Below are 139,411 nucleotides of genomic sequence, written 5' to 3' on the forward strand. Positions count from 1 at the left end.
CATTTTTAGAGATGAGCAGCTAAAGCTCAGAGAGTAAGTCATCTGCTCCAGAGCACACAGGACCATCATGAGGTAAAGAATGGGACTCTGAAATCAGGGCGTTCTGGCACCAAAGACTGGCTGGTGATCCCTGAAGCAGTGCTGTTTTGAATGTACTGATGGGAACCAGAACTCTGCCGGAGGGACACACAGCACACAGGGTTTCCCAGACTGATTTGATGACGGAAGCCTTTTGACTGAATCAGTACTTGAGACTACCTCTCCATTAACACATTTTGAGAAATACTGTGGGAAAATGAGTCCGAGATACCCCATGAAAGACAGAAGGGAGGTGGAAGGCAACTCATGAAGAAAAGCTATTCTAGAAAGAACATTTACTAAAATTGTGCTTCAAAGAATTATTTATTGGAAAGCGTAAACGCAAGTTGGACAGGTATCATTTTTTAACCTCCAGATTCATAAGCTCCAGCTCATAGCTCATTTATGACCAATAATATTGGATAAGATGTTCCAATTCCAACATATTCCCTTAGCTAGCTTTTTAGGATTTGTTGTAGAATTTGACTTACCTCGTAATTCAGTTCAGTATGTCACTAATTTTTATAAAGTATATTCACAGTGGGAGTATAAGTTTTAACTTGCTGTGTATCTCAACAGGCCTGCAATATGCATTTTGGGACGAGATAATTCTTCACTGTTTAGGACTCACCGAACTTTGTAGGATCTAGCATCCTGGCCCCTACTGACTAAATACCAGTAGTAACCCCCCCTAGTTTTGACAAGAGACATCCCCACAATTTCAAAACTCCATCTAAGGGAGAGTATCACCTCCAACTGAGAACCACAGGTTTAAAGCAAACTGGAAAGTTCAATAAAATAGTAATTGGAGGATAAACACCTAGCCTGACTCTGCACTCAGTATTCAAGCAAAGAATTCAAGACTTAACGTGCCAGCTTCAATCCTTCATATCCAATGTCTCATTACATTTCTCTCTATTCTGTTAATAACATGAACAGATTCAACACAAAATGCCAAAATACCATTTTTAGCCAGGAGGGCCAAGCCCTGCTACTGCTTTGCCAACAACAGCAATAAAGCCGGGCAGAAGCTAAGCCCAGGATTGCACGGCATATTGGCTACCCTCTGAGGCAGCAGCCACAAAACATGTACACCTGAACAGTCTATCATTTTGTCAAGTGTGGACTTGAAGAAGGATTCTGGCTTTATTCTTTTTAAAGTGATCTATTATCACAAAGCTTGCTCCCTTCTCAATGCTGAGTTAGTTCAGCAGTGCAGCTCCATCTTTGTTAGGATTGTTAGGACCCAAATAATTTTAGACCAAAACGACAACGACGACGACAACAACAAACTTGACTGTTCGTTCAGTAACATATTCACAGACACACCAGAATGCATTCAGGAACACTGGCTTCATTTCTTGATTGGAATGCCAATCACCATAAAATCTTCTGCTAGAGTCACTTCTTGGAGATCTAACACTGATTCAGCTTGCTTTTTAAGCTCTACGATCCCATCTGTTTCTCCTTCTCTGGCCAAGGCAACTGGTTTGTACCTCTGACTGAAGTGAGTCAGAACGAGCCTCTTTGCTTGGCACAGCTTTGCAAATGCTGCTGCCATGTGTGGCGTGCTGTGGCCGTGTTCCTTTGCTTTGTCCATCTGGGTGTCATCCAGGGTTGCTTCATGGATCAACAGGTCTGCTTCAAAGCACAGTTTCACTCCTCCGTCATCCACAACCCCAGAACAGTCACCCAAAATGCAGATTTTTCTTCCAACAATAGGCTTTTTTAAGACATCTTGGGGAGAAATTGTAACTCCATTTTCCAGAACAACAGAAATTCCATTTTTCAGCTTCCCATAGGCAGGACCTGGCGGAACACCTAATGACAGAGGCAGATAACATCACGTCATGGGAATGGCATTTATGACTTGTTAAGAGAGTCTGTTTCAACAGCACAGCAAATAGCAAGTGGAAAAGGCATCCAATTCTTTTCATAATTGTTATAAATATTTTATTACTTGTGGAAAACTGGAATATTTATACATTTTTAAAAGTTCACTGTTGGCTATTGATATTAGCAATGCCCAAGTACTTAAAACATTTCCAAGCACACGTGTCAGATGAGTTTTAAGCTCTTAAGTCCCACTAAAACCTTATTACAGTCAAGATAACAGCCTTGATTCTCTGCTGTGCATGGGAATAACATTATTTGAGAGTGCTGTATTTAATAAGCTCATCTTTGGGTAAAATTAAAGAGCCCATTTAAATGACAAGGTACCAACAAACTAACATAATAAAAAAAAAACTGTTAGAGGGGATTGTCTGGATCACAACATCAAGCAGAATTTCAGGCAGTTATAAATAATCAATCTTCTTTGTAGATAGGGGCAGTTCCATGTTTACCAAACTGGGCTTAAGTCTCATATTAATCGAGAATAACACCTGATCATCACTCTGGGCAACACATACAAACAAACAGAATGTGTTCACTAATTCCAACATAGATCATGTTTAAAGTTCCCCAATACAACAGTATTTTCACAGGTTTTTAGATAATAAAGATACCTTTGGCCTAAGGCACTTTTCCTCATTACTTAGCATTTTGTTTTAGTTGGAAAAGAAAGAAGACATTGCGTAAGTAAAGAAAAGACACACAAAAAAACCATCACCATCACCGTGTTTTCACAGGCTCTGTTGTAGCCATGCCAAGGAAGGTGGTATGCTGGAGGAATGATGTACCCGGACACTGCTTCGGGAGAGGCGCTGAAGAACTCTCACACATGATGGCCTAGCATGGAGGAGGTATGAAGCCTTTGATGGGCCCCAAGCCAATCTTTGGATGCTTGCTTCCGAGCGTGATGAACCCAGCTATGTAAAACTGGTTAAGGCAGTGTTCTAAACACCAAATTAACTTAATCAAGGTTGATTGACTAGGCAAAGTCAATAAAGAAGGAAAACCCAGAAAGCAGTTGGTTGGAGTTGCAAGGTTAAGAACTATGGCAAAAAGTCTCTGGCCAAAGATGTCATTGAAAACATATTTCAAAAACATGACATGAAAAAATAAAAGCCTAGACCTGAGACAACAGGTCCACTCCACCAACCAAGATAGTAAAAGCTGAAGATAAGACAGATCAAGAATGTGCATCTAGGGAGGTGAAGAGAGAATTCAAATAGATACTTGGTTTTCGCTCTGTATAGCATATTTTGGCCTCAAGGATTTCTCTTAATAAACAAACTTTGAGCAAAGGAAGTAAGTAGAGAAAATGTCAGTTTTAGGCCTGGGAGACAAGAAAAGAAGGTTTCTATGACGCTTCTAACTGCTCTGGTTAACAACTCGATTGACGAGAAAGGAAAAAAAACACTTACCAAGATCTTTCAGTTTCTGTGCATTGAGTTTACCTGGGCGTTTCTTCTCCACAACTGAAAATCCAAAGGAGGGTATTCGATGAAAGAGGCGAAATGCTTTCACAACAAACTGTTCATCATCAACCAGGAGGTATGAGTTTTCTTCTGAGTCTAACACGATAGTTCTTCCCTGTCCGTCTTTGGGAGGGTTGTCTGCTTTATTCACGTGTACAGATTCTTTCAGTTCTTCTGTAGGACACTGATCCGCTGTAGGCACCAGCTCATGGACCACATAAGGGAAGACCAACTCCGTGTGAGAAAGTTCCATGGTTTGCCAGATAAAGTCCCGAAGCCCCACAGGGCCATAGATTTCGATCGGCTGTTTGGTGACCATGGAGCCACTCTGCAGGCTGATTGTGCAGAGGAGGCCAGGAAGGCCAAAGAAATGGTCTCCATGAAGATGCGTGATGAAGATCTTAGTAATTCTCCCTTTTGATTGAGGCAGAGAAATAAATTTGGGAATTTTTCAGAAATAAAACTCATACAAAGCTACTTGAAACATGCATAACAACTTACATAGAAAGCAATAAAATGAATTTAGAAGTTCTACTTATCACCATAAACTTATTTCTTTATATTCTTCTACATGATTCTAGAAGCAAGAAAGACAGGTATTATTTCACTAGATGGCTTTAATAAGATATAACTTTTTTTCATAAAACATCTTCAAATTACACAGTGTTACAGTTTTAAGAGTACTTTCCTACACATCCTCTTACTGGGGGAAAAAAAAAAAAAAAAGGATAAAGTGTACCAAAATGATTCACATAAGTTACCAGATAGGCCACAAGTGTTAAAAACATCTGGCAGTTACACTGCCCCCTACTGCTCCCTCTGAGAACAGCAAATATGAACAGTACTTCCAGCATAAAAATGTTCCCCTGGCTCCAACGGACTGGACCAGTGCCTGAATTCAAAATTGCCTTTTAAGGACTCCACACTGGACAGAGATTAACTAACCAAGCCAGAGCCTGCCTGTCTGGGTGAGGCCGAAGAAGGAGAAAAGGGAAGGGGGATGAGGGAGGGAGAGGAAAGGAAGGAGGGAGAAGGAGGGAGGTGGAAAGGGAGTGGGGTGAAGAACCGAGGGGGAGGAAGTGGGCAATAGATGCAGAGTGCAGTTTAGAGGGTAGATCCCCCATGGTGCTATGTAAAGGCATGTGGGCCCCTCCCTTTCTCTCAATCTGAACTAATACAACAGCTTTTCCAGTGCATACTGACTTAGGTTGTAACTTGATTTAGCCATTGGTAAACTGAATTTACTCCTGGTATGTGGCAGGATGCCACATCAACATTTTTCTCAGATGCACCACAAGGCCTTTTAAAAGCAACAATCACAATTAACACATTTTTAGTATAACAGTGGCTTCCAGTCCTAGCTCATGGCCCACCCATTTCAAACATTTGATACCATAAAAGAACAGGAACAGTTTATCGATGCCATAAAAGAACAGGAATAGTTTATTGTGATGGGATTTGTCCTGTGACATCTAGGTAACAGTGTTCTCCAAGCGAGTGTTCCCAGTGTTACTACACCAAGCCAGGCCCCTGTGGCAGAGAATAGACTGGGCAGAGGCTGATCTTGAACCTTGAAAATTGCCAGGAGGCACGCTAGAAGTTTCCTCAACATGCTCCTTTTTGTTTTCTCTTTTTAGTCCTCGTTTTTGCAGTTTTTTGACTTCTGGAACCCTTTCCTTGCCCCCTTCCTGCTGTCTGGGCTGCCAACACGCCCCCAAGTGTGACCTGAGGACTCAAGAGACAAAAGAACTACAACAGTTGTTGAGTCTCACGCTGACCTCAAAACTGCCAAATCAGACTTTCTGGGCCTCTCCCTATCTACTGCAAAACACAGCCAAAACTGAACACCAAAACAATCTGTGAACTCAAAGCAAGTGAGATAAATTAAGTAAGAAAAGGTACTTCCCACAGATATCACAGTTTCAGGGAAGACAAACATTTCATTTTTCAAGAAAGTTGATTTCAGAGGGAGAAGGAATGGCAACCACAGTTATCAAAGGTAAGAGGAAGCTATCAAATGAAAAAAGAAAAATGCATGAGTTCCCTTTCACTTAAGATCACGAAAGTTACCAGGGAAAATGTCATCCATATAGGAGTAGAATACTAAGCATCCTCTAAGGGATAATGCAGTGATATTTAGTGCTGTAGGAAAATGTCTGCAATACATCGTTCATACGTAGTATTCAGTTGAAAAAAAGCAGGTCACACCAAGTATAGTTTGATTCCATTTATGCAAAATTATACACACACACAAATACACCTACACCATTACCATATCTACATGTATAGAAAATTCACCAAAGAGAGGGGGATTTAGGCTTTTCTTATTTATATTTTTCTGCTTTGTTTGAACTTTTACAACGAGCATGTATACTTATTATAATCATTTTAAAAATTATACTTTTATAATACTTTTTGTAATCATTTTAGAGGAAAAAAAGGCTTAAGCTCACTCTTTAAAATTATGAAAAAAGTAGATATGGCAAACCTACACTTTTTAATCAGATGCTTGCATATTAGGACCAAGGAAACTTGCAAGAAGTATATCTAGAGAAACAGAAAATACTTCCTTATGAAACCCATTACCCCAGGAGGTAGTATAAGCTAAAAGGGCTTCAATGACTCCAATAGCGATAGGTCCATATTGGGTTATTGAGAGAAGCCAAGATGTTTTGAGGGTGATGCATTCCAGGTTGAGACAGGGGCTTTTGAAGTGCTAGAGTGTCTCAGCTAATGTTCTAGGATTACCATATCACTCTCCTCTCTGAAGCCAGAAAATTTTTTCTTAAGTCAACAAAAATTTTGTAAACTAAAGGTTCCCTTAGATTTTATTTTATTATTATTATTTTTTGCCAAACTTTTATTTTAAAAAGCTCGAGCTTTGTGCATTGTTTAAAAATATATATAAAATAGCTGTAAAATATAAAACACTAGAGAAAGGTATTGTGGCAGATAGAGTTAAGGTGGTACATGGGTACCACCATGGCCCCTGCCTCCTGCTGTTCATATCCTTCTATAATTCCTTCCCCTTGAGTGTGGGTGGGACTGGGGACTTACTCCTAACCAGTAAAATATGGCCCAAGGATGCAATACGATTATGTCATTTACAAGACTCCATCTTGCTGGCAGACTTGCTCTGGAATCTCTCTCCCTTGCTGGCAGGAATCGAGCAAGCTACCCTGAAGCAGAAACCCCCATGACGAGGAACTATAGGAGGCCTCTAGTTGCTGCAGGCAGCCTCAGTCCTACAACCTCAAAGATTTGCTGACAACCTGAGTGGGCACTGAAAACAGATCCTTCCCCTAGTGGAGACTCTGATGAGACCGCAGCCCTGGCCAAGACCTGGATTGCAGCCTAGTGAGACCCTGAAGCAGAGAATCCAGCTAAGCCAGGCCCGAACTCCCTGACCCACAGAAACTATGAGATAATAAATGCAAATAACCCACTAAATTTATAATCTGCTATGCAGCATTACATAACTGATACAGGTACTAAATAAAAAGTGAAGACTTACCCTACACCCAAACCTCTTAACACAACAGTTACTTGTTTCTATTTTAATCACCCTGCCACCTTAACCCCTACTCTCTAAACTGTTAAATATTACAGCCTCCACACTGGCATGTGGAGGCATGTTCTCGTGAAAGGAACCCCTGTGTGATCCAAGGGAAGTAAAGCATAATACCTGCTCTGACCTCAGGGTTTCAACATAAGACAGTATATAATCAGGGTTGAACTGTGTACACCTCAAGGCCACGTGTCCCAAGTGCATTAGTTTCTTCTTCCAACAGCTCTTTTCCTAACTCCCAATCTTGGTCTGGGACATCATCACCTGTAACTTGTAATAATTCTTCACTTCTTCACAGACTAGGAATTTACTCAGTCACCACCTGCTGTTGGCTCTATAAGTATCTCTTTGAGTCTCTCATCTTCATCCTTATCCCTACTTCCTGCTTCAACATCTTCATCTTCTCTCTCTCTCTCAGGTGAATGCCACTGCCTTGGAACTGGTCTCCTGATGCCAATCTCTCTCTCCCAATATATGTGCCATTGGAAAACTGTCCTAAAACACAAATCAGACCATGTCATTGCTCGGCTTAATTTTTTTTTTTTTTCGGCTTAAAATGTTTTAATGATTCTTTGTTGCCAATAGAATAACGTGCAGATACCTTAGAATACCACAGGAGTCCTCATAGTCTGCCCTTACTTACTTCCTTAAGCATTCTTATCTCTCATCTATCCAGCCAAGTACTCAAAATTCTGGATAGCTTAATATTCCCCAAACATGTCATTTCTCTCCTAGAAACTTTTGCTCACTTTGTTGTCTGTTCCTTGAAGGGCCATCCCTACTTCTCTCCGCAGAGAAACTTCTATTTGTCTCTTACATCCCAGCTCAACTGTTACCATCTCTAGGTTGCTTTCCTTGAACACACAGATACAGTTAGTGCCCCCCTCCTTAGTGCTTCAAAAGTAGTTAGAAAACACCTCCATTATTCTTACTTAGCAAATTACACCATGACTGTTTGCATGTCAGTTTTCACCACTAGACCAAGGAATCCTTGGATGATAGAACTATACTTCCTTTAGTCATCAAATGCTAGGTACTGTGATGAGTAGTAGGAATTTCAATAACTACCATTTATCAAGACCTAACAAGTGAGAGGCACTGTACTAAGTGTTGAACATCTTATTCATGCATTAACTGAACAGATATCACTGGGCATCTACTAGGTATGTAAGTGATCACTGAGTTTACTTTATTGTACAGGGAAATAAACAGTGACCACAGAAACAACTATTTAAATAACATAATTTTAGATATTGATGATGCTAAGAAGTCAATAAAAATAGCACAAAATAGTAGAATGCCTGGAGTGAGGAGAAATTACTTAACCCCAGAGGTTCAGCCTTTGAGAAGACAGCATTTGAGCTAAGATTTAACTGATGAGAAGGAGACAACCACACAGAGAAGGGATTATTGTATACAATTCTCACAACACCCCTTCTAAGTCGAGTTTTTAAGCCCATTTGAAAGGTGAGCAAAGTAAAGCTTAATTGGCTGACCTGCTCAGGTAATAAGCCGAGACACCGCTGGGACTGGAACCCTGGTCTGCCTGACTCTGGGCCAAGGCTCTGGTGAACACGGTACTCTTCAGTCTGCCTGGTGCTAAGCTCACTCTGTTCCCTATGGCTGGAATGCCCTTCTTCTCCCCAGCCCAGGGAACCCTTCCTCCTCCTTTAACAACTCACAGGTCACCTTCTCTGAGAATGACCCCAAGTGGAAAAGAACATTTCACTCCCCAGAACATCTACCACCCTTTGTATTCTCTCATGATACTTATACCTATCTCCTGGTGGAAATAAGTATGTTCCTTTGCTTGGGCAGTGTCTATTTAATATGTCTGATGCAACCCACTCCATCCTCCATGCCCTAAGCCTATAGAAATCCTTGCTCTCAACATTTACAGGAAGAATGAAAAGTAAATACATAAATAAGGAAGGAAGGAAAGAAGGGAGGGAGGGAGGGAGGAGGGAAGGAAGGAAGGGAGGGAAGAAGGAAGGGAGGAAGGAAGGAAGGGAGGAAGGAAGGAAGGGAGGAAGGAAGGAAGGGAGGAAGGAAGGAAGGGAGGAAGGAAGGAAGGGAGGAAGAAAGATAGTTTAGTGGGTGTGGCCAGATACCCCAGCGCCTTCCAAGTATTGCCAGGGCTCCAGCACTGAAATGGAGTGCAACTGTCAGGGCTGTTTCTAAGCAAAAGGCCCAAGGAGAGCCAAGAAAGTGAAGCAGAACAAGAGACAGCCTTAATGAGAGAGCTGAATGCACACTGACCTGCTTTAAGTTGGCTTTTCATAAGCTGTGTCTGGGTTCCCTCCCCACAGTCAAAGAGCCAGCACTCGCCTTCACACCGAAGGACCAGAGCAGAGGCACCCCGGGTTGGGGATGGGTATGCTGCGCCTGTCCCCAGAAATGTCACATCCATAGACATCTTCCACCCTGGAACGAGAAGAGCCCTTAGGGATTATTACACATCGCTGCTCAAAATCACCAAAAACAGGTTCTTGTGAGTTTTACTATTACCTATGTTTTGGTTATTAAGAATAGCTTGGATTCCTGTTCTCTAATAGTTTTCCACAGAAATCCGAAGAAAGATTTTAGTAACTCTTAATCAGTTAAAACCACAAATTACCAAACCTTGTATGACTGCTCACACAAACAAAAATAAATGTTGAAAAAGCCAAACCCAGTCAATTAATAACTATAATTGAATTCCAACTATATGACATTCCGGAAAAGGCAAAACTACGGGAATGGTAAAAACACAGTGGTTTGACTCTACAAGGTGGGTACTATATCATCATCCCCATTTTATTTTATTTAATTAATTTATTTATTTTTGCGGTACGCGGGCCTCTCACTGTTGTGGCCTCTCCCGCTGCGGAGCACAGGCTCCCGTTGCGCAGGCCCAGCGGCCGTGGCTCACGGGCCCAGCCGCTCCACGGCATGTGGGATCTTCCCAGACCGGGGCACGAACCCATGTCCCCTGCATTGGCAGGCGGACTCTCAACCACTGCACCACCAGGGAAGCCCCATCATCCCCATTTTAGAGATGGGGAGGCTGAGGCACAGAGAGGTAGTGACTTGCCTAGGGTCCCACGGCTAGTAAGTGGCAGAGCTAGGATTCAGACGCCAGGACACTAGCTCCAGGGCAACTCTATCATGTCACCTTCTGTCTTAAGCATTCCTTATGTTGTAGCTTTATTATCCATAACAAAGGTCCAGGCGACACCTTAGTTTCAGATGTCTAGCCTCTACAATTGTGCAAGAATAAATTTCTGTTGTTAAAAAAAAAAGGACAGTGGTTTGGGGGAAGGGAGGGAGGGATGAATAGGTGGAGCACACGGGATTTTTAGGACATGGGATTTAGCACATGGGATTTTTTAGCAAAACTATTCTGTATGATACAGTAAAGACAGACACACGTCATTGTACATTGGTCAAAACCCATAGAATATACAACACAAAGAGTGAATGAACCCTAATGTAAACTTTAGTTAATAATAATGTATCAGGGAACCGGATCCCACATGCATGCCACAACTAAGAGTTCATATGCCACAACTAAGGAGCCCACGAGCTGCAACTAAGGAGCCTGCCTGCCGCAACTTAGACCCAGTGCAACCAAATAAATAAATAAAGTAAATATTTTAAAAAATAATGTATCAATATTGGCTCATCACTACCACACTAATGTAAGATGTTAATATTAGTGGAAATTGGGGGAAGGAGTGGGTATATAAGAACTCTGTGCTTTCTGCTTATTAATTTTTTAAAAAAGTCTTTCTAATAAATAAACAACTCTAGTGAGATTCTGGGCAAGAGCTGGCATTTAATTATGCTCACTAAGTGATATCTCTGGTGCCCGTGGTGAGCAGCCCTTTCTCTGAAACATCATAAGCCACAGCAATGCTCTACAACACTACAGTAATGCTAATATCACACAGTAATGCTGAGTGAATGACTCACTCCCATAATAATAGAGTCCATGAGGGGTTAGCACCTGGGCTTCTGATCTTATAAGTGATCAGCAATAACCTGTTGAGTATAGATTTCTGCCAACTCCTGAGATCTCTTTTTCCTTTTACTACTTTTGGGCACATCTATCTCTCATATACTTCTGTGATAGGAGATATGCATCAAATAAAATAAGCACAAACTCAAACTTATATATCAATATAACCAATTATAGAGCATCCACATTGATGGCAGGGAAGAAAACAAACATATTAAGTTTAAGAAAAACTACTAAAACAAGAAAATTTGGCAGCAAGCTGGATAAATATATCATCTATAGGGGAAAAAAATCTATCAAAAACTTTTCTCAGTCCTAGCAATAACCAGATAAAAATAAAAATGAGGAATAAACCCCTCACTCACAAGAGAAAACTAAGTCTTATAAAATAACTAGAAAGTTAATAGGAAAGGAATAGACCCTAAAAGACCCCAAAAGAGATACACATTAGCTTCCCTGATAGGAAGATTTACTATCACAGAAATGTCTATCTTTTCATAATTAACGTATATATATTTAATGTAAATTCTATCAGATTTCCAGTGGGATTTATCTTGGAACAAAAGCAACCCAAAGATCACATGGAAGAAAAAATACATGTCTGAGAATGGGCAAGAAAAGTACACAAAGCATTGAGTAGTGACTTAACTTTTCTGGATATTAACACTTACTACATTAATCAGGCATAAAGCAAACAGAATAACATTGGCACAAAAATAGAGGTGACAGAGAAGGGACAGTCCAGAAATAAACCCAGGTACGTACAGAAATCAATATACAACAAAAGGATAAAAAGGGTGGCTTTTTTAATGAACAACACTGACATAATTGGCTACTTCTGCAGAAGAAAGTAAAGCAAGATTCTTATTTTGCATTGTATATAAAAATACATTCCATACGGTTTAGAAATATAAATGTGAAAGATCCAAAAAAATATGTTCAAAAAATTAGGAAAATATGTACATAACTTTGGGGATGAGAAAACCCTTACTGACAAGACATGAAACCCAGAAATTTTTTAAAACGACATTTTTACTACATAAAAACTTTCATATATCAAGATTCTTAAAGTCAAAGGACCAAAAAAACACCTGGAGAAAACTGTACTGTATGATAAAGGGTTAATGCCCCTAAGAAATGGTCCAAGTAAATGCATTAACAGGAACAAAAAAACTGATAAAATAGAAAAATAAGCAATGAATATACACAGGAAGTTCACAGCAGAAATCCAAACGGCCAATAAGCATGAAAAGTGCTCAGTCACCCAGTAGTTAGAAGAAATGCAAATTAAAGGAAAAGAGACATTATTTTCCACACATCAGGTGGCAAATATTAATGCTATCCAGTGCTAACCAAGACAAGGGAAAATGGGTACCTGCATTTTACTAGTGGTGTTAGTATGAATTGCTATTATGTTGTGGGAGAGTAATCTAGCAATATATATTACCAATAATAATGATGCTGCTAATAGCAATATACTTTAACCCAGCAATCCCATTTTTGGAAATCGACCTTACAGAAATAAAGGATCTGTGTACAATGATGTTTATTGTGCTACTTTTAAGGTGGCTAAAATTTGGAAACCATCGGAATATATATATATATGTATATATATATATATATATCTCAATAGGGAAACAACTGAATATTTTATTGTATATTCATATCATGAACTATTTATTCTACAGTTCAGTCAGGTCTGTAACTCTTGTCCTGAAGGGATGACAGTGAGAAAAGTTACAGATGGCTATGGCATAATCTCATTTTTATAACAATGCCCAAACCCCTACATTATACAAGACAGTCTGGTGAGGAAGAATATACACCATATTGCTAATATTGGTTATCTCACGGGTGATTAAAATGATGGTGGTGATAGTGGAGATTATTAACTTTTCTTTTAAATCTTTGAATTGTTTTTGGTTGCAATAAGCAGCATTTCATTTATTTATTTGATTTGAATTTATTTTATATTTAATTTACTTAATATTGATGATTTTTAAGAAATGTGTCATAATGCTGAACATGCTCTTCTAACTACGTATCACCTGATCTCCCTTTCCATTTGGGGATACAGTCACCTCACACAGCGGGTGGGTGGTACATCTCTCCACCCCCCACACAAGCCTTGAGGTTATTGCTAGTGTCCTTTCCATGTGTCACTCCACATTTTCACTTCCAAGATCAAGACTTCCTCTGATAATATTTGCAGAGGCTTTCTTATTGGATTGCAGTTTGCAAGAGGCGGAAGAATATGCAGAATGTAGAAAGTTGAAAATTTAAAGTAATAAATGCAGAAAGTATAATAGAATATAATCACTTGGCATGTGTAACAAATAATAGATCTAAGCCAGTGGTACAGAACCCTGGAGAGTATGAGAGTATTAGAATCACCTAGAGAGCTTTTAAAACGTATCAATGATTGGGCTCCATCCCAGAACAATTAAACAGGAAATTCTGCAAAAGACGTGTGTTTTAGAATTAAAAAAAAAAAAATTCTTCCCCTGTGATTCTAACATGCAGTCAGTTTTGAGAACCACTTAGTGAAAGGCTAATGGAGAACTATAATGGATGGATCGGGCTGACGTGAGCTCACTAGTCAACTAGTCAATCTTTTTTAAAAAAAACTTTTGTTATGAAAAATTTCAAACACAGATTAATATAGTGCACTGTCACATACCCATCACCGAGCTTCAACAATCATCAACTCACGGTCAATCCTGTTTCATCTTTATCCCTCACCCATCGTCTAAGAATACTTGACAAGTGGTATTATTGGGTACTTCCATCAGGGAGCACATACTGTCTGGCTGTCTCTCTTTTTCTGACATTAACAGCCACTAATGATCATTTCCAGGACCAATTATTTCATTAGGGGTTGCCAAGCTGATATTCTCTCATTCCTTCCGTAGTTATTAGCTGTCATCCTTCAGTAATTCCCTGATCAATTAGTCACCCTGCAATACAATTTGTACGGAAAAGGTCCAGTGATCAATCTTGACACCACAAAGAGAGACAAGACCTAATCCAACTCCTGATGCGATGTAATATGAAGTACACAGTAATTTAGGAGGTTTTCTTGCCGAAAAGTATAACCTGCATCTGGAAAAGGCTGTTATCTAAATACCAGTTTATTAAAGGACACCACAGGGACGGAAAAAGCAAAATTCAGTATGTAAGAAACATTACAGGACAAATGACTTGGCTTCTTCAACAAATGAAATACTAGGAAAAACAATAATGAAGAGGGAGGAGATGAAGAGATATGAGCCGTCAACCAAGTGTAGCATGTGTAGCTTGTTTGACTCCTGATTTGGACAATGGGAGAAAAAAAAAGAGACAACAGGGGATATGTAAACTTTCACTGGATAGATGGTAACATGAAATTCTTATGAGATTGATGATGGTTTCATATTTAAGGAGTTACTGTGTTCTATAAACATAAACAAGTATTTAATGGATGAAACGGTACATTTAGATTTACTTTAAAATAATCCAGTGGGGGTGAAGGTACCAGATGAAACTGACTGTGAGTTGGTACATTCAGTACATGATTCTATTTTTGTATATACTTGAAAGTTTCCATAATAAAAAGTTGAAAAACAAGCCAAACAACTCTTCCACTAGGTCGGAAGTAATCAGAAGTTAATTTATTTAATCAGTGGTGCATGTTTTGTGACATGCACCATTCTAAGCACTAGGAAATAAGTGACCAAACCAGATTTTGATCCCTGTCTTTTTGGACAAAAAAAAAACAAACAAACAAAAAAACCCAGCCGCTTGCTTTTTCATGACTATGAACCACTTTGGAGGAAGTGCACATTCTGGGCGAGAACACAGCACACGATCGATCGCAGAACTGTCACTTGACACTCTGGGCCAGTGGTTCTCAGTCCCGGCTCCATATCACGAACACCTGGTGATTCTGGGGCCTCAGCACTTGGAAGGCTTCCCAGAAGATTCTAAAGTCTGCCGGGTTCAGAACGAGTTTCTAGGCAGGCAGTGCCAACCCTGCCATCACCCAGTGGTGCAGGTAGGGCAGATACTGCCAGCCTCCATTTTAGAGATGAAAAAAGCGTGACCCGCGAGATAGAGTGAGCGGCCAAGGCCGAGCCAGGGGCAGAGGCCAGGTCTCCAACCGTTGGCCAGCCAAGCCTCTCCTCCAATTCAGCATCAGTGTAGCAAAAGGAGGGGTGGGCGTCGGCAGGAGCGCCGGGCAACTGAGGCCCCCGTCTGGGGGTGGGGGTGGACAAGGCGCGTACTCGTCCCCGGCGCTCCCGGGCCTGGGTCCTCTGCTCCGGTCCCGGCCCGCGAGTCCGCAGGAAGCGCGCCCTCAGCCCGCTCGGCGGGCGCGTGGGGTGCCTCAGCGGCGCAGACCCTGGCCCGCCCCCCCTCCGGCGCGCCCTGCCCCACTCACCCACTCCCCGAGACCCGCGGCAAGAGCCGAGGGAGGCGCAGGCCCGCAGCGAGGCCCAGCCGTCCACGGGGACACGACGCGCGCGGGCGGAAGTGCGCCGCCGGCCGTGCCCACGTGAGGCTGCTCTAGGAAGCGCCGGAGGTCCGCGCTCGGTGGTTCCCGCCGGAGTTCAACCGCGCCTGGAGGCTGGGCAGCGGCCCCGGGCATCCGCTCTGTGCTGCAGTGGGACTCCCTCTCCTTCACTCGCCCGCACCAGCGCACTGGGTTCGATGGTGGCGGTAACCCGTGAGGACCAGAGCCCCCAAGGTGAAAAAGTATACGGTTCAGCCTTTTGTTTTCCGTGTAATGTTTTCAAACAAGAGTGTTCTCCCAGATGCTTTGCTCTGGCATATCTTTGTGTAAAGTCTGTTCTTTCGTGGGGATGAATCGTTCTATCTTAATCACTAAATCTGAAAGTGTAAGCTTGCGCTGCCTTAGAATCAGAGTTCATAGCAGCGTTACTATAGATCCTGAGTCTCCGCTCCATTTCACTTTGCTATTCCAGGGATACAGCGGAATGTTTGCTGAAAATCTGAGGCTGCCTATGCTGTGCACGCACGAGCGTCGCAGGTGTGTTCACTTAGTGAACGCACAGCATTGCCTGCTGGACGCGCGAGTGAAGAGCCGGGGCCTAAACCGCATGTAGTAACTACAAACCACGGGGAAAACAGTCATTGATTTAAATCCCAATTTTCAAAATTTCAGGCTTGGGACTTCCCTGGTGGCGCAGTGGTTAAGATTTCCCCTGCCAATGCAGGGGACACGGGTTCGAGACCTGGCCCGGGAGGATCCCACATGCTGAGGAGCAACTAAGCCCATGTGCCACAACTACTGAACCTGCACTCTAGAGCCTACGAGCCACAACTACTGAGCCCACATGCCACAACTACAGAAGCCCGTGCACCTAGAGCCTGTGCTCTGAAACAAGAGAAGCCACCGCAAGGAGAAGCCTGCACACCGCAACGAAGACCCAACGCAGGCAAAAAAAAATAATAATAATTTTAAAATTTCATGCTCCTATGTAGTGCTAGATGCACTGGTATTTGCTCACATGCTCAAAGTGGTCAAAGTATCCAACAGCTTCATAACAGGAATAGAAGTGCTGTGGATGTGAGGTTTTTAAAACTACCTGGATAGAGGGATCAAAATCCCATCCTCCCCCCACCCCAGCCCCCCGACCCCGACTGCTTTGCTCAATAAACCATTAGATCATTTACTTTTGGGCCTCTTCAAAGCTTTTATTTATTCAAGTATTAATTGAGCTCCGACTTTGTGGATAGTACTATTTTTGGTGCTGAGAGAGTTTTTTTTTTTTTTTTTTTTTTTGCGGTACGCGGGCCTCTCACTGTTGTGGCCTCTCCCGTTGCGGAGCACGGGCTCTGGATGCGCAGGCTCAGCGGCCATGGCTCACGGGCCCAGCCGCTCCGCGGCATGTGGGATCCTCCCGGACCGGGGCACGAACCCACGTCCCCTGCATCGGCAGGCGGACTCTCAACCACTGCACCACCAGGGAAGACCGAGAGAGTTTTTTAAGTATGTCATGGCCCCTGGTTTTAGGAGCATACACTGAGGTTGGGAAAAGAGGTATCAGGAAGCCACTAACAATATGAGGGAACAAAAGAGAAGCCAAAAGGAGTGATAAGACGATAGAAATAGGGAGATCACTCAGTTAAGACAGGGTTAGGGAAAACCCTGGCAGTCCAGTGCTTAGGACCCTGCGCTTTCACTGCCAAGGGGTCCCACAAGCTGCGCTAGGTGCCCCCCACCCCCCCAAAAAAGAAACAGACTTGACCTGGTTCTTGTAGGATGGTCGAGACTTGGATTAGTGTTCTGGAAATGGAAAAATAAGGTGGATTTGTTTGTGTGGGGACTGGTTTAGCAAAGTATTAAAAACTGGACCTTGAACGTTATTTATTCTGACACTTGCCTAGCTAAGAAGTGCTCAGGAAGACACATTCTACAGCTAGGTCTCGGTCACAACTCAGCTAGGGCTTCCCCACAGCGGTACCCTCCATAGATCTGCCCACTCCAGAGGTTCCTGGCTCGTTCCTGCCACCCACCACCCATACCCCAATCAAGGTTTCTTACAACTCCTCAGAGGTTCTTATAGCTTTAGAGAACACCGGACAGTGCTTTTTGTTCATTTTTAAAACTTTACATTATGGGAAATTTTTAACATACACAAAAGTTGAGAAAATGTTTAATGAACCATTATGTGTAATCGTCACTCAACTTCAACAGTTAGTAACACCTGGTCCAATTTGTTTCACCTAGAACCCCTGCCCCTCCAAAGGCAACAAAAAACCCTGGATTATTTTCATTTCCAGGCACAGTATCATTTTTTCCATAAACACTTCTAAAAGCATTTAAGGATCTTTTCTTTTTTAAAAAAATTCATCTCTGTATAATGATGGTGGATAGTTCAGTATATAAATATAAAGATAAGGACTTTAAAAAATGCAACCATAATATTATCATACAAAGACAATAATTCCTTAACATCATCAAATATACAGTCACTGTTCAAATTTTCCTGATCATCTCGTAACTTTTTACAGCTCATTTGTTCTAGTCATAAAATCAAAATATAAAGTAAAAGAAATTCAAAGCTCTCTTAAAAAACTTAGCTACAGGGAGATTGGTTCAAGATGGCAGAGTAGAAGGACGTGCTCTCATTCCATCTTGAGAGAGCACCGAAATCACAACTAACTGTTGAACAATCATTGACAGGAAGACACTGGAACTCACCAAAAAAGATACCCCACATCCAAAGACAAAGGAGAAGCCACAATGAGATGGTAGGAGGGGCACAATCACAATAAAATCAAATCCCATAACTGCTGGCTGGGTGACTCACAAACTGGAGAACACTTATACCACAGAAGTCCACCCACTGGAGTGAAGGTTCTGAGCCCCACGTCAGGCTTCCCAGCCTGGGGGTCCAGCAATGGGAGGAGGAATTCCTAGAGAATCAGACTTTGAAGGCTCGTTGGATTTGATTGCAGGACTTCGACAGGACTGGGGGAAACAGAGATTCCTCTCCTGGAGGGCACACACAAAGTAGTGTGCACATCGGGACCCAGGGGGAAGGATCAGTGACCCCATAGGAGACTGAACCAGACCTACCTGGTAGTGTTGGAGGGTCTCCTGCAGAGGTGGAGGGGGTGGTGGCTGTGGCTCACCGTGGGGACAAGGACACTGGCAGCAGAAGTTCTGGGAAGTAATCCTTGGAGTGAGCCCTCCCAGAGTCTGTCATTAGCCCCACCAAAGAGCCCAGGTAGGCTCCAGTGTTGGGTTGCCTGAGGCCAAACAACCAACAGGGAGGGAACCCAGCCCCACCCATCAGCAGACAAGCGGATTAAAGTTTTACTGAGCTCTGTCCACCAGAGCAACAGCCAGCTCTACCCACCACCAGTCCCTCCCATCAGGAAACTTGCACAAGCCTCTTAGATAGCCTCATCCACCAGAGGGCAGACAGCAGAAGCAAGAAGAACTACAATCCTGCAGCCTGTGGAACAAAAACCACATTCACAGAAAGACAAGATGAAAAGGCAGAGGGCTAGATAAAACCCCAGTAAAACAACTAAATGAAGTGGAGATAGGCAACCTTCCAGAAAAAGAATTCAGAATAATGATAGTGAAGATGATCCAGGACCTCGGAAAAAGAATGGAGGCAAAGATCGAGAAGGTGTAACAAAGACCTAGAAGAATTAAAGAACAAACAAACAGAGATGAACAATACAATAACCGAAATGAAAAATACAGTAGAAGGAATCTATAGCAGAATAACTGAAGCAGAAGAATGGAGTAGAATAAAGAAAAAAGAATGAAAAGAAATGAAGACATCCTAAGAGACCTCTGGGACAATATTAAATGCAACAACATTTGCATTACAGGGGTCCCAGAAGGAGAAGAGAGAGAGAAAGGACCCAAGAAAATCTTTGAAGAGATTATAGTCGAAAACTTCCCTAACATGGGAAAGGAAATAGCCACCCAAGTCCAGGAAGCACAGAGATAAACCCACAGAAAACATCATTCTCAATGGTGAAAAACTGAAAGCATTTCCTTTAAGATCAGGAACAAGACAAGGATGTCCACTCTCACCACTATTATTCAACGTAGTTTGGAAGTCCTAGCCACAGCAATCAGAGAAGAAAAAGAAATAAAAGGAATACAAATTGGAAAAGAAGTAAAACTGTCACTGTTTGCAGATGACATGATACTATACATAAAGAATCCTATTCTGTGATTATGTGAGAGAATACCTTTGGTCTTAGGAAATGCACACAGAAGTACTTAGGAATAAAGGGGCATCATGTCTGCAATTTATTCTTAAATCATTCAGCAAATAAATATTTATATAGTGAGAGAGAAAGAGAGAATGACGAAACTAATAGAGCAAAATATAAACAATTGGTGAATCTTGGTAAAGGCGCTTGGGAGTTCTTTGCACTGATCTTGCAACATTTCTATAAGTTTGAAATTATATCTATATTAAAAAATAATAACAATGAAAAGGAGGGAGTGATCAACTGTGACAAATGCTTACGGATCCAGTAAAATTAAAGTAAAAGTGTGACCTTTGAATTTGGCAGTGTGTAGGTTTCTGTGGATGCTGGCTATGAAGGCCTGATTGGAGAGGTTCAAGAGCAAGTGGAAGGAGAAGAATGGAAGTCAGGAAGTATAGAGGAAGTATTGAAGGGTTTTGATTTAAAGAATAGTGACTTGGGGCAATAGCTGGAGGGGGAGAAGGGTCAGGAGTCCTCCGGCCCCAGTCAGCATGACAGTGATCCAATAGAGGGAAAATGGATGATGCAGAGAGAGGAGAATTGATGAGCAAGGCCCTTAAGCAGGTGAGAGGAGATGGTACCTCATGCCCAAGTGGGGGGCTGGTCCTGGCTGACAGGAGTGTGGCCCATTCCTAAGCATGTGGATGCAGATGCAGGTTGGCACTGCCCTCCAGCCAAAAAGCACCAGGAGCACAGCTGTAACTGTGACCAAGTTGGGTTTATCACTCACTGCAGCCGGGGAGAGCGCACACATGGGGAACTCTGGGGTGTCCGTATGAGTGTGTTAGGAAGCATCTATTACAGGATTCGGGGTTTCGTTGGGTAGTTTTGCAGAGGGCCCACGGAAGCCGGGGTTCGCTCTGGATTGGGTGCTGTCAGGAAGCAGGGACACACGTATGACTGATTATCTCGATAAACCTTTTCTATAGGGAATGCAGACTAGAGTGAGGCTAAAACTGTCATTGGTAAAGTATCGTAATCAAGCATATTAGCCAGGATGCGGGGCTGGGGGGAGGGCGCGAGGGAGGTTATTTCTGTGGTTTGGACAATGCTTAGGTTTGTCCGTGTGTAGACGTGATGGTGGAGTAGCCTTGTTTTGGCCTTGATCCATTGTGGTCAGAGCGGCCTTGTCTGATGTCTTGATCCATTGTGGTCAGAGCGGCCTTGTCTGATGTCGATGTTCTTGTCTGATGTGAGATGGTTTCCATTCAACAGGAGAGCACCGGCCGAGGCCTAGCTGTGAGTTCCTAGTATCAGGCCAGCTCCTGGAAGTTAGGAGCTGCTGCTTTTCACTTTCTCAAGGTTCCTGGGGAGATGGGGAGAAGGGGAGCTTGAGGACATTCTCTTCTGATCGTCTTATTTGTCTGCGAAATGGGAAGCAAAGCTGTCTTGAGAGCAAGGGTGTGGGAGGACATCAGGGAATCTGACAGCAGGGAAGATATCAGTCACTGGACAGGCAAGTGCCAGGAGCATTGAGGGTGTCTTGAAATTGGTGATTTTGACTGAGCACGACTGGGATGTTCTATAGTCGTGTTGTGCTGCTCAGCCTGTGCTCAGAGGATGTGGAGAATCTAGTTTAAACAGGATCGGAGTTTTGTCGAAACAGGACGCAAGAGCTCTGAATAGTGGCTTTGCCATTTTAAGTAGCTATGTGACCCTAAGAGTTCTGCGCCTCAGACCTTACATCTGTAAAATGGGAAAAATATCAGTACCTAACACCTCATAAGGTTGTTGTGAAGTTTAAATGAGGAAATGGGTATCAGGTACTTAGAACAGTGCCTGGCTTGAAGGAAGTACTCGGTAAGTATGAGCTATTATACCATTTCCCCCTTTATCACAAAATCAACATACAGTTTTCCTGCTTTAGTATTCTAACGTTAGGGTCTTAGAATCTGTATGCGGTAGGGGGAAGAGATGAGAACTCATTCCTTTACTCCTCTGATTAAACAAACTAAGGAGAGAAAGGGAGTAGGGAACCAAACAGAAGGAAATGAAAAAATGGGGAGCACGACTAGCTCCACAGTGAATTTCAGTCTAACAGCATAGTCCCAAGGGATCAAGTATTCTGCAGTGTGCATGTGTTTTAAGGTTTAAAATAATACCAAGTTTTACGTAGTAAGGTAGATAGCTAGTGGCACAGGGATATTGGCTCGGTGCTTTGTGACAGCCTGGAGGGGTGGGATAGGGAGGGTGGGAGGGAGGGAGACGCAAGAGGGAAGACATATGGGAACATATGTATATGTATAACTGATTCACTTTGTTATAAAGCAGAAACTAACACACCATTGTAAAGCAATTATACCCCAATAAAGATGTTAAAAAAATAATAATAATACCAAGTTTTAGGAGTGCCCTATATACAGCAGCCTTTAAAAACAAGGTCATACATTTCTGATGCATATGAAAATTTTATTAAGAAAATACACACATCTCGAAGTTTGGGATGAACAGATACACACTACTATATTTAGAAGAGATAACCAACAAGGACCTACTGTATAGCACAGGGAACTATATTCAATACCTTGTAATATCCTATAAGGGCAAAGAATCTGAAAAAGAATATGTGTATATATAAAAACTGAATCATTGTGCTGTACACCTAACACAACATTGTAAATCAACTATACTTCAATTTAAAAAAAGAAAATACACACATCTCAGTAGAATTTATGAGAAGAAATTTATAACAAATGAGAAGAAAACAGTTCACACCATTAGGAAGTTTTTAGACTGACTCCTGGAACCATCTAGAGTAAGTCAATCTGGTAAAATACACTCTACACAAGGCGTTCCTCTTAAACCGGTATTCCCATAAGCTATTACCAGAAGACTGGCTTATTCCATCTCTTTATCTTAAATACAAAGGTGAGAAAGGGTAAGCGATGACTTTTGCTACGTGTGGCTTCCTTCAAGTCAATAATGAATGCTTGGGACGTTATCAAAGGAAACACTATCAATTGCAAAATATGGTTTTAATTTCAGTTAAAGGTCATTAGGCAAAGTATAATAAAACATTAGGCAGAAATTTTACTTTGTCAAATATTTAGCTAAAATAGATCTCAGAAATTCCTTATTCCACACATACATTTTTATATTACTACTTTCTGTTATGACCTTTTAGTGGAAGAAGTTATAGATATGGATGTAATACAATAGACATAATTAAAAATATATCTTACAATTCCAATTCATATCGACATTGGTAGGTGTCAAGATACAAAGTGTATAAGCACTATTGAAACTGATTTGCACAGAGTGATAGCAGTTGGTGGTTTTGTGAAGATTAGCAAATCAAAAGATGTTAGTGAGCTGGAATTTTTGGTGTAATTTATCAAATTCAAAACCAAATCTTTTGTTTACATCTAGTACTTAAAATGCTTAAGACTAACAAATTAAATAGGTTTATGTTGTATTTGAATTATAAATGGGAAAAAGTAAAAATCACATGAACTGGTAAAACACGTTAAAAAGGACCTAAGACTAATATCATAATAGGTGAACAATTTTCATCTGAAATAACAATTCCTGAAGATAAGGTATTTAAGATCCAGATAAAATCGCCGGTCACAGAGGCCCTTCTTCCCTGAGAAGGGCTGAGGTGACACACAGCTCTGCCTCTCACCAGCAGAGAACTTGGGCAAATCTTTTAAACCTATCTGAGCATCTGTATCCTTCTCTGTAAAAGAGGCACAGCGACAGAAGGTGGTTGTGAGGATTAAATACGCTGAGGCATGTAAGCTGCTTAGGACAATGCCCGGCAGAGTAGGTGCTATCCATAAAATTTAGTTTATCATCATTTGCTAACTGAACATACCTAACGTGTTGGTGATAATTCAGTGACTATGTAGGAATCAATGATTTGCTAGAACGTACACTTAAAATTAGGAAAATAAAGGGGAACAGTTTTCCTAGAACAAAAAAGGACATACTGAAAATTGGGGAGTATATACCCATAAATTTCCCCTTCGTCTTAAAACTTTTAAAAGTGTGCTGAATGTAGGGGTAATTTCCCAAAGAGCAAAGTGGAAAATAAGTTTTTATTTGGGAAAAACAGGATTGATTAAATAGCCATATCAAAGAGTCAGTTTACTGGCAAAAAGCTGCTACAGAAATATACAAAGTATCCCAGTCATTTGACTTAATTTGTGTTTTACGTCACTGAACTCTGTACACATTTCCAGACCCTGACTTTTTCTCTTTGAGAGGCACTATTTTCCATACCCAAGTAACGAAAATCATTATTATTTTAAAATCTAATCACTGGTTTATTTGAGAAACTGCTGGCAAGGATTAAGGGAATTATGCAATAAGAGTCCTGTCCTAATTAGGCCCAGATTAATTTATAAAATTTGGAACAAAGCATTGAGCTTTTTGTCCACTTACATTAAAACATCTTGACTTCAGATGAGAGGTAAGTTTTCTGTAGTAAAATTGTCTTGAATATTTTAAATATTAAGTATGTTACTTTATTTAGCTTGTCTGTGGAGGATTTATTTCATTTTAACATCTAGATGTACATGAAAGTACAAATCATAAATCAGTTGAGAGCCAAAGTAGATAATGAATCTCTCTGCCATTTTCTATAAAGTCAGCAATGTACCTGCACCTGTGGAGAGGAATTACGATACTGGTGTTACTTCATTCTTTAGGACAGTCCCTTTAAATGGAATCCCAGTAGAGAGCTTTGAGCTTTATATTAATGTTCTCAAGTATGTATGCGCAACAGAGCTGCTTCCATTTTGGTGAATTCAACCTTGGAGCTGTTCAAAGTTTGAAGAGGTTATTTTTGAGGGGTACTGAATGGGCTTGGGAAAAGCAACAGGAGCATTTGGATGAAGTATTTTTTCTAAGGCAAGACTTCTCCCACTCCTCTACTCTCCCCTTTGGGCTTTCTCAGTTATCTGAGAGTAAATAATGCTCCATACCCCTTGATAATTGTTATGCTTTGGTCTTAATTCATTAGCAACTCCTTATCAAAGGAGAATGCAGAATCTCATTTCTCCAGAGGCTGATAATTTAGAGAAAGAAAAGACAAAGGATAGGGTAAGTCATATCATAAGACAAATAATAACGGAGAACAAATGTCCACTTGATAATCTTTTATAAATGAAAACTAGTTGCTAGGTTTTCCTTAACAAATATATTTAAAATCTAATTTAGAATTGAACAATGTTCTATTTACATATTTTCAGAATAAGCTGTTTAAAAGTTCTGTATTTTTGTTCTTATGAACATCCTAGGTAAGTTATACATAACAAAAAATAGATGAAAGAACAGAATTTCAGTTTTCTTTTTCAGAGAAAGTATATACTATCTGAGCACTAAACTTAAACGCACACCACACTCAGTACTCTGGAGCAGTGCCACTCAGTGTGTTCTCTATACCAGCAGCACGGGCATCACCTGGGAGCTTGTCAGAAATGCAGGATCTCAGGCCCCACCCCAGACCCACCGCATCAGCAGGAGGAATTAGTTAGCTCTCCACATGATTTGGACATCCACTTTAAGACAGTGATTGGGAGGGGAGGGGAAGTGTGTGCACCAGAATCACCTGGGGACCTACTGAAAATACACCTGCCACAGCCCTGCTCCAGGTGGTCCAGGGGGCCTTAAAGGAGGAGGCAGAGGCATCTGCATTTTAAAGCTTCACAGTGACTTGGTGGCAACTTCCTGGTTAAGAATCCATCTCTTAAGGTTTTAACCAAAATCTTTAACACTTTTCCCATTATAGTCAATAAACCTTACCCTTATTAGTTATCCAATTTATTTCACAGTACAGGTGGGTGGTCTCAGATTAGAAAATTATGTATTCTCACTTTTCCCACTAAATAATGTGACAGACTAATCTACAGAATTTCTTCTTTTTTCAAAGGAATAAAAGTGACTGTCCATTGCTATTTTTCAAATTAATTACCTTTTCGCTGGGTAAAAGCTTCCATAGAGGGTCCATTTCTTTTCCAGTTTGCTGCCATTATGCCACCTCCCTTCCCACCATGCTGTTAGCTCCTGCCTGTATTCTTAGCTTATATACTAAAACATTTTAATTTGTATCCAAAAAACTGTTACTTCTTAAAATACTGGTTGGTAAATAACACATAATAAGTAGCTTCTAAAGTATAAATATGATTTCTGTCTTATTTAAGCAAGCAGGCTATATGCCATTTGGCCTTGTTTTTTCCTTAAAATATTTTTAATTTCCATGTATACTGTATTAGGCATATTTAATAAGCAAACATCTTAGTAAAATTACTTTAATTCTACATTTTCCCGTCTTCAATAAGCATTAGGTGAAAAACAGGTCTGTAATTATTTTACTTGTAATGTTAAACTAAAATCAAGATTTCACAGAAAATATTTTTGTGGATGATTTTGTTTTGACAAAGGTAATATGAGAAACATAAACCTTTCATCCTTAATTGAAAAAAACAATTGTGACCTGATTGCTTTTTTTACAAAACAGATTGATGATATAACATACCTCTGACTTTACTCATCTATTAAGTGGATTTAACCAACTGCATTTTCCCATACTCCAAATGGCAATGCTATTTTGAGCATTCTTAAAAACACTGAATTATATTCAAAATTATTGTGAATCAATCTCTACCTATAGGTAAAAGGAGACAGGAACATAAAAATGAAGCCTTTTTATCTCCCTGCAGAATATCACATCTAACATATCAAGGACTGTGGAGGGAAATATCAAATAATGTGCACACTGATATGTAGCTATGAATAATTTTTGGTAGTTAATATTCTAGAATGGGCATTTAAGTTTTGTTTGTTCCCCCAAAGCAAACTATGTTAGGCTCATATATAGCAATACTACTTCTCAAAATGTTTGGGATTGTTCTGTAGGAACTCTCCAATGTGTAAGCCACATAAGAAAACTGGTCTCACTAGCCAGTTATTACCCATTTTACTGGGATTAAAAATGACATTTACTGGTCTGAACACCTGCTTTATTCATTCCCACTTAGCTCTAAATTAATTTTGGTGGTTTCAAACAGTTAAATCCATCTTCAATGGAGAAAGAGTTGTCACTACTAATGACAGTTAAAGGAATGTATCATATGAACATTCCAAAATTATATCAAGTAATAAAGAGCATCACTACTGGAATAAAGGTATAGACTCATAGATGAGTCTAAATATGACTCATTTAGATGTGAAACATATGGCTAATCTGTTAGGTCACACGCTGTCAAAAATCATAATTTATGCATCAAGTATCCTATACCCCCTTCTTTAGAATCATCTAGAAGAAAATAAAAATATGTGTTTTTCATAATAAGCAAACCTGAATTTCTCGTTGGGCAATAAAAGAGCAAAATTGAAGCAATTTAAGATATTTATTTTAAAAAGTTACACTGAGATTTTTTTATACACTGTTGAAAACAATGACTAGTTTATTTGTCTAAAGGCGGCAGTACTTCACATTTCTCCCACGTTATAGTTAAGCCTCAGTTTAGTCCCAGAAAATACATAATAGAGTAGATTTTTCCTGATCTATCTACTGAAAAGGAATTTCAGAGCATGAAGGTAAAATGAAGCAGAAATAAAAGGACATTTTTAGATACTGACAATTTGTCCTTAGAATTTGGTTAAATTTGGCTTCTTCCCAAAATTCTGTACTCATATCCACAGAAGTAAATTTCTATTTTAGTAGCCCTAGAAGAACTGGGTGAGAGAAGATGATTAGCTATAATAGTAAATAGCAAATACTTTGGCAAGAGTGAACAGGAGCACAAATGAAGACACTCGCAAGTATCTTTTTAATATCTCTGATGTGGTATGAGCTACAAATCAGAATGAAAGCATAATGGTTATCTGATTTCAGGGTGCAGGTGGGCATTAACAATGTAGTCAACAGGTCCATCCTGTACAGACAGAAGTGGAGATTCATGGGAAAAAATAAGCAAAGTGGTAGGGGAGAATAAAACACAGAAAAAACCCATAAATTTGAGAACGTCCTCTCTTTTTGTCTGAAGAAAGGAGTCCCTGAAGCATGGAAAGTGTTTATCAGTGGTGTGCTTCTATTCCGTTGTTGGTGGAGGGCGTGACGCAGGCTCTGGCCAATCGTACACATCCGGCAGCAGGGAATCGTATTCACTTCGCCATATTCTTTCTCGAATGTATCTGGTCTTGTCCTCAGGTTCCGGGTATCGGAAAGCCATTTTATTAGCATATAGATATTCTGTAACCTGAAAAATAAAAAAGATTACTGTGTAGACTCCCCATTTAAGAGAAAAAGTATTATTAAAACACAAAGTAATGAATTTGGAAGAATGGCGTTTTTTTCATAATAAAAAATAACATTACTTTGACTCACTTCAAGACATTCACATACTATTAAAAGGTAAAAACATCTGCAGTCTCACCATAAGTTCAATGTGTTTTAAAGTGACTTTAAAGTCCCCCCCCGAATTATTATCAGCATTTCCTTAATACTTCAATAATTTTAAGCTCTACCGTGTGTTGGTCCAGCAGACCTACTTGGTAGCCCGCCCCACCTGTGTCCCTCCCCACCGCCCTGCTGAGACCGTGTGTAGGAGACTCTACTTCCTAGTCATAGGTGATTGGGCTAGGGTGAAAATCTAACCCAAAGTGAGCCAGATGTTTTTCCTCTAGAACTTGAATTAAAAGACATAGAAATTATTATAAATCAGGTGCTGGACACTAGAACTATAAGGTCAAGTAAAGTTAGGGCTAGAACCTATACATGGCAACTCACCACCACCATCACTGAGTGCCAGGCATGTTCTATGTGCTTTACGTGGGTATCTCATTTAATCCTCCCAAGAACCCTAGGACACAAGTACTATTATTATTCTCATTTTATACATGAGCACACAAAAGTTTGAGGAGTTTAAGTAACTTGCCCAAGCTATTTAAAGTGAGAACTGTTGTTTCAAACCCAAAGCATTCTGATTCTAGGTCCCAGACCCTGAACAGTTAAGCTAGGTTACTTCCCACCTAAACTGGCTTGAATGAATTTCTGATCTTTGTGGCAAGCCACACACAATGACTGGTGGTGAAGATAAAGCCCGTGACTCTCTGTTTTGATGTAAGATGGGGTAGTATGAAGAGCTTCCGCACAGGGTAGCATGGTGCCTGTCATCTAGTTAAGTTCTCAAGTTATGGTTTAATTTTAACTTTAAAACAATGCAGTGATACGTGGTAAAAAAAAAAAATCAAACAATTATGTCTTTCTCCTCCTCTAATTCCCATTCCAAGGGAATTAGATAGTTCCCTTGGAACTAATTCCAAGGGAATTAGATAGACCAAGATAGTCCTTGGTCTTAGGAGTTCAACCTCACTCTATTTTGAGACAGAATTCCCTTGAACAACACGGGTTTGAACAGTGCAGGTCCACTTATATGTGAATTTCTTTCACTAAATATGTACTACGTGATCCCCAGTTGGTTGAATCTGTGGATGCGGAACCTCGGAAAACTGAGGGCCAACAGTAAAGCTATATGTAGATTTTCGACTGCGCAGAGGGTCGGCCATTAACTTCCGCATTGTTCAAGGGTCAACTGTATTGCCCAGTCTGTTGTAGGAAACATATCTGTACCCACAGAGAAGGCTGGGGGCAAGGCCTGAGATGGGAGGGAGTCGTCCTTGATCAAGCAGGCATGTGGCAGGTGACCGGTGACTATATGGGGCTGCCCAGTGGCTGTGGGTGGTGCTGGGCGACAGATACACAGCACTGTCTGCTCACCTAATCCCGTGGCTCCTAAAAAGGAAAGCCTCAGGACACCAGAAGAGGAGGGGGAAGAGAGACGATCCTGGGGGCTCTGCTCCTATACCAACCCCAGCACAGATCTCCGTCTATTTCCCCATGTACTACCTTTCATGCGGACACACCAGTAATCTAACCAACTGATACATCCCAAAATCTGTCCCACCTGTAATATCCTGTAATTCTCAAGTTGAACTCTATTCATCCTAATTCTGGGCTCTAAATTCTTCAGTTGTTTTACAATAGTAAGGTATTCTGGGGCTTCCCTGGTGGCGCAGTGGTTGAGAGTCTGCCTGCCGATGCAGGGGATGCGGGTTCGTGCCCAGGTCCGGGAAGATCCCACATGCCGCGGAGCGGCTAGGCCCGTGAGCCATGGTCGCTGAGCCTGTGCGTCCGGAGCCTGTGCTCCGCGACGGGAGAGGCCACAACGGTGAGAGGCCCACGTACCGCAAAAAAAAAAAAAAAAAAAAGAAGAATCATTTGGCAATGTGTATCAGAGGCCTTAGCATGTTAATCCTTTTGTTCTTAGGATTAGAAATTTATCTTAAGAAAAAACTATCACAAATGCACATAAAGACTTATCTAAGGATGTTCACTACCGTATTATTTCTAACAAAACGAAAGATGCTTAAATGTCCCCCAAAATAGAGAAATGGTTAAGCAAACTATGATATAACAAAGAGAATTCCATGAAGCATTAGTGATCATGAGAATTATTATTGATTTACCTGGGGAAAGGCTTACAGTATATTAAGTGGAAAAAACCGCAGTGAGAAACCAATTTTAAAAACAGGCACAGGTGACTGCATGTGTGCGCGTTTTTATTATGTGTTTGGGAAGAAAAAACAATAGAAGGCAACAAATGTGAGTTATATTCTGTAGTAAGAATATGAGCAACCTAAAATTTCTTTGCACCCTCTAAATGTTTCTGATTTTTCTCTAATGAACTTGTGTTACTTGCATGAAGAAAACACCATTAAAATTTATGTGAAGAGGTATAAATTATTACTTACTTTAATAGCAATGTTAATAGAAACTTCCTGAATATTAGCAAGTGGCGGGTAAAGTCTCCCCTGAGCTAGCTCTTTATCCGTCAATTGATTTGTCAGAGCCTGAAGAGAAAAAAAAGAACTTTACTTTTGTTTGCTTAAATAACAGAATAATAAGGACTAATAAAATGGGGAAAGGGTTGGGGGAGCAGAGAATAATACAGGTAACATGTTTTCCTTATTTCTAGCAGGAATACACTTAAACCACTGCAGAAATTAAAACCGTTTACCACTAAACAGTAAAGAAATAACCGGATTTAAAGACTTTTTAAAAAATCAGATTTAAAGACATTTTATCTATGCTGTCACAATTATGTTACTTTCAGATATGTGTAATACAGGTACAGTATTTATGAAAAGATTCATAGCTTACAATCCAACACTGGAAAAATGATAAATTAATTTTATGCAAAATAGAAGGTAAATCAAAAAAGCAACGGATGAGTAACTTCCTTTCCACTCATAAGGCAGATTTAACCCATTCTCTCTCTGTTTTTAAGATCCATTCAGCTTTATAATTCATCCTTTATAAAATAACCAAACAATATTTAAAACATTTACCTTTGCAGCCTCTAGGAAAACATGGTCACTAATATGCCGGGTGTTACAGAGAATAACAGCTAAAGCCACACCTGGAATACATTTTAAATGGTTTACTTAGTAAGGTCACTTCCAATTGTGAAAGTAGCCAAATAAATTCCTAGATTTAAAGCAAATTAATGGTAACCCACCCCTACCCCAAACAGCCCCTTCAAACAGTGAAGCAGGCAAGATAAATCTGAGCACTAAAATTAAGTGATCTTTAACTGTTATAATTCTTACTTATTAGAAGAAACAATTTTAGAAATATCAAATGGCTTTTCTCAATTTAGTTTTCACATTTATCAAAATTACAAATGCATACAATTCATCAACAGTTGTTACAAAAACATAAATTTCCGGGACTTCACTGGTGGTCCAGTGGTTAAGAATCCGCCTTCCCATGCAGGGGATGGGGGTTCGATCCCTGGTTGGGGAACTAAGATCCCACAATCTGTGGGGCAACTAGGCCCATGTACCGCAACTACTGAGCCCACGCGCCACAACTAGAGAAAGCCATGCGCCACAAGGAAGAGCCCGTGCGCTGCAACTAAGACCCAACGCAGCCAAAAATACATAAATATTAAAAAAAAAAATGTTGATACTGAATTAAAAAAAATCAATTCCCAGTCCATCTCTAATCCTCCATTTCTTGCTCTGCAGAAGTAACTACTTTTAATTCTTTTAGCTGATTATTTTAGTATTTCTCTGTCTCACAGTTTGCTTCTATTTCTTCTGATTGACTTTGAGTTTTGGAGATCACCGACTCCTTCCTGTTGGAAATAAGTATTTAGCTTTCTTGCACATTTCCAGCCCTCTTACCAATATAGTTAGAGCATAATTTTGGTTGAATCAGTGTTTATATTATTATGACTTCATAAGTGCTCTTCACAGCTGAGCCGTGTATTAACATTATATCCTAACTTCTCCTCTTCTGCCTTTTTGTTTTCCCTAAGGTTATTGTCCTGCTTTTTCCTTTGATTTTTCGGTACTTAAAATTATTTCATGCTGAGACACTTATTCATTTAGTTGTCTAAATCATCTAGTAATTTCAGCTATTTCACATTTCTCTAATTTCATCCTCGAGAATAAATCTCTGCTGAAACTCCAGTCTGGCTTGGTTGCTCTCCATTCCAGATATGGAGCCGTCATCCTAGAAACTCTCTTCATCTTCATGGGGATTCCCTTTGCTTCTAAGTTGAGCCCATTTCCTAAATCTCACTTCTTCCTAGTATTTTTGTTACTCCCTTTTTTGGGCAGGATATATTCTCCAGTAGTTTTCTGAAAAACAGTGCATAGGAGATACATTTCTGGAAATCTTGCATTTTTGAAGAGCCCCCGCCAGCACCCCAACACACACACACACACACACACACACACACACACTCACGGTTTTACTACCTTCCACTTTATTTGATAGTTTGTCTGGGTTTAAAATTCTAATTTGGAAATAATTTTCCTTCAGAATTGTAAGGCATTATTTCAATACCTCACAGCTTCCAGCATTGTTGGTGAGAAGTCTGGTGCCAATTTGACTCCAGATCCTTTTTCAACAATTATCTTTTTGCTGCATCTCTGGAAGTATGTAGGATCTTTTTTTGTACCTAATGTTCTGTAATTTCACAATGTGTGCCTTGAGGTGCATTACTCTCGCCCACCATATTTGGCACTTGGTAGGTGGGCCCTTCCTATCTGGAAATTGGGTCTTGCAATTTGGGGAAATGTTCATGAAGTCGTTGATAATTTCCTTCCCTCCACTTTTCTGTTCTCTCTCCCTGAAATTCCTACTTTCTGATATTGCACCTCCTGGACTAGTCCTCTAATTTTCTTTTCTTTATTTTCCATCCTCTGATCTTTGCTCTATTTCCAGATGACTTCTTCAACTTTTTCTTATAATCCTCCTACCAAACTTTTCATTTTCCAGAGCTCATTTTTGTTTTCGAATTTTTTTAAAAATAAAATTCTGTCTTGTGTCTGGAATATTTGTCTCCATGAGGATACTGATAGTTTTTGTTTTTTGTTTTTTTTAACATTCCATTTCCCCACATAATCTGTTTTTTCCTAAACTGCTTTTTTCTGTTTGTCTATTTAGTTTTTTTTATGAAATAAACTGTTCATATAAGGGATTTTCCTTAAAATCCCTTCCTTTGAGTGTTTCTCATATGTAAGAGTTAGGAACTTAAAAAATTGATTGCTATGAGCACGAATACGGCAAACCCTATTCGGGGTTTCACACTATTCAAAGAGTATCCCAGCAGTCTTTGGCCAGAGTGGGGAAGTATGGTAACTCAGTTACTCAGGGATGGGAAGAGGATCACGGTGGTTAATAGCTTCATTATTTTAACCCAGCCTCTAGATAATTTTTTTTTAAGTTGAATATTCGTTCCATCTACGTTTAATGTAGTTAATTAAATGTTTGGGGCAAAATCTATTGTCTTCTTACGTTTGTCTGTTCCATATTCCCTTTCCTATTCTTTCTTGCCTTTTGGATTAAAAAAAAAAAATCATTTCATTTCCTCCCCTAATATTCTCTTATCATAGTTTGGAAGTTCTTCTAGTCTTCTAGTGGTTATCGTAAAATTTATAACATGCATTCTGATCAAAGTTTCATGTTAATTTTTAGTTTGCCCTCCTGCCAGACAATGGAAGTTAGGATTTCCTAACAGTTTAACTCTATGTAACCGATAAGCTATTATTATTGTGCCTTTTAATTTTGTCTCTATATCTTTCAAAATCCCACGTCATTATTGTTTTGCCCAACACATAAAACGTTCCTTTTGTTTAACTCAAACATTCACAACTTTCTTTGCTCTTCATTCTTTCCTACATCTCTGAACTTCTAGCTGGGATTACTTGTCTTTTGCCTAAGGAATACTCTTTAGAATTTACTTTCCTTTCTTACATGTCCGCAGATGGTGAATCCTCTTTTTTTCCTCTTCTGAAAATATCTTCATTTTGTTTTAATCCTTGAAGGGGCTTTTCACTGTGTAATGAGCTCTAGCTTCACAAGTATTTTGTAGAAACCACTCACACAGGTCACTCCATTGTCTTTTGGCCTCTTGTTGCTGTTGAGAAGTCAGTTGGCCTGACAATTATTCCTTTGAAGGAAATCTGTTTGCTCTGGCTGAATTCACAGTCTTCTCTTTGTTGTTGTTTTCTGAAGCCTCACAAGGATGTTACTGGATGTAGATTTCTTTTTACTTATCCCATGTGGATTTCACTGAGCTTCCTGAATATTGTGTAGTGATGTCATCTGTCAGTTCTCAGCCATGAGGCCTGTAACTATTGCCTCTGCTTTACTTACTCTCTTCTTTCTCTGGGACCTCAATTAGATGTATATCAATTAACGGTATATATCTGTTTTTCTATATTTCCCCCCTTTTTTGGTCTCTGGATCCTTTCTTCTGGCCTATCTTCCAGTTTATTAATTTCCTTTGGTCTAATCTGTTGTAAGCCTCATTCACTGAGTTCTTAATTTATTGTATTTTTCAATTGCAGAATTTAGTGTTACTTGGCTGAATTTCTCAAGCTTGGCTTTTATCCCATACACATAATCAGCGTATTTGTTTCATAGCACTTGTCTGATATTTAGAGTTCCCGAGTTTTCTTTTTGTTGTATCTGCTACTTTTGGCTTGTGTTGGCTTGTCTCTTTATGTGCTTCATTATCTTTTATTTCTTAACTAGGGTTGTATTTGAAAATTTATTTGTAAAAGTAACTTGAGGAATAGGATAGTGTTATCTTGTACCAGAGAAGACTTCTGCTTGCTTCTGCCAGGCACTTGTGGGCGCTGGTAGGCCAAAACAAAGGCTTGAGGTTTTCCAGATCACCTCAAGTGCAAACTATACCCACACTCCAAGGTACAGTCCTTTAAGGTTGCAGCCCAAAGTGGGAGGTGGCTCACTAGCATCCCATCCTTTACAGGTGCCAGACTCCCAACTCTTGACCTCTCTCCATGAAAAGCACAGCTTTACCTCTAAGTCACTTCTTCCTGATTAGGAAGGCTCTGGCCCTTTTAGGTTTTAATTGTGTTGTTCATCCAGGTATAATTGCTGGAGTAGGTAATTCAAACATTTCCAAAGCCTTGAGTTTTTAACTGCTTTTTGATCGTTCTTTTGGCCAATCCTGTTTTTAAGCCCATTTTAACCTCTGCTACCAAGTCATTCTTTTGTCTATATTTATAGTCCTAATAACTGTTATTAATAAAGTTAGAACATTGAAATGTTATATAAAAGTAATCAACTGCCGAATTCTCCGTTAGTCAAATACGATATTAAAAGTGGCTTTGTTAAAATCAGCAGAGAAGTATTATTTTCATGGTCTTTATGCCAGAGAAATACTGTTGGATGGAACAGACTGATTTTGAACACTATCAAGTTCTACAAGGGGATCATCAGTGATGGCAGAGTTTCTGTTACAGATGCTAGGTTTCAAGAGACAAGCAGAGCAGAACTCTACACAACCACTCTGCTGGGGGGAAAAGGAGGAAAGTGCACTAGAAAAAGGACGAAAGTGCACTAGGATATTCACAGGCCCAAAATCTTTATTTTAACAACAGTTATAATAACGTGCTTCCTTGATGCCAGCCTATGTGTGCGATAAATCTGTCCTAAAATCTTAGAGCCTGCGGTCAGTTATTCAGGGAGAGGCCCACAAGGAGAAAGACACAAGTACAAAGGAAATTCATGCCAAATCACTATTTTATTCAACATAATTCTTTCATTAAAATGAATAAACTAAGGATTACCAGAAACTTCTGGAAAATAAACAGCACAAAGGAAGAAATATTTAAAAGAATCTTAATAACTCTCAGGAGAGATCTGAAAGGATGCTGCAAGCTTAAAAAAAAGTGGCTATTAAAACGTTATTCTATGACAAGAAAAGGTATTGAGAGTGAAAAATAATATTTGAACCTACTGAGTTGATGATATGATATTAAGCAATTATTATTTATTTCCTTTGGTGTGATACCACTATTATGGTTATGTTTAATTTTTTAAAAATTATTTTTTTTAGTGACACATACTGAAGCACTTATTAATGAAATTATATGATGTCTCTGATTTGCTTTAAAATAACCCAGTGAAGGTGGAGTGGGTGGGAGTATAGATTAAATAACACTGGTTACAAATTGATAACTGCCAAAAAGTGGGAGAATGGAACATGGGATTTCATTCTTCCCTCTACTTTTGTATATGTTTGAAATTTTCAATAAAAAAACACTGTTGAAACAAAACATACACTAGAAGTGCTAAAAAAAAAAAAAGGAAAAAGGAAACCAAAACAGATACAGATAAATTAACAAACACCACAGAAATCCCCCATATTAAAGAAGAAAAAAGGTAAGAGGTGAAAATATGAATAAAAGTTACAAGTCAGGGCAACAGAGGGATTTGACCATGGTCTAACACAAGTTCCATAAGGGAAAAACAGAAATAATGAAAGGAAAGAAATAAGGGGGGGGGGGGGAAGACAGAACAAAAAATCCTTTGGAAAAGAAAATATAGTGAATTGGTCCACCTGCAGACATGCATGATGGAAATAAAGCCCAAACCTGGATGCATCCCACTAATATTTCAGAGATCTAAAGATAAAGAAAACACTGAAACATTTTTAGGGAGACAAAGCTAGTAGGTATAAAGGAATGAGAATCTCATTGACACCAGATTTCTCATCAGCAACCCTGGCCACTGGAAGTGATGGAGAAATGTTTCCAAAGGTCTGACAAAAATGACTTTGAATCTACAAATCTCTACCCAACCAAACCATCAAGCGAGAGAACAAAATAAAGACATTTTCAGATACATAAAAACTCAGTTTTCATCCATGCTTCATAAAAAAACTTATTCAAAGATGTATTCCAGAAAAATGAGACCAACACAAAGAGGAAGAGTGTACATGGGCAAGAGAGAAGCACCACAGAAATGATTTGCTGTGGGGCAGGATCAGGATGAAATGAAGGAAGCTGGCAAGAAATTAGAGGAGGATTCATTATACTTGACACTTAAAAGACTTTGAGTGTCAAAAGTTTTGTTGATCTAGAATTGCAGGTTCTACTGTATTTATCAAACCACACTCTTGTTTAGACATGAGTAACATATAATCATGTAATTTCAGAATCAATCCAGAGACAAAACATGGAAAACAACAGAACACAATGTAAGTTTCAAAAATTTCTCTGCAATGTAGAAATACCAACCATAGTTGAGAGATAAAATAAGAAGAGATAAGAAAGCTAAACACCAGATTTTTTTTTTCATTTTCACTATGGCAAGCTAATAAAAACTGTCTTAAATTGCTTACAAAAGCTCTTTATTATACAGAGATAAAGGTAACTACCAGGAAAACTAAAAGTAGTAATAGAAATTGACAGGTAGAGAGAGAAAGCAAGGTATTAGGAGGTATTAGGTATTACGTGTGGACTATACTTAGATTTCACAGTTGGAAGTTCACACATACAGTCTAGAGTTGGAAGAATCAAGATAAGGGAGAAGTGTGCCAGTCATGATGGTAACCATCAGAAAAACTCAAAGGAAACCACAGTGGTTATAGCTGATAAGTATGATAAGGAGGTACCAAGGGGAGATAGGTTAAATAATTTTTTAACATTCTGTTCCTTTTGCATTTTTATGAACCATGTACTACTTTATTTCTATAATAAAAACAAATTTAATGAACGGTATGAATAAATAAATTTTTAGGGGAAATAGAGCAAGTTGGATTTGCTGAATTCCTTGAGTTTTCCTGTACATTCATAGCAAAATCCTGTAAATACCATTGTTTTTTAAATCTTAATTTCTAAAGAATTTCATAAGGAATTTTAATGTAATTATTAATGATTACTCTATAACATAAATAATGGTGGCATTTACCTGGAAAAATATATACATTGTTTCCTTGACCTGGTATAAAGACTTGCCCATCACTGAGTTTCACTGGCTCAAATGGACTGCCACTGGCAAACAAACACCTTCCCTGTTGAGAAATGAAATAACCTCAATTTTGTTACTTTATGTGGACTAGAAAATTGAGGTGAATTAAAACAAAATTAAACCCTGTAGTAGACCAATATACTACTTGCAAAATAGGCATAATTTACTATAAAACATAATCCTCTCATTCAAATCCTTATTAGAATAAGGTTTGTTTTATGCATAGCAAGCATTCAAAGTTGAAAAAGTCCATTAATAAATTCTTTAAAACCTGACACTTCTATTTCCTTTAAAACTTAACAAAGGTAGACGGCAAAAAAATATCTTCCCTAATAATAAAGACTGCTATAAACATCTGTGAATGAGGGGAAAACATCAAAAATTAAACTGCTACCATTTACTGTACATCTGCTGTTTCTGGCTCTGTACCAGGTGCTTTAAATGTGTTAACTCAGTTAATTTAGCCCACATAGAAGGCTTATGAGATTATCATCTCCATTTCACTAATATATATTTTTAAAAAATCTCAGAAATCAAAGGCTTAAATATTTCCAAGTACTTTGTAAAAAGTCACACATCATAACTATAGCAGTTAATCTTGAATCCAGATTTTTATAATTCTAAAACCCATGGTTTTCTATTATGCTACAATGCCCCCTAGATAGGAAGTTTATAGAACAGGCATATGGTATAACCACAGTCACTCCAGAAAAACATGGCATGTTGTCTTGTTAAAGAAAAGGAAGTCTCCAAATTTGCTGTATCCACCAATTTTAGTACTGTGCTCTATAACAGCATATAATACATTTTACTAGCACCTTCAGTATTTCTAAGAGAATTTGGTGCCCATGGAATTGAAAAGTACCTGAAGGTTAATTTATAAATCCTTTATATATAATTTTCCCCCACAAATTCCATCTGTCGCACCCCTACCTGACCAAAAAAAAAAAAGGCAAGAAAACAATAGTTTTCAAACAGGATAACTTATCTTGGAATACTTGAGGTATAACTAAAGGAAGTCATGTTTAAACAGCTACTTAGATGAAGTTAAAAGGTGATTCACAGAAAGCTGAACTATCTCCACACAGTAGGATGCACAAAATGACATGACACCTAAACATTTGACAGAGTTATTTTAAGTGTTTAGATAATACTTTATCTTTTCCCTACATCTACAGATGTGTATTATAGCAAGAGTGATTATTCTTTGAAATATAGTAGACCCTTGGCATTAGTGGATTTAGCACTCAAGAATTTGACCCTTTGGACAACCTGAAGATCTACCATGTGTAGTAATTATTACTTTTACAAGACATACTTTCAATTTCAAAATGATCTCAGGTTTATGTGTAGAAGCAAGTCAACTGTGCCAGTGGTGGGCCCAGGTGAGTGTCTTGGACCTACAACTCCAGAAAGCTATAGAATTTTCTACAGATAGTTACTACCATTCTCTACCTGTTCTAAGCCTAGCTTTATTTGTGACAAAAATTTTGTTTCTTTGAAGATCATGGTTAATGCCATATGAGTTACCACAATGTATATAATAATATAGATTATTTTTGTGCCACCATTAATTTTAATAGATTTATAAAGTGGATTATACAATATAGCTCTTTATGGGGAAAATGTTATATCCTCATGTCAGTAAATTTGGAGATTTAGAAAGATCTTGGGCATCTTCTCTAGAATGGCAAGATTCAACAGCAGTTCATCTTCTCCAGGCCATTTTTTTTTAACATCTTTATTGGAGTATAATTGCTTTACAATGTTGTATTAGTTTCTGCTGTATAACAAAGTGAATCATCTATATGTATGTATACATATATCCCCATATCCTCCCCCTCTTGTGTCCCCCTCCCTAATCCACCCCTCTAGGTGGTCACAACAGGCCATCTTTTTTTCTTTTAATTCTTCTTCTTTCATAATCAACCTATAGCTTAAATGTGGCAAGACCTTAATGATAACAGTATTCTCATTCTGAAGTCCATGTTAGCCTATTCTTTGTTCTTTGAGCAACTGGCCATTAAAATATAAAAACACTTTTTTTTAAACGCACTTTTCTCCCTAAGCAGCAGAGGGTGTTAGACTAGCACTGAGACATCCCTCCACCAAAAACATAAAGACACTTAAAATTTTAGCAGTAACTACAAATACATACATTTATGCCATTATTTTATGTAACACTAAGAAAAAAATTATGTAAAATTAAACTATGACACAATGCTTTTTTACCATTTTTAAGAGATAACACAATTTCAAAGTTATAAAAATTGTGAGAAAATTTGCATCTCAGAACTGATACAGTGTGTCAAACTGGTTTCCTTGAGGAATTTTTATTCATTCAAACGGTGTACATCTATTACAATAACATTTATTCAAAAAATAAAATTCTTAAATGTTTGAAGTCTTCTACTGATATACTACTACTGCCCAAAACATTTAAATTTTTTATATTTTGGAAATGCCAAGACCCATAATACATGCAGTATATTTATCAACTAGTCTTTGTGTAAGACTAAGATTTAATTTGGGGGGCAATAACCATTAGTTTTAAGTAGTAAGGACAGGTGAAGAGGATGAGCAATCAAGCTAATAGTAGTACAACTCTTTGGTAAAGAAGTAAGACAGTATACTAAAGAGACTGATTTTTTTTAATATATCTGTATGCTGACTTTGTGGATGAGTTCAAAAGAAAAGATTTCAATAATTATTAGAAGTTTCAGTAATTATTATAACTGTTGGAAGCCACTAGTCAAGCAAATTTATTTTGACTAACACAAAGTGGCAATATAGAAACAAAAGGAATTTTGAGAGAATATGTGTCAAAATAAAATCTGTAACAATGAGAAAAGAACAATGCTAAATATATCAAGAGCGTGAATATTAAGTTCAGAAAGCTCTGAGAGTTCTACTTCGGCAACAGTCTTCTAGGTTGTTTCACACCAATTCTCCCTCTGGTAACAATGAGAAAAACTGGATAAAATATATTAAAAATATGTTTTAAGGAAGTGGGAGTGCTACCAAGATAGGGAGAGCTTGGGGTGGGGACAGTCAATATCCAAAAAAAGAGGAAAGCAAGGTATTTGGGCCCAGCATTTGAAGCTTTCCTCCTTCAGGTGAGTGATTTCAAAAGGAAAATCTGTGGCTGAGTGCCTGAGCACTGAAGTTGTCAGGAGTCTCATGATGACAGAGAGAGAAAAAGTATACTTCAGAGACCACTACGGGTGAGGGGTGCTGATAAATACCCCAGGGTTGGGCTTCCCTGGTGGCGCAGTGGTTGAGAGTCTGCCTGCCGATGCAGGGGACACGGGTTCGTGCCCCGGTCCGGGAAGATCTCACATGCCGCGGAGCGGCTGGGCCCCTGAGCCATGGCCGCTGAGCCTGCGCGTCCGGAGCCTGTGCTCCGCAACGGGAGAGGCCACAACAGTGAGAGGGCCGCGTACCACAAAAAAAAAAAAAAAAAAATACCCCAAGGTTTTTGATTCATACCCAAGAGAAACCGTAAACTGTGGAAACAGATGAGGCCTCCCATGGACCACATCCTGCTGAATTACATGGAGCTGCCCCAGACTAACAGCCTCCAAAAGGAACGGCAAAGCTGCTATGGAGGAAGGTAACTTCATTCCGAGCCTCAAATTATTGCTACTATCCTTCATCCACACTACCTAGCACTCAATAAGGAAGTGAAAGACAGAAGTAAAACTAGGTTTACAAAAAGACAAGAACTGGATAACCAAGAAGAAAGACAGATAATAGAAATGGACTCACAGAGAGTGAGATATTTGTTACTATCAGACATTAACCTTAATTATGATTCATATATTCAAGAAATTAAATGACAAGACAAAATTTTAGCAGAGAACTGAAAGCTATACAAAAGAATCAAATAAGTAATTAAAAAATATTGTTAAAATTGTGAGGTGTGATAATACTGTGATTATATTTTTAAAAGAATCCTTAACTTTTGAGAGATATACTATAATATTTATAATAAAATGATATGTCTGAGACTGGCTTCAAACTCTAAGGTGAGTAAGATGTAGAAGAAACAAGATTGGCAATAAGCTGATCACTTTTGAAGCAGGGTATTGGTACATGGGAGTTAATTATACTGTTCTTTCTACTTTTGTATATGCTTGAAATTTTCCATAATAAAATACTTTTAATAGAGACAAAAACATTTATAAAATTTATTAATTTTTCTCAAGGGTATGACCTAACAATTACTACTCCTATATATCACTGTAAACAAGGCTTTAAAAATCACTTCCTAAACAACAAAGATTACTGTATAGCACAGGGAATTATATTCTACATCTTGTAATAACCTATAATGGAAACAAATACAAAAAAATGAAAAAGTATATAACCGAATCACTTTGCTATATACCTGAAACTAACACAACATTGTAACCAACTTAAAAGAAAAAAATCACTTCCTAGAGTCACTTAAAGATCACTTGCAAGAACAATACAGGAAGTGATTACATTGTGGAGATTACAAATATATCTCTATAGAACAGTAAGGGAAAAAGAACTGTCCTAACAGTATACAAGCAGATACTTTTACCTGGGATATAACCCAGTGGCAGTGTCAAAGAATTCAAAAGAGCTAAATTTTAAACAATTTAGATGAAAGTAAAAATTTGTTCCAGGGAGCTGTCACATGACTCAAAAGAATGGCCCTATGATGGTGAAGATACATGTGAAGAGGGTAAAAACAATTATTTCATGACATGTGAGGGCAAGAAAGTAGTATTTATAAATTGATTATTTCTATAATACGTGATTTTAAGTCTGTGACGCTAAATTAATGAATTATGGAAAGAATGAAATAAAATTCCACAAGTGAAAAATACAATAAAATTAAGAACCTAACAACGGATTTAGCACAGCTGAAAAGAGAATATGCAAACTGGAAGATAAGTCCAAAGAAAATCACAGGATTGAAACACAGAGAACAAACAGGATGGTATACATAGAAAATAGTGTAAGAGACATATTAGATATGGTGAAAAAGTCTTGACATTCACGTAACTGGAGTCCTACAAGAGAAGAGACAGAATGTGTCCAAAAAGACATTAAGCCACAGATTCAGGAGCTCTACAGTCCTCAGGTGGAATAAATACAAAGAAAACCACACCTAAGTCCATAGTAGAAAAACTGCTTAAAACCAAAGACAAAATGGTCTATCAAAAAGAAAACAGAAGTCAGAAAACAAAAGAACGATACATTCAAAGTTCTGAAATAAAGTATCTACCAACTCTGACTTACATGCAGAGTGAAACAATATCCTTCAAAATGAAGGCAAAATAAAGAAATTATCAAGAGAATTCATCAGACCCACACTTAAAGTAAGTTCTTCTGGTAGAAGAAATAATCCTAGATAGAAGCACAGGTATGCATGAAGGACACAATGGCAATAGAAAATATTAAAATGTAGGTAAATCTAAATGAATAATTTTTGTTTGAAACAAAAAGAATGTCTTTGGGGATTTAAAATATAGAGAGAATTAAAATGCACAACAATAGCACAAAAGGCCTGAGGGTATTAAAATGGATATATAAAGTAACTGCTTTCCAGAATTGATACAAGCAATAATTTACATCAGAATTTGACGATCCATGGATACATGCTGTAATCTCTAGAGCAACCATAAAAAGAATTATTCAAGAATGTATAACTAATAGGCTAATAGAGGGAAAATAATAGACATAACCAATTCATACTATTATTAATACCTCTGTAAGTGTATATGCTTCTTCAGCTGTGCACTCAGCTTGTGCTGTAGGATTACTTAATGCAAATATTACAGGCCTCTCATTGATATCAGCCATGGCTTTGATTACACCAGGAGTGAAAAGTCGGCCAGCTCCTGCAACTCCTGTAATAAAATAAGGGGGGATAAAAAAGGAACTTCATTACAAGTAAAACATAGCCTTCTCATCAATAGCATTTCTATAACAACACAACAAAAGCACAGGTAAAGATAAGACCTGTGCTTATCCCATTACAAAGATAAGATTTTGCATTGCTGAGATAATTCCAATCTTAAATCTGAAAAGAGAAACAATAAAATGTTAAAAATTTTCACTTAAATATTTATTGTCTACCCCAGATATAGTAAATTGTGGGCAATAAAAAGAGTATAAGACTACCTCCATCATGTAGTTGTTGTCTAACACAGGGGTCCCCAACCCCGGGGCCATGGACTGGTACCAGTCTGTGGCCTGTTAGGAACCAGGCCGCACATCAGGAGGTGAGCGGCGGGTGAGGGAGCGAAGCTTCATCTGCATTTACAGCCATTCCCCACTGCTCGCATTACCACCTGAGCTTTGCCTCCTGTCAGCATTACGGTGAGCTGTATAATTATTTCATTATATATTACAATGTAATATAATAGAAATAAAGTGCACAATAAATGTAATATGCTTGAATCATCCCAAAACCATCCCCCTCCCTGGTCTGTGGAAAAATTATCTTCCATGAAACCGGTTCCTAGTGGTAAAAATGTTGGGGACCACTGGTCTAACAGGCATAGAGCTTCAGCTTTTTTTCTCCCTTTAACTTTTTATTTTATATTGGAGTATAGCTGATTAACAATGTTGTGATAGTTTCAGGTGCACAGAGAGCTTCAGTTTTACAAGGTAAAAGAGTTCTGGAGATTGATTGCACAACAATGTGAATGCACTTAACACTACCTCACTGTACACTTATAAATGGTTATGGCAAATTTTATGTTATGTGTATTTTACCACAATTAAAAAAATTGTTTTAATTAAAAACTTGCACCTCAAATGTTAACTTGTTAAACTCTGTGGTATTCATTATAAAATAATAGGAGTTCAGAAGTGATAAAAGATCTTCTTGACTAAAGCAATCTACTTTTTTTTTTTCTTTTTTTTTTGCGGTACGCGGGCCTCTCACTGTTGTGGCCTCTCCCGTTGCGGAGCACAGGCTCCGGACACGCAGGCTCAGCAGCCATGGCTCACGGGCCTAGCCGCTCCGCGGCATGTGGGATCTTCCCGGACCGGGGTATGAACCCGTGTCCCCTGCATCAGCAGGCGGACTCTCAACTACTGCGCCACCAGGGAAGCCCCACAATCCACTTTCTTGATAGAGTTCAGTTTAATGACCTTTTAATAAGCCCCTACAATGTCTGAGACACTGTATTAGGCCATTAGGATATAAAAATGAGCATAATGCAGGCAGCTTATAGTTGAGAGAAAAAACAACAGAGTAAACAGAAAACCAGAAAACCTGTAACAGGTGCTCAGCATGCAGTGCACAGAAGCACGGCATGAAGGAAGAATACTTAGCCCATGGTGGGAATCTGGGGATGACCAAGCAACGCCTCGGCTGAGTGCTTACACAGTTCATCCAATAAGACTTACATTCAACAGTCAAAGAAATTTTAAATTCCATTTTATAAACTGATATGTAATAGAGAAAAATACTGATCTGGAGACCAAAGTTTTAGTGCTTGCTCGGTCACTACTGGCTATATGAAATATTCACAAATCTTGGGCAAGTTGCTTAACATCTCTGTGCTTGTTTTTCTCATGTAAAAAAGGAACTTCTACTCAGTGTTTCCCCATGTGGAGGTATGTGGACATAGTCTTAGGAATCCATGAGTTCTAAAAGAATTAAACATTTTTTTCTTTTTGTTTCCTTGACCCTCCAGGGACTGAGTCAATGGACAGATTCTTAGGTTTCCATACTGAGTTTTGAGACAGACACACTTGCAATCTTTAAGATTACTTCTCACTCTAAAAAATTATGAGTTCTAATCAGTGAAGAAGCTAATACAGACATCCTTTTCCTAACCATAAAGACTGTTTGAGACTTAAAACAGTAAGTTTACTATTTAACATTTCACAGAGCTCCTCCAAGAAATTGGCAAAATTACAAGAAAAATTATAGCTTCAAATCTTACAGCTATATAGGAAATGAAATAGTCCCTCTTTTAAAGACTTTTACATTTTCTGCTCTGAACTTAATGCCATGTTGCATAGTCTGATGTCAGCTATGCAACGCCTGACTCTTAAAACATACCAAAGGCTTACAGCTTTGTTGCCAGTGAAAATCTTTAACTCTGCATAGGATTTTCTTGGTCTGTCAAATAACCCTGGTCTTTTTCAGGTTTTGAGCCCACCAGTCATACCAACTCTAAAAGCAAAGCATGCTCAATCACACAGCTTCTAGAAGTTAAAAGTACAAGCAACATCCATTAACAAAACTTTACACACTGTATCTAAAAGCTACCACCTACAACACAGGGAACATAGCCAATATTTTATAATAACCATAAATAGAGTATAACCTTTAAAAATTGTGAATCACTACATTTACACCTGTCACTTATATGATATTGCACATCAGATATACTTCAATTTAAAAAAAGCTATCATAGAAAACATTATATATGCTGAAAGCTAGGTAAAATCTGTCATTTCATTTTGAGTAATCCTGCATGGAAGTTATGACTGGCATTACACAGGTAAGTAACAGACTGACTTCAACTTTACTTACCAATTATAGCTGAAGGCTTAAGTATATTTACTGCATCTTCAAAAGTATCAGGTACGCTCTCTGGGGCTAAGTGAGCAAATGGTTCCTGATGACTGTCTATTGTAGCTTTCCGCCCCTGAATTTTTAGATAAAATACAGTTTTTTAGTAATTGCTTATTAAGGATTAATTGAAAAGACATCATTATAAGTCACATATTGTTTCTACAATAAGAATATCTTTTCATTTTCATGTACCTTTTTTTTTTTTTTTTTTTTTTTGCGGTACACGGGCCTCTCACTGTTGTGGCCTCTCCTGTTGCAGAGCACAGGCTCCGGACGCGCAGGCTCAGCGGCCATGGCTCACGGGCCCAGCTGTTCCGCGGCATGTGGGACACGAACCTGTGTCCCCTGCATCGGCAGGCGGACTCTCAACCACTGCGCCACCAGGGAAGCCCAATGTACCTTTCTTTTTAACCCATATCTTCCAATTCTATCTTCATATTGCTCATAAACCCAAATATAAAATACAAATCAAATTCCATTATAACCAGAAACTTACTAATCCCTCTCAGAAACTCATTTACTCTGTGAAGTCCTCCTAAATCCAATAGGGCACAAAGGCCCACAATCCCTTATCTGGGCTAGCTGTGTTTTAAAATTCAGAATTTCATATTTTAGAACTGTCTTATGATAATATATCACAAATACCCTCACAATGGGCTCTCCACAACTGAACAGAACTTATGAATAGTCACACCAAGTACAAAAGGTGAAGATTAGAAATACCCTCTTTGGGGCTTCCCTGGTGGCGCAGTGGTTGAGAGTCTGCCTGCCAATGCAGCGGACACGGGTTCGAGCCCTGGTCCGGGAAGATCCCACATGCCACAGAGCAACTGGGCCCGTGAGCCACAACTACTGAGCCTGTGCGTCTGGAGCCTGTGCTCCGCAGCAAGAGAGGCCACGACAGTGAGAAGCCCGCGCACTGCGATGAAGAGTGGCCCCCGCTTGCCACAACTAGAGAAAGCCCTCGCACAGAAACGAAGAACCAACACAGCCAAAAATGAATAAATAAATTTATTAAAAAAAAAAAAAAAAAAAAGAAATACCCTCTTTGGTCTTGCTACCAAAGTTAGTAGGTAAGTTCAGGTCTGTCAGATTTATAACCAAATGAATTTGAAGAAAAACTCAGGGATTTCAGAGTTTTTAGGATTTCAGAATTTCAGATAGACATCATGGACTTACACTACCAAAAGTTCAGAAACAAGAGGAAAGGGGAATTTTGGTTCAAGATAGCTGAATGAAGGAACATACTTTCCTCACCAAATCCCAGGTCAAAAGCTGTAAAAATTAACTCCTTAGTAGTGTCACAAGGGCAGGAGATATACCACTGACACACTAGAACAATGAAGAATTTCTCAACAATGTAAAGCAGACAAAAACATGTGGAACGCAAAAACCAACCAGGCTGAGAAATCCTTATTTTGTTAAAAGAGAAGACCTCCCATGCAACGGTGACTTTTTCCATCAGAACTTCAGAATAACCCCAGGTAAGGACCAGCAGGGGCTGGGAAAAGTAGCACACCATCATCACTTGGTTGGGAAGTAATTAAATGAGTGAAATACAGCCTCAACAGATCCAAGTTCTCAGAACAGTGGTTTCACATGCCTGCTCCCAGGAAGACCACAGCTCTTCCATGAGGGCTTCAACAGGAAACTCTCAAAATCTCAGAAAGGAGGGCAGTGTTTTGGGTCCTCAGGAGAGATATGAAGCCTAAAACTCATCTTAAAAGAAAAATATACCCTGAACTTGCAGATGCACGGGGTTTCTTCTCACTTGTATTCATTCTAAACTCGACTCATTACAAATATGATAAAGAATCACAAAACATTTATAAAAACCAACATCCCAAAAAGAAACACCAACATAATTGTGTACTAGTAAAAACAGATACACCTCCCAATAGCCTTCCAAGTACAATGTCTTGTAATCCTTGTATCTTACATACAAGCAAATATGGCAGTTACAGCTTTGGGAGGCAGCACAGTTGAATGATTAAGAGCATAGGATTCACAGTCAGGCTACCTGGGTGTGAATCCTACCTCCATCACTTATAAGGTGATGATCTTGGAAAAGTGAGCTGACCTTTTTAAACTTCTTTCCCTCATTTGTAAAATTTCACTGAATTTTTGATAAGATCAAATGAGACTTTTTAAAAAAACTTTAAATGAGATAATACCTGTAAAGTCTTATCACAATGTCTGGTACATTTTTAAACACTTAAAAAAATTAGTTATAATTTAAGCATTCAAGATTTTTCATTCACATACTTTAATTTTTCATTTTATTTTTTGTACTAATAAAATACTGGTACTAATTAAGAAAAGATTTCAGAACTGGAGCAAAGTACACTAGCATAAGCTTGCCCAAAGGTGTAGATGACAAGTAACCTCTATATCAATATATATGGCAAAAATACAACAGCATTGTGTACTGGATAAGTTCAACTATGAGACAGTTTACCTACATTTCAATGTGTTACGCAGTATAAGATATAAGGCATTTCTTAAGCTACTAAAAATGGCAATCAATGATAGGAAGGCAGGTAGGTCCAAAGGATACCAAGTTGATCTGGGATAAAACTCTTTATTATCCATCATTTGACCTTAGGAATATGTGCCTTTTTTCTGGGGAAAAGGTCCTTAGATTTCCATGAGATTGCTACAAGAGATTATGATCTCCAAAGGGTTAAAGAATTTCTGCTCAAATATCAGATGTCCTGCTAATGATTTAATTAGAAACTTCTGAATTCCTATGAAAAACCACTAGGTTTTAGACGGGTCAAGAGTCAGAGAATAAAGCAAGAAAGAATAAGTCTGGTGCCAACACAGAGATTATGATTTGAATATGAAAAAAACCTAAACATATCACTATAACAACACTCTTTTGCTTCTCCAAATTTTAAGTACCTTACCTTAAATAATAAACCAAATTTGTCAACCATCCAGATTTTCTTTTGCGCCTCTTCTTCTGAGAGGCCATTTTCCACCATAGCCATAACTATAAGATTTGCAATTCCAAGAGCAGCCTGTGCAACAAAACATAAATTTTAAAAAACAAGGACTAGAGTATGACGCAATACTAAATTACTTTATTTATGAGAATTATGTTATGAGGAATACTGGGCCTATTCTTCCCTTACAAAGCACACAAAGCTTGATTCTTTGTGATATTCTTTCCAAACATTTTAAATTACCTATTCACAACACTGATCTTGAATTCACACCCTCTATCTCAACAAAATTATAAGTTCATTATACCCCATTTTCCAATTCTAAAGGAGAGTGTTGGTTTTCAATCCTAAAAGCTTATAGGAACTTTACCTCTCCTGCTCCAAGAAATAAGATTCTGTGTTCTGAGATCGGTTTACCAATGACTTTTTGGGCTGCAAGCAGACCGGCTAGAGCAACTGCAGCCGTCCCTGTAAGACAAGTAAAACATTGTAAAGTAAAAAGTAGGCACATTAAAAAAAATTTTAAGTAGGAATCAAAAACCTAAGGTTTTCTTTTGCTTTACCTTGAATATCATCATTGAAGGTACAGTATTTTTCTCGATATTTTCTCAAGAACCTGAATGCATTATGATTTCCAAAGTCTTCAAACTGAATAAGTGTGTTCTGTCCATATCTAAAAACAGCAAAGCCCATGATAGTTGTGTTGAAAATACCACTTTTAAACAGCTTTCCTGTCTAATAGTCCTTATGATCACATTTTAAAATAATGTACAAAGTTAGTTCGTTTAAGGCCATCTGGCAATTTTCAGAGTCTGTGAAAGACTAGAACTCAAAATGTAGAAAAATCTATTACTCATTCAGAAAAATGTATGGGGTTCTTAAAATGAATGTAGCACTATGATGGACCTATGGGATATTAATCTGCATAAACTATTACCAAGTGCCTAGGAGGGTGTCCAGCACATGTAAGCACAAGTAACTTCCTAAAAAGCAAGAGATTTTGTCTCTGAGTCTCAAAAAGTATATATTTGATATGTGAATTTTCATTACATTCACAGTTAAACAGCAACACAGAAAAGTATATATTAAATAAGAGGTTAAAGAATAATTGCTGTATGAGTTGACTGGCATTCAGAAAAAGATATCAATCATCTTGGTGGGGTGGAGTAAGGGAAGGCTTGAAAAGGAGGTGGGACTTTATTTGGGTCCTGAAAGAACAACAAAAAGTAAAGCGGTGGAAAGAAAAACAAGGTGTATTTTGCTGACCCTGAATTTTCAACAGTCTGGCTATACATTTCAGGGTCTATATGAAAGTATAAGGGAGAAGTTGGTTAAGGTAGGTTGGAGCCAGATAACGGAGAACGATGAATGCAAAATTAGGGAATGGGGACTTTATTCCGTATCTGATCTAGAATCACTGAAGGCTAGAGAAGGGAAGAATTCATCTGAGACTCCCTTTAGGAAGGATAAACCTGCCAGCGATACACAGCATGTATCAACCTGGGGAGAGATGAGAAAGAAGGACAAATAGCTGGGCAGCTATTATGAGAGGACGACAAGAAGATCTGAAGCAGAAGCCACAGGAAGTGAAAGGGACAATTATGAGACATCAGAATGAACAAAAAGAAGTTGACGATGAGGACCACCTGGGAAGTGAGAGAGATGCTGTTAAAATGCCAAGGCAGCCTGGATGACTAAGAGATACTATCTGATTGTCCAAGGTAAGGAAATGAGGGGAAGGGGAGGAGATGGCAATTTTGGGGAAGATAAAAGGTTTAGTTTTAGATATGTCAACTTTGATTCTGAAAAGGAGTTAATTTTTTTTTTTTTTTTTGAGGTACGCGGGCCTCTCACTGTTGTGGCCTCTCCCGTTGCGGAGCACAGGCTCCAGACGCGCAGGCTTAGCGGCCATGGCTCACGGGCCCAGCCGCTTGGTGGCATGTGGGATCTTCCCGGACCGGGGCGCGAACCCGTGTCCCCTGCATCGGCAGGCGGACTCTCAACCACTGCGCCACCAGGGAAGCCCAGGAGTTAATTTTTTACTATCTTCCATGTACCAATAATCTACAAGGTAGGGCAGGGCTAGATCATAAAGAGTTTGGACTTTACCCTATGGCAACATGAAACCACTGATAGATTTCAAACAAAAGAATGATATAACAAAGTGCATGTTTTTAAAAGACTAATCTGGTGGTAAGGTGGAGAGGAAATGGAGAGAAGTTGGAGGAAGGTTTTAAAGAATCCAAAAGAGAGATGAAGATCTGCAGAAAGGCTGTGGCAATGGAAAAGAGGAGATATATTTCTGAGGCATTTAAGGGATAGTACCAACTGGATGTGAGGACTGAGTGACACTATACGGGGTTGATGGAGGAGGAGAAAGAGTCAAAGATTAGACCAAGATCAAAGGTCTGGCGACAACCCTGTCAACCATGTTAATGCCATTATTAGAGGCTGGATTTACAGAAGATAGGCAATTTAGAAAGGGAAGGAGTTGTTCTGGACATGAATATGAAGGAGCAACAAAATGTCTGGATGGAGGATTCCAACTGTTGGGAACGCAAGCCTCAGAGGGATGTGGGACTACAGAGATGGGTATTCATGGACTTACGAGTCACGTGCATAAAGGTCATAGCTTACAAGACTATGAGAAGAGAACTATGTAGTCACCCACATTTAATAAGAGAGGAAGAAAAACCAGTGGAGATGACAAAGGAAAGAAAAAAGGTGGGAGAAAGACCAAGTTAGGAAAGTCTTTTAGTGGTCAAGAGAAAACAATTTCAAGGATGTAGGAGTGGAAAACCTGGTCAGATGCTGCAAAGAGGAGGAGAGAGAAGAAGACCAAATGGTCAGAATTTAAAACACGAAAGCTGCACAAGGGTTTCACTGGAATGGTGGAGTCAGCCTGGATGCCAAGGGCTGAAAGAACCGCACAGTGAGGGGATTTTAGGAGCAGTGAGTGCAGACTTGAAGATTTCAGTGTGCTCAAGATGTCAGATAACTCAGGAAGGCAAGGCAGAGGGTATCACCACACATCAGCACATCGAATCAGGCAGGAAAGTTCTCCAAAATTTAATCTCCTTCTACCTATCTTCACAAAAGATAAAGGAAAACAAAACTGTGGTTCCTTTTTTTTTTTTTAAGAGATGCTTTCATATACTCAAACTTTTAAAAAATACCTGTCAGTAATGGCCTTCATAAACTCATCAATCAGATCATCGTAACGTTGTGATCGATCTCTTTTCTGATATAAACCCATGTAAAATGGATCTTTTAAGAGTGCCTATAAAAGAGAACAAACGTAAAAATAAAAGCATTCTGTTATACAACCAGTTTAAACACATTCTATAAAACGAAAATTGTAAAATAAAGAAGTTAATAATTTTTAAAACTTTATTGCCCTTCTTCAAAAAACTTAATAGTATTAATTTACTATTATTTGCATAAATATTAAAAGGCGTTTAAGACAAAGGCTAATATGTAATCACAGAATTTTCTCTTCTTATATTTCTTCAAAAGAGGAATGTAATAAAGCAGTTTTTTTTTTTTTTAATATGGGAGAAGGGTCAAAGGGGGAAAATGATTTTACTCACTGGATTATCAGTTCCTACATCAATACACACAGGCAGGCATCTATCAGGCCGTATTCCAGCACAAGCTGTATACAAACAAAGTTTTCCTACTGGGATTCCCATTCCATAGACACCCAGATCTCCAAGACCCAGAATTCTCTCTCCATCAGTCACCACAACAGCCTTAATTACAAATAAGATAAAGTGAAATAAATTATAAGTTGTCCAAAATGGAGCACTTAAGAAACACATTCATAAAAAGATTCTCTTCATCACAAAATAGCACGTATTATTCCATTCACATGAACATGTAAAGCTACAGAGAGAGAAGTGCATTAGTGGTTGTCTAGGGCTGAGTGGGGAGTGACACTAACGGGTACAGGGCTTTTCTGGCAGGGTGGGGACGAGGGAGCTGTGATGAAAATGTTCTCAATGACGATGGCTGCACAACTCCGTGAATATACTACAAATTACTGAATTTACACTTTAAGCCAGTGAATTGCATTGTATGTGAATTTTATCTCAGAAAAGCTACTGTTAAAAACAAAACAGAAAACCTCAAAAAAAGATTCTCTTCACATAGTTTCACTCTCACTTTTAAAAATAAAATTGTTTCTTAACTAACTTTCAAAGTTAACCAACCAAGAATACTTAAAATTCTAGGGTTTCTAGAATATAGATGTAAAGAGGAGAATTAACTAGATTTGATTTCCCTGTGTCTTTGGTTTAGGAGTAGAATGCTTCTGACTAGAGGATCAACTTGAATATGTTCACAATGACTAAAAAGGGGAGAGGGGAACTTCTGATAAAGATTAACCCTAAGAGAAAAAAAGAGTTTAGAAATAACATGTTACTCCAAATAATAACTGAAGCCAAACAAGAAGAACCTTAGCAATGGAGAAAAAAATCTAGAATAAAAAATACACCTACAAGGTTTTAAGAGGATACTATGAATTTAATTATCTGACCAAATTTTTTTAGGTTATTAGAACAAATGATAATTCATCAAAGATTATTTTGGTGAGGAAAACACGCAATAAAGGCAACTAAGATTACTGCCTGTAATAAACACTAAAGCCTACCAAAAGATCTTAAAGAAGTCATTAGTTTTTGTTTTATGAAAGACAGCCAGATTGACAGCTGTTTATATTTGCTAAATTTGAAATGCTAAGAGTGGTATATTTGCTTAAGGATCTAAATCTATCTTAGAATTAGAAGAAAAAAGACATAATGAATCCTCCCCATTGCCCACCAGAGTAAAAGTTTTTATGGCATTTTAATGTATTTTCTTTACCTAGAATAATATTAACTGAAAAAGTAAAGGAATATAGAGAAGGCAAGAGATACCAGTGGTACTGAAGTGAACAGGCTCACCTTACTAGGCCCAGCTGCTTTCCCAGGGCAAACTCTATACCAGTAACCCATTTTATAATTACTATCATGATTTCCTCAGAGCACTAAATCTACATGTAGGCAAGTACAAAATAAATCAGAGCAACAATGAAAAAAAACTGTTCTTGAAAATTTTGCCTTGTAAGAGGTAACTTACATAGAAAGAGAAAACATTGTGAAAGGAAGGTTGTGCTATTAGTACCTTAACATGATTTTCTGGCCAGTTATCCACAATTGATCTAACATGACCTCTGTCTGAGATTGAAATAAATAATCCCCTGCAACAGAACAAAAACACTTTTGCATTTCACAACAGTTTTTGGTTTTTTCTAAGTTTTTGTTCATAACTGGAATATTTAGATATTTTAGTAAAACATCAAGACACTGTCATTCATTTCCAAGCAGATTTACCTAAGTCACACAGGTTTATTTTCAACCACTTCAAACTGTAATTGCATTGTTCACATAGTAGCTGCAACAAAGGTTATTATTAAATGATGTGATCATTTTTACCCAAGAAGAAATGTATCCACGTCTCCTATTCAAATAAACTCAATATACCTCCAGTAAAAAGCAATATAAAGACAACCCACCAATGCAGGAAAGCACGATAAAGCTAAGTAAACTACTGTCAAAAGCCACTGAAACTGAAAATTTGAAATCTGAAGGAGCAGGAAGGGAGAGAAGAAAACTATAGTAATTTCACATAAAAAATCCATCCTTGAAGCATTAGGAAAAAGTAAAAAGTTATTTTAAACATTGTATATTGTTATCCAATTGAGATAATCCAGATTTCAATAAAGGAAGAGAGGAAGGCAGGAAGAGAGACAGAAAAAAGAAACATAGGTTCTAGAAAACAGGCCAAGTAAAGACGAGGGCCAATGGGCTCCCAGTGCCTTCAAACTGATTCTTAACTTTCTCACTGATATCCTTTTCAAAAATTTATTTTATTGAAGCATAGTTGATTTACAATGTTGTGTTAATTTCTACTGTACAGCACAGTGATTCAGTTATACATACATATATACATTCTCTATCATATTCTTTTCCGTTATGGTTTATCAAAGGCTATTGAATACAGTGCCCTGTGCTATACAGTAGGAACTTGATGCTTATCCATTCTTCTCATCGACATCTTAACTTTGGCATTACTATCCCAGCTTAAATCAGTTTAAACGGTTTCTCAACCAGAGCTTCATAGTAGAATCATCTGCTGAGCTTTTTATTTTATTTATTTATTTATTTTTTTTGCGGTACGCGGGCCTCTCACTGTTGTGGCCTCTCCCGTTGCAGAGCACAGGCTCCAGACGCGCAGGCTCAGCGGCCATGGCTCACGGGTCCAGCCACTCTGCGGCATGTGGGATCTTCCCGGACCGGGGCACGAACCCGCGTCCCTTGCATGGACAGGCGGACTCTCAACCACTGCGCCACCAGGGGAGCCCATCTGATGAGCTTTTTAAAATGCCAGGGTTCTACCCCCAGAGATTCTGATTTAACTAGCTTGGACTTAAACAACCAAGACCTACTGACCATCTTCTATGTAAAAAACAAAACAAACAAAAAACCACTGCCACGGCACAAATGATACACAGTATCTGCCCTCACCCAAAAGCTCTTTATGTTTCATGTGAGTTCTCAACTCTGGGTGCACATCAAAATCACACCAGGAGATTTTATGAAAAGCAACACCTGGGCCCAACTCTAGACTAACTGAATCAGAATCTCTGTGGTTGGGGCCCAGGCATCAGTATCTTTTTGTTTTCCTTTGTCCTTTAATCTGGATTGGGAAGTACTACTATAAGTGAAAATGAAACTATAAAAGAGCTGAACAGCTGGGTTATACCACAGAAGTGCTTAGACATATTAATTGATGGCAGCACATAGGACAGAACAGACAGTGTTCTCAAAGTGTCTTCCGGGGAATACCTGCAACACCATCACCGACGGTGTTCATTACAATCCGGACCTCCAGACCTTTCTCTTTTTCATCAGAATCTTGGGAATAGGAAGGAGAGGAAAGTTGGCAAGGATGAACATTTTAAGTAAGCCCCACAGATGTTTCATACGCACATTAAAGTTTGAAAGCCACTACACTACATGAGAGGAGACTAAAGATAAATGCTATCACACAGTGTTTGCATTTCTACATTTGTATCAATATGTAAGCAGGACATGGGAAAAACATAAGGATTGTGGAAAATGATTACACGTTAGAGGAACAGAGAAGAAAACTCAAATTAAGTAAAAATAGCATTTATACAATGCTTATAAGTTTACAAAAAACTGTCACATCAGTTTCCTCATCTGACCTTCTCAGCAGCTCTTTGAAAGATACTGGTATTCCTACCTTATGATAAACAGATTCGGAGGAATAAAGTAACTTATTCAAAGACTTGAGCCAATGCTCATTCCAGTACCCTTTCCACTTAAAATATCTGGAGGTACTTGAACTATCTGAAAGTAAAATTTGTGTAAATTCATAAAAAAGGACAAACAATAGAAATAAAGCTGATAAAAAAATGAGAATCTATCTCTTAATTGGCCAGATTGTCAAAAACTTTTATGATTATTCTGCAGAATATGCCACCAAAATTAAGAATACTGTGGTTTTTTTTTTTTTTTGGTACAAAAATGCACATTTCCTCTAACAATCATAAATACTTAAAGAAGGTTAGGAATAAATGATGGTATTTCCACAAAATAAAAGATATGACATGTTAGATTTTTATTAATCCCTTTTGGTCCAAATTAAGCTTTTGTGAGGTGGGAAATGTGGTTGGATAAGACTGCAATACATAAAATAGAAATGTAATAGGGGCTATGAAGTGATGTTTTTTCTACGCAATAGTCATTTGCAAATATATTTTTAAAAATAAGCCTTACCTAGGTCTTCTAAAGATGTGTCCATACTGGGAGCAGGCAAGACCAACTGTTGGTGTATATACAATTGGCATTAGACTTTCGATATCATCTTGCAGTATTCTGTAAAACAACTTCTCATTTCTTTCTTGTATTCCCATTATATAGATGTATCTGAAATTAAGCACAGCAAATAATGTCTACATCAGCCAGCATTAGGCTAAAGACTTTGGCCTTTGAAGTCAAATCTAAACATCTAAAATTGAGGACTCCCTCCCCCTGGAAAACAAAACCCTATATTATCATTACATAATACCCAGGACTAAAAATCAACAAAAATAAAAATGTGCTTAAATGGTAGATGGTGATGATGAAAAGAGTAATAACAGAACCAACAGGTAACATTTATTGAGCTCTAACTGTGAGTCAGGCTCTGTATCAGGCACTGGAAACACAAAAATTACCATGAGGCCCCACCTTCAAGGACCTAATCTTCAAGGTGACTGACACGTAAATAAGGAAATAAAGTGGCATTCATTCAAATATTTACAAAATACTACGTGCCAGGTACTATTCTGAACTCCAGGGATGTAAGAAGTGCCCCTGTCCTCGTGGAGTGAGTTTGTTTGTTTATTTATTTACCCATCCATCCATCCATCTGTCTGCAGCACATGGCATGCAGGATCTTAGTTCCCTGACCAGGGATCAAACCCATGCTGCCCTGCAGTAGAAGCAAGGAATCCTAACCACTGGACCACCAGGGAATTTCCCTCATGGAGCTTATAATCCAGGAGGCTTATAGGCATTTTAAGTTCTATACAGGGCACACAGGTAGCACAAAAGGAGGCAATGGTCAATTCACATAAATATATAAATAACAGCTTTTAAAGAATAAAGGTTAGAAAACAGGGAGATGTTGGCCTGAAAAACCAGTAATCACACTGAATTAAATATGTCTAAAACAGACTCATTGTCTTTTCCCCACATTTGTTTCTCCTCTTGTTATCATCTGATCAAATGGGAATCCATCCAGGGTCCATTCTTGATTTCTTCCTCTCCCACCCTCCCCCACCCCAACCTAATAAATCAGTATGTCCCACAGAGACTACCTGTGAAATATCTTTCAAATATTTATTTCCTCCTTCCATCCCCACCCAGCCCAAGCCACCGTCACTTCTCACCTGGGCTACCTCAAGAACCTTTTTTTTTCAAACCTTATTAACACCACAGGCATCAAAGCAACAGCCTTTATTTTATTTTTTTATTTTAGGATTAAAGCTTCTATGTTTGTTTAGTAAACAAACCATTAAGCTAAAAACTAGAGAATAAGTAACCAAAGATTAAAAGAGCACAGAGGTATTGTTGAAAAAAATTAAAAATAAATATAGTAAAGTTAGTTTTTTTTTTAAATTGGAGTATAGATGTTTTACAGTGTTGTAGTCTCTATTCTCACAATTTTGTTCCCCTGCTCCAATCCTATTCTTCTCTTAAAAACATACCTCTGATCATTTCTATTCTCCCTGAATGGCTTCCAAATGCCAGTTTAATAGGCTTAAGCTCCTAAAATAGTTAACTAGACCTCAATGACTACTTTCCAGCCTCATCTTCATACTAAATTACTTCACTTCCTCAAATGCACCACAACTCTGACCTTGGAGTTGCAGCATACGCCGACACACCCTTTGCCTGGAACACCCTCTGACCAGGCACAGTCCTCTACTCATGCTCTCCAAATGCAGCTCAGTTGGCACACTCTCTGGGGTCCTTTTCTGTCATTCCCTGCCCCCCCCATATATACACTTCAGATTTTCCTGTCTTCAGGTCCCGTTAACACTCCTCCCTCTTCTTTAACTCTCACGCCACTTCTTGACTTTGTCTTCCCTCCATGGTAACATGAGTTCGAGACTATATATATTTTCATGTATATATATATGCCCCATAATGTAAAGAAACCACTCTCACTAGTCACCAATATCCAATAATCCCCTATATTTTATAAACCCAATAAATATTTTTAGTTCTACAGTCAGACTGATCCCTCCACCAGAGTACCCTGCCCTTCTTTCTCATTTTGCCTGCTCCTTGTAACATATTGTTTCAAATTCAGCTCAGGCATCACTTCCTCCAGGAAGTGACTCCCCAAGCTCGGCTGGCACCCCTCTTCACATTTTCAGAATGTACTCTACAGGTCCCTTTTTCTCACTGTGCTACACAATGACAGTCATAGTATAGCCATCTATTGATGAGCTCCTAGAAGGCAGGCTAGGCTGTGAGTTACTGCGGTAGCCATACATTCTAATTTGCCCGGGACAGTTTCAGTTACTTCTTTTTTACTCCCCAAAGTGTCTGGGATTGGACGATATATTACATGGCCACCCTATCTATCACCCAGTTTATATCCTCAGTGGCTAGCAACGGCACACACAAAGTAGGTGATCAATAAAAGTTATTGAATAGAATGGGTGCAAATTAGGTGATAGCCTCTGCTTCTAACATTCCATTCAAACCTGAAATGCTCTGTGATTTTAACCATAAAATATTGATTTCTGCTAAATTTTACAATAGTGAAAATAAGTGAAGGAAACAATCATTATAAACCAACTGACTAAAACAAAAGTTTCATTGAGACTGTATATTTCTCATGCGATAATAATCATAATACTCCCAATTTTTCTGATCAGAACACCAATAAAAAACTAAACATCTAATCAACTCTTACTTTTCCAAAGGGCCATTCAACTTTTTCACATTTCTGTGGAATCGTAAGGCTTGAATATCTTGTGTCTCTATTTTGGGAGGTAGAAGTCCTTGAAGACCAAGCATTTGTCGTTCCTGTAATGTAAATGCCATCCCCTAAAAAGGAAAAAACAAAAGGATTAAAAATTATTACTTGGGCTTCCCTGGTGGCGCCGTGGTTGAAAGTCCACCTGCTGATGCAGGGGACACGGGTTCATGCCCCGGTCCGGGAAGATCCCACATGCCGTGGAGCGGCTGGGCCCGTGAGCCATGGCCGCTGAGCCTACGCGTCCGGAGCCTGTGGTCCGCAACGGGAGAGGCCACAACAGTGAGAGGCCCGCGTACAGCAAAAAAAAAAAAAATTATTACTTACAGGGATAGCAATGGTGCGTCCTACCAAACATAATTTAAACATAAACTTAAAAAGATCAACAAGATATCATTTTTGCCCGGACTTTCATAAATTTATAAGATTGATCATATCTAGTACTGGGGAGGGTATGGTAAAAGAATTACTCTCACATATCTTTGCTGGAATATAAACTGGCTTAGGCTTTTTGAAAGCCAATTTCAAAGTACTCTTAGATTTTTTTAAAATGCACATACTTTATTATTTTTTTAACTGAAGTATAGTTGACTTACAATATTAGTTTCAGGTGTACAACATAGTGATTCAATGTTTTTATAGATTAAACTCCATTTAAAATTATTATAAAATAATGACTATATTTCCCTGTGCCGTACAATATATCCTTGTAGCTTATTTATTTTATACAAAGTAGTTTGTACCTCTTAATCCTCTACCCCTATCTTGCCCCTCTCCCCTTGCCTCTCCTCTCCTCCTAACCACTAGTTTGTTCTCTATATCTGTGAGTCTGTTTTGGTATATCCATTCACTTGTTTTGTTTTTTAGATTCCGCATATAAGTGACATCACACAGTATTTGCCTTTGTCTGACTTATTTCACTGAGCATAATACTCCAGGTCCACCCATATTGTTGCAAATGGCAGAATTTCGTTCTTCTTTATGGCTGAATGATATTCCATTGTGTGTACATATATCTTCTTTACCCATTCATCTTTTGATGGACACTTAGGTCGCTTCCATATCTTGAATACACACAAAGCAATTCTACTGCTAGTTAGTTATCCTAGAGATATATTCATATATAGAGACGCGTATATGAAGAGATTAGTTGTAGCACTGTTTCCAGTTCTCTTGCCTATTACAAACTAACTAAAAGTCCATCAATTATGGAAGAATTAGCAACCTATGGTATTTCCATAAAAACACTTAAACATGTATCTCTAAGTGTGCAGTAGAAAGATCTCCCAGATACACAGTTAGGAGAAAAAGTCAAGTTGAAAATCAAAACAAATTCACTGTTAATTATTATGTTTAGAAAACCCCCGTAAAGTACATATTATATACAGATGTATGCATATGTTAAAAATGAAATCAACAGAATACAGTTTGAAAGAACCCAAACCAAATTAAGAGGCTACCGTGACTGGAAAGGAGTGAGGCTGAACAGAGGGAGGGGGAAGGAAGAATGCTACTTAAGAAAAATTAACCTATGTAATAAATTCTTTTTCAGTTTCCGGTATTCAGCTATGGGTGAAATTTTTTTTTTTTTTTAATCAATGATGTCAGTAAAAATGCCAGAGAAAGGACTTCTAAAAATCTTTTCCTCCATAAAAGCAACAAGAACCCTGGCCAAATGATCAGAATTCTGGAAATTAACCAAAGCTTTCAGCAGTTGGAGAGCATTTATTCAAGAAAAACTGCTGAATTTCAGTGAGAACAGCAAGCTTCATGGCATTTTAACTTGCCTTGTTCCTATCTCCCCTCCCCAGCTCCACAGTAACCTTGAAAACGCAATCACTATGAAACAATCGCTTTGAAAATCAGAGCCTGGCAGTCACTGGAGAAGGCAGGAGGGTTTGGAGATTCTTCTAAAGCCCCATATCCAGGAAACTGTTATTATCTGACCTGGAAGACCCTATCTGCAAGGCTGTCTTTATTTGACCTGACTTGGAGCTCAGGCAGTGTGAACAGCCTTTCCGCCAGAAGGGTCTGTTGAAAACAATCAGAGGCAATTATTTAACATAGCAGCTCCCCAAGGCAGTAGGTAACAGTTGGGGCAAACAACAGGCTAATAACCAAAAAGCTGAAAAGGAAAAGCTGAGAAATGAGATGTCCATGGGGAACTTTGAAATGCTGAGACATATTCCTGAGAACCTAGAAGGTCATATGCACAGCTGTACGCATGTCCTGGAAAGACCTGAGAAAGCCCTAAGCTCCCACCTCTGGCTAACCTTGAGGCTCTGTGTAAACAGGAAGTGAAGGCTGATGCCTAGCTGTAAACTGCCTGGCTGAGTCCTGAAGGCACACCCCAGCAGGTACACAAAGCCCCCTGGCAAAGAATGGGAGATTTAATGGTTCTAGGTATTTCAGTTTCTGTTTAATCATTGGCTGATCACTAAGTTAACAAAGCAGAGACGTCAGTAGGCATACATAACAAGAAGAAGGAATTAGCTCAGGAACGACTGGGAGGAATGAATATCTGGTTTCCAGGGCAGCCACATTACTTTAAAAGCCCAGTTTTCAACCAAAAATCATAAGGCAAGCAAAAAATAAACAACAACAGCAACAAAACACATAAAGTCTGACTCATATACAGGAAATAAGGGCAGTTAATTGAAATTGCCCCTGGGGAAGCCCAAACATTGTACTTACTAGACAAAGACTTTAGTTATTCTAGGGGAGGGATAAATTGGGAATTTGGGATTAACACACTATTATATAAAAAACAGATAAACAATAAGGACCTACTGTACAGCATAGGGAACTATATTCAATATCTTGTAATAATCTATAATGGAAAAGAATCTGAAAAAGAATATACTTTGCTGTATACCTGAAACATTGTAAATCAACTATACTTCAATTTAAAAAAAGAAAAAAGTTAGTTATTTTAAATATATCAAAAAAACTAAAAAAAACCATTGTCTAATGAACTAAAAAGAAGTATGAGAATGACATCCTACTAAATAGAGAATACTGATAAACAGAGAAGATAAAAAAGGAACTAAATAGAAATTCTGGAATTGAAACTACAACAACTGAAATAAAAAATTCACTAAAGGGGCTCAACAAGCAGACTTGAGTGGTGGAAGGAAAAAACCATCAGATTTAAAGATTGGTCAGCTGAGATAATCCAGTCTGAGAAATAGAAAGGAAAAATTAAAAACAACAACAAACAAACAAAAAGAAAAATAAGGAATAAATGTGAACAGACCTGAGAGACCAGCAAGAGTACCAACACGTACATAACAGGAGGCCCAGAGGTGAGGAGAGAAAAGGTTAAAGAATATTTGAAAAAATAATGGCTAAAAACCTCCCAAATTTGATGAGAAGCATTAATCCACACATCCAAGAAGCTCAATAGCTCCAATCAAGAAAAACTCAAAGAACTCTACCCCTACACACATCATATTCAAACTGTCAAAAGCCAGAGACAGCAGAAATCTGAAAGCAAAGAGAAGTGACTCATCACGTGCAGGGGATCCTCAAAAAGAGTAACAGCTGATTCCTTATCAGAAACCACGGAGGCCATAGAGAGTGCTGAAAGAAAAATAACCTGTCAACCACGAATTTCTAAATCCTACAAATCCATCCTTCAAAAATGGAGAAATTGGGCTTCCCTGGTGGCGCAGTGGTTGGGAATCTGCCTGCCAATGCAGGGGACACGGGTTTGAGCCCTGGTCTGAGAAGATCCCACATGCCGCGGAGCAACTAGCCCCGTGAGCCACAATTACTGAGCCTGCGCATCTGGAGCCTGTGCTCCGCAACAGGAGAGGCTGCGATAGTGAGAGGCCCGTGCACCGCGATGAAGAGTGGCCCCCACTCGCCGCAACTACAGAAAGCCCTCGCACAGAAACGAAGACCCAACACAGCCATAAATAAATAAATAAATAAATAAATGGAGAAATTAAGACATTCCAGATAGACAAAAACAGAGAATTCATTGCTAACAGACTCATCTCACAAGAAATACTAAAGGGAGTCCTTCAGGCCTAAATTAAAGACATTAGACAATAATTCAAATCCACACAAAGAAACAAAGAACACGGATAAAATGACTACATAATATAAAAGACAGTATAAATGTACTTTTTGTTTGTAGGTCTTTTTTTCTCCTACCCAATTTAAAAGACAATTACATAAAGCAGTAATTATAAATCTGTGTTGACGGTCATGCAACGTATAAAATGTAATTTGTACTCTGTAATTTGTATGATGAAGCAGCACAAAAGAAGGAGATGGGCCTCTACAGGAGCAAAATTTTGGTGTACTCTTTACATTAAATTGGTATCAAACTGAACTAGACTGTTTTAAAGATGGTAATTGTAATCCCCAGGGCAAACCACTAAGAAAATAACTCAGAAATAGGCAGGAAAAGAAAAGACAAGGGAATTTAAATGGCATCATAGAAAATTTAATACAAATGAAGGGAACAATGAAGAGGAACAAAAGGCACATAAGACATTTTAAAACAAATAGCAAAACAGCAGACATAAATCATACTTTATTAGTTATTACACTAATGTAGATGGATTAGACTCTATAATTAAAAGGATTGGAAGAATGGATAAAAAAACATGATCCAATCATATGCTGACTACAACAGACACACTTTGATTCAAAGATACAAATAGGTGGAAAGTTTCAAAGATACAAATAGGTGGAAAGTAAAAGAATGGAAAAAGATACACCATGTCAATAGTAACCAAAAGAGAGCTGGAGTAGCTATGTTAGTAACAGACAAAATAGACTTTGAAACAAACATGTTACTAGAGGAGGACATTTTGCTGAAAGCATCAATCCATTAAGAAGATACAACAATTATAAACATATTTTGTTAGATAACAAAATACATGAAGCAAAAACTGACAGAATTAGGGAGTAAGACAATTCAACAAGCTGAAAATGTCAATATCTCATTTTCAATAATGGAGAAAACAACTAGACAGAAAATCAACACGGAAAAAGAAGACTTGAACAACACCATAAAGCAACTAGACCTAGCAGACACTTCCCTTCAAAAGAAGCAGGATACACATTCTTTTCAAGTGCACAAGGAATATTCCCCAGGACAGACCATTCATCAGGCCATAAAACAAGTCTCAATAAATCTGAAAGGATTTAAGTCACCCAAAGTATGATCTTCAACCACAATGCAATGAGATTAGAAATTAATAATGGGGGACTTTCCTGGTGGCACAGTGGTTAAGAATCCGCCTGCCAACGCAGGGGACACTGGTTCGAGCCCTAGTCCAGGAAGATCCCACATGCCACGGAGCAACTAAGCCTGTGAGCCACAACTACCGAGCCTGCGCTCTAGAGCCTGCAAGCCACAACTACTGAGCCCACGTGCCACAACTACTGAAGCCCGTGCACCTAGAGCCCGTGCTCCACAACAAGAGAAGCCACCGCATTGAGAAGCCCACACACCATGATGAAGAGTAGCCCTCACTCACCTCAACTAGAGAAAGCCCGCGCATGGCGGCGAAGACCCAATGCAGCCATAAATAAATAAATTAATTAAATAAATTTAAAAAATTAAAAATAAAAGAAATTAATAATGGACATTTGGGGAATTCACAAATACTTTGATCTTAAACAACACACTCTTAAAAACCAATTGGTCAGAGAAGAAAGCACAGGGAAATTAGAAGATACTTCCAGATGAATTAAAACACACATACCAAAACTTATAGGATACAGTGAAAATAATGCTAAGGGAAATTTGTAGCTGTAAATGTAACTTTAAAAGGCAGAACGATTTCAAATCAATTGCCTAACCTTCCATCTTAAGAAACTAGGGGGAAAAAGGAACAAACTAAACCTGAAGCAAGAAGGAAGGAAATAATAAAGATTACAGTGAAAATAAATAAATAAAATAGAAAAAAACAATTGGAAAAATTAAAAGATTAAACCAAAAGTTGGTTCTTTGTAAAGACCTACAAAATTGATGAACTTTTATAATGAAAAAAGGGGGAGAAGACTCAATTCACTAAATCCTTTGTGCCTCATGTTGCTCCTTACAAGATTTTATCTAAGGCTGGAAAATATAAAGGGGTTAAAACTCCTGTATTTTTATATAGTTTTAAATGAACTGTGTTCATTTAAAAGTGCTTTACCTATCCTATTGCCAAAGATAAATGAGTAGCTACACATGGTTTCACTGCCTATCTCCCATTTAGATTTAAGAGACACTCAAAAGTGTTTTATTTATAATGTACAGTAGAAATTAAAATGATTATTAAAGAAATAATTTTATGTATTAAGTATTTATGTTAATAGTTGATAAAATTCTTAAATTTGCTGGCCTGGTGTAAGTGAAGACAACATAGTTTAAAATAGATGTCTTGATTAGCTCTTTAACAGTCAGCAGAAACAACCTTCCTCTCACCTGCCCTTCTCCTACTCTTTTCTGTCTTCCAATGCCACTTGTTCCACCAAACCTCTTTTGCTCATCTACATAACCGCAATGCCCTCCCAATTTACACAGAAGTGTACCTCCCTCTGCAACAGAGCAGGACCCTATGGTCTTTGCCCACCCCCAGGTCCTCAGTCAAAGGAGACCACATAATAATAGTTTAGTCGTTAAGCATAGTCAAGGCCCTTTAGTCCCTCCTTAAGGGCTACAGATAACATTCTGAGCTGTATCCTGGGGGCTGTCTTATAGATACTGAAACACTCACCAGGTGGAAGAAGTTAACTATGTGATGACCAGGCTGTAGCCATGACATAAGCTGCCACAATTGCGAGAACTGGCCTCAAAGAAATGAGAACCGACCCTGGAACTGAAGATTAACTGTACCTAAAACAATCAAAGTGACACTGGTCGGACCACCAACGACCAATGTCAAGATGACTGTCAGAGCTGACTGTGCTGCTTCTGCACATAGGCGCCTCCCTCGACCTATGAAAGCTCTTGCCCACTGGTTGTGGGGGGCGTGTATGCCTTTGGACGGGCATCTGCCCTCCCCCCTCATTGCTGGCATCCAAAATAAAGCAAACTTAACTTTCCATCAATCTTGCCTCTTTAATGGCTTTTGAGCAGCGAGCAGCTGGACCCTACTTTCAGTTACACTTCGGCTGATCTTGAGCTATTTTCCTTTAGATACATGCCATTTCTCCACATGAGTCAATATTGATAAAAATCCCTTAACTAGACTCTTCAGTGTGCAGGTAAGCATACTAGGGGGGGAAATAAAAGGCCCCTTCTATTTCTTTCCCTCCAAGGGCAGTTAGAATAATCCATCAGGGATTAGGAAATTACCAAACATTTATAAAAATGACAATATGACTAAACGGGATAAATCTAAATATACTGCATCTGGCCAACAGTTCTGGCCAATATGCTACTCTTGGGTTTTTGTTTTGTTTTGCTTTTGAGCTAGAACTAGGAAATAAACTCAATCTTTCTTGGGTGGTAGAAACTGTGAGGGTAAAATTTGGGAGGTATAAAGCAGCCATAATTGTCGCAGTGCGGAGAAAAGAGAAAAGTTCATGCACACTTCCGAACAGTTTCAGTATAAAGCTACAGAATACAAAAATTTCATACTTTATCAGTCTAAAATATATCAAACCTTTACCAGGAAGAGAGAAAATGTGTGTTAGAATTAATGTTACTAACCTTGTTTGTTCTTGGGTTCAACATAAGTGGCTTGCCTTTCTCTTTTATGTGCAAATGACGACATGCCAGAGTACAAGGAGTGGCAACTATTTTAAACCTGGACAACATCGTTTCTCTCACCTGGGAAAAACAAAGCAAATAAAGATGATGAGAAACATATTATAGAACTGCATGAATATCAGGGATCAGTTTTCAAAAGCATATTTAGAAAGCTTCACTTCCCACAACTGAAAAAATTTTTTCAAAATACATTTATGTTGGCAGAACCTTCAAGATAGCAGAGGAGTAAGACGTGGAAATCACCTTCCTCCCCACAAATACATCAAAAATACATCTACATGTGGAACAACTCCTACAGAACACCTACTGAACGCTGGCAGAAGACCTCAGACTTCCCCAAAGGCAAGAAACTCCCCACTTACCTGGCTAGGGCAAAAGAAAAAAGGAAAAACTGAGACAAAAGAATAGGGACTGGACCTGCACCTCCAGGAGGGAGCTGTGGAGCAGGAAAAGTTTCTACACACTAGGAAGCCCCTTCACTGGCGGAGACGGGCAGTGGGTGGGGGGGAAGCTTGGGAGCCACGGAGGAGAGCGCAGCAACAGGGGCGCAGAGGGCAAAGTGGAGAGATTCCTGCACAGAGGATCAGTGCCGACCGGCACTCACCAGCCTGAGAGGCTCCTTTGCTCACCCGCCGGGGCGGACGGGGGCTGGGAGCTGAGGCTCGGGCTTCAGAGATCAGATCCCAGGGAGAGGATTGGGGTTGGCTGCGTGAACACAGCCTGAAGGGGGCTAGTGAGCCACAGCCAGCAGGGAGGGAGTCCGGGAAAAGTCTGCAACTGCCTAAGAGGCAAGAGACCATTGTTTCCGGGTGCGTGAGGAGAGGGGATTCAGAGCACTGCCTAAATGAGCTCCAGAAGAGGGCACGAGCCGCAGCTATCAGCGCAGACACCAGAGATGGGCATGAAACGCTAAGGCTGCTACAGCAGCCACCAAGAAGCCTGTGTGCGAGCACAGGTCACTATCCACACCTTCCCTCCCGGGAACCTGTGCAGCCCACCACAACCAGGGTCCCGTGATCCAGGGACATCTTCCCTGGGAGAACACACAGCATGCCTCAGGCTGTTGCAATGTCACTCTGGCCTCTGCCGTTGCAGGCTCGCCCCGCATTCCGTACCCCTCCCTCCGCCCAGCCTGAGTGAGCCAGAGCCCCCTAATCAGCTGCTCCTTTAACCCCGTCCAGTCTGGGCGGGGAACAGACGCCCTCAGGCGACCTACACGCAGCGGCGGGTCCAAACCCAAAGCTGAACCCCGGGAGATGTGTGAACAAAGAAGAGAAAGGGAAGTTTCTCCCAGCAGCCTCAGGAGCAGCGGACCAAATCTCCACCAACAACTTGATGTACCCTGCATCTGTGGAATACCTAAATAGACAACAAACCATCCCAAAATTGAGGCAGTGGACTTTGGGAGCAACTGTAGACTTGCGTTTGCTTTCTGCATCTAATTTGTTTCTGGTTTTATGTTTATCTTAGTTTAGTATTTAGAGCTTATCATCATCGGTAGATTTGTTTTTTCCTTCCCTTTTTTTTAAAAAAAAATATTTTTTCCTTTTTCTCGTTTTGTGAGTGTGTATGTGTATGCTTTTTTGTGTGATTTTGTCTGTATAGCTTTGCTTTTACCATCTGTCCTAGGGTTCTGTCTGTCCTTTTTTTTTTTTTTTTGTATAGCTTTTAGCGCTTGCTACCATTGGTGGATTTGTTTTTCAGTTTGGTTGTTCTTTTTTTCTTTTTTCTTTTTTTTTTTTTTTTTTGCAGTACGCAGGCCTCTCACTCTCACTGTTGTGGCCTCTCCCGTTGCAGAGCACAGGCTCCGGACGCGCAGGCTCAGTGGCCAAGGCTCATGGGCCCAGCCACTCCGCGGCATGTGGGATCCTCCCAGACAGGGGCACGAACCCGCGTCCCCTGCATCTGCAGGTGGACTCTTAACCACTGCACCACCAGGGAAGCCCTCTATTTTTATTACTTTTTAATTTTAATAATTTTTTTTATTTTAATAACTTTATTTTACTTTATTCTTTCTTTTTTTTTCTCCCTTTTCTTCTGAGCCGAGTGGCTGACAGGCTCTTGGTGCTCCAGCAGGGTGTCAGGCCTGAGCCTCTGATGTGGGAGAGCCGAGTTCAGGACACTGTACCACCAGAGACTTCCCAGCTCCACATAATATCAAACGGCAAAAGCTATCCCAGAGATCTCCATCTCAACGCTAAGACCCAGCTTCACTCAACAACCAGCAAGCTACAGTGCTGGACATCCTATGCCAAACAGCTAGCAAGACAGGAACACAACCCCACCCATTGGCAGAGAGGCTGCCTAAAATCATAATAAGTTCACAGACACCCCAAAACACACTACCAGATGCAGTCCTGCCCACCAGAAAGACTAGGTCCAGTCTCATTCACCAGAACACAGGCACCAGTTCCCTCCACCAGGAAGCCTACATAACCCACTGAACCAACCCTACCCACTGGGGGCAGACACCAAAAACAATGGGAACTACAAACCTGCAGCCTGAGAAAAGGAGACCCCAAACACAGTAAGTTAAGCAAAATGAGAAGACAGAGAAAGACACAGCAGATGAAGGAGCAAGGTAAAAACCCACCAGACCAAACAAATGAAGAGGAAATAGGCAGCCTACCTGAAAAAGTATTCAGAGTAATGATAGTAAAGATGATCCACAATCTTGGAAATAGAAGGAGAAAATAAAAGACAGGTTTAACAAGGAACTAGAAGAACTAAAGAGCAAACAAACAATGATGAACAACACAATAAATGAAATAAAAAATTCCCTAGAAGGAATCAATAGCAGAATAACTGAGGCAGAAGAACGGATAAGTGACCTGGAAGATAAAAGAGTGGAAATAACTACTGCAGAGCAGAATAAAGAAAAAAGAACGAAAAGAATTGAGGACAGTCTCAGAGACCTCTGGGACAACATTAAACACACCAACATTTGAATTATAGGAGTCCCAGAAGAAAAAGAGAAAAAGAAAGGGACTGAGAAAATATTTGAAGAGATTATAGTTGTAAACTTCCCTAATATGGGAAAGGAAATAGTCAATCAAGTCTAGGAAGCACAGAGAGCCCCATACAGGACAAATCCAAGGAGAAACACGCCAAGACACATATTAATCATACTATCAAAAATTAAATACAAAGGAAAAATATTAAAAGCAGCAAAGGAAAAGCAACAAATAACATACAAGGGAATGCCCATAAGGTTAACAGCTGATCTTTCAGCAGAAACTCTGCAAGCCAGAGGGCAGTGGCAGGACATATTTAAAGTGATGAAAGGGAAAAACCTACATTAAGATTACTGTAGCCAGCAAGGATCTCATTCACATTCGATGGAGAAATTAAAACCTTTACAGACAAGTGAAAGCTAAGAGAATTCAGCACCACCAAACCAGCTTTACAACAAATGCTAAAGGAACTTCTCTAGGCAGGAAACACAAGAGAAGGAAAAGACCTACAATAACAAACCCAAAACAAATAAGAAAATGGTAACAGTAACATACATATCGATAACTACCTTAAATGTAAATGGATTAAATGCTCCAACCAAAAGACATAGACTGGCTGAATGGATACAAAAATAAGACCTGTGTACATACGCTGCCTACAAGAGACCCACGTCAGACCTAGGGACACATACAGACTGAAAGAGAGGGGATGGAAAAAGAGGCTAAACAATACATTACTAAATAACCAAGAGATCACTGAAGAAATCAAAGAGGAAATCAAAAAATACCTAGAAACAAATGACAGTCAAAACACGACGACCCAAAACCTATGGGATGTAGCAAAAGCAGTTCTAAGAGGGAAGTTTATAGCAATACAATCCTACCTCAAGACACAAGAAACATCTCAAATAAACAACCTAACCTTATACCTAAAGCAGTTAGAGAAAGAAGAACAAAAAAAAAAACCGCTAAAGTTAGCAAAAGGAAAGAAATCATAAAGATCAGATCAGAAATAAATAAAAAAGAAATGAAGGAAACAATAGCAAAGATCAATAAAACTAAAAGCTGGTTCTTTAAGAAGATAAACAAAATTGTTAAACCATTAGCCAGTAGCATCAAGAAAAAAAGGGAGAAGACTCAAATCAGTAGAATTAGAAATGAAAAAGGAGAAGTAAAGACTGACACTGCAGAAATACAAATGATCATGAGAGATTACTACAAGCAAATCTGTGTCAATAAAATGGACAACCTGGAAGAAGTGGACAAATTCTTAAAAAAGCACAACCTTCCGGGACTGAAATAGAAAATATAAACAGACCAATCACAAGCACTGAAATTGAAACTGTGATTAAAAATCTTCCAACAAACAAAAGCTCAGGACCAGATGGCTTCACAGGCGAATTCTATTAAACATTTAGAAAAGAGCTAACACATATACTTCTCAAACTCTTCCAAAATATAGCAGAGGGAGGAACACTCCCAAACTCATTCTACGAGGCCACCATCACCCTGATACCAAAAGCAGACAAAGATGTCACAAGGAAAGAAAACTACAGGCCAATATTACTGATGAAGATAGATGCAAAAATTCTCAACAAAATACTAGCAAACAGAATCCAACAACACATTAAAGGGATCATACACCGTGATCAAGTGGGGTTTATCCCAGGAATGCAAGGATTCTTCTATACACAAATCAATCAGTGTGATACACTGTATTAACAAACTTAAGGATAAAACCCATATGATCATCTCAATAGATGCAGAAAAAGCTACTGACAAAATTCAACACCCACTTATGATAAAAAAAACTCCAGAAAGTAGGCATAGAGGGAACTTACCTCAACATAATAAAGGCCATATATGACAAACCTACAGCCAGCATTGTTCTCAACGGTGAAAAACTGAAACCACTTCCACTAAGATAAGGAACAAGACAAGGTTGCCCACTCTCACCACTATTATTCAACATAGTTTTGGAATTTTTAGCCAAAGCAATCAGAGAACAAAAAGAAATAAAAGGAACCCAAAACATAAAAGAAGTAAAACTGTCACTGTTTGCAGATGACCTGATACCATACACAGAGAATCCTAAAGATGCTACCAGAAAACTACTAGAGCTAATCAATGAATTTGGTAAAGTTGCAGGATACAAAATTAATGCACAGAAATCTCTTGCATTCCTATACACTAATGATGAAAAATCTGAAAGAGGAATTAAGGAAACACTCTCATTTACCATTGCAACAAAAAGAATAAAATATCTAGGAATAAACCTACCTAAGGAGACAAAAGACCTATATGCAGAAAACTATAAGACACTGACGAAAGAAATTAAAGAAGATACAAACAGATGGAGAGATATACCATGATCTTGTATTGGAAGAATCAACATTGTGAAATGACTACACTACCCAAAGCAATCTACAGATTCAATGTAATCGCTATCAAACTACCAATGGCATTTTTCACAGAACTAGAACAAAAAATTTCACAATTTGTATGGAAAGACAAAAGACCCCGAACAGCCAAAGCAATCTTAAGAAAAACGGAGCTGGAGGAATCAAACTCCCTGACTTCAGACTATACTACAAAGCTACAGTACTGGCACAAAAACAGAAATATAGATCAATGGAACAGGACATAAAGCCCAGAGATAAACCCACGCACATATGGTCACCTTATCTTTGATAAATGAAGCAAGAATATACAATGGAGAAAAGACAGCCTCTTCAATAAGCGGTGCTGGGAAAACTGGACAGCTACATGTAAAAGAATGAAATTAGAACACTTCCTAACACCATACACAAAAATAAACTCAAAATGGATTAAAGACCTAAATGTAAGGCCAGACACTATCAAACCTTAGAGGAAAACATAGGCAGAACACTCTGTGGCATAAATCACAGCAAGATCCTTTGTGACCCACCTCCTAGAGAAATGGAAATAAAACCAAAAATAAACGAATAGGACCTAATGAAACTTAAAAGCTTTTGCACAGCAAAGGAAACTATAAACAAGACGAAAAGACAACCCTTAGAATAGGAGAAAATATTTGCAAACGAAGTAACTGACAAAGGATTAATCTCCAAAATATACAAGCAGCTCATGCAGCTCAATATCAAAAAAACAAACCCATTCCAAAAATGGGCAGAAGACCTAAATAGTCCTTTCTCCAAAGAAGATATAGAGATTGCCAACAAACACATGAAAGGATGGTCAACATCACTAATCATTAGAGAAATGCAAATCAAAACTACAGTGAGGTATCACCTCACACCAGTCAGAATGGCCATCATCAAAAAATCTACAATAAGTGCTGTACAGGGTGCAGTGAAAAGGGAACCCTCCTACACTGTTGGTGGAAATGTAAATTGATACAGCCACTGTGGAGAACAGTATGGAGGTTCCTTAAAAAACTAAAAGTAGAACTACCATATGACCCAGCAATCCAACTACTGGGCATATACCCTGAGAAAACCATAACTCAAAAAGAGTCATGCACCACAATGTTCATTGCAGCACTATTTACAATAGCCAGGACATGGAAGCAACCTAAGTGTCCACCGACAGATGAATGGATAAAGATGTGGCACATATGTAATGGAATATTACTCAGCCACAAAAAGAAACGAAATTGAGTTATATGTAGTAAGGTGGATGGACGTAGAATCTGTCATACAGAGTGCAGTAAGTAAGAAAGAGAAAAACAAATACTGTATGCTACATATATGTGGAATTAAAAAAAAAAAAAGAAAAGGTTCTGAAGAACCTATGGGCAGGACAGGAATAAAGACCCAGATGTAGAGAATGGACTTGAGGACACGGGGAGGGGGAAGGGTAAGCTGGGATGAAGTGAGAGAGTGGTTTTGACATATATACACTATCAAATGTAAAACAGATAGCTAGTGGGAAGCAGCCGCACAGCACAGGGAGATCAGCTGGGTGCTTTGTGACGACCTAGAGGGGTGGGATAGGGAGGGTGGGAGGGAGACGCAAGAGGGGGCGGATATGGGGATATATGTATACATATAGCTGATTCACTTTGTTATACAGCAGCAACTAACACAACAATGTAAAGCAATTATACTCCAATAAAGATGTTTAAAAAATACATTTATGTTTCTACAGGTTGTAAGGGATTATAAAATACATAAGGTGAAGGCAAAAATTCACTTTTCCTGACAACAGTCTAAGTCCTTGGATAATAATCATTGCTACTCTTTATGTATTACCTACTACAGTGTGCCAAATATTTACCCTTTTTCTAATCCACACAAGTGTGGCAAGGTATGAAACATCTAGTAAACAGCAAGTGTTTTCATGGAAGTGATTTCAATGTAAACAGGTGTGGGAGAGTTTAGGTTGAAGGTGGAAATGTAAATAATAGAAAAGCCTGGAGCACACACTTTCAGAGGAAGTGAAGCCATCCAGATTCTTAATCTAGACGTCATATTTTAAGGTATTAGTAATATTCAATATTTAAATTCAGTGTAGTAAAATTTTTTTGTTTTTAGAAAACCTGTTATGTAATATTTAAAAATCAGGCGAATTGTCTTGAAAACATGTTTTTGTCCTTTCACATCCATCGCAAACATTATGAGAATTTTTCAAAATGGAAAACTACATAATACATTAAACGTTAAATATTTACTGATGGGAATATAATAGATTCTTCTGCATATCAATTCTTCTACCAAATATCAATTTGCAACGCTCATTTATTTCTTTAATCATCATAAACCATTATAATTATCATGCAATAGTTTTTAAATGGAATTTCTATTTGTTGAGAAATCCATGGGCTGTATATGGGGGTGCAGCAAAATCATCTACATTAGGATTTTAAGTTAATTTTTATGGAGCTGAAATTCACATAACAAAATTAACTTTTAAAATAAACAATTCAGAGGGATTTAGAAAATCTATAATGTTGTACAACCACCTCTATCTAGTTCCAAAACATTTTCATCATCCCAGAAGGAAATACCACACCCAGTAAGCAGTTTTCCCCACTCCCCCAGTGATTGCAACCACCAGTCTGCTTTCTGTATTTTTGTATTTACCTATTCTGGATATTTCATATAAATATGGTACCTAAATATGGGCACAAAACAAGAAATCTAAATGATCATAAGCACATCAAGAATCATGAGAGACGGGAATTGGGGAAAGGGATAGGACAGATGTTGTTTAAAGGTACAAACTTTCAACAAGAGGCCTAAGAGATAAGTCCTAGAGCTCTAATGCATAGTGAACACAGACAACAATATTGTATTATCATCATCTAACTTGCAAAGAGACTAGAACTTAATTATTCCAACCACTAAAAAGAAATTATAATTAGGTAATTATACCTATAGGTATAGGTATATACCTATACCAATATATTGCAGAGGTGCTAATTATCAGTACAATGGCAATATTACAATGTATCAAATTAACCTGTTGTACACCTTAAATTTACACAATGTTTCATGTCAAATGTATTTCAATAATGATAATAAAAAAGAATCATGAGAGACACCATAAGATAACTGATTGGTTTTCTTCAAAAATGTAAATGCCATGAAAAACACTAAAGAACCAATGCAACTTAAACAAGACCGAACAGATAGGACAACTAAATGCAAAACCTGATCCCCCAAAATGCCATCAAGGATATTACTGGGATAACTGGCAAAACTGGGAGATATACTGTAACTTACGTAAAAGTCTTGTATAATTTAAAATTTTCTGAGTTCGATAACCATATGTAAGAGGTATCCTTTTCTGAAAATACACAGTGAAGTATTAAGGGGCCAAGAAGTATGATGTATACAACCACATCTTTCAAATTATTTCAAAATAAATGCTGAAAAGACAGAAATTGAAAGTGCAGCCCTGATCATGTTTGTGTGGTTCTTCCAGGAGAGAAAGCATTATTTATCACAATTAAAACTTTGGTACCAAAAGACTGGATTAGTATTGCAGCATATTGGTGAGGTAGGAAAATCTACAACAGTATGGAATACCTTTTACTTTATTTAAAATCAAAGACTATCTGAGAAAAATACACTTTGCAATTAGTACTTGTGGTGTAATAAGAAATATATTTGGGCTTGGTCCCCAGATCTTGTACAGAGTTCCTAAAAACTGCTGGAATTTCTTGAGTGACAGGAGTATCTTTTGCTATTCATAAGCAGCCCCTTTTGATCAGACCTGAGTTTATGCTAATGAGGTGACTTAGGGTGAGGCCACTACAGAACCTCGGTCACCAGAAAGACCAAGTGATTATTAGAGAGTGGGAACTTTCAGTACCACTCCAGTTCCCCTGGGAAAGGGGGTGGGAACGATGGCGATTAAGATCCATAAAAACTTTTGAACAAGGAGAGTTGATGAACTTTCAGGTTGGTGAACACATCTAGGTGCTGGGGGGTGGCAAGAGCAGAGGGCAAGGATGCGCCATGCCCTGCCCGACCCCACCCCCAATACCTAGTCCTATGTGTCTTTTCCATCTGTTCCTGAGTTGTATCCTTTTATAAGAAACCGGTAAATATAAGTAAAGTGTCTCCCTGAGTTCTGTGAGCCATTACAGCAAATGATCTAACCTGAGTAAGGGGTTGTGGGGAGCCCTGATTTACAGCTGGTTGGTAAGGATAGGTCAAAACCTGGGGCTTGCGATTGGCATCTGAAGTGGGGGCAGTCTTTCCGGGCTGAGTCCCTAACTTGTGGGATCCGAAGTTACCACCAGGTAGACAGTGTTAGAATTAAGTTGTAGCACACCCCGTCAGTGTCTGCCTAGAGCTGGAGAACTCCTGGGTGTGGGGAAAAAACACATTTGGTGGCCAGAAGAGTTGAGTCTGTGAGTAGGAAGAAAGTTTTTCCCTTCAGTAGTTAACTTAAGATCAGCACTCTGACATATAAAATCTTCTATTTTCAGCTCCTGGCTAAAATTTCGCTTCTATCAAATACTGAATTTAGTCTGTAAAATAAAGATTACCTGTTAAATCTACCTCATAGGTAACTATAATGATCAAATGAGAGAATAGATGCAGAAAAGTATTAAAGACTTAAAGAGTAAAGTGTTACAGCACTCAAATGATTACTTTATGACTAAGTGATAGAGAGTAAAATAAAATATAAAAGTAATTTTAATAGTGTCTTTAAAACAAGTAGGCATAAGCTAAAAAACTTAAGGAGAAAAACCAATCTCTGCCAAAAATAGAACCAAGGACTAAGGAGAGAGACAGACAGACAGACAGCAGGCTTAATAGCAGCTGGAGGCAACTGGACAAAATGGGGAAAACCCACACCTAACTCCTCATGTTATACAGACAGGATGGAGGAACTGTAAAAATGAGTGAAGTAAAAACAGGAAACAAAATAAGGTGGGGCTTCCCATTTTGAACAAATATGAAAACTCAAGCTGCTTACTTGAGCTTCCTGGCTATTGAGGTATGCCTGTGGTTTCTCCCTCTGGTGTGTCATTCATCCTGCCTTGCCCTGGGGGTTAGTGAATTTACTCTCTGGGTGGTGTTTATAAACTGGACTGGGACTGAAACTGCTAGGCCACTGACTGCTGGAGAATACTCTCCCTGGCCCCCTAGCTGGGGGGTAGAAAGCAGAAGTTCAATGTAATAGAGACCAAAATTAGAGAGAGGTCATGACTAGGTACAGTGAGCACAAGCTCTGCAGTCAGTCTGAATCTGGACGCAGCTAATTACCAGCTTGGAATCAGTTATGTCACCCAGTCATTCCCAAATGGTCTCTGAATTGGTGTCTGTCTGAGACACGTTTTTCACTAGTCTATAACCAAATGAGAAAAACTAGGACAACGTAGTATTGAAATAGGAGGGAAGGGGGCAGGGCACAACCTTTGAAAGAATGACATAGCCCAAGGACGTGACATAAGCAGATTAGAACCAAATGGGTCCAACATGGCAGACAGGACGACTTCCACTAGACCTTGAGCCCCAGTAAAAGTTCATTCTAACTTAGCATCAGCAAGCTAAATGACATTTAGCATCAGCAAGCTAAATGACAAACCCACAGGTGCCATGACAGTTCCAAGGCTACCATAAGGATCAAAAAGTGGGCGGTGGCCCAATTCCTGGAAATTCCCACCCCTTCCTGAAACAGCTGGAATACTCCTCCCACTCATTAGCCTATGAAATTACCTACCACTATAAAAACTGACAAACCCATACCCTGGTGCCTTTCTCACCTTCTGAGATGGCCCACACTCTGTTTGTTGAGTGCATTTCTCCCAAGGTGTCTCGCCTTCTGAGACGGCCCACACTCCCTCTGCAGAGTGTGTTTCTCTCTAAATAAATCCACTTCTTACCTATCACTTTGTCTCTCACTGAATTCTTTCTGCGATGAGACATCAGGAACCTGAGCTTCATTAAGTCCTGAAACCAGGTGTGTGATCTCAGTTGGAAGACTGTGGGTTTTCCCTGGGTTCGAGTCCTGGCCTCGTGGGTTCAAGTCCCAATCTGGGTTTTGGCCAGGTTTGAGTCCCGGCCATGTGGGTTCAAGTTCCAATCTGAGGTGCATGGTTTCAGTATAGTTTTTTTTTTTTTTATAACTATATGACTTTTGCAATGAAATATTCAAGTAACGCATGCAGTTATTTTTATTTTATTTTATTTTATTTTTTTGCGGTACGCGGGCCTCTCACCGTTGTGGCCTCTCCCGTTGCGGAGCACTCTCAACCACTGCACCACCAGGGAAGCCCCAGTATAGTTTTTCATAATACTAAATTTATTGTCTTCGTTTTCATGTTGTAATTATCTTCCTCCCTTTTTGGTGGTAAAAAAATTTTTTTGTTGTTTTGAAAGGATGGGGATGGTAGATTGTAGTAGTTTTGTTGTTGTTGTTTGTTTGTTTGTTTGTTTGCGGTACGCGAGCCTCTCACTGCTGTGGCCTCTCCCGTTGCGGAGTACAGGCTCCGGACGCGCAGGCTCAGCGGCCATGGCTCACGGGCCCAGCCGCTCTGCGGCATGTGGAATCTTCCCGGACTGGGGCACGAACCCATGTCCCCTGCATCGGCAGGCGGACTCTCAACCACTGCATCACCAGGGAAGCCCTATGCCTAACTTTTAATTAAGTCTTTATAGCTACCATAAAAGAATCAGATAACAGATTATAAATCATTGCTCACAGTTGACTATTTAAAGGTCCACTATTAGAAGATAACGCTAAACATTTTTCCTTTATTTCCGCAAACCATGTAACATAACTCAAATAGTTATAGTGGTTACACAATATATATTTACCTATCATTTGTGTAACTACTATAGTGTGTGTATATATATGTGTATACACACACGCGCACACACACAGCTGTGTATGTGGGGGTGTTGTAAGGTAATGACTGTTTCTTCTCTAATTTCCAGAATGCTTGGCAACTAAAGATCAAAACTTAGGAGCACAACACTGCACTTAGCTTTACAGCATGAACAGTGCTTAAGGAGCATACAAGCTTAAGAGGAGGCTGGAGTTATTAAGTTAGATTGCCTGAGTTCGAATCCAGGCTTTGCCACGTAAAACCTGTGATTTTGGGTAAGTTACTTAGCCTTTCTAATTTTCATTTGTAACCTGGAGATAATAAAGAGTACCAACTTCAGGGCATTACTCTGAGATAATTCTTGCAGAAAACAGCACTCGGCTCCTGATTAACAATTAATACGTGCTTCCATGTTATCAGTTGCAACACTAAAAGAAATAACAGTGCTATCAACTGTTTTGTTTTGAGGTGACTGCCACAAACATTAAGAAGGTAAATCAAACAGATATGCGATAACACGTTTTGTAAGGAAGCACTTCTGTTGAGGTCTGTTATTTTGATTAAGCTTCTTCTCACCAAACGGCAACGGAAATTTTCTAGAATTATCTTCGGGACCAAGAAAGTCAAATCCAGGACCTCAGTGTAACACCACACAAGCAGAAATGGGTATCACCAGCGTCAAAGAAACACCTGCCAATCCTGGTCCACAGATGTCATTTCACATGAATGGACAGAACCGTTCCAATCTTAGAACTTTCTAGCCTGCAACAAACGTCCTTTAAAGCAAGGAACAATCACAACACACAAACAAAATGCCTAAGTCCTGCCATTAATTCACCCCTGCAGAAAAAGAGAACTATTAGATAAAAGGATTTGGAGCGACAAAATCGGTCTTTAAGGGGCGCGGGAGTAAACGGTATAAGAGATGCTCCTGTTAAGGAAGCCGCAGGGCCTTACTCCAGGTTGGGAAGGGGGGGCGCCCTGGGACGAGCGAGTCTCGACCGGGAAGTCGCGTCCCCAAACCGTGCGCCAGGGAAGAGCCGCCCACGGTCAAACAGGGGGTGGCGAGACCCCACCGTTCCCCACGGTCTCAGCCGGGACTCGACGAACCCCTTCCCTTCACCCCGCCCTCCCATCCGCCAAGCTGGGACCCTGAGGGCCGCACGCGCGGAGGCCGGCGGCGGGTCCGCGCTCGGCTCCCCGGGCCGGGGTGAGGAGGCCGGCGCCCGGTCCCATCCCGGAACTCCCGCCCGGGCCCCGCCGCGGCAGGCCGCCCGCAGCTGCGAGCCGTGCGGAGCCTTACCCGACGTCTAGCCAGGCGACAGGTGGTGCTGCCTGCGGAAAGGCCGCGGTCCCGCAGCCCACCCAGACGATGCTCAGCTCCGGCCGAGTTCGGCCCTCCCCTTCTCGAGGCTTTCCGGAGCCGGCTCCAGGTCAGGATCGGAATGGCTGGGTCGGATGGATAATAGCCGAGGCAGCCAGTAAATCCGCGTACTGAGACGAGGGAACAGGGAGTACAGCCGGCGCGGCCCCATGGGGGGAGACTGACGGGCGCGCAGACCAATACGGAGGCAGGAAGCCAGCCTTGAGGGGTGGGGCTCCGCTTTGAGGTTTCGCGACTGGCGCACCCGCGTTCCAGCCTCGCAGTACCTTCCTCTGTTTGGTGGCTAGAGGTTATCATTTAGGGCCAGGTGCATGCCCTTAAGGGCCCGACCCCAAGGAGTGAGAGAGGGGTCGTGTAGGGTGGGGGGAGTCCGGATATAAAGACGAATACCGCCGCCCCACGAAAAGACCTGGGGCTGGCTACCGCAGACTTCGCCTTCCCGCGGCTGGCGGTATGGTTGGGGGTGATGGCTGCGTTTTCGCGCGAGAAGAGGCTCTGCGCAGGCGCGGGCGAGGCCGGGAATGGGGTGGGGTGGGGCGTGTCGACGGCTACCAGTCTCCGATCCCGAGAAGAGAGGAAGGCTGGGACTTGGGGTCGGTTCTGGACAGCCAGTGGAGGCAGGGAGAGGATTGCAGAGATTTAAGAGCGGGATACACGCCAGGAGAATGGAGAAGCAGAAGAGGGAGGACCCAGGAAATGCGAAGCCTCCGCACTTGAGGAACGCTTTATGTTTCTGAGCAGTTTTTGTCTAAGAGTTGCTCTTCTGCCGAATTCTTTGCTACTCTTCACGGTTGCTGACACACTTTGGCCTGCAGGGAATTTACTAATGATCCCTACAATCATAGTCACCATAAATAGATATTCAATGTTCCCTTTCAGAAAAGCACTGGAACCCTAAATTGTCATCTTGAAAGCTGCAGGACCATACCTTAATACATCTATACTCACCCACGGTTATGATATTGGAGGATATTTCTTCACTCTTATTTCAGAAAATGTTATCACCCAAAATTCTTTACTGTAGTCGGGTTCGTGTGCTTTTAAAGTATAATAATAATAGTTTTTAACTAAAGATGTAAAGGGTAAAAAAGAGGCAAGGCAGGGCTTCCCTGGTGGCGCAGTGGTTGGGAGTCCGCCTGCCGATGCAGGAGACACGGGTTTGTGCCCCGGTCCGGAAAGATTCCACATGCCGCGGAGCGGCTGGGCTCGTGAGCCAGGGCCGCTGAGCCTACGCGTCCGGAGCCTGTGCTCCGCCGCAAGAGAGGCCGCGATAGTGAGAGGCCCGCGCACCAAGATGAAGAGTGGCCCCCACTTGCCGCAGCTAGAGAAAGCCCTCGCACAGTAAACGAAGACCCAACACAGCCAAAAAATAAATTAATTAATTAAAAAAAAAGTTTTAAATAAAATCAAAATGGGATAACTGTGGTTCAGACATTCAAAATGGAGCCTAGTGGCCCTTGTGGATATGGTTTCAGACACATGCCTGCATTACTGAGAACTTGAATTTTCTTTTATATTTTTTTGCGGTTCGCGGGCCTCTCACTGTTGTGGCCTCTCCCGTTGCGGAGCACAGGCTCCGGACGCGCAGGCTCAGCGGCCATGGCTCACGGGCCCAGCCGCTCCGCGGCATGTGGGATCTTCCCGGACCGGGGCACGAACCCGCGTTCCCTGCATTGGCAGGTGGACCCTCAACCACTGTACCACCAGGGAAGCCCTTGAATTTTCTCAACTATAATCAGACTCAAGGACACCACCAGCCCTTCTCAAAACGATGTCTGCTAGCAGCTGCCAGCTGCAACATTATGGTCTCAACGTCTCTCCTGTAACTCTGCCACCATTTCAAACCCCAACCAATCCTTGCTTAATAAGCCCCCTAACTTCTTGCCAGCTCCGATCCTAATTATTGACAAACAACTTATCAACTTTGTGGGTTTTGCCTTTATAAGCGTCCCCCGTTTTGTAGCCTGGCAGAACACAATTCAAGTCCTTCTCGAATCTGTGGCTCCGGGCTATAGTCCTCAGCTTGGCGCGAATAAAACTGTTTTCTATTCCTATTATGGATTGTTTATTGATTATTTTCATTGCCGTTACCATTATATCACCTGAAATAGACTAGATTTGAATTTTGTAATAGAGCTCTAGAGCAGGCATGAGATCTCCTCTTGCATGTCTATTCCGTCCCGTGTCCATGTGATTGGACAGAGGTCATGGGTGCAGGGCTAACTTTGTGTGATGGTGGGAGAGATAGGCAGGTTGCTAGGGTGAGAAGCTTCTGAGGATAACCATTGCACTCCTGCACTCAGCCTCTCTCCCAACTGCTGACCGGTTTCCTCTATACCAGGAAATAAGTTTTCATTCAACAACCCTCAGAAATGATGAGAAAGAAAGACAATGAACTCAAAGAGTTCTTGGGTGCCATACCTGTGTTTCTCATTGTCCCCAAATGTCGGAAATTCACTTTGGAGCCCATCACTGTCTCCAATCTGTTAAAAAACAAAATTTAACTGAGTAAATTTGAAGATTTAATTGGCTTTATTCATGAATCAGGCAGCATCTCATCTGGCAAACAGAGACATACTCCCAGAAGCGATTACCTCTTAAACTTGGGTTACCTAGAAAGCTCTGTGGAAGAGCACAAGAGCAAATCTTGACTTAAGTAGAAAAGTTCCTTAAATAATGTATTACCTACAAGTTCCCTAACTCTTATCCATAATTCCAGAATCCAGAAGGTTTTTTTTCCCCATGATTTTGTAATTTTGGTGGAGCCAGAATTTATTTGGTGACAAATAAGAATTTGTCACAAGGCTGTCTATAGTCTTCATTTCTCCAACATAATGTAAATATTCACATTTCTCTTCAGTAACAAGAATGTTTTGTGGCACTACCCCAGATCCCACTGAGGATATTATAAAACATACAGTATATGCTCCTTATAATGTTTTCCCAAATCCCAAAGTTTCTAAATTCTGAAGCCCAACTGGCTCCAAGAACTTCTTCCCATTTTTATGAGCCAATCCTTCTTATGGCAAAATAAATTAGGGAAAAACTACGTATAGTTCTTAATTTCAATTTTGCTGGGATTAAGCAGAAAACTTTTTATGTAAACACTGTTTATTACAATACTTAAAAAGCTAAATTTATTGTGGGTGAGAAATGATCATGACATTTTACTTGGTGCTGTGAGCACAGAAATGACTAATTGGATGAGTTATGAGAACTTAGCTTTTTTTTTTTTTTTTTTTTTTGCGGTACGCGGGCCTCTCACTGTTGTGGCCTCTCCCGTTGCGGAGCACAGGCTCCGGACGCGCAGGCTCCGTGGCCATGGCTCACGGGCCCAGCCGCTCCGCGGCATGTGGGATCTTCCCAGACCGGGGCACGAACACGTGTCCCCTGCATCGGCAGGCGGACTCTCAACCACTGCGCCACCAGGGAAGCCCGAGAACTTAGCTTTTAAGGAGAAATTTTTTTTTTTTTTTTTTTTTTTTTTTTTTTTTTGGTACGCGGGCCTCTTACTGTTGTGGCCTTTCCCGTTGCGGAGCACAGGCTCCGGACGCGCAGGCTCAGCGGCCATGGCTCACGGGCCTAGCCGCTCCGCGGCATATGGGATCTTCCCGGACCGGGGCATGAACCCCTATCCCCTGCATCAGCAGGCGGACTCTCAACCACTGCGCCACCAGGGAAGCCCAGGAGAAATTTTTGATGATAGAAGTCAGTAAAGGTTAGCTTTAAGGGGGTTGGCTGAAAAGAGACACATTCTATATCTCAATCTGGACACTAGCTATACAAGTATATTCATGTGTAAAAATTCATCAAGTTTGAGTGACGTAATTTACACACACTACTGCATGAATTTTATATCCACCCCAGTAAATATATAAAATAAACCATTTGTATTGTGCACTGCTGTTTCTTTTGGAGCAAATGTTCTCCATGGAAACTGTTATGGATCTAATACCTTTCTTCTAGGCTTTCCTCTTTGGTGTCCTCCACTGGACCCTCTAAGAAAAAGGTGGGGACCATTCTTGGCTGCTCAGAATGTAGCTCACCAGGCCTTCTGGAGTTGTCAAAATAGCCATGCAGAAAATACAAAAAAATGCTGAGCCTGGAAAGAAGGCACAAGCGTTTCCTGGAAGGATGATTACAAGGCTGGTGATCTGGTAAAACAAGGTGCCAAGGCCCAAATCAACAGGAAACTAGGAGGAAGAAATACGTATTGGGGTAGGTCACTGAACAAACAGAAGCATGTGTGTGTGGAGCAGGCTGTGTGAGTCCTGTGCTGTTGGGAGTTGAGGCCACCCACCATCTCTGGGTTTGCCTTTGGTTGGGGTGGTTCACCTGTGAAGTGGGAGGAGCTATAAAGGGGCAGGCTGATGCTGCACACTTGGCTACATGACTTCCCTGTAAAACTTCATTAGGCAAAGTTTAAAGAGGTGTGTAGCCAGTTGTCTCGAGATGGGTACACATTTGCCCACTTTCTCAAAATCAAAGAAGGATGCTTGGAAAAACTTTTGTATCAATTGCCATGAAAATAGAGCAGCTTGATTTCTTTCTTTTTGTTGTTGTTTGTTTGTTTGTTTTTTTGCTTGCGGGATCTTAGTTCCCCAAGCCAGGGATTGAACCCGGGCCCTGGCAGTGAAAGCACCAAGTCCTAACCACTGGACCGCCAGGTAATTCCCTAGAGCAGCTTGATTTAATCCAAACACTACAGTGTGTTTTCTTAAGGGAAAACCATATTATTGATGTTTCAGAGAATTATGGAAGATAATTCTCTTTGTAATGAGAATATACGTGAGCAGGATCATTGGTTTTAGGTTGGCACATCATCTATCGCTAAAGCAGACTGTGCTAATCACATTTTTTTTAAAGTTAATTTATTTTTGGCTGCATCGAATCTTCGTTGCTGTGCGCGGGCTTTAGTTGCAGCGAGCGGGGGCTACTCTTCGTTGCGGTGCGTGAGCTTCTCATTGCAGTGGCTTCTCTTGTTGCGGAGCACGGGCTCTAGGTAAACAGGCTTCAGTAATTGTGGCACGCGGGCTCAGTAGTTGTGGCTCACTGTCTCTAGAGCGCAGGCTCAGTAGTTGTGGCTCACGGGCTTAGTTGCTCCGCGTCATGTGGGATCTTCCCAGACCAGGGCTCGAACACCTGTCCCCTGCATTGGCAGGCTGATTCTTAGCCACTGCACCACCAGGGAAGTCATAATCACATGTTTAGATTTACAAAACTCCATCTGCCTTAGAATAGGAAATATGAATAATGAATGCTGACTGCGCTGCTGGGAATTATCCCTCAGTAAATTAGGGTTATTAAAAATGTAAACTCTTTAAAAATACAAGAGAAAGTAAACAGTATATCTAAAGGCATTTGTGCTAGACACTCTGCAAAAACAAACTTGTCAGCCTAGTCTGGGGGTGAGACATAAAAACATTTGGTGAAGGTAAGTACTATCATTAAGAAACAACAATGTTTTCATTATTCCCAAAATACAATAATGTGCTAATGATGATAATTACCTCCATAAAAGTGCTAACAATTCTTTATATAATTAAAATAAATAGAACTTTGCAGGCTGTCTGAAAGAGTAAACTAATAGCATAATAAACAGTGTCTTCATTAACAAAATATTTTAAGGAAAGTTCTGGAAATTTTTGTGAAGAACAAAGAGGTTAATATCATAGGCTTGTTAATAATCGAAGAACCTTTACTCCTCAAGGAAAAATAGCATTTTGATGTTTATGGATAATATTGTATCACACTTGATTTTTCTCTAAGACTTTCAAGTATACTGGAGAGAGTAAGGCAAACATTTGCTATGTCATGTCATTGTGGAAATAACCTCTCTCTTTTAGTGATCCAAAGTGATTTGGTCTTGCTAAGGCTGCCCCTAAGATCTTCCTGAGTCAGAGGCTTCTTGGTGTTGCTTATTCTAAATCCTAGTCCGGGCTCCATCATTATCTATAAGCTCTTAAGGGAGGACGCCAGGATCAGCAACATTGGTATCACCTGTGAACTTGTTAGAAAAATGAAATCAGGAGCCCACTCCAGACCTACAGCATCAGAATCCAACAGGTTTAGGCGATTCCACACAAATTAGCACTTGAGAAGCACGGAGGGCTCCTGAAGTCCTAGATTCTGTGAATTCATGTTGCTGTGAATGGATTTTTATTTCTAGATACAGAATAAGAAGAAGCCCATGATACTTTGTATACCTTCAAAAGGTTCTTATGCCAGGGCAAACAGTTATTCTTTCCTTCTCACACTGAGAGTTTGTAATGCTTAAATCTTGAGCAGTACAATTTTATTGTTAATTCACCAGATGTGTAATTACGAACCAGGCACCAGGTGGAATGTTTGCACCGAATAGGATGCATGTAAAGTCTCTGAATAATGTCTAGGAACAAAATCTCAGGAATGTTTGCCTTGACCATCCAAGTAGTGTTCCTGGTATCTTGAGCATAATTTTATATACAGGTCCTTAATAGACCCAGCAGGCTTCATGGCTCTCTGACTACGTGGGTGAAAAGCTACCTGAGATTCTATCTCTTGAGGGCAATACAGGGACATTTTTCTAAAAAGTGTTCAAGATTTCTCTGGCCAAGAGAGTAGCTACAGAAGAACCTGAGTTGATAACTTGAGTTTGATTATCCAATATATTTTCCTACTGAGCAATAAATGGTGGGTTCTTGGTGCATGGAATATCAGAACCCTAGAACAACTCTGACACTAAGTTGAATATTTCGTATTTTTTACATCAACATGATGTGGTCTAACCACAAAGGAAACCTGGTGTGCCTTTCCTCCCAGTGCTCTTTGACCTTAGATTGACTAGCACTCTGAAATGCTTCCCAAAATGAATCACCTCCTACACCAATCTGCATTCCTGGGCTGGGAATTCTAGATGTTATTTCCATGGCCATTGGTTATCTTAGGAATGTCTGGGGGACCCCGGGACCTCCCTGGAGGTTTGATTCAATTCTGATGGTTCATGTTGGGGTCTGCACCAGCTCCAGCAATTAATAGGGAGCATTCTGTTTTAACAGGCATCCAAAGGGAAGTAGAATATCTTTCCTTTCTTACACTTGAACCAAAATGAAGTTGCATAGAACAACATGGAATAAATGATTAGTCCTAAACAATGCAACCTCGAAAAAATTATATCTGGATTCTAACTTACTTAGGGCACCAAATGGTGCAAACAGAATCTGTTGTTCATATCTTTGTGCCTGCAATTAGAAATGATGAACCATAAGCTCTATTCATAAAATACCAGATCGGGGTATTTAATCTTTTGTGTGCAATGGACACCATTGACAGTCTGTTGAAGCCTACAGACTCCTCAGGATGTTTTCTTAAATGCATAAAATAAAATACATAGAATAACTGAAGAATCCAATTATAATGAAATAAAGTTATCAAAATATTTTAAACCTCAAATTTTGGGTATAATAATACATATGCTACTTTATATTGCATTAAATAAAAATCTAAAGATGGGTCTAATAACTAGTAAAGATGAGTATAAATGATATTACACAGTACCTGCAACAACTGGAAGGTGATATGAAAATTCATGGTTTCTATAATCGTAGCAGTTTGTTACCTACATCCGTAATTGAAGAAAATGCTAAATTCCAGGTAGAGATTAGTGAGAATAAATACATTTTTCTTAGTCCAAGTTCAGATACTACCTATGGTTAAGAACCCCCCTGTACTAGGCTGTTTTGGTCCAAGTTCAGCTAAGAACCTCATTCTACCTGTTGGCAATTTACGAGTTCAACTTTCAATACTGGAAAATAGCTTCCTGTAGCAATTTCTTTTGTCAGAGCTCCAATTTCAAGGTTATGTGGAAACATTCTCTGTCAAAAGGTCTTTTGTGACTTTCAGTAAATTTTACTCCATTTTAATTTGTTGAGCGTTGCTTGGGACAATATTACCTGGGCTTTCCTGTAGTCTGGTGACTCAGAATTATAACACGAATGCAGATTTACCTGGCTAGCATTGCAGAGGTTGCTTTCAAGTTGAAAGCTGGCCAAAGTTCCCAGTCTCCAAGGTCTGTAATTTAGGACACTTCTGTTAGCCATCATCTGTTCTTTGTTAAGAGGAATTTGTTCATGTCTCTCCCTGTGCCAGAGGCACGTATTGTTAGACGTATTAAGAAAGTAATTTATTCCTGACATTCTTACTCTTGGAGTAATTGCTCTGGAATATTTTCGAAAGCTTCCATGAAGATTTTTTTAAAAAGCATTTTCAATTCTTTTTTCTTGGTAGAAAAATATATTTTAGCATCTTTTGTGAAGAAAAATGATTTTTACATTTTTAGATTTCATTCACATTTTCTTAATAGACATGAAAAGCAGCAGTAGTCCTTATGTAAGTTTGGGGAAGGGATAGAATGTTATTTCATGCCAACTGTGAAAATAACATTCAATAAGCATTATTTGCCAACAGTGAGAAAATGGAAATTGAACTCTCTGTCATGAATTCAGCCCATTCTGTACTTATTAGGGGAGAAAGGAGAAGTTAGAAGAAAATGTGACAAGGAACATTCTGGAGCTCATTTTTTTGTTTTTTTTAACATCTTTATTGGAATATAATTGCTTTACAATGGTGTGTTAGTTTCTGATTTATAACAAAGTGAATCAGTTATACATATACATATGTCCCCATATCTCTTCCCTCTTGTGTCTCCCTCCCTCCCACCCTCCCTATCCCACCCCTCTAGGTGGTCACAAACCACCGAGCTGATCTCCCTGTGCTATGCAGCTGCTTCCCACTAGCTATCTATTTTATGTTTGGTAGTGTATATATGTCCATGCCACTCTCTCACTTTGTCACAGCTTACCCTTCCCCCTCCCCATATCCTCAAGTCCATTCTCTAGTAGGTCTGTGTCTTTATTCCTGTCTTACTCCTAGGTTCTTCATGACATTTTTTTTTCTTAAATTCCATATATATGTGTTAGCATACGGTATTTGTCTTTCTCTTTCGCTCTAGGTCCATCCACCTCACTACAAATAAATCAATTTCGTTTCTTTTTATGGCTGAGTAATATTCCATTGTATATATGTGCCACATCTTCTTTATCCATTCATCCAATGATGGACACTTAGGTTGTTTCCATCTCCTGGCTATTGTAAATAGAGCTGCAATGAACATTTTGGTACATGACTCTTTTTGAACTATGGTTTTCTCAGGGTATATGCCCAGTAGTGGGATTGCTGGGTCATATGGTAGTTCTATTTGTAGTTTTTTTAAGGAACCTCCATACTGTTCTCCATAGTGGCTGTACCAATTCACATTCCCACCAGCAGTGCAAGAATGTTCCCTTTTCTCCACACCCTCTCCAGCATTTATTGTTTGTAGATTTTTTGATGATGGCCATTCTGACTGGTGTGAGATGATATCTCATTGTAGTTTTGATTTGCATTTCCCTAATGATTAATGATGTTGAGCATTCTTTCATGTGTTTGTTGGCAGTCTGTATATCTTGGAGCTCATTTTACTCTGTCCAAATAGGGGAGCTGGACTCGCCTCCATGCTGCCAAGCCCTTTCAACAAACAGCCTACGTCTCTGCTCTCTCTTGTGAAAACGTTCCCTTCTTCATTTCATACAATCTGGCTTCCATCTCCACAAATCTTTTTTAAAACTGTGCAAAGCTTCCTTTTTTTAAGTAGAATTCAACCATATATTTTTAGTCCTCAACTTCCTTATTCTTTTTGTTTGTTTGTTTGTTTTGCGGTACGCGGGCCTCTCACTGTTGTGGCCTTTCCGGCTGCGGAGCACAGGCTCCGGACGCGCAGGCTCAGCGGCCATGGCTCACGGGCGCAGCCGCTCTGCAGCATGTGGGATCTTCCCGGACCGGGACATGAATCCGTGTCCCCTGCATCGGCAGGTGGACCCTCAACCACTGCGCCACCAGGGAAGCCCACTTCCTTATTCTTTCAGCAAAATTTGTCCCAATGGACTTGTCCTTCCTTCTTGAAACTCTCTTTGTTGTCCCTGGCACAATACTCCTCTGGATCTCTGGCCTCACCTTTGCCATCTCCTCTTCCTCCTGCTCTATAATGAAGGGTGACCCCCAAGGTTCAATCCTAAATGTAACCCATTGAGATGACTCACAAATCTGGGTCTTATGCTGAGTTTTCACCTTTGATCCTGTTCTTTTTCCCCCAAAAGGCTCCATTCATTCAGTAAACATTTTTTGAGTGCCTACTTGGTTTCAAACAAACATTTGGTTGTCCCCGCCCCTCAAGGAGGGTTCAGGTGACGGAGGTGTCAGGGCAGGTGAAGGACTGCAGAGTGAAGAGAGGTGGGAAGCAGACACATCTGCAGGTAATTATGTCAGTACAGTAATAGAAAGAGCATTACAATGTATAATGGGGATACAGAGAAGACACACGTAACCCATCTGGGATAGGGGTGAGGAAACTCATTAATTTAATTTAATTGTATCATATTTTTTTCTTCCAGTTTTATTGAGATATAATTGACATACAGTACTGTACAAGTTTAAGGTATTCATCATAATGTCTGGACTTACATATATCATGAAATGATTACCACAATAAGTTTAATGAACATCCATCATCTCATATAGAGACAAAAGTAAAGGAAAGCTCATTAATTTTAATTCAAACATTAATTAACATTCATTCAACAAACTGTAGCAAGGACAAATCTGTAAGTTATCAAGCCAGGCACTAAGGCTGCAAGATAAGCCTAGTTCTTGCCTTCATGGAGCTTACAATCTACTAAGTGGGAGAAACAGGCATTAAACGAGTCATACAATTTTATAATTGAGATAAGTTCTCCAAAGAGATAAGCACAAGGTGCCAGAGAGTGTTTAATAGGGGGAGGTAATCTGGCTTAGGAATCAGTGAAGGCTTTCCTAGGGAAATGACATTAAAGCTGAGGCCTGAAGCTGAGCAGAAAATGGGCAAAGTGAAGAAAGAGTATTCAGGGTGTATGATGACTCCAAAGAAGGAGACTTTGACAGAGGACTGTTTGATTGATACCAAGATGATGAGGTGAGAGGGACAGGCACAAGATGATTTGCAGGACCTTGAAGTTAAATAATTTAGCCTTTAAATTATTTAACAAAAACAAATTATTATTTAAAAAACAAAGACCAGGGCTTCGCTGGTGGCGCAGTGGTTAAGAATCCACCTGCCAATGCAGGGAACACGGGTTTGAGCCCTGGTCCAGGAAGATCCCACATGCTGCGGAGCAACTAAACCCATGCACCACAACTACTGAGCCTGCACGCTGGAGCCCGTGAGCCACAACTACTGAGCCCGCGCGCCTAGAGCCCGTGCTCCGCAACAAGAGAAGCCACCGCAACGAGAAGCCCGCGCACCACAATGAAGGGTAGCCCCCGCTAGCACAACTAGAGAAAAGCCCATGCACAACAACGAAGACCCAATGCAGCCAAAAAAAAAAAAAGCGTCGTTGGTTAAAAAAAAATGTAAGGAAATGGAAAGTGATCATTCTTTGGTCAGATCTCAGGAACAGGAGAATGTTAGAAATGCAAACCAACTACTTGATAGCGGGCAGCTCAACTGTTCTGTGAGCATTTCCCAGTCTTAGGGTGAAGGTCCGGCCAGAGTAGGTGGAGTAGTGAGCTTTGATAGGCTTTGCCTCTGGAAACAGAGTCTGGAAGCCGCCTAAGGCTGTGACCTTTTGAACACTGTAAACGGTGCACTGTGTATTTATAGAGAACTACCGTTTCCTGTGCCATGGGAGTGGCTATAAAACCCCTCCTAGGAAAAGTGATTACGTTTGGTTTTGGTTTTTTTTTTTGTGGTGTGACTAGTCCTCATTATCTTTTTTTAATTTTTTATTGTAATATAGTTGATTTATAATGTGTTAGTTTCAGATGTACAGTAAAGTGATTCAATTATATCTATATATCTATATTCTTTTTTCAGATTCTTTTCCATTGTAAGTTATTACAAGATACTGAGTATAGTTCCCTGTGCTATACAATAGGTTTGATTAGGGGTTTTTTGACTTAATTTTGGCTTTGGTGGCCACTTTTGGATAAGGAGGGGAACTCTGGCTTCATCCCTGGACTTTGTAGCAAAGATGGATGGCATTTAATTAGGCTAAGAGAGAAAGAGTTAAGGGTTTTTTTTTTTTTTAATTCAGACGATTTTATGAGATACAGTCTCATGACAGTATGAAAAATATCAAAGCCCACAGCAGTCTTAGTTAACAAGGAAACATTGTGATTTAGTTGCTACACATCAACTCCTCCGAATAGGAGGGTATTGTACTCTCAGTGGACCACAGTATCTACATATAAGAATCTAAGGAGTTTCTCAGAGTCCAAAGCACTGTGGTCAGGGTGACGATCCACACCTGTCCATAATAAGGATCTGTTTAGTGGAGTAAATGGGAAGCATTATTCAGTCATCCAAAATGTCTTCATCCAAGTTGATATCTGTTGTGTCAATATCTTCTAATTCCAAATTATCCAAATCTACTTCCAGTTCAAGTAAACTCTTTTCTTCTTTGTTGGCCATGGGGGGACCCACAATAACAGGAGTAAGAGAAGCACGTTGCCCATCAAGTTCCTGCTGAGCTGCAGGTCTTGAGGGCTGAAAGCCTTTTGCCTCTTCCATAACATTTCCTTCCTCATTTGGCATGAGAAGTGGGTATTGTTTGGCCGGCCACAGGTCAGCCTAAGCCTAAGCAACCCCAAGGGCTGCTTAGTAGAAAGGTCTGGAGGCTTCCTGACCTGGGAGAGAGATGTTTATCAAGGGTTGAGGAATCAGAAAGAAAAGCAAGCTTGATGTGTGGAAAGGCAAACTGTTCTATTTTGAACCCTCGAGTCTGAGGTGCTGGCTCTATGAAGATAGTCTAGTCGTGGGGAGCCAGACATGGACTGACGGGGCTCAATGGTTGGAACAAAGCTAGCATCAAATGAAAATAAGCTCTGAGTTGGGAAGGATGGTCAGACAGGCAGTATATGGGTGATATGCCTCTTATCTAAGACAGAGGGTTCTGCCCCATGACCCTGCTGACTCAGGCTAAGTTGCTTTATCAAGACAATGTCCTGGGTGAGGGAGGAGCAGCCTGGCACTGTGAGAGCTGGCATAGCTTTGTCGAAGAAGAAATGATTTGGCTGAATAAGATGTTCCAGTGATTTCGCTGTAGGAACGAATCTGCTCATTTGCAGTGGAGAAAAGTTCCTGACTAAGTCAGTCAGCTGACTGCCTTCAGAGGGATAGAGCTTATATCCCAGAGAAGGAATTAACGTGCCTTCTTAGAGTGCAAGCCTGTCTGCAATTATTGCATATGCACGGCTAGCTCTGACTTCTTTCCGGTAGCAGGTAAACACATTCAACAAGTGGACTTGAAATGCAACAGGAGAGAGAAGAAGGAAAGGCTATGAAGCAAAGCATCTTCCATAAAGAAAACGTTCTCCTATGCATCCCTCTCCCTCCTCTATCTGCCCCTTGTTTGTTTAGACATAATCTCTTTCATTCATCAGCCGCTTTTTAACCCAGCTCTCTTTTCTTTTCTGCTTCTTCACTTTCTCCTGAATACTCCCTTAAAGGACTTCTCCTCTAAGTCCTCTCCTTTAAGTAACACACGTCTTCCTTTTTTTTTTTCCTCCCTTGCTTCATTCTTCCCTCAATTTACTGAGAATCCATCTCCTGTAGGATCCTCTGCTAAATGTGCTTGGCTACACGTGAAGTCCAAAGACTTCATTCTTGACACCAAGGACTTGACAACTGAGTAGAGAAATAAGATTTTTTACATCCTTTACCATAATATTGGTGCTGGAAGGTGGAAGCAACTGGAAAGTGCAATAAAATAGGGTGAAACAAAACTGAGGAAGTTCAAAAGAGGGCAGATTGCTTCTGGCTGGAAGGGGTGGGGAAGACTTCCTGGAGGGGGGGACATTTGCATTAAGCCTTGAAAACTGGAGACAATTTAAACACGTAGAAATGGGGCATTCTATCTGTATTATACCAAATGCATACACTTAACCACGTTCATGTACACTGGCCTGTGTACTCTTAAAACTAAATGCTCAAACTAATAAACTTGCTAATTTAAGGAGCAGAGGATGGTTTTCTAGAATACGGAATAAAATAATATCAGAATTTGAAGGGAACACAGAGATCATCTGGTTTGTGCAACCTCCTCATTTTACAGATAAGGAATCTGAGGTCCAGAAATGTCAAGTGACTGCCCCAGTTATGTGTCCTTTTATTTTTATATTTTCAAGTGGCTCTATTTATAGTGTATCTGACTTGCGTGTGAGTGTATGTGATCAAACAAAACAATGTGCTTTTGTCAGACAGGGTATTTATCATAACCTCAAATTATGTACAGTAAGTGAAAAGGGTTCCTGGACCCAATTCCATCCTGTGTCCATGGAAGCTTCCCCACATCCAATTCTCGGATGCCAGCAGGGTGTCCTACAATTCAACTCAGTCTGACACTCTCTACCTGGAGATAGAATCAGATTCCACAGGTTAAGTGCTCAGTCCCACAAGACCACCCTCCACTTCAGAGGCCAAGAGCAAGTCCAGGTTGTTACCTGTGCTTCTGACTGACCCCCTCCTTGGGTTCAATTAATTTGCTAGAACGGCTTTCAAAACTCAGAGAAACATTTTACTTGCTAGATTACCAGTTTATTATAAAAGGATATTAAAGGACATGAATCAACAGCCAGATGAAGAGATACATAGGGAGAGGTCCCCCACAAAGGAGCTTCTGTCCTTGATGTGCTTGGGGCCTGACTCAAGGGCACACAGAAGCCTTCTTCTTCCCCAACATGAAAGCTCTCCAAAAAGGACCAAGAAGCTGTCCTTTTTGGGTGCTTATGGAGGCTTCATTACATAGTCATGATGGACTAAATCATTGGCTAAAGGCAATGGATTCAACCTCAAGCCCCTCCGTGCTCCCCAGAAATGAGGAATGTGAGGTGGGGGGTAGGACTGAAAGTTCCAACCCTCTAAACATGGGGTCAGTTCTCCTAGCAACCAGTCCACCCTTGGGTGGGATCCAAAGGTCACTTTCCCTGAAGTATTTTCAGGAACAGAGGACAAGAAGCCAAACATCCCATTGCTCTTATCGTTCAGGAAATTCCGAGGGTTTTGGGAGCTGTGAGCCAGGAACTGTGGATACAGACCAAATATAGATTTTTCCTATAAATCACAATATTGCAGTCTACTTTAAGAAATGTGTGACGTCAATTCCTCTGAGTCTATACTACTGTTTATAAGTAGTCATGAAATAATTGTGTTTTATTGTTCTGCACTCAAGAAGGATCTCAAGAGCTTACGTGACCAGGCAAAACACTGACCTGTCAACATGCCCTTCCTGTGCTTCCTCACCTGTACGAAAGCAAAACATCCACACCACGCATTAACTTCTCTGTCCCAGTAAATGTAATCAAATGAGTGACATGACCTGCTCCGTGGGCTTCAGGGGTAGTTGTTGGTTCATTTGGTGAATTTACTCCCTGCCTGTTCTGTGTTACAATGGGGGATCATCAAGACCAGCCTTGCCATCTAGGAGTTGAAAGTCTAGTGGAGGAATCTCATCTACAAGGGACTTCAAAAACCTGGTAGGGGATTACAGACTGATGTTGCAGGTGCCAGGGGGCTGCCATTTGATGTGTTTGTGCTGAGGAATGACTCAATGAAGATGGCATTTCAGGGATATCCGGCACGGATGTATCAAGCAGATGGAATGGAGAGGAGCTTAGAGTTAGATGTGATGATCGGCGTGTGGTTACTGAGGACCTGCCCTGGCTGAGGACAGAAGTAGGGAGGATGTGAGACTTTTCAAGGAAATAATGCCTAGCAATGTAAAAAAGAAGAGTGAGTCAAAGGTGCTTCTTTTGGAATTTTAAGTGATTGAGAAATTGCTGATGTCATTAGACAAAGCTAGGGAAGTTGGGAAAGAAGACTTTTCCCTAAACTGAGAGGGAGAAACCATGGGTCCTAGTACTTCTTGCTTCTCCTTGTTGACCTGAATCTGTCTGTATTTTCAGGATTCCTATTTCAGTGAGTTCATCTGAAAGCCAATTAATGCTGTTGATGGTAGCTTCCTATTTTATTCTTAATAGATAATTACATCATAGAGAATCAAGAACATAATCTGTATGTAAATTCTGGATTATCCTTTTTTGACTACCTCTCAAAAATGGACAATCTCTGTCTTTGTTTCGGCTGAGAGAGAGGTATCTGACTGGGCAGAGGCGTGTACATCTGCAGCACCCCTGTCTTTTTCTCCGTTGAGGATGGTGCACATTTCTGGTTTTATTCTTGGACCTGAAGAGCTGGAAATATGGGTGTGGACTGGCTTGTCAAGCCAGAAGGGGCATGAACTGAAACAGGAGTATAATAGCAACTTTGACCATGCTCTGACTTTTGATTCTCAAGAAGTGCTGTTGGGCCAGTTCCCGGATTTTAAGACTGGAATATCTTTGCACTGCAAAGCAAAGTCCAAGCAAGTGGCTATAAGCCTCTCCCTGATAGGAATTTGGCCCTAGCAGGAGGCTGTAGTCAGCCATTAAACCATAGGCGATTCTAGGTTTATTATGCTATTTTGCAACCCAGTATCTACCCCACCCCACCATGCTGTGGACAGTGTTTTTGAACTCTTGTAACTTGTCTCCTACCATGCTTTCTTTTATAGAAACCCCAGCACCCCAGAATAATTTTACTTATTTGTTTTATAAAACAGTAGTGTACTGGGTGGGCATCTTCAAATTGCACAGTGATAATGCTTGAAATTTATGGTGGCTGCTAAGTGCTGTGCTTAAAGTCACTTTAGTCAGTAAAAGTAACAAAAAGTCTAAAGAAACCAGCATCCTAGGGACGTATATAATTAGAAGGGAAATTCCCCTCCCTTGTGCTTTATTTTTCAACCAGAAAACTGTATAACCCATGACATAACTTATCGTGGCATTTCCCAACGTCCTTTCTAAAGAATGTAAATAAAACTAAGTGGTTTGTCTTTTCTGAGTGGGGATACTGTGGAAGCACTTCTGAACCATTAATATCATGTTTTTTTGCTGACATTCATGTTATGAGCTAAACCCTTGGTGTGTGGGAAAGCAAGTGCTTTTGACTTGGATAGCCCTTCACTCCCTAAGAAGGGCACTTTGTACCTACTTCCAAGGGGGAATAAACAGGATGCATAAGTAGAAGGCTGTAACATGCTGATGAACTGGAGTACAGGAAGCAAATGTCTAGCAGAGCAATCATACAGTTGGGATAGCCATAGGATTTATTGACAGATGGAAAAATTCTTGGGATATTAATTCTTATTTTGACACAAAAAAATTAGTAGAACTGAACAAGTTATACTGTCTATCAGTATCTCAAATTCCTCCCTGGAGGAAGCCCTGTGGTTTTTCTCAGCTGGATTCTGGCCCTGGACTAATCTCCAGACCTCAGTTTCCTCAAACAGGGGGTGGCAAATGCAAAGTGACTGGTAATGGGTGTGGGAAATCTTTTGGGGGTGATAAAAATGTTCTATATTTCATTGTGGTGTTGGTTGTGAAGCCAAGCAAGACCCTGTGGGGCCTTCCCAGGTACAAAAACCCGTCTGTTTCTTGTTTGTAGCAAAAAGGCTTTAGGCTCCTAGGCCTTCTCCTAGTTCCAAAGACACATCAGTTACTAATTAGGAAAGTGAGGGAATGCAGAAACAAAGGAAAAGCAGTTAAGCAAAAAAAGTATTTTTTAAAATTTATTTATTTATTTACTTTTGGCTGCCTTGGGTCTTAGTTGTGGCAGGCAGGCTTCAGTCTAGTTGTGGCTTGTGGGCTCCAGAGCACGTGGGCTCTGTAGTTGTGACACACAGGCTCTCTAGTTGTGGCATGCAGGCTCAGTAGTCGCGGCGCACAGGCTTAGTTGCCCCATGGCATGTGGGATCTTAGTTCCCCGACCAGGGATTAAACCCGCGTCCTCTGCATTGGAAGGCAGATTCTTAACCACTGGATCACCAGGGAAATCCCCAAGAAAGCTATTTCTGCACAGCTGTTAAAATTTTCTACTATGTTTCTGGGTATGATTATTGTCTTTTTAATTTTCTTCTGTTTTTTGAATATTATATAATGAGCATTTATTGCTAACTAAAACTATTTAATAAAAGAAAAGAAACAGGGGACACAGAAGGCTTTTGTACTGGGAGGACCCCACTCCTGCTCAGTTTCAGAATGGTACTGTTATGGACTGAATTATGTTCCCCTCAAAATCCATTTGTTGAGGTCTTAACCTCCAGTACTTCAGAATGTGACTATATTTGGAGAGAGGGTCTTTAAAGAGGCAATTCTTTTAAAATGAAGGTCATTAGGATGAACCCTAGTCAAATATGACTGGTGTCTTTTCAAGAAGAGGAGATTAAGACACAGACACACAGAGGAAAGACCATGTGGAGACACAGGGAGAAGACGGTCATCTATAAGCCAAGGAGAGAGGCCTCAGAAGAAACCAACCCTGCCAACACCTTGATCTTGGACTTGTACCTTCCAGAATTGTGAGAAAGTAATTCCTATTGTTTAAGCCACCCACTCTGCGGTATTTTGTCATGGCCACCTGCAATGGTTACTTTTAAGTGTCAACTTGGCTGGACAACCAGTGCCCATATATTTGGTCAAACATTATTTTGGACTTTCTGAGAAAGTGTTTTTGAATGAGATTAATATTTCAATCATGGACTTTGAGTAAAGCTGTTTACCCTCCCTAATGTGGGTGAGTCTCATCCAATCAATCAAGGCCTTAATAGAACAAAGACTGACCTCCCCTGAGCAAGAAGGAATTCTGCCGGAATCCTGCATTTGGGCTGCAATTCTTCCCTGGGTTTCCAGCCTGCTGGCCTACCCTGCAGATTTCAGACTTGCATCTCCACAATCGTGTGAGACAATTCCTTAAAATTAATCAATAAATCTCTCTCTCTCTGTCTCTTTTTTTTCTCTCTCTCTCACATACACACACATGCACACACACACATCCCATTCTGTTTGTCCGGAGAACCCTGACTCATATCTTGCTCTAACAAACTAATACAATATGAGAATTATAATTCAAGAAAGCTGTGTAAAAGAAATTTCAGAAGGCTCTATCCAAAATGTTAACAATAATTATTTGGTGGTAGAATTTGGAGTGTTTTAGGTTTCTTTTTAGTTTAACTTATCCAGACTTGTGATTTTTTTGTGACCATGTGTTATTTGCGTAATGAAATTTAAGAAAAGATTTCCATTCGGAGGAATGTTTAGAAGCAAGGTCAGATAACAAAGAACCCAGAGGACACAGGGATATGGTGGCATGCATTATAATACCACTTATCATGAAGATTTGGATGAAACATAAATCAAAGTACATCTACTACAGTGAGAAAATCTCAGCATACAACACAGTTAGCTTATGATATAGCTACTAAGGTTGTTCCTGGAATATGGGTAATAAACATGGGTCATTTTTCCTATCAACTCTATTTTTCTGCCATTTTCAGTAATTCATTCAGTCAGCTGGCAAGCTTTTGCTGGGCACCAGCTATGTCCAAGAACCTCACTAAATACCAGAGATTGAAAGACAAACAAAATAGACTCACTCCAATCGAGACATTTACATTATAGTGGGGGAGATCATACGGTACAATGTGATATGGGCTCCCACAGGGTAAGAATTGTTTGTGCCCATGGGAGGGGCTGCCAGCCTGGGAGAGCTGGGGATGAGAGGAGGCTTTTTAAATCATCAGCACAATCCTTCAAGTTAATTATTATTACTCCATTTTGTAGATGTGTAAACTGAGACTTAGATAGTTTAGATAATTTGCCCAAATCTCTCAGGTGGTAGAAGAAAGGGATGTGAGCACAGTCTGACTCCGAAGTCCATGTTCTTTCCACTGTACTATGTGTTGTGTCTCTAATGCATTGTCATGTGGACAAGCAAACAAGTAGGTTACATTGAAATATAATCAATTTAATTTCTACCTTGACGTAAGGACCCTGGTCTATAAACTCTCTATCATTTGTCTTAGTCTTAATTACCTTATCCTACTCTTTTACCAGTTCTCTTAATTGCTAATAATTGTAACAAGAATAATTAACATTTATTGTTTCCTATGTGCCAGATACTATACTCTATACTTAAGATAGTTTCTCTCGGGTATTCCCTGGCAGGCCAGTGGTTAGAACTCTGTGCTTCCACTGCAGGGGGCACAAGTTCGATTCCTGGTCCAGGAACTAAGATCCCGTGTGCTGTGAGGCCAAAAAAAAAAAAAAGATAGGTTCTCTCAATCAATCCTCATAACAACCTAATGTGGTAAGCTGTAGAATTATCCCTATTTTATAGACAGAGAAACTGAGGCTTAGAGTGTTAAGTGATTTTAAGTGTCAAAGCTGGGATTTGATCCCAGATCTAGATTTTTTTTTTAAGTAGTATAGTATTTATTTTTTTTTAATTTTTAAAAAACTTTTATTGGGGTATAATTGATTCAGATCTAGATTTAGCCATTTTGCTGCAGTGCCAAAAACTAGACAACTGACAGCCTAAAAACTCTTTGCTGGTTGCTGGCTTTTTTTTTTTTTTTTTTTTGCGGTACGCGTGCCTCTCACTGCTGTGGCCTCTCCCGTTGCGGAGCACGGGCTCCAGACGCGCAGGCTCAGCGGCCATGGCTCACGGGCCCAGCCGCTCCGCGGCATGTGGGATCTTCCTGGACTGGGGCACGAACCCGCGTCTCCTGCATCCTCAGGCGGACTCTCAACCACTGTGCCAACAGGGAGGCCCACTGGCTTTTTTTAATTAGGAGAAGATTCTGGAATGTAATTGATCTTCCAGATCACACAGGAATGATAGTGAATTTCTCTTCAGTTTCTGAGGAGGAGCTCCTTAAGGGAGTTTCAGAGAGTCTATTTCATTTTTTGTGTTGCTCTATTCATTAGTTGTCCTCCTTGGGATGCTGGGACTCTGGGTTGTACTAAGAGACAGACAAGGCTGCTGGGATGTTTGGATTTGGGACCAAGGGCACAGAAATGGACCCCATTGCAGCTTCTGTCTGGGTAGCGAGCTTTGGTGTTCCGTCCCTCTGGAGCCACGTCTGTGCTCCCCACAGAAATCTAGAGGGCTCTGGACTCTCTGCACAGAACGAACTAGGGAGTGTCCACAATGACGAGACACTGGGAGAATTTGTAAGACAAGACAGTTCAGCCCTGGCTGCCTGTTGACCGGGATGCTCTTTTCCTGGCTCAGGATAGGAATGGCCTCACATGAGAGGCAGGCAACAGAGGCAACAGATGTCCTTGGCGTCCCGGGGCCTGGGGAAGTCTTGGCAGAGAGGAAGGGGAACCAGCCACAACCAAGGGTTTGATTGGGAACAAGGCTGAGACGCACCTGCAAACCCACTCACCTTCAGCATAAGGTACATCTGGTTCAGGTCAGAGGCAAAGAGGGCTCTCAGAACGTTGACTGCTTACTGTGAAAGCATTCCCACTTGGCCTGTTTGCCAGGGAGTTTCAGAAAGCTCAGAAAAGCAGCAAAGGTTGTTCAGAGCCTAACTGACCCAGGGTGGACTTTCGTAAGGGTTGCCCAAGCTTTGGAGCTTAGTTGATAGGAACGTGCCTGACCTTCAGGGGTGGGGCCTGGGGAGGTGATAAGCCCCTGCTCCAGGAAGCACTCGCACACATGTCGTGGCGGCAGTTGTGAAACCTTAGAGCCTCTGAGAGTCTTGCCCAATACCCTGGTTGCTCAGGTTATCTGTGGACCATCATGGTACTCTGCCCTCCACCAGGCTGCAAGCGGTCGGAGGCTGAGTCTTAGTCACCAACTGCATTCTTCACCGGATGCCTCTGCCACGACTCCTCACCCCGCAGCCCGCTCCCAGCACTCCCTCCACCCACTGTGCACCCGCAGGCAGAGAACTTGAGAATTCGTAGGACAATCTACCCCACGCAGGCAGGGAGATGGAAGAACAGAAGAGTCGTTGCGATGGTGCAGGCACCTTTCAGCTTGGCCCAGATCTGGCAAGCTGGGTACAGCACGTGACCCTCATGGGCACTGAGAATCGTGATAGTCCTGGACAGTGAGAGAATGTGGCTTCCAGGAAGAGCCCAACCTCTGGTGGCAGTGCCGGTGGGGTGGGGTCCACCATAGCCAGGAAAGATCAGCACTCAGCATGCAAGGCCTGAAAAAGGAACTCTAGGGAAGGCACCTGTGACAACCTCTATGCTGGGGGCAAGGACACTTGTGCCCACCTGCTCGGGTTGACTGTGAGGGAGGGGTTTGGACCAGCAGCGGACAGATAAGGATCTGAAGGCTCTGTTTACTCAGGACCCATGGGCTTCACACTTTCGTAAGATCTGTTTCTGAACATCGCTTAGAGACCTTAGGCTCTGTTTTATACAGCAGGTGGGGGGTTAAGCCAGATTAAAGGTTATAAAGCAGTCATGGTAAATGGATTGATTTTTCCCTAAAATAAGAGCATTTACTGAATCTGATTAACCTTTGAAAACCTGCTCTTGTCCTTCATTTTTACAAAATTTAAATAAAGGGTTGCAATGGTCAGTATCATACTGACACATGCAGACTTAATATTTGTTGAGTAAATCCACAAACACATACAAATTTGGTCAATTCGACAAATATTTGCTAGATGGCTAATAAGTGCCTTTATGAGGATTAGAATCTAGTTCAGTGGCTTAACTTTCTCCCTGTGACACGGTAAGAAATACATTTTACATTGTGACTATACACACGCAAAACCGGAAAAAAAGTTTCACCGAACGATTTTTATCTTACTGGGTGAAATGAATTCTGATTTTTCTATTCTGTTTTCTTTTTCTATTCTACTTCTTATTTAAAAAGCTGATGAAGACCCACTGAATTGATTTCATAACCTATTAATGAGTCACAGTCTGCAGTTCGGAAACACTAGTTGATATAAGAAGTCACTGAATTTTAAATTTCATCCATATTTAGCTAAAAGCTGAGGGAGTGAATTCAGAAGCTGGTGATCACGAGTAGATGCCTGCTTACCTGCTAGTGTTGTGTACAAAAGTGTGTCAGGCGAGCCACGTGGCCAAAAGGCAGAAAAGTGAGTGATCTCCCATTGACCCTGAAGGAAACTGGGAAATTAAATTTCCTCTTTGGCTGTCTTCCCATAAACCAGAGATCATCATGATAGGCAATGACTAACATATCTGTCATCACTGAAAACACAAAGACTTTCCCCAGCTAACAAATCTTTAACTGAAGAGTTTATGACATATGCAGTTAACTAAGGGCAGACACATCTGAACGAGTCCCTCGAAGATACACTCAAACCAGAAACTGCTAGTTCTGGAGAAGCTGTCTGATGTTAATGACTCAGATTCTTAGAATTCTGACTCTTATCTGCTCAAGAAGTGACCACTCCTGCCTGTCTCTCCCCTTCACCTTTATAATTCTCTGGTAGCACCTATGACACCCTATTTCTTATACGTTATTGACTTATAAATCTGTCTCTCTCCTAGATTATAAACTGCTTGTAGACAAAAAAACGGTTTCTTCTCCATCTTTATATTCCCAGAATGAGGCACAAAATAAGAGCTTTGTCAATGTTTGTAAAACAATTGAATGATATTGGTTCAAATAGGTGGGAAAGGTATTAATAGGAAAAGTAAAGACAGTTAACTTATTGAGGAAAACTAAGTTGCAAAAAAGAAAACTGGACTTTATGAAAAAGATTTTTATTTATTTATTTATTTAAAAATTTTATTGAAGTATAGTTGATTTACAATGTGTTAATCTCTGTGAAGCAAAATTTCTTCTACAGCAAAGTGATTCAGTTATACATATATATATTCTTTTTCATATTCTTTTCCATTATGGTTTATCACATGATACTGAATATAGTTCCCTGTGCTATACAGTAGGATCTTGTTTATCCATCCTATATATAACAGTTTGCATCTGCTAATCCCAAACTCCCAATCCATCCCTCCTTCACCCCGCCTCCCCCTTGGCAACCACAAGTCTGTTCTCCGAGTCTGTTTCTGCTTCATAGATAGGTTTGGCAGATATATTTTTAATTTTTTGAGGAAGCTCCATACTTTTAGGAAGCCCTAAAGTCAAAACTTGTAAGCAGATAAAATCGATGATTCTTCGTTCCTGTCTCCTTTCAAACAACCAACTTCCAATTAACTAATTTAAAAATCTCATTGATCTTACATAAGTTCAGAAGCACATATACCTAGCAGCATGAATTTCCCTTTATTTACCCTCTGGCAATAATGTTGCTACATTTCAAGGCACAACTCCTGAATGTGCTCTGGGACTTCCAAATTTGGAACCATTCCGGGTTGACAAGACCTATTTGGATCGCAGTTGTAAAGTCATCATGGACTAGAAAAACACTGTTCTGTCCTACATTCAGCATGTGGTGCTTATTTTGATTTTTACACATTTTAGGTAGAAGAGGAGTGATGCCTGGATGTGCAGGGAGGAGGAAGGAAAAACAAAGAGCTTTATTTAAGATCTTCCCAAAAATACACGGGGTTTCCATTCAGTATTTTGAATTTGCTTGCCTAAACTATTTTGGCAAAATTACTCTGCATCATCCAGTCACACCATGAAGACAAACATCTCATCCAGCAGGTTCTTATTGTAAGGAAACAGCAAGAAGAGGGAAGGGTGACTCCTGAGTTCCAGTGATTGGGCAGATTCAAGCTTTGGCCATGAAGTTAATTCCAGGATGGATTTCACAAAAGCTCAGGTGGGATCAATACCGAAATAATTGTGATAGATCAAATGTCATTGTATAGAGCAAATGCCATTAGTAGAGCTATGCTAAGGGTCCCAGGCCACTAACTCCTCCAGGACACCATCTGGAGAAGTACTGTAACTGTACACTTAGATGGCCATTTGTGGTGCATGTGTGGTGTTTCCAACAACGAGGGAGTGGTGTGTGTTAGTAATACATAGGGAACGCTGCTTATGAAATTGGCTGCATCCAATTCTATTCCATTCCACATGATCAACACCAGTAAAGAGAAGATCTTGCTGTTGCTTCCCAGTCTGAGGAGGGTCACCAGTGTGATTCCTTATTAGGAGCCATTCAATAGTGGTGTTATCCCCGCCAGCCCCAAAGTAGCCGTGGAGACCTTCACCCAGTGGCCATCTTTTATACAATAAAGAGAGAGCCTAGCTGGTCATGAACAATTTACTCTCCCCCCCAACACCGCCCATGCAAATGAAATTTCTGCTCAGCAAAAGATCCATTTACTTAAGCTCTTATTGCATTTAATTAGCTGCTGGGAAATAAGAAAACGCATTATTTTTTAGCAAGCTAACTTATTACAGTTCTACCTCGCTTCTGTAGAATTAAACTCAAGTGTTGCAAATGCCTCAAACCAATGTTTGCTTTTGTTAAAGCAAAAAGAAACACTAAATATGTGCTGAAGGTTGTAAAGATTCAGATAAATGAAGGAATCATTTGCTAAAAGTCTGCTCTAATGGACCGAATATTTGCATCCTTTCCCAGATCCATATGTTGAAACTTAGTTCCCAATGTGATGGTGTTTGGAGGTGGGGCCTTTGGGGGGTGATTGGGTCACGAGAGTGGAGCCCTCAGGAAAGGGATTAGTGCCCTTACAAAGAAGAGCTGAGAGAGAGCTTGCTTCTCTCTCTGCTGTCCGCCATGTGAGGACACAGCAAGAAGACAGCTGTCTGCAAACCAGGAAGGTAGCCCTCACAAGACACCACACCTGCTGGCTCCTTGATCTTGGATTTTACTGTCTCCAGAATTGTGAGAAATAAATGTTTGTTGTTGAGCCACCCAGTCTGCAGTAATTTGTTATAGCAGCCTGAATGGACTAAGACACACACATGTGTAAAGCACTGTGCTGAGTCCCACAGGTTTGGAGTGAGGTCTGCAAAGACTGGAACACAGGCCTTGCTTTCCACAGCCTCCCAACTCTGGGTCAGGGGGATAGGTTCCGATGTAATAATTTGAATATAGGACTTCCCTGGTGGCGCAGTGGTTGAGAGTCCGCCTGCCGATGCAGGGGACACGGGTTCGTGCCCCGGTCCAGGAAGGTCCCACATGCTGCGGAGCGGCAGGGCCTGTGAGCCATGGCCGCTGAGCCTGCGCGTCCGGAGCCTGTGCTCCGCAGTGGGAGAGGCCACAACAGTGAGAGGCCCGCGTACCGCAAAAAAATAAAAATAAAAATAATAATGATAATTTGAATACAAGTTGGCTAGTGATAATCTTGTAATCACCTGTAATGGAAAAGAATCTGAAAAGGAATATTTTATACACACACACACACACACACACACACACACACACACACACATACATACAACTGAATCACTTTGCTATACACCTGAAACATTGTAAATCAGCTATACTTCAATTAGGGAATTCTCTGGTGGTCCAGTAGTTAGGACTCCATGCTTTTACTGCCATGACCCAGGTTCAATCCCTGGTCAGGGAACCTAGATCATGCAAGCTGCAGCGTGGCCCAAGAAAACCCAAAAAACCAAACAACAAAACAAACAAACAAATAAACAAATGATACTTCGGGACTTCCCTTGTGGTCCAGTGGTAAAGAATCTGCCTTACAATGCAGGGGACGTGGGTTCGATCCCTGGTCAGGGAACTAAGATCCCACGTGTCGCAGGCAAATATAAATAAATAAATAATAAATCTTTAAAAAAAAAAAGATACTTCAATTTTAAAAATTAAAAAAAAATTTTTTTCAGGAGAAGGAAGGATTTATTACTTATAGCAAGTAAGGAGAACACCAAGGATCTCTCCCAAAGCAGTGTCTCCAAAGAAATCAAAATTATTTTTCAAAAATTGGCTAGTGATAAAGGCCATTGCAGGAGTGCAAGTGCATGGGGAGAAACTGACCAGGCTGTTAGGCCTGGGCAGGACTTTCAGGGTGGGGTTTGAACAAGACCTGGAAGAAGTGGTTAAACAAGCAGTGGTTACAGGGAGGGTAACCTGGGCATGAAAAATAGACACCGAGTGTAGACATTTTGGGCGGAAGTGACTGAGATAACAGTGAGTGTGTCAGTGAATTGGGAGAAGGGCAGCAGAAAGGAAGAGGAGGCCATGTGGGGAGGTTAGGCAGCCAGGGGGCCAGGTAATGCCGTCTGCATTTTGCACACCCTGGAGAGCGGGCGTCTCCTAGAATTCTGTCCTAGGTGTCTCTCTTGCCTTACATTAGTCCTACCCCTGATTGTACAGAACAAACAACCAGAAGAGCCCTTAGGCTCCCAGCCTGTGACCTCTCAGAGGGCAGGGATCATGTATTGATATTTTTATTTGTATATTTATCTTTATATTCCCTATGCCCTCGTGTTGGGCAGAGAGCATGGCACCAAGGAGACTCTCAATAAATGTTTATTGAATGAATAAATATTTGTTTAACGACACAGTCAGGGCAACCAAGGCAAATATTGTCAGCAAATAAATACTGGCCTCTAAATAATCGGTCTCCAAACAGAAATTCAGCAAGGTAGAAAGAGTATTTGTTACATTAATGTGTGGAGGGAAGACCTTGCCCGGGAATGAGTTCAGTATTTATTTATTTTCCAATGTGTAGAATGCGTATAACTTGGTCTGATACCCTTAACACTGGATCTGATGCCCTTAACACTGGTCTGATACCCTTAACACTGGAACAAATGCATGATTCACAATACAAAACTCCGAAGTAGAAAAAATGTTCTGTAAAATTTATCCCATTCAGTGTGCTCTCCTCCTATATCCGTTCCTGGAGGGAATATTTTTTGAAAGAAATACAAATAGTTCTTTTAAAAAAAATACATAAGTGTCACTCTATTGTTAGATTTGGGGTTGCTATGTTACTTCATTATATTAAATGTCACTTCTGCTCATCCAAGAACAATCTTTCTTTTCCTTCTCTCTTTTTTTTTTTGAGGAATAACGTATCTGTGGCCTAAATGAACATTCATTTGGGAAAGTGAATTCTTAGCACAAAATTTGTAATAATGAATTCAGCTTTACTTTTATTCTAATAGAGTTTTAAATTCAGGAACAAATAGAAAGGAACAATTAGAACTCTCTTTTCTCTAGGGATCAAAATCAAAGGGAGAAAGACAGCTAATGTCCTTCTTCTACACCCACTTTGTACTGTAAGGTGAAGTAACACACAATTAGTAGCTTTCTACCAGGTCCCTGGGTTTTAAATAATGGGCAACTCTGGAAGCACTGAATTTACACCCAACTAGAACTGAATTAATAGAAAAAGGTGAGTTAATGATACTCTTCATCTATGATTAAATATATTCATTGTCTAACAGATAAATGACTTTAGTACTTGTTTTCAGAAGCACAAATTGAGAGGTGAAAATGCCCTAAGATGTACAGAGGGCTCTGCCTTCCTGCTTCTCCACCAGCCTTCTCCCTCCTTCCCCTCCTCAGCCCCACTGCTACAAAAAACAAAACAAAACACTGCAGCTTATTTTTTTAATGTGTTCTCTTGGGGGGATGTGCACAGTAATTAAGAAATATGTCTTAGACTTTTTTTATGCTTAAAAGTGCATGAAATAAAAAACACCTGTAACTTTCTATTCTGATAATCCCTGTTGATTTTTTAAATTGAAAGCAATAAATATGTTTGGTAAGAAAAATTCAAACTACACAAAAAGGTATACATTTGAACTAAAAGCTTCCTTCTTCACCCAATTACTCTCCTCCTAGGAGACTTCTGTTAATGATTTCTTGAGTGCCCTTTTAGAAAAAAAAAAATGGCTATAGCAGCACATATTTCTTTTTAAAAATTTACGTACATTGATTTATAATATATTTTCCTCTGAACCTTGATTTTTTTACTTAATAATATACCTTGAACATCTCTATATATCAGCACATATAGATCTACTCTATTTGTTTTATAATGCTCCCTAGTATTCCATTGTACAAAGGTACCCTAATTTATTTAAACTGTCCCCTGCTGATGGACATTGCAATAATTTATTTGATATTACAAATAATATTTCAATGAACACCTTTTAACATATATCCTGATGTCATTCTTCATATGTATTTACAAGGTAACCAGGGTTAACGTATACAGTTGCATAGGTTGTACACTGCACAAAGTGCCTCATTTGTGTGGGCACCAATCACTTTGTAGACATCATAACTTTATTTTAAAAATATTTTATATTTATATATTTTAAAAGTTTTTATTGGAGTAGAGTTGATTTACAATGTTGTGTCAGTTTCAGGTGGACGTCATAACTTTAAATACTTATTATGATACTTTCCTGGCAGATAGACATAAAATGTCTTGAGGAAGGGGTTCTTTTTTCTAATTTGCACAGAATCATCACTGCCCTGGGTGAACCACTATCAACAGAACTGCTGAGTCAAAGGGCACATACACATGGCCTTTTGATAGATATTGTCAAGTTTCCTCCCAAACTTAAGAGCTACAAAAAAAAAATTCCTAGTGGATAAAATTTTGCTTGTTACCTACTTTCCCTTCCTTTCAGGGGACGATCTAACGTATACTCTCTTGAAGGAACAGAGACCAGTAGGAGAGAGAAGCAGCTGCTCTAGGCCCAGAGCACCTAAAGTCTGCAGACTTGATTCCTAAACAAATATATGTTGATAAAATTGACTTCTTTTTCTCTTTTCTTTTCCTTTTTTTTTTTGGCTGCACTGCATACGCGGCATGCGGAATCTCAGTGGAAGAGCGTCGTTTTAACTGGACCACCAGGGAAGCCCCTTTTTGTTCTTTTCTGGAGCAATTAAATGAACAATATTGGGAAAGGTGCAGGAATGCTGTGACGGAGCTATGGTGGGAGGTCGGTATTGTGGGATAAAGATGGAATTGTTGAAATACATCTGTTGTGGGCTATATGAAAAAGTGCTCTATTACTGTAGTTTTCTCCAATCCCTCAAGGAAGAGTCAGCTGTCCCAATCATAGCCTGGATTTCTAATCCAGTACACATTATAGGGCACTTTTGGACATGGATGTACTGTTCTGTTGGTCAAATTGTGCCTGACGTCGTTCTCATTGTCATAAAATGCCTATACACTTGTCAGTCACTGGAATTCTATTGGATTCTAGTGTAAATGCAAAATTGAAGGAAAAGTAAGTGCAATCCTGAGACTGATTCATTGCGGAGGAGGGAATGTGTGAAGCAATGTCCACAGCAAACTGAAAATGGAGACAAGGAAGGTGAGGGATGGGGGGAAGAAACCAAGGTGGGGAAAGGTCAAGGTTGAGAGAAAGGAAGACCATAGAGAGAGTAAGAATGGCCTGTAGAGGTGAGTGGCCGAACCCGCCAATGACTCTGGTTGGTCAAAGCCGGAGAGGAAGCCCAGCCCCATCAACCAGGTTTGAGACTTTGGGCAAGTCCCCTGCTCACTCTGCCTGTCCCTCAGTTTCTCCATTTGTCAAAGAGGCCTGAGAATGACCCCCTTCCTAGGATTGTGGGGTACAACGTGACAAAGAGCATGAGAATGCTTGGGGATGTTAAAAGCAGGGACAAGACGACATGTGGTCACGTCTGTGGTCTTGATCTGCCTCTCACGGTGCTGTCTATTGATCCAATTCTCTTCTAGGATGAAGCTCGCGTAGCTTTCTCCCTGGGCCATTGCAGAAACAGGAAACTAACACGAGAATCTTCAACGTTTGCAAAACAGCATGGCCTGTAATGAATCTCTAGCAACTATCAGGGGCAGATAGCCTAAAAAGGTGTTATTATGTATTTCCCTCTCGTGATAAAACTCTAATCTGTTTAATGTTTCATCTTCAAGGACAAAATGCAGCTTACAGTGGCCCCGAGCTTGTTTAAAGAACAGCGGTGCTCCTGGAGGTAGTCACTTTGCCTTTCATCAGGATGAGTTCTGAGGGAGAAGCCTCAGCACCCAGCTCAGGTAGGACAGCACAGAACATTTTCTGGATTCAACCGATTCCACTAAACCTTGTAGTTCAACACAGTTCATTGATTGCTACAGATTTAACCAGATGGGCTGGAAACTGTTTATATACGTTTATGGTTAATTTTTGGAAGTAGGGGTGTTGGTGATGGTGTGAATTAATGTCTCAGATAGGAAAGGTGTTTAAACTTGAACTTCTTCTTTTGCTTTTATTGGCATTTGTTTAATGCTGAATTTATTCTTGCACCATAAGTTTTTGCTTCTTCAGTTTCTTCTGCGATATCTTCTGTTCTGTGCAACAATCTGCCCCTTTTCAGTAAGGCTCACTGGATGGTGGCAGAGGGAGTTCACGCAGGGGTGAATCGGACCATGAGCTCTGTAAGTCCAGAGGCACATCTTGGGGCTTTGTTCACCTGGATGAGCTCAATGCCCAGAGAGAATTGGCACCAGAGCGCTTACGTTCAGCATTACACTCTGCGTGTTAAAGCATTTGCAGAAAACACTCAGCACTCTTTAGGGCCCACCAGTGCTGTACCAGCCCCACCGCCGTCGTGATGATGGAGGCGCACACATTGCTTCTGCAAAGTGACATCTTTCAGAGGCTTGGCGGTGTTTTTAGATATGCACACTTTGGTGGTCTGGGCAGTGAACATGGAGATTTGAACCTCTCGATTTGCATGATTCTGTCAGCTTCCTGGGTCAAGTGAGTAGCGAAGCACTTTCAGAGATCATTGCAGGCTATTTACAGAAGAGTTTGAAATATATTCTCACATCCCGGTACTAATAACGACTGCCAAGTAATATAGTCAGGAAAACAGAAGGCAGGACAGCTGGACGGTGGGCTGGATAAGGAAACGGCTGAGAGCGGCTTTCTGTTCATAGTTGGTAGAACTGGAGAGACTTCACAGGCTCCTGCTTCTCTGTGCCTGAGGGTATTTGAAGAAGAAGGATAAAGCCAGCGCTTCTCCCTGTGGCATCTACTATACTCAAAGATTTGAAACAAAAGACTGTTGCTTTTGTATTAAAATAAACCAGATATGTAGTAGAATGGGAAGCAAACAGGGGGCGGGGTGGCAGGTGACGTTTGAGAAGAGCTTCCCAAGGGGTGTCCGCCTGCCACGGGCAGCTCTGGGCTCCCATCAGTGCTGGGGGCTCATGGAAGAGTCTGGGGAGCACGAGGTCCCCTGGCTCATCCAGGGTCCTCCATCTGGGACCCCGTGCCCGTGCTCCTCCTGTCTCCCGGAATGCCTTTGCCTTTCTTCTCTGCCTCTCCCTGCTAAACCAGTAAGCCCAGGTGCTGATGCACCTTCTTTTACGAAGGATATCCCGAGGGACTGCTCTTCATCACCTCCTCTCTATGGCCCTTACCGAGACCATATCTCACCTGCGTTCCCAGTGGTCTCCAGAGGGCACAGTGCCACCTGATGCACGCTCTGCCTTGTTGAAAGTAGGATCCCCATAAGCCTTTGGAGAACAAGGAATGAATGAATGAGAAGTTGGCATTCCCAATTAGTGGCTCAGCAGACAGCCAATTTGATTTCTTTTTAGAAGTGAAAATCAAGACAGACTTTGGCCTGACCTGGGGGAAGTTTCTGAAAGAAGATGAGAGGGAAGAAGTTAAAAACCATTCCTTTTAACAGAGTTTACTGATGAGACTATGCACAAGGAGGGGCTTCTGAAAATCCTGACACTAGAGATCAAGCCATGTTGATTGCTGCTGTCATTTGTCTTCACTTCCCAAGTCTAAATCAAAAGTGAATTGCTGACTGATTCATTCTGCCTGTTGCCCTTTTCATCAGTAATGCAGACTCAATAATTACCCTCTTTTGATTTTTTCCATCAGCCTCTGCACTTCTGACAGTAAGGAAATATTAATTGAGAGTGAAAACTGAGTTGTTAAACAATAAAATTAAATAATTATGGTATGTGAAGGACATCATCTCATCAGCCCATCAATCTGTTGCAATCGAATTATCAGAGAGACTTCCCTTCTCATTCCCAGAAAAACTGTGCTGTGTCCTAAGGCCATGTTAGGAGAACCTTTGTTCTTTTGGCATCATGTCCCGGTCTGGATGCTTCCCAAGTTTGTGCTGGGTCTGGGACTCTTTGGGGCTGTTAGCTGTGTCCTTTGTGGGAAGTGTTTAATAGAGCTGAATTTGGATCAATAAGTCTCCTGGGTACCAATTCTGGTTGTGCCCTGATTTTCTCTGTGACCTTAAGCCAACCAGGAAACTTGTCTGCCCTTTTGTTTTCCCATTTGGCAAGTGAGGAAGACATTATTTCTCTGCAAAATATCTCAACACCTGAACACAAAGAAACTTTAGACACGAGGGGTTATTAAGAGTCTATCTCTGTGACAAAGTGAGAGGGAGGCCTGGACATATAGACACTACCAAACGTAAAATAGATAGCTGGCGGGAAGCAGCCGCATAGCACAGGGAGATCAGCTCGGTGCTGTGTGACCACCTAGAGGGGTGGGATAGGGAGGGTGGGAGGGAGGGAGACGTAAGAGGGAGGAGATATGGGGATATATGTATATGTATAGCTGATTCACTTTGTTATAAAGCAGAAACTAACACACCATTGTAAAGCAATTATACTCCAATAAAGATGTTAAAACAACAAAAAAGAGTCTATCTGTTGTATTTCTGTCCATGGTGTGTGGGGGGGAGATTTCAGTCCTGAGTCACCAGTGAGACTTGGCAGAGAATCCTTATACTTGCAGCACAGATTTTATTTCTCCAGCTGCTCCTGTGGCCTGGTTTAATTTTATCTGCTTTTTGGTCATCCTAAGCACTGCACGGATTAGTTCAATGCAAGGATATGACCTCCTCGATCTATTCTCACTCTTGGCAGATAACCCAACTCTGGTCTTACTGAGAAGACGGAGGCTGATTTGGATGAATTGAACTCGCTCATCCTCATTTTCACGCTGATGGATCTCCATCTCTGCGGTTGTCTCCCAGTTTCAGATAAAAAGAGGAGGCATCTCTCTCCCTCCTCCCCAGAGCTAACCCTGTCCCCTGTCCCCTTGACCCCTCCCTTCAGCTCTTCCTATTTCGCTTTTCACTGCTTGCATTACCCAACTCTTAGGCCTCCCTTGCAACTGTTTTCAAACATGCCCAAGCTTTATTCTATTTTAAAATCACACAACAAAACCGAAATGCCTTTCTTGACCTTGCTGTCTCTTCTAGTCTATTTATTGCCTTCCTTTTGCAGCAAGATGCCTCCATTTCCTCTTTCCACATAGCCCCTGAGCTCTGCAGTCTAGCTTCTTTGTTGAAATTGCATTCTCAATAGTCACTTGGGTGCCCTTGTGCACCCAAAGAGGGCTTTGTTTTAGCCTCATTCTTATTTTCTCAGGGCATTGGTTTTCTGTCCCTCTGCTTTTTTCTTCCAACCTTCCACTCTGATGTACTTCTCTGGTTTATATTTGCCCATCTGACTCCTAGTTAGATTTCCCAAACTTGTCTAGCATTGTGGCTAAGGGTCTAGGCTCTGACATAAGCCTGCCTGTGGGCGAATTCTAACTCTGCCACTAATTAACTGTGACCTTGGGCAAGGTCATCTCTGTGCCTCAATTTCCCCATTATGAAAATGAGGATCATAATAAGAGTCCTAACATAAGAATCAAACAAGATAGTCTATGCAGTATTCACCCCAATGTTTGGCACATAGAAATAGTCAATGAACATTGCTTATTAGCATAACAATAAGCTCCTAGAGCTTTGAAAATATAACTTTTTCCTTTTAGGACACATTGCCCACATCACCCAACACAGAGCCAGACAAGAAATAATTATTGGTAAATAGATTCTCGCACTTGGATGGAGAGTCCAGGGAAGGATGGGGGGAAGGAAGCTCCCCAAATCTGCAAGTACCCAGGTTTTTTTGGTTTGGTTTTCCCAATAAATCATTTAAATTGTTGAGAGTTTAAATCAGTCGTTTCAGGTCCTGTGGTGTTTGTTGGGCTGGAAGGGGCATCAACGGTAAAGCTTTGGCTGGTGGTACACCAATCAGTCACAGTGAAGCTACTTGGCCTGGAGCACAGTGTCCTGTCCTGAGATTAAAAGCTGCTCCAACAGGGATTAGGGAGGGAAGCGCTGCAGCGGCTGCGGAGTACGGAGGCTGCCTGGAACCGGTCCATTGAGTGATGCCGCCATCTAGTGGTCTCACGGGGAACGGTGCTAGACAGAGCCCTTTCATTCGGTGCAGGGGAAGGACCCTAGAATTGCAGTCTTTTCTTTAGAAACTGTGGGTGGGACTCGGAATGAGGGACGAATAAGGGGCAAACACAGCATAGGAAAGGAGGAAAAACACCTCAGCACAGTTTGGCGAAGTAAAGGGCCCAAGGGATGCTTATGCCCACCTAGAACAACCTTGTGGGTATCAGAGGACAGTTCCCTCCCCCACTTCAATTCCATCTAAACTTTGATTTTTTTTTTTCTTCCTCATATGAGTCTCTCTTTCCAACACTCTGCGCTGACCCGTTATCCTGAACAGACCCTGCTTCACCTTCTCATTTCCCTTCTTCTATGTTAGGAGCTCAGGGCTGGGAAAACTGACCCGCCTCATCCCATCTGGCTGCTTCCCGAGGAACAGCCGCTCTCCGCGCCGCCCAGGACCTGAGCTTCGGCCAAACCGCGCTTCTTCACCACGTGACCGCCTCAGGTAAGGGCCGGCTGCTGGCTGGGGCGACCCGGGCTGCGGCGAGGAGAGGCTAAGGTCCACTTGGGTTCCCCAGTCCCTTCTGGAATGTCACTCAGGTCGTTGTATCAGAGAGCTGACGTTCTCTTTGTAAAAATGTACTAGGCAATGTTGATGAAGCCGTTTTTTCTTTTCACAAACTATTTCAATCCATCTATGATCAATAGATGGATTATAGATTGTTATATTAAGACCACTGTATTAAGAGCTTTAGATGGGAGGGGACTGAAGGGAAGGTATGGATGCTTCAAACTGAAGTGTCTCTGCCGTGTGTCCGTACCTGGTCAGCGCGCAGGACACCGTCTAGGAGCTGGATATAGGCTTAGAACATAGTGATGGAAAGTATAGATTTTGGAGTCTGGAACTCTGCTCTGCCACTACTAGCTATTTTACTTTGGGTGAGTTGTTTGTATTACTCTAAGCCCCAGTTTCTCCTCTAAAATGGGCGTAAGTAAACCTGCCTCTCAAGATGATTGTAAAGGTTAAGTGAAGTACAGAAAAGACCTCATATTTGAGATATTGGGACTGGATTTTAGAAAGCTTATGGAAGAAGTTGGTTAAAGCAGTGAATTATAAAAAATGATACGTAATCAAATATTTTACCTTAAAATATAGAATTTCCCAATCTTTAATGTAGGGCCATGGCCTTTTCTTTGAACATGGATCCTCTAGTGGGCATCTTTTGATATGTCTCTCTTGCACAAGCCACATGCATAATACTTCATCTATGAGTTCTAGTTTTGGTTTCTGTCAATGTAGTGAGACTTTAAAGGCTTCTGGGAAGATGCGTGTAAAATCACTTTCTGTAATATCATCCCAATTCCAGTAAATCATTCCAGATTATTAAGGCTGTTTCCAAACTTCTGTCCACATGAATCCTAATTGGACAGCAGTTATTTTTAGCAGCTTCCCATTGTTGAATCCTTCCAAAATATTCAATTTTGCTTTCACAGAAACAACTTCCTTTCTTTGTATACTCCTATTTCATCAGTTTCTATAATATTTAAATTTCACAATTACAGTAACAAGTACAGCTGTCATAAACTGATTCTTGGTAAGCCTATGAGGACTAGTGGAGCAGAAGTTAGCAGTGGGTACTGTCAGCCACAAGCATTGGTTGGTACCGTTTGTGGAGGGCCTGCAGAATACAGTTAACAAGTAGAGGTCAGCTAAACAGGCTCTCCTGCAGTGTATACAGAATGCTAAGTATAGTGCCTAGTATATACGTGTCCAGTAATAGTAGCTACTAATATTGTTATCATTAATACCTTCAGTGTTGGAAGGATTGTTACAAATCTAACAGTTTCTTCCCCTCATTTTACAGTTAAGATCAAAGTATTATGTAATTTTGGCCTTCATAATATAGATTTTGGCTTTAATAAGTTAAAGGATTATTGACGATAAACGTAATATTTTGAGTCAGAAGGATTTAAATTTGCAAAGGCATCTGGGAGTCAGCATAAAACACAAAACTCATCTAAGTCACCCCAAATCCATGTCTGTTCAGGAAGACCAGGTAGGACCACAACATGGCAATGAAGACAAGCTGCAGGGTCGTGGTGACGGTGAAACTGTCCCCATCGGAGACAGGGCATTAGCACAGAGGGAAGGACTTCCCAGAGGGGGAAGAATTCGTTGAAGAGTGTACACAGGGCTGAATGAAACTACAAGCAGAGCCTTGCCTTAGGTGTTCAGGTGTCCTCCCCGACTCAGTCACACTAGACGAGGCACCTGGGAAACCCAGAGCAACCTGCCAGAAGGAGGACCGAACACTCCCAGCAAAGAACGACTGTTTGGGGGCGAGTGGGTTTGTAGGTGGAGTTATGAACACCTAAGAATTCTTTGAATCCATATACTCTGTTTCTTCATAGTTTATTTACAACATTCCTCTGAGAGCTCCTGTATTGCAACAGGTTTGTTTGATTGGGTTGGGTCAAAAGGACTTAATTTGCCAGAGAGGAGGAGGGAAGCCGGCAGCAGGGCACTTGGGTGGAGGGAGGCCTTTAAGAAGCTGCAAGCTCAGGAGACACAAAGCTCAGGTAAGGGGCTCTGCAGCCCCGAATGAACTTTTCTTCTGTGTTATTCTTTTTTTTTTTTTTTTTTTTTTGCGGTACGCAGGCCTCTCACTGTTGTGGCCTCTCCCATTGCGGAGCACAGGCTCCGGACGCGCAGGCTCAGCGGCCATGGCTCACGGGCCCTGCCGCTCCGCAGCATGTGAGACCTTCCCAGACCGGGGCACAAACCCGTGTCCCCTGCATCGGCAGGTGGACTCTCAACCACTGTGCCACCAGGGAAGCCCTGTGTTATTCTTTAAGCAAACTTTTAATTTAAGAATAGTATCCAACAGGTGTGTACAAATCATAGCCTGTGCAGCTCGATGTGATTTTAATTTTATTTCGAAAGTGAAGTTCAATGTGCTTCACACACGTGTGCCCTCCCTCCCCAGGTCTCTGCAAAGACACTGACCTCTCCCCTCTTGTGCCCTCTGGCCCCAGCTCTTCCTCCCACTTCCGGGACCTCTTATGCCAGTGGCCTCAGGTGAGTGGAGTATGCCACTTCCGGAGGTAGTTAATTTCCTCTGGAGTATTCCGGGGGTTCTTCTCACCAGTGTGTGTGTACCGTCACAAGGCACCTTGTAAAAACGGGCAGCGCTCAGGCCCTCCACTCCCTGAGACTGATCCTGTAATTATGGAGCAGGCCTGGGGCTTAAAACAAGCACTCTGGGGGATTCTGATGTAGGAGGCCCAGACAAAGAATGCTTTGCTTTCTCTGCGCCAAACATGGAGATGAGCCCTGACGACCCGAGACTGAACTAGATCACAGTTTTTATCTTGTGCTGCGGAGGCAGGAGGTGGGAGGTGGTGAGCCCTATGCTTTTCTTTCATTTTTATTAAAACTATACTTATTTATTTATTTATTTGGCTGCGCCGGGTCTTAGTTGTGGCATGCGTATGGGATCTAGTTCCCCGACCAGGAATCGCAAACCCCAGCCCCCTGCATTGGGAGTGCGGAGTCTCAAACACTGCGCCACCAGGGAAGTCCCACCCTGTGTTTTTCTAACCACACGCTGAATCTCCCAAGCAGGGCGCTCAACCCTCATGTACTTTGCTCTGCTTGAGAGCCTTCCATGACCTTGAATTCTAGATGTGCCTTTTAAGAAGTGACAAGGCAGGATGCTTGGCTTCTGAGGCCTGGGGAAGTGGCCATGGGCGGCTAAAGCCCTCAGCTGCTGTGCTAATACTGCAAGAGAAGGCCAGTGTGAGGAACAGGAAACCACGTTTGCTTTCCTTCCCAACGGAGAGAAGCTTCAGGCATGATTTTCTTATGCCTCAGAACAGGGCCACCAGCTGTTTTTTAATGAGGTCTGTGACCCCCTTGGTGAGTGACCATCAGCTTGAGGGAACTTTGCTTCTTCTAAGCTCCTCATACCCACTGTCCGGCACCCATCGGCTCTGATCCAGAGCGTTCAACCTGAGGAGTGGCAGGTTCCATTGATACAGAAGGTTGTGCCCAGAAATTCCCCAGAAAGAAACAGCCAAGCATGTTTTCTGCCTGTGTGATTTTTTAAAACTTCTTGTTCTGGAGAGGAATCGCATAGTAATACTGGTTTCTTTCTGTTAATGCATTGGTTCTCAAAGTGTGGTCCCCAGACCAGGAACATCCCAGCATCACCTGGGAGCTTGTTACAAATGCAAATTATTGGGTCCTGCTTCAGATGTACAGAATCAGAAACTCTGGGGACTGGGTGTGGGAATCTGTGTTTTAACGAGTCCTCCAGGTGATTCTGATGCAGACTCGGGTGTGTGAACCACTGGCTTAATGTGAAGTGTATGGGAACACCTTTTCACTCAAAGAAAATCTTGCTGGTTAGTGGGAGTGCAATTTTCTGGGGTGGGTGGGTGGGTTGGGCTCCCTCATTTCCATGGTGAGGGGAGGTCTGCAGGCCAGAGATGGAGAAGAAATAGAGAATGCGGCTCTGGGGTAAAGAGGTGTATTCATGGTTCTCTTGAGTGTCTTCTGACCAAGAGAGCATGACCTAAACCTGCTGGCGGGGAGAGGCACAGAGATGATGGAGAAACCAAATCCCCATGTACCTCCAGGTCAAACAGAGTCAAATGTCCCGAAGCACAGCTGTTTAACAGGACTGGGCTCTATCCGTAACTTGCATTAAATAAGTTCCAAACTCCAGTAAAATCAGCGTGGCCAACCTGCCCTTGTTTGCCCAGGACTTTCCTGGTCTTAGCACTGAAAGTCCCATGTCCCAGGAAAGCCTTCAGGGCCAAGCTCCAGTGTGTGTTTTTTGCACACCACCAATCAGTTCTCCAGTTCTCGGTGGATACTGACTGGGTGTCCTACATTTAACTTCAATTCACTTCAATTCAACTCAGACACTATCCACTTGAAAAGAGCGTCAGATCCCACAGGTTAAGGGCTCAAGTCCCCATAATTTAGAGGCCAATCACAAGTCCACGTTGTCACCTGTGCTTGTGACTAACATGCTAAAGATTGAAGGTTCCCACAACCCTGTCCCTGGGTTCGATTAATTTGCTAGAGCAGCTCATAAAACTCAGAGGAACATTTTACTTCCTGAATCACTTGTTTATTATAAAAGGATGTAACTCAGCAACAGCCAGATGGAAGAGATGCGTAGGGCAAGACATGGGGAAAGGGCAAGGAGCCTCCATGCCCTCTCCAGGTACACAACTCTCCCTAAATCTCCATGTGGTCACCAATCCGGAAGCTCTCTATCCTTTTGTTTTTTTTGTGGAGGCCTCATTACTTAGGCACGATTGCTTAAATCATTCACCACTGGTTACTGAACTCAATCTCTAGCCCTCCTCTCCTCCCAGGAGAAGAGGGGGTGAGACTGAAATTTCCAACCATCTAATTACATGATTGGTTCCCCTGGCAGTCAGCCCCCACCCTTAGGTGACCTAGGGTCACTTCATTAATATAATAGAAGATACCTTTAATCACTTAGGAAATTCCAAGGGTTTTGTGCCAGGAATGGGGACCAAGACCAAATATATATTTCTTATTATAAATCACAATATCACAGGGACAAAACAAGTTGATTGGTCACTGGTCACCCTATTCAGTGACTGCCCACTGGAATTACCTGGTGAGTTTTAAAAATTACTGATGCTCAGGCCCACCTCCAGATATGAGGGTAGACTTGGTCTGGGGTATAGACAGGGCATTAAAATGTTTAAAAGTTCCTTAGGGGATTCTAATGCAGCTAAGGTTGAAAACCACTGTTATTTCTCCTACTAAAAAAAAAAATTTAAAAACCAAAACAAATAAAGGTCAATGGTTCTGATGAAGTTGAACCCCTACTGCACACCATACACAAAAATTGACTCAAAATGGATCAACAGCCTAAGAGATAAAACTATAAAAATCTTAGAAAACATAAGGGTAAATCTTCATGACTGGAGTTGGCAGTGAATTCTTTTTTTTTTTTTAAAGATAGGTACTTTATTTAATTAATTAATTTATTTATTTTTGGCTGTGTTGGGTCTTCGTTTCTGTGCCAGGGCTTTCTCTAGTTGCGGCAAGCGGGGGCCACTCTTCATCGCGGTGCACGGGCCTCTCACTATCGCGGCCTCTCTTGTTGCGGAGCACAGGCTCCAGACGCGCAGGCTCAGTAATTGCGGCTCACGGGCCTAGTTGCTCCGCGGCATGTGGGATCTTCCCAGACCAGGGCTCGAGCCCGTGTCCCCTGCATTAGCAGGCAGATTCTCAACCACTGTGCCACCAGGGAAGCCTGGCAGTGAATTCTTAGATATAGCATGAAAAGCCTGAGCAACAATGACAACAATGAAGATAGATAAATTAGACTTTGTCAAAAGGAAAAACTATTGTGCATAAAAAACATTATCAAGAAAATGAAAAGCCAACATACAGAATAAGAGAAAAAATTTGTAAATCATATATCTGATAAAGGTCTAGTATCCAGAATATATAAAGAACTCTACAACTAAAAAAACCAAAAGGATAGACAACCTAATTAAAAATGGGCAAAGGATTGGAATAGACATTTCTCTGAAAAAGGTACACAAATCACAAACAAATATACAAAAAGACACCAGTAGTCACTAAAAAAGTGCTAATCAGGGCTTCCCTGGTGGCGCAGTGGTTGAGAGTCTGCCTACTGATGTAGAGGACGCGGGTTCTTGCCCCGGTCCGGGAAGATCCCTCATGACGCGGAGCGGCTGGGCCCGTGAGCCATGGCCGCTGAGCCTGCGCGTCCGGAGCCTGTGCTCTGCAACGGGAGAGGCCAAAGCAGTGAGAGGCCCGCGTACCGCAAAAAAAAAAAAAAAAAAAAAAAAAAAAAGTGCTAATCAAACCCATAATGGCATACCGCTGTACACCCACTAGGCCGAATGTAATAATAATAATTTTAAAAACTGGAAAATAACAACAGTTGGTGATGTGGGGAAACTGGAACCCTTGCACGTTGCAGCCACTGTGGAAAACAGTTTGGCGGTTCCTCAAAAAGTTAAACGTAGAATCACCATATGTCTCAGCAATTCCATTCCTGGGTATATACCCAAAGAATTGAAAGCAGATACCAAACACTTGCACACCATTGTTCCTAGAAGCTCTATTCACAATACCCAGAAGGTGAAAACGACCCAGGTGTCTAACAACAGATGAATGGATAAACATATGTGGCTTATCCATATGATGAAATACTGTCCAGACCTGAAAAGGAATGAAGTACCCATACATGCTACAACACGGATGAACCTCAAAACCGTCATGCCAAGAGAAAGAAGCCAGACACAAAAGTCATAATATTATTTGATTTCCATTTATATTAAATATTCAGAATAGGTAATCCATAGAGACAGAGAGCCAATTAATGGGACTGGGGAGAGGGCAGAATGGGTAGTGATTTCTTAATGGGTATGGGGTGTTCTTTTGGGGTAATGAAAAAGTTTTAGGACCAGATAAACGTGGTGGTTGCACAATGTTGTTAAAATAGCTAATTGTATGTTACATGGATTTCATCTCAAAAAAAAAAAAATCAGTGGTTCACTCTTATCTACAAAATACAATTAAAACTAAACTCTTTAGCAGTCAGTCCTTCACAGCAGACCTTTAATTACTTCCTGTAGCCTTATCTTTTACCACTCTCCTATTTTAACTGTTATTACTACCACTACCATGATACTACATAGAATCCCATTAGAATCCCAATGTGTGAAATACGCTCTGCCTCTCCATTAAAGCTCACCCACGTGCAGTGGAACGTCTCTACCAGTTCTTCCAGCCCACAGTCCTCTCTTATCTCTTGGAGCTCCTAACTTTTCATCCTTCAAAGCGTGGTACTTGAGACCCGGCAGCATTGATGTCACCTGGGAACTTATAAGAACGGAAACATCTGGAGCCCCCGCCCGAAACCCACTGAGTCGAAACCTGCATTTTAACAAGTTCCTCTGATGATTCAAGTGCACATTAAAGTCTGAGACGCACTGGTTTACTTTAGTGGGTCTCAAGTCAGGCTGTAGATCAGAATCACTTTGCAAGCTGTATTTATTTATAATGTATATTTTAAATAATATATACACATGGAAAAATTACAAATTCTATATCTTGTAAACAAAGAACAAACAGCATTGCTCTGGCCATTCGGGTATTGTGTTTCCATACGAATTGTAAAGTTTTTTGTTCTAATTCTGTGAAGAATGTCATTGGTAGTTTGATAGGGATTACATTCTATCTGTAGATTGCTTTGGGTAGTATAGTCATTTTCACAATATTGATTCTTCCAATCCAAGAACATGGTATATTTCTCCCTCTGTTTATGTCATCTTTGATTTCTTTCACTGGTATTTTATAGTCTTCTGAGTACAAGTCTTTTGCCTCCTTAGGCAGATTTATTCCTAGGTATTTTATTCTTTTTGTTGCAGTGGTAAATGGGAATGTTTCCTTAATTTCTCTTTCTGATTTTTCATTGTTGGTGTATAGGAATGCCGGAGATATCTCTGCATTAATTTTGTATCCTGCAACCTTACCAAATTCATTGATTAGTTCTAGTAGTTTTCTGGTGGCATCTTTAGGATTTTCTAGGTATAGTATCATGTCATCGGCAAACAGTGACAGTTTTATTTCTTCTTTTCCAATTTGGATTCCTTTTACTTCTTTTTCTTCTCTGATTGCTGTGGCTAGGACTTCCAAAACTATGTTGAATAAGAGTGGACATCCTTGTCTTGTTCCTGATCTTAATGGAAATGCTTTCAGTTTTTCACCATTGAGTATGATGCTTGCTGTGGGTTTGTCATATATGGCCTTTATTATGTTGAGGTAGGTTCCCTCTATGCCCATTTTCTGGAGAGTTTTTTTTTTTTATCATAAACATGTGTTGAATTTTGTGAAAAGCCTTTTCTGCATCTATTGAGATGATCATATAGTATTTATCCCTTAATTTGTTAATGTGGTGTATCACATTGATTGATTTGCATATATTGAAGAATCCTTGCATCCCTGGGATAAATCCCACTTGATCATGGTGTATGATCCTTTTAATGTGTTGTTGGATTCTGTTTGCTAGTATTTTGTTCAGGAGTTTTGCATCTATGTTCATCAGTGATATTGGTCTATAATTTTCTTTTTTTGTGATATCTTTGTCTGGTTTTGGTATCAGGGTGATGGTGGCTTTGTAGAATGAATTTGGGGTGTTTCTCCCTCTGCAATTTTTTGGAAGAGTTTGAGAAGGATATGTGTTAGCTCTTCTGTAAATGTTTGATAGAATTTGCCTGTGAAGCCATCTGGTCCTGGACTTTTGTTTGTTGGAAGATTTTTAATTACAGTTTCAATTTCATTACTTGTGATAGGTCTGTTTATATATTCTAATTCTTCCTGGTTCAGTCTTAGAAAATTGTACCTTTCCAAGAATTTGTCCATTTCTTTGTGGCTGTCCATTTTATTGGCTTATAGTTGTTTGTAGTAGTTTCTTATAATCCTTTGTATTTCTGCAGTGTCAGTTGTGATTTCCCCTTTTTCATTTCTAATTCTATTGATTTGTGTCCTCTCCCTTTTTTTCTTGATGAATCGGGCTAAGGGTTTATCAATTTTGTTTATCTTCTCCAAGAACCAACTTTTAGTTTTATTGATTTTTGCTATTGTTTTCTTCGTTTCTATTTCATTTACTTCTGCTCTGATCTTTATAATTTCTTTCCTTCTACTTATTTTGGGTTTTCTTTGTTCTTCTTTCTCTAGTTGTTTTAAGTGTAGGGTTAGATTGTTTATTTGAGATTTTTCTTGTTTCTTGAGGTGAGATTGTATTGCTATAAACTTCCTTCTTAGAACTGCTTTTGCTTCGTCCCATAGGTTTTGGGTTGTCATGTTTTCACTGTCATTTGTTTCTATGTTTTTAAAAATTTCTTCATTGATTTCTTCAGTGATCTCTTGGTTTTTTAGTTGCACACTGTTTAGCCTCCATGTATTTGTGTTTTTTACAGGTTTTTTCCTGTAATTGGTTTCCAGTCTCATAGCATTGTGGTCAGAAAAGATGCTTGATATGATTTCAATTTTCTTAAATTTTCTGAGGCTTGATTTGTGACCCAAGATGTGATCTATCCTGGAGAATGTTCCATGTGCACTTGAAAGAAAGTACATTCTGCCACTTTTGGGTGGGATGTTCTATAAATATCAATTAGATCTAACTGGTCTATTGTGTCATTTAAAGCTTGTGTTTCCTTATTTATTTTCTGTTTGAATGAACTGTCCATGGGTGTAAATGGGGTGTTAAAGCCCCTACTATTATTGTGTTACTGTCGATTTCTCCTTTCATGGTTGTAAGCATTTGCCTTATGTATTGAGGTGCTCCTATGTTGGGTGCATAAACATTTATAATTGTTATATCTTCTTCTTGGATTGATCCTTTGATCATTATGTAGTATCTCTCCTTATCTCTTGTAACGGTCTTTATTTTAAAGTCTATTTTATCTGATACAAGTATTGCTACTCCAGCTTTCTTTTGAGTTCCAGGTGCATGGAAATCTTTTTTAATCCATTCACTTTCAGTCTGTATGTGTCCGTAGGTCTGAAATGGATCTCTTGTAGACAGCATATATATGGGTCTTGTTTTTTGTGGGTTTTTTTTTGTTTTTTTTTGCGATACGCGGGCCTCTCACTGTTGCGGCCTCTCGCATTGCGGAGCACAGTCTCCGGACGCGCAGGCTCAGCGGTCATGGCTCACGGGCCCAGCCGCTCCGCGGCATGTGGGATCTTCCCGGACGGGGGCACGAACCCGTGTCCCCTACATCGGCAGGCAGGCTCTCAACCACTGTGCCACCAGGGAAGCCCATGGGTCTTGTTTTTGTATCCATTCAGCCAGTCTGTTTTGTTTGGGGCATTTAATCCATTTACATTCAAGGTTATTATTGGTATGTGTGTTTCTATTACCATTTTCTTAATTGTTTTGGGTTTGTTTTTGTGGGTCTCTTGAGAAAGAAAAACAGAGCTGGAGGAATCAGGCTCCTGGACTTCAAACTATACTACAAAGCTACAGTAATCAAGACAGTATGGTACTGGCACAAAAACAGAAATATAGATCAATGGTACAGGATAGAATGCCCAGAGATAAACCCATGCACATATGGGCACCTAATTTATGACAAAGGAAGCAAGAACATGCAATGGAGAAAAGACAGCCTCTTCAATAAGTGGTGCTGGGAAAACTGGACAGCTACATGTAAAAGAATGAAATTAAAACACTACCTAACACCATGCACAAATGTAAACTCCAAATGGATTAAAGACTTAAATGTAAGACCAGACACTATAAAACTCTTAGAAGAAAACATAGGAAGAAACACTCTTTGACATAAACCACAGCAAGATCTTTTTTGACCCACCTCCTAGAGTAACAGAAATAAAAACAAAAATAAATAAATGGGACTTAATTAAATGTAAAAGCTTTTGCACAGCAAAGAAAAGCATAAGCAAGACAAAAAGACAACCCTCAGAATGGGAGAAAATATTTGCAAATGAAACAACAGACAAAGAATTAATCTCCAAAATATACAAACAGCTCATGGAGCTCAATAGCAAAAAAACCAAACAAACAATACAGTTAAAAAATGAGTGGAAGACCTAAATAGACATTTTACCAAGGAAGATATATGGATGGCCAAGAGGCACATGAAAAGCTGCTCAACATCACTAATTATTAGAGAAATGCAAATCAAAGCTACAATGAGGTATCACCTCATGCCAGTCAGAATGGCCATTATCAAAAAATCTAGAAACAATAAATGCTGGAAAGGGTGTGATGAAAAGGGAACCCTCCTGCACTGTTGGTGGGAATGTAAATTGATACAACCACTATGGAGAACAGTATGGAGGTTCCTTAAAAAACTAAAAATAGAACTACCACATGACCCAGCAATCCCACTACTGGGCATATACCCTGAGAAAACCATAATTCAAAAAGAGGCATGTACCACAATGTCCATTGCAGCACTATTTACAATAGCCAGGACATGGAAGCAACCTAAGTGTCCATCAACAGACGAATGGATAAAGAAGATGTGGCACATATATATAATGGAATATTACTCAGCCATATAAAGAAATGAAATTGAGTTACTTGTAGTGAGGTGATGGACCTAGAGTCTGTCATACAGAGTGAAGTAAGTCAGAAAGAGAAAAACAAATACCATATGCTAACGCATACAGATATGGAATCTAAAAAAAAAAAATGATACTGATGAACCTAGTTGCAGGGCAGGAATAAAGAGGTAGACGTAGAAAATGGACTTGAGGACATGGGGTGGGAGGGCAAAGCTGGGGCGAAGTGAGAGTAGCATCGACATATATACACTACCGAATGTAAAATAGTTGGCTGGTGGGAAGCAGCCGCATAGCACAGGGAGATCAGCTCGGTGCTTTGTGACCACCTAGAGGGGTGGAATAAGGAGGGTGGGAGGGAGGTTCAAGAGGGAGGGGATATGGGGATATATGTATACATATAGCTGATTCACTTTGTTATACAGCAGCGACTAACACAACACTGTAAAGCAATTATACTCCAATAAAGATCTATATATAAAAAAAAGAGCATTGCTCACCACTCAGTTCCTCAAGAAATAAGTCCTAACCCACTGCAGTCTTTGACCGACAGTGCACTCTGAGAGGTGTGAGGTGATCCCTCATTGTGGTTTTGGTTTGCGTTTCCCTGATGATCAGTGATGTTGGTGTTGCTCTTTATCTTTTGATGCGACTGTTCCATCTGCTCACCAAGGTGACATCCTGAGGGGGCCTCAGGGATGCGGCTTCTTTACATTCTCACCCTGGCACAGGGCTTTGTGTGACGATGCTTGTTAATGATGAGGCTTCAAAGAGTGTCTGTGGCTCATATGATGATTTGTTCTTTTTTTAGTTCCATGGACCAAACACAGAAAAGAATGCTGGACCAGCCCCTTTGCATCCCCACTGCCCAGCCCAAGAAGAAAAGGACATCAGTGATATCTTTCTTTTCCAAGGTCTGAGACAAATTATTAGGAACAAATGTCCCTGCTCAGCAGCCACTATGTGTACTTGCTCTTCTGCCTTCGTTTGGTTCCTTCCATTCCTTCTACTGAGGTTCCTTCTCCTGAAAAAAAGTTTGATGACAGCTCTTTAAACACAAATAGGATGTTTATATGATAACAAGAAGATGAGTTGGGAAGAATTCAGCTTGCTGCGAACTTAATGATAAAAATATAGAATGAACTGCAGTGAATATTCAGAAATACTGATGAGACTTGGTAATCACCTGAATACCAAATAGGGCTGTGGGTCTCCTCTCCAGCCCCCACCCACTAATAAGGATGGTGAGGAAGCGGTTTGTTCTTGGATCTTGTCTGGATCTTGGTTCTGACCCCAGGACATGTTGGTATGTCCTGTGATGTGCAGAACACCAGGACCTTCCTAGCATCAGGGGTTAAATGCTCTAAAAACCTATCTCTTGCCTTGAAGTTAATTAGAGTTTAGTCCTTGAAGTACAGATTTCTGCATCAGCCACACAGCGCTTCCAATTTGCATTATTTATGCATTTCTTTTCCTAATCTTAATTGCTCAGATGCTCGCATTCTGAGGTAGGACATCCGTCAGGTGCCCTGAAATGCCTGTAGATGTGCTTTGCTAATTGTGTCAAATGCTGTTGAGAGGCTGAGTGAGGTGAGCTCTGAGAATTGACCCTGGGATTTAGCTACACTGGGGGAGAGGGGGTGGGGAGGGGGTATGGATGCCATCAACCTGATTGCAGAAGGTTCAAGGGAGAATGGAGGAGAGCAGCTGAAGAAAGCAAGTATAGACACGTCTTTCAAGCTTTAGCTACAAAGTAGAGCAGAAAAATGGGGAAGGGCTGGGGGAGGGAGAAGGGTCAAGGAATCTCTGCGACAGGAAGAACACAGCTTACCTTGTCCTCTTTAAGGGACCCCTATTCTCAGATCACATCAACACTTCTAAAGCCCCCTTTTCTCAGCTCTGTCACACCCACAACTGCCTAGACACCTCTCTCCATAATGCCCCCAAACCTACCTCAACATTAGCTCTGCATTTTTTTTCTCCACCCCTTTCCCCTTCCTCCATCCATTTCTTCGTTATGTAGATCAAACTAATATATTCCCAGCAAAAACCAGATGTCTTTAGGTGGAGAAATAAGGATTAAAATTGGGCAGGCAACACAGGATTTTCTTTAGAGGGAGGGATTAGGGTTGTCGATGGGTAGGGTGTGACTCTGAACACTCCCAAATCAATACATTTTTGACTCGCCACCCAGGTCTCTTGGAAACTGAGCCTCCAGAAGCAGGAGCCTCTGAAGAATGTGTCTTTCAACTTGGCAGAGAGAGCCTGGGACCCCAGTTTTAAAAAGCGTCATATGGCAATGAGAAGCCTAGGAACTATGGCCTGTGAGACCCCGGACAAGGTAGGAAGGGCAGGGGGCACTTGGCCAGCCCTCACGGCCTGGAGTCCTCAGCACTGGGATGGGGGGCTTCATGTACTAGTTGTCTACTGCTGTGTAACAGTCCATCAGGGGCCTGGCGTTTATTATCTTACAATTTCCTTGGGTCAGGAGTCCAGGTACCACTTAGCTGCATCCCCTACTCAAGGTCTTGCAAGGCTGCCATGAAGGTGTGGGCCAGACTGCATTCCTTTCTGAAGTTCAGGGTCATCTTCCAAGCTCATGTGGCTGTTGGAAGAATTCATTTCCTTCTAGTTGTAGGACTAAGGTCCCTATTTCCTTGCTGAGTGGCCGCCCTCAGCTCCTTGAGGCCACCCTCTCACAACACGGCAGCTCACTTCTTCACGGCCAGTGGGAGAGTGTCTCCCACTCCTGTCTGCTAGATGGAGTCTCATATAATGTAAGGGAACCATGGGAATGATGTCCGTCACCACTGTCATGTTTGAGAGGCCGCAAGCAAGTCACTGGCTCCTTACACACTCAAGGGAAGGAGATTGTACAAAGGCACACATGACTCATTTGGGGTCATCTTAGGGTCATCACACCTCAGGATCATCAGCCTTGGGAAACAGAGCTGCAGGTAGGATTAACACACAGCTGGACATCACCCTCCAGTGAATTTAATTTTTCTAATAATCAATGCTTGTTCAGTAAAAGATGTTTTCCCCACCTCTTCCTTCAGCATCTGTAAACTTAAGTGACCATTTTGCCTTATCCCCTGTAAAGGTACCCAATAAACCCAGATCGCTAGATCGTCCAGGTCCACCACCCTCCTTGACGTGCCCTCCCCAGCCTCACCTACCCATAGGCCATGCTGCAGACTGCTCTCCTTCCAAGACCGAATTGGGCTCTTGGGTCGGGTTAACGGAAGCATTTGTACTTTGCTGAGCGTTGTGGCAGCAGGTGCTGAAGAAAGTCACGGCCTCTTAGTCCAAGTCCCGGGTTATTGGAAGATTAGGAGTGGAGACACTTTTCAACTCATGGGGAGCAACTCCTGTGCTGCTAATGCTTTCCAAACCTTGGTAACAGGTGAGAAAGTATAAAATGATTGTCCTGGACCTGCTGGTGCATGGACGGTATGACCCCATGAGTTCTGAAGTCATCCACGAGAGCCTGAAGACCCTGACCATCATGCTGGGCAGGATCCAGGGGAAAGGCTTTGGCTCCTTCTTCATAGACATCACCCTTCGGACCAGGACTTTGTTAGATGATGTAAGCGAGACAACGCAGGATGATTCCAGGTTCTTAAAGTCAAATGTGAGCCCTTGTTGGTGTGTTGCTCAGGAAACAAGGCCTCTATTGTTCACTATTTATTAAGAAATCTTGTTGAGAGATTGGTACCGTGCTGGGGGTTATGGAAGACGTATAAAGACATGTAGGATTTCATCACCACTCTGCAAGGAGTTTTCACTGTCATGGAGCGGTGAGTACATGTACACTGGTGATGGTGATGCTCATGTGTACTCAATGCTCTCTTATAAATGTAACAGTAAGAGTAGCTTGCACTTAGTGAACTCTTACTGTGTACCAGGCACAGTGCTGGGCAACCTACATGGATTGTCTCATCTAATCTTCCCAATAACCCTGTGAGGCAGGCACTGTTATCTTCACTTTATAGAGGAGGAAACCAAGGCCTAGAAAGGTTAGGTAACTTGCCCACGGTTCACAGAGCCGGTAAGTGGATATGAAGCCAGGCCCTTTGCCCAGGGCCTGCACTCTTAACTGCCGGGTGACAAGGCAGGTAGAGCAAAAAGTGCACAGATACAGAAAGCGTGAGGACTCAGAAGCTAATCAGTTAGCTTGCCCCAGTTACACGCACACACACACACACACACACACACACACACACACACACACATGCACGCACATGCACACACACACACAGAAAGATAAGACCTTTAGAACGGGGAACAGAGAGACAGGGAACTTGCATTTACTCACAGAGCGTCTTGCGTGAGTTCTCAACACCTAATTCCCCGGGAGTGACCCAGCGAAAGCGAGGTGCCTGCCCCTCACGGGAGGAAGAGAAACCTCGAAATTATAAAACTTGGAGCATATAGAGGAGCTGCTGGGACATTTGCCTCTCCTTCCGCTCAGAGAGGCAGAGAGGCCTTTGCTCTGGGATGTAAACCGGCCCTCTCTGGGGCTGGGAGAGGAAGGTCTCTACTCCACCTCCCTGGAATATAAGCAGATATCTCCGGGCAAGCGTCTCTAAATCTCTCTGGAGGCGTCATCTTAATGGCCAGGGCTTGTTTGCCATGCAAGTATTTTTTAAACCCAGGTCGACTGTAGGTTTTGATCAGAAACTCCTTGTCATGGTGAAACCTGGGAATACTCATGGGGAGCTGTTTCTGACAGTTTGTATCCCTGTCATAGAGTTCTTCACTGCCTGCCTGGGCTGTGCCCCATCAGATGATTGTCAGACTCCCAGGGGGACAGGCAACCCCTTACACATCTCTGTACATCTCACAGCATTAGGGTCATGCTTCAGGTAGAGTTAGGTCTCAATAAGTGCTAGTTGAATTGAATTAAACACATACAATTAAACACATACACACACACACACACACACGTAGAACAGTGAAGAAAGTGCAACACGAAAGCAGTTTCTGTATGTGTCATGTGTGCTAAAAAATTGTTTTAAATACTTCAGAAGATGATTGGTGGTCTCCACTCTTGCTGAGTGTCTGTGACCCCCATTTCTAGGTGAGGAGGCCTATCCCAGACCAGTCCCTTCTGGTTCACTTGGAGCTGGACAAGATCAAGAAACACTGATATAAAAATCCCTTCACCATGCGTCAGGAGGCTGAGTTGCTACCCTGGTTCGCTGTTCCCTGATGGTATGACTCTAGGTGAATCACTGAAATGCCCTGAGCCTCTGTCTCCCTAACTGGGCAGGGAGATACTCGGACCAGACAGCTCCCCTGGGAGAGGGAGGAAGGGCCGAAGCCACTGACTTGCAGTCAGGGACAAACCAGCGAATCAGACCCAAAGCAGGGAGAGCTGGCAGGGCGTCAGGGAAGAAACAGAATTGTTATCTCTGCTGCAGGTGGGAGAAACTCAGACCAGGGTAGAGAGAGATGGCCTGGCAAACATGCTGGAAGTAGTAAGCAGGGGATGGGTCGGATGAATCAGGGCGCAGCCCAAGAAAATCCCTTTACGTGTTGACATGGAAAGAGCTCCCAGAGAGAATGGTGAAAAGCCAAGGTATAAAAGTCACGATGTGCAAGGCCCACAGCCATTGGTTTAAAAACGTGGGAAAGGGCTATGGAGCATGTATTTCATTTTCTTCTTCTTTATTGTTTGGAGGAATCACACAAAATTTATGACTTTGTGGGGAGGGAAATTTGGTGGCGGGTGGAGAGGTGCAGGAAGGGAGACTTACTGTTTTATAAACCTTTTTGGTTATTTTGAATTTCGAACCAAGTAAATATAATCAATCTCCAAAATGTTAAATAATGAAGAAAAAAGCTGGGAAGCTGGGAGTAGCACCAGTGAGCCCCCAGTCTAACCCTCTCGTCTGCTGAAGAAGAGGTTCACTGAAGACTCAGCCTGTCTCCGCTCTGTCCCGGAGCCCGGCTGGCTGAGTGCCATAGATTGGATCTAATGTCCCACCTGTAACATGCAGCAAGGGACCAGGGCTGTGCTGTTCTCTGATGCAGCTGCCTTTTGGCACTGACCCGAGGTTTCTTGTTTTGTTCACGGGGGACCCACAGGAGAATGACAGCCTGAGATACTCGGCCTTTGTCTTGTTTGGGCAACTGGCTGCCTTTGCTGGGCGGAAATGGAAGAGATTTTTCACCCGTCAGGTGAAGCAGACTCAGGATTCTCTCCTGAGCCATTTACAGGATAGGAATCCCCAGGTTGCCAAGGTGAGTCCGTGACTCTAGCCAACAGCATGAAACCTCAATGCCATTCCTCAAGGGAGTTGGAACGCAGCCCTGCCGCGTGGAGATGCCAGGCCCTCAGTTCCTGCCAGTTCAGTTACGGACACTCAGCCGTGTATCCATGTGAATCCTGGAGAAAGTGCCTCGTCGATGGCTAATCTCTCTCTGAGCAGGAGTGTTGTTTTCCATTTGCTCTTGCCCCACTTGCCCGGTCCCAGCACCTGTCAAATGCCAGATACACTCAGGTTAATGGGGGGGTGGGGGCAGGGAGGTGCTGCTTGCTCCGTGGGGCAGCACCTCCTATCAGAAGAGATTTATTCATGCCCAGTTAGCTTTTGTCACTGCACCTGGTACAGATTTCCCACCCTTGGCTTCTTAGTTTCCTATGAAGCTTTTGTGTTATTCTTGGAGAAAATGTGTCCTAACCGGGTTGGATCAACCTCAGGGCTGCTTTGGAGCAGGTGAGTGTTTCAAAACCACCAGGAGCAAAGGTTCCACCAAATCACCTGCCTTCTTTAAGGTCACGCATGAGGGAGGGCGAGAGAGAGAGGGACAGAAAGGTTGAGATTGAATTTAGGAATCCAGCACTACTTTTGATGAGACAATAAGGGCTGTGATAAAGTGTAAAGCTTTGCCCTCCCCACCAGCCCCAAAGTATAGACATGGTCGTTTTATAAGCATAAATCCTTTAAGATTCAAGTTTTCAAACTTCCTGGAAGTTACTTTCACTCTTAGTGGCCCCCAGACCACAGATTGGGTGCAACACTTTTCCTTGCTTGGGATTATAAAACTCTCTAACATTTTTGACAATAAGATGGTAATATTATTTCTCTCAGGCTTGCAAAACAACTTTTCGAGCCTGTTCTCCGTATCTGAGACAAAGGAAGGACTACAGCTTCCAGAGTGAAGAGGACCAAAGGAACCCTAAACTCTGCCGGCAGCTGGTGAGTGAGCAAGGGCAGGAGAGGTTCTCCCAGGTTCCCTGCCCTCCCAGTGTTAAAGCAGAAGGTGGCTGGGCACATCAGGGAGTTACCCCCCTAAAACGACTCAGACCAAGTATGTTTCAACTGTAATTGACCCATAATGCGATGTAAATGGCAAAACACCCAGAGGATTATGCATAAAATATATTGGCAGTTCCAGCTTAGATCGTTGGGTGAAATATATTGACAGTTCCAGCTTAGATCATTTGGTGAAGTATATTGACAGTTCCAGCTTAGATCATTGGGTGAAATATATTGACAGTTCCAGCTTAGATCGTTCGGTGAAATATATTGGCAGTTCAAGTTTAGATCATTGGGTGAAATATATTGACAGTTCCAGCTTAGATCATTGGGTGAAATATATTGACAGTTCCAGCTTAGATCGTTGGGTGAAATATATTGACAGTTCCAGCTTAGATCATTGGGTGAAGTATATTGACAATTCCAGTTGAGATCATTGGGTGAAATATATTGGCGGTTTAGATCATCATTTGGATAATGATGCCTCCTCCACTGAGAATCTGAAGATTGTTTATCCTCATGCTCTGCCTTTGACAACTGTCTGCTCGTTCTAGAGTCAAGGAGGTTTACTGACTCCCTTCCTCACGTGTCCCTTTGCCAATTTCTTTCAGAGCCACTATCATCCAGAGCTCCTGCAGTTCTTCTATGCAAATAAAATCCTGTAAACACAGAGCAGCGGGGAAATGGTTCCAGTGAACACATTGCTGGGGGCTGATATTCCCCCTTTTAACTCTTTGGATACTTCTGCTGCTTCTTGTGATTATGATAGAAAAGGGGGTGTTGGGAGAGCAATTGATGGCAAAAAATAATACTGTGGAATTGTATAATTACACCAAAGTACATTCTAAATAGCTTTTATATGTCTCATTTTCTCCCCACACAAATTTGATGAGAAGGTGCATGCTTTAAAACATTTAAAGTATATGTAGATTCAGTGCTTATTTCTCAGCTATTTTCTTCTTAAGGATATCTCTGTCACCAATTTTTATTTTTAATTTTACTTTTAATTTCTAAGGCTTAGGAGAATAACTACTACCTGAAGTGTTTTTTTTTTTTTTTTAATCTGCTATTGATACTTTGGCATTTGCTATTAATACCTTTTTTTTTTGGCGGTACTCCGGCCTCTCACTGCTATGGCCTCTCCCATTGCGGAGCACAGGTTCCGGATGCTCAGGCTCAGTGGCCATGGCTCACGGGCCCGGCCGCTCTGCGGCATGTGGGATCCTCCCGGACTGGGGCACGAACCCGTGTCCCCTGGATCGGCAGGCGGACTCTCAACCACTGCGCCACCAGGGAAGCCCAACACCTTTTCTTGGCGAGACCTATTTAAAGTTGGCCAAGGTACCAAGACGTTGGTGTGGAGGGGGATCATTAGCTTCTCATCATCTTCAACAGTCAGTGCCTCCAAGATCATTCCAAACAAGAATTAATAAAGAGAAAAAAAATCGATGAACATGTGTTGAAAAACCTCAAGTTAGTGGTAATGTGTGGAATAATAATAATGAATAACATACATTAAGAATGTTTGTAGTTTACTGGGCACTCTCTAAGCGCTTTGCGAGTATTACTTAATACAGCAAGCTGTGAGAAAGGTACTATTACTACCCTCATTGTGTAGGTGAGAAAACTAAGGCACAGGGAAATTGACCAAGATGACCAGTAATTGATGGAGCTGGAATTCAAACCCTGATTTCTGGAGCCTACGTTCAGTCATCGTGTGATACTGCCTTGTTATGGAATAATTGACGGATGGTTAAAAATGTAAAAAAATAAAAGAAATTTTAAACACCCGCCACTTCTGCTCTTCTGTTTGACTCAGTTAACTAACTTTCGCTTTTGTATGTACTAAGTACACATTTTTATTTAATTTGTGAGCTAAGTGTATATTTTTATTAATCATGTCTCGGCTCTTATGTCAATTTTGGGGTGATCAATCCTAGTTATAAGTAGGGTCACATTACTCTTATAAAAAGTTTCAAGAAATCTCTCATAGTCCCTCTCACCTTCCCTCCAACCAGATTGCTACCCAAGCTTCTCCCGGAAATCCTGTTACTACCACTGAACTTGGCGTTTGGGTCATACCTGGAACAACTATGTCCAGTATTGAAAATGGAAAACACAAGAAGGTCACACATGCTACAGAGGGATCTTAATGTCAGTTTGAGAGCGAGGAGCTCAGTGTTTCTGCCGTAGCTCTCCAGAGACAGGACCATGTAACACAGATGAGGGGCGAGGTGTGTCCTAGAAGAGACGGGATGTGGGAGGTGGCCGAAGGGGCACTTGGAGCCAGACATGAATGGGGTTTCTTTCTTCCTGTTTTGAAGCTTGGGTACTTGACCAGGAGCTCTTGGGAGTGACCCAGGCTCAGGAATGAGCTGGTGAGATGCTTCTGAGCTAACAGCCCTCTTCCTTCCTAGATGTTGGCCTGTTTGAAACTATGTTGCAAGGTTGGTTTGTTCTAGAATCTGATGCAGTTCTAGTAAGTGATCAGTAAGTGGTGTGAGAAATGACTGCATTCTGCCAGCATTCAAAAAGGTAGGGGTAGAGTGGGGCAGGCAGGTTACATGCCCTAGAGTACAAACATCTGTGCACTGAATGCCCCTCAGTTGATTAAAATTGTGGAAGACGCTGTTGAATTATTTGACTTTAAGACGTGTGGTAGACTGTTGCCTTGGTGGCCTCCAATGAATCATGCCTCCTGATACTCATGTCCTTGTGTAAATCTCTCCCCTCAGATCTGGGCTGGCTTTGGGACCTGCTTTAACCATTAGCATGTTCTGGAAGCACCATGTGCTAGTTCTAGGCTATGCTTTAAGAGCCCAACAGCTTCCTCTTTTGCAGTCTGGGTTAAGCCAGCTGCCATGTAAGAAGCCAGACTACCAGAAATGAAGAAGAATGTCTGAAGTCTCCATTTTGGAAGGAAGACCAAGCTAACCACCCAGAGATGCCACGTGGAGGAGAACTGAGGAACCCAACTATACGGTTCAGCCACTCAGGATGGCTCTTCTCTTGCTCTCTGACATGCCCTGCTTGGCCAGACCCTGCTTCACTCACATGACTATCCAATCCTCTTAATTATAGGGCTTAATTAGCCCCTGGTAACCAATGAGCCCACCTGATGTCAATTCCGCCTATAAATAGTAGCCTCCTTCTCCCCTGAGTAGCGAGACTGCTGGCATGTCCTGCCTGGAGTCTGCCGCACACGGTGGGGTGTTGCTCCAGGACCCTTTGTGTAAGATCCCCCTGTCCAATAAACGTCCCCGCCGCTGTCTCCAGGCTCTTTCTTTGGCCTCAAGGCTGGGCAACTACAAGGCTTGCAGGCCTGCGGGGTGCAGCCCAACACCAACCCATGGTGAGGTCTGAGACCCAGACATATGACAGAAGTTGGCCATTCCAGCCAGACCCCAGTCATTCAAGCTACTCCAGCTGTCTTCATGTGGAAAAGAGACCAGCTGTCTCCATCAAG

At 40.9% G+C, this 139,411-nt stretch overlaps 4 protein-coding genes across 5 annotated transcripts; 2 read left to right on the top strand and 2 right to left on the bottom strand.

Moving 5' to 3' along the window:
* Nucleotides 1–390: 390 nt before the first annotated feature.
* On the bottom strand, nt 391–15,549 carry ELAC1 (elaC ribonuclease Z 1). 2 transcript variants are annotated; one of them, XM_004266107.3, is made up of 4 exons: nt 15,426–15,549; nt 9,268–9,432; nt 3,387–3,854; nt 391–1,899 (listed from the first exon to the last, which is right to left on the bottom strand). In XM_004266107.3, exons 2-4 carry the CDS (start codon nt 9,422–9,424, stop codon nt 1,433–1,435), a joined length of 1,092 nt encoding a protein of 363 aa, XP_004266155.1. In that variant the 5' UTR covers nt 9,425–9,432; nt 15,426–15,549; the 3' UTR covers nt 391–1,432. The 2 variants fall into 2 exon arrangements, with proteins under 2 accessions (XP_004266155.1, XP_033277322.1); XM_033421431.2 differs by lacking the exon at nt 15,426–15,549 and adding an exon at nt 13,721–13,962.
* On the top strand, nt 14,805–16,680 carry LOC125961285 (uncharacterized). The gene is made up of 3 exons (XM_049698144.1): nt 14,805–15,003; nt 15,234–15,731; nt 16,170–16,680. Exons 1-3 carry the CDS (start codon nt 14,805–14,807, stop codon nt 16,199–16,201), a joined length of 729 nt encoding a protein of 242 aa, XP_049554101.1. The 3' UTR covers nt 16,202–16,680.
* Nucleotides 16,681–27,089: 10,409 nt separating this feature from the next.
* Nucleotides 27,090–81,678, bottom strand: ME2 (malic enzyme 2). The gene is made up of 16 exons (XM_004266105.2): nt 81,437–81,678; nt 67,849–67,968; nt 60,123–60,256; nt 57,428–57,577; nt 54,747–54,822; nt 53,174–53,335; nt 52,760–52,863; nt 50,147–50,256; nt 49,954–50,051; nt 49,545–49,658; nt 46,594–46,708; nt 43,803–43,945; nt 38,001–38,103; nt 31,112–31,182; nt 30,515–30,613; nt 27,090–27,960 (listed from the first exon to the last, which is right to left on the bottom strand). The coding sequence occupies exons 2-16, from the start codon at nt 67,954–67,956 to the stop codon at nt 27,793–27,795; spliced, it is 1,755 nt and encodes a 584-aa protein (XP_004266153.1). The 5' UTR covers nt 67,957–67,968; nt 81,437–81,678; the 3' UTR covers nt 27,090–27,792.
* Nucleotides 81,679–112,284: 30,606 nt separating this feature from the next.
* Nucleotides 112,285–137,730, top strand: MRO (maestro). The gene is made up of 7 exons (XM_033421329.2): nt 112,285–112,384; nt 129,489–129,591; nt 130,872–131,018; nt 132,084–132,266; nt 134,771–134,926; nt 135,778–135,885; nt 136,557–137,730. The coding sequence occupies exons 2-7, from the start codon at nt 129,493–129,495 to the stop codon at nt 136,608–136,610; spliced, it is 747 nt and encodes a 248-aa protein (XP_033277220.1). The 5' UTR covers nt 112,285–112,384; nt 129,489–129,492; the 3' UTR covers nt 136,611–137,730.
* Nucleotides 137,731–139,411: the final 1,681 nt, after the last annotated feature.

This window comes from Orcinus orca, chromosome 15, assembly GCF_937001465.1.
Source record: "Orcinus orca chromosome 15, mOrcOrc1.1, whole genome shotgun sequence".
Classification (NCBI taxonomy): Eukaryota; Metazoa; Chordata; class Mammalia; order Artiodactyla; family Delphinidae; genus Orcinus; species Orcinus orca.

Coding starts and splice junctions, on each gene's coding strand:
- ELAC1 (XM_004266107.3), bottom strand. CDS start 9,424: ATGTCTATGGATGTGACATTTCTGGGGACAGGCGCAGCATACCCATCC. Junction 3,855..9,267: donor GAAAAGCCAACTTAAAGCAG/GTCAGTGTGCAT, acceptor CTCAATCAAAAG/GGAGAATTACTAAGATCTTC. Junction 1,900..3,386: donor ACAGAAACTGAAAGATCTTG/GTAAGTGTTTTT, acceptor CTCTGTCATTAG/GTGTTCCGCCAGGTCCTGCC.
- ME2 (XM_004266105.2), bottom strand. CDS start 67,956: ATGTTGTCCAGGTTTAAAATAGTTGCCACTCCTTGTACTCTGGCATGT. Junction 52,864..53,173: donor ATGTAGGAACTGATAATCCA/GTGAGTAAAATC, acceptor TCTCTTTTATAG/GCACTCTTAAAAGATCCATT. Junction 50,257..52,759: donor ATGAAGGCCATTACTGACAG/GTATTTTTTAAA, acceptor TGCTGTTTTTAG/ATATGGACAGAACACACTTA.
- MRO (XM_033421329.2), top strand. CDS start 129,493: ATGGACCAAACACAGAAAAGAATGCTGGACCAGCCCCTTTGCATCCCC. Junction 131,019..132,083: donor CCTGTGAGACCCCGGACAAG/GTAGGAAGGGCA, acceptor CCTTGGTAACAG/GTGAGAAAGTATAAAATGAT. Junction 134,927..135,777: donor GGAATCCCCAGGTTGCCAAG/GTGAGTCCGTGA, acceptor TATTTCTCTCAG/GCTTGCAAAACAACTTTTCG.
- LOC125961285 (XM_049698144.1), top strand. CDS start 14,805: ATGAACCACTTTGGAGGAAGTGCACATTCTGGGCGAGAACACAGCACA. Junction 15,004..15,233: donor GGTTCAGAACGAGTTTCTAG/GCAGGCAGTGCC, acceptor CGGGCAACTGAG/GCCCCCGTCTGGGGGTGGGG. Junction 15,732..16,169: donor TGAGGACCAGAGCCCCCAAG/GTGAAAAAGTAT, acceptor TCAAAATTTCAG/GCTTGGGACTTCCCTGGTGG.